This window comes from Sphaerodactylus townsendi, linkage group LG06 (genome assembly GCF_021028975.2).
Source record: "Sphaerodactylus townsendi isolate TG3544 linkage group LG06, MPM_Stown_v2.3, whole genome shotgun sequence".
Classification (NCBI taxonomy): domain Eukaryota; kingdom Metazoa; phylum Chordata; class Lepidosauria; order Squamata; family Sphaerodactylidae; genus Sphaerodactylus; species Sphaerodactylus townsendi.
The window spans coordinates 72,906,946-73,051,124 of NC_059430.1; the positions used below are offsets into that span (position 1 = coordinate 72,906,946).

General features: G+C 41.9%; 2 protein-coding genes across 3 annotated transcripts; one reads left to right on the forward strand and one right to left on the reverse strand.

Moving 5' to 3' along the window:
• Positions 1-5,630: 5,630 nt before the first annotated feature.
• On the forward strand, positions 5,631-10,938 carry LSM8 (LSM8 homolog, U6 small nuclear RNA associated). Of its 2 annotated transcripts, XM_048501117.1 has the most exons (4): positions 5,631-5,869; positions 6,999-7,039; positions 9,322-9,449; positions 10,618-10,938. In XM_048501117.1, exons 1-4 carry the CDS (start codon positions 5,839-5,841, stop codon positions 10,706-10,708), a joined length of 291 nt encoding a protein of 96 aa, XP_048357074.1. In that variant the 5' UTR covers positions 5,631-5,838; the 3' UTR covers positions 10,709-10,938. The 2 variants fall into 2 exon arrangements, with proteins under 2 accessions (XP_048357074.1, XP_048357073.1); XM_048501116.1 differs by lacking the exons at positions 5,631-5,869; positions 6,999-7,039 and adding an exon at positions 5,913-6,345.
• A 3,565-nt stretch (positions 10,939-14,503) lies between these two features.
• Positions 14,504-97,776, reverse strand: LOC125435082 (ankyrin repeat domain-containing protein 26-like). Its single transcript, XM_048501118.1, is given in 39 exon segments — positions 14,504-15,063; positions 16,004-16,049; positions 17,400-17,646; positions 17,872-18,107; positions 18,511-18,792; positions 19,711-19,840; positions 22,093-22,205; positions 27,806-27,940; positions 30,480-30,557; positions 30,899-30,992; positions 31,250-31,425; positions 32,008-32,160; positions 33,579-34,535; positions 37,629-37,812; positions 41,355-41,568; positions 43,656-43,797; positions 44,661-44,694; positions 47,908-48,039; positions 51,076-51,225; positions 51,227-51,312; positions 52,355-53,299; positions 55,120-55,175; positions 56,836-57,009; positions 66,447-66,491; positions 66,580-66,616; positions 67,962-67,981; positions 69,783-69,819; positions 72,320-73,367; positions 73,369-73,579; positions 73,673-73,733; positions 74,846-74,900; positions 76,532-76,562; positions 80,818-80,862; positions 86,522-86,670; positions 87,149-87,286; positions 91,283-91,389; positions 93,880-94,053; positions 95,313-95,427; positions 97,405-97,776. Coding segments are annotated over 39 exon segments (7,380 nt in total). The 5' UTR covers positions 97,623-97,776; the 3' UTR covers positions 14,504-14,938.
• Positions 97,777-144,179: the final 46,403 nt, after the last annotated feature.

Here is a 144,179-nt window from a genome sequence, read left to right on the forward strand (position 1 = left end):
AAAACCTGAGATCATCTGCTGAAGGGTGGGAGATTCAGGAGAGAAGTATTTCTTCACAGAGCATATAGCTAATTTATGGAACTTGCTGCTACAGGATGTTGTCATGGTCACCAACCAGGAAAGCTTTAAAAGGAACATGGATGAATTCATGGAAGCCTGTGCTATCAATGGCAACTAATCATGACATATATATCAGATATCATATCTGCTTCCTCCAGTAGCAGAGACAGTATGCCTCCTTCAACCAGTTGCTGGGCAGCACAGGCAGGATGATGCAATGGCACTCTTCCTAGAAGCAGGTTGTTGGCCTTTGGTCTGATCCAGAACGGTGGCTCTTACATTTTTATTGCACTGGAAACATTCTCACTAAATTACAGTAGCGCTTAATTTTTGGCCTGATACCATCAAATATTGTAACTGAGCTTCAAAGAAATGCTTTGAAAGGCAAATAATCACCACAAGAGAATATGATTCAGCCTTTCTCACCACACAGCCATCTTCCTTATCGGCAAATTAATTTGCATTTGGTCCACATATCCTAATAACTATTCCAAACTTGCAAATTACTCAAAGATTGAATCTATCCCAATTTAGTTTTCTTGCAATTGGGGCTCACTGTGACATTTTGATGATAAGCCTATTTAAAGTTGAAATAAATTCTAGCAGCACCATCACTGAACATCTGAAACACATATGTTCACTTAGAAAGAGCACCACTACAAATGTACTTAGTATTCTCATTGCTCAGTTACCTTCCTTCATGCCCTTAAAGCATTGCACTCACTTTGGCAAGTGCATTTCACTTCAACTGAAAAATTATTTGGAGGCCCCCTAATGGCCAGAAGTCAATGTATATCTAACATATTCCAAAATTACAACTTCATTTGTCTGAAGTGTTCTCAATTCACCAGATGGAGCTGTCAGTTACAGGTTTCCTGGCTAATGGACACTGCTGTTATGGAGCTGACATTCTAACAATGAATCTAACATATTCTCGAACTGTTTTATCTATAAACGTCTTTGTTTCTGAAATAACAAGATTTTAAATGTGACAAGTAGCTGTTTTCTTTTTACCTCAAAGGCTTTTATGGTCGGAATCAACTAGCTGTTGTAGATTTTCTTGGTTGTGTGACCATGGTCTGGTAGTTTTTGCTTCTAATGTTTTGCTCACATCCGCGGCTGGCATCTTCAGAGATGTGTCATGGTAAGATGTGTTTCTCTTCATGGCATAGTATGGAGTGATTGTGTGGTGGGGTATATGTTCTGTCTACCTCACAGGAAAATGAGGCACATTTGCATAAGTGGAGTGCATTTGCAATCACATTTGCACTTGCAACTGGAGTAGCATACGTCTGCGTTGAGTTCAAATAACCCCCCCCCCCCCGCATGCCAGCACAGGGAAGGTATTTCTACTGTCCATCAAGGAGATTACTGATCAAATAGGAAAACTGATTGGAAAACATAACTTTCAGTCTTCAGCCCCACCAGAAAAATACAACAAATACTACAGTCAGTAAGGACAAGAGAGATCTCTACATGTACTGTGTAGCTGTACAGAAGCATACATAGGAACCACAAAATGTAGCCTTCTGACAAGAATGAACGAACAAGAAAGGCAGATTAATCCAACCTGAGAAATCAGAAGTAGTTCAACATATTTCTTGACAACTCCGACAGCTACTGTATCAGACTACACAGGGAAGTCATTGCAACCCACAAGCACTGGTACAGTTTCAACAAAAAGAATTTGAAAATCAACAAACCTGGTTACCAGTGCTAAAAAACACCAAAACTCAAAACCAGAGACATTCAAATGCAACTGCAAATTAACTCCACCCAGACACATGCAAATGTGCCTCAATCTCCTGAGGTAGACAAATCATTCCATCTTGTGTCCCAGACAGAAACACATCTATCTTACCATGACATGCTTCTGAAGATGCCAGCCATAGATACAGTGAAAAAATTGGAGCAAAAACTACCAAACCATGACCACAGAGCCCCCCCCCCCCGAACAGACATTCAATAATATAGTTTCAAAAGGTCACATATAAATCAGATGGAGCAGATGGACTATTTCTTATGATTAACAAGATAAATTTTAGAAATTGTATCAATATATTCTTAGCAATATGTTGTAACTGATGTGATAAAGTTTTCAAAAGAAATGAAATGGATTTCAAATACTAGTTTGGGGTTTCTCTCTACAGAAAACAGCCTCAATTGAAGAATATTTTAGCTTTTCATCAACCTTATGAAGAGGTCATTGAGGTATGAGTGTATGTGGATCCCTGGTTCTTGAAGTCTCATTACAGGAGATGGAAGGATCTTGGAAAACACCTGTGGCATAATTAAGAGCCCAAATGGTAGGGCTCTGAACTGGATATGTGACCTTTCTATTGAGAAATGAAGGAATCTCCTGTGTGCCACAAAGATGAGAATGTCAGAAATGCTTCCATCTGGTTCAGAGAGGTCATAAAGACTCCCTGTTTCATAGCTTTCTTGATAGATCTGAGTGCCATCACATAAAAGTGTCTAAGGCTGATGATTTTGTTAAGAGCTTGTGGTCTAATAAATATCTCCAATTCCTGTTCCTCCACGGAAACAGAATAGGCTTCAGTACATTTAACTGTGGACGGGATAGGCTCTAAGGCATTGGTTCCCAACCTTTTTTCACTTATGTACCCCTTGGCAACCCATTTCCCAAAAATTGTACCCCCATATCAGCGAACACAATACATACTTTTTTTTGCATACCTCCAAATGCTCTAGCACATACTCTGAGGGTATGCAAACTCCAGGTTTGGAAACACTACTCTGAAGCATTGATGACCAACAGATGCTGAATGGCTGACCGTGCGCTGAATGCCTTCTCTTGATTTCTGTACAAAAGTAAAGGAGCAAAATGTAGCAAAGAAACTAACTTCAGCAGACTTTTGAAAGGAGATCTTTGAATGCTTTCAACTCTGGGCAGAAAAACATTGCTGTTTAGCTGGTTGATTTTAACTTTAGTACAATAGTAATATTAGTTTCAGACATTCACCACATTGGCCCTCATAGAATGCTTTGAAAATCAGTTCTGGAAAGCACTATAAAGCATAGTAACTATATCTATCTGGCATATTTATGTATGCGGCATATCAACAGCTTTTTTATCTGCTCATCCTTGCCAGTGTGAAATATACATGCCTTACCAGTAAATGATATTCTTCTGCTGTTTGTATAGGGCAGACTCTATGCAGACCAAAACAAAAGCCCACAAGATAGAAACACATGGGAGAATAAGGGTTGCCAGTCTAAAGTTCTCCCAGAGTTACAACTGATCTCCAGACTAGAGACCAGTTCCCCTGGAGACAATGCTGCTTTGGAGGGTGGACATTGCTGCTGAGCTCCTTCCCCTCCCAAACTCCACTTGCCCACCTCTGTCACAAATCTCCAGAAATTTTACCAACTGGCAACCCTATCCAGTTCTCTAGAAAGCTCTGCTAACCTAAAAATCACCATTCTTCAACAAAGTACTCTAAAATAAGGTTGCCAACCTCCAGGAAGGAACTAGCGATCTACAACTAATTTTGAGACGAGATCAGTTCCCTTGGAGAAAATGACTGCTTAGGAGGGTGGACTTTATGGCATTAGTTCCCAGGCAAGTCCCTCCCTAGGTTTCACTGCCCCAAATCCCTAGGGATTTCCCACCCGAGAGGTGGCAATTGTACATGGTAGGCTGCCATTTCTACACTAGTTTACCAGCCACTTGTGTTACCCTCTTAATTTAGAACTTATTTATAAGCAAGGTCATCGCCACCCCACTCCCGGTCTAGCTGGAGATCAGTACAGCATCCAGACAGCAAAATTGAGTTGTAACTGCCCTGTACACGATTTCCACATTCCTTAGTGATAAGATCTTTCTTGCATTTAACTGCTGACCAGTTGGCCTAATGAAAGAGAAAGAACCATTTTAATTTTAAATAGTGGTTCTTTATCAAATACTAGCGGGGCCCGGCCACACGTTGCTGTGGCAATTGTCCTCATCACAGTCCGCAACCCACACAGATGTCCATGTAGGTCCAATGATCCCCAGCATAGCCTTTTGGGGTGGTCAAATGGAATCCCTCTTTCCCTTTTCAATTCACATTGTTATATGGTGGTGTCTAGTTTTTTTAGTATAAGGTAACCCTTTCCATTTCACAACAGAACTGTCCAGAGTGCGAATCCCGCTGTCCATGAGGCTGGCTTGGGTAAGGAGCAAGGAGGCTATCCCAGTCAGGCAGCAGAGGCAGGGTGGTGAGGCGCTCAGATCGAGGCCAGCTCCCTGGGTTCTTAAAGGGCCACGTGCAAAAGAAGTGGAGCCAGTAGTGTTGGATGGCCCCAACCCCGCGGATTTTCTTAGAAGAAAAAGGCAAACTCCAGCTTGCTTTTAGTAAAAGAAAGCTGTGGCGAATATGGGTGAGGAAGTGGGTAAGTGGTGGTTGGATGTGAGGGAGGGCAGAGTGAGGTGTGTGAGGATGAGCTGGAGGTGTATTGTGTAGCAGTGGGTGAGGCACAGAGAGTGAAAGTTACCTGCGTGTGAGGGGGGACCCCACCTGACGTCGCACACGGCAAAGTGTGTGTGTGTTTCACTTCCACTCGTATTACCTACCAGTATTACCTATTTTCTGTTTTCACTGCTCATCTCTGCCCGTCTCTACGAACATTCTGAGCCCTCATACCAAGCCCTCAGGCCACAGACAGACAGGCTGCACGAACATTCTAAGGGTGACAGTTAAACACAGCTTCATGGCCTGATGCACTAGGAAAAAGACATTTTACCTGGCTCAGGTATGGACTTTTGGCGATTTGAAGGTCTGATTACCTGCCCGCCACAGGGAGGAACATCATGTGAAAATTTGGGGGCGATCTGTCCAGCCGTTACGGCGTTAGGGAGTGACTAACAGTCACTGTTACCTTTTTATATATATAGATTACTTTCAGGCCTAATCTCCTGTCCCACACTACTGTTGCAAACTCACTACAGACATCTTGCATACATTAGTACAACACGTTACATAAAGCGTAATATAAGAATGTACCACCAAAACTGCGTGGCTTTTTGCCCCCAGTGTCCTTTTGTCCCACCAATCGACACACCCACCCTAACTTCACATAATTCATTGGCAGTAAAGTAACTCAGCGTGATAAAGTGCGTCTTTACGATTTGTGTCAACATAAAGTGAATTTGGGTGCTGTGTGGTTTCCGGGCTGTATGGCCGTGTTCTAGCAGCATCTCCTCTGAAGATGCCAGCCACAGATGCAGGCGAAACGTCAGGAAAGAATGCTGCTAGAACACGGCCATACAGCCCGGAAACCACACAGCACCCAAGTAATTCCGGCCGTGAAAGCCTTCGACAATACATAAAGTGAATTTTCTGCTGGTTACAAGAAAGTTCTGGCGCCTCTCACGTCTGCCGCCTTCAGCACAGAGTGACTGGAGTGAATGAAGGCGGAACTTCGAACCTCCTTCCCACCAGCGACGTCCACGGCACCACGAGGGAGGCGTAGCCGTTCCATACCAACGCATGCGCACTGAACAACGGCGTCTCCGACTGGTTTCCCCGCTCTATTACTCGAAGCAATCACCCATGAAAACCGGAAAGCCAGACTTACGTGAAAGAAGAATGCCCCGCCTCTTGCCTTTTAAACGCATGCGCTAAAGAGGTCTGGCGGCGCGAAACCATGCGCAGTAATAACAATTGAATCCGGATGTAGTTTTTTTTTAATGGTCGCGTGTGGCTTGCTTTTGAATTCTGTTCGGAGTTGCTTTTTTTCTGGGTTTGCGCACTAAGATTTGCAGCTATCGTCGCTATGACGTCCGCGTTGGAAAACTACATTAATCGTATCCTTCTGTTAGCAGGATTGAGATTTTAGAAGCTGCGAGAGAATAGGGAGGTGGTAAGGCTTTCGGGTGGTTCTCTTAGGGAGCTTTTGCTCATCAGGGAAGTTTCTTTTCTCAATGAAAATGAAATATTTTATTTTCTCACCGTCCTTGGTGATAGTAAGCCATTTGAATGTTCCCCGTAAAAGGGCCGCAAGAACAAAATATTTCCTTTTCAAGTTGGTGGGCAGGTAGAGAGAAAAAAAATCAGAAACATGAAGAGCTCTGTGCCATCCTACAGGGTAATACAGCCGCAGCTTTCTTGCTTCATCAGATGCATGAGGTATGGCTACAGTTGGCAGCTATATAAAGAGAGCGTGTTGGAAAATTGGGGTTATTTTAGTCAAAATGCCATGAAATGGAGGACATGCACTTGTGTGTTTTTTCTCTTCATTACCCCATACATGATTTGCATATTAATCCATTCTGTGTTCAAGGTAAGCTAGTTTTTTGTTTCACTCCCTGCCCCCTAGTTAAACCTTAGTTTGTAGACAAGGGGAATGGTTTGAAATTTGAGTGTAACAATAAACTAGTTTGAGTTGGGGGAGGGGAGGGGAGGGGATGAGGGTGTGGACATTTCCAAATCTTGATTTGTCATTATGTATCAATTTTGCCCTAATTTTCCCTTCTGATTTATCTTGCAGTGTTACTTAATAGGTTTTGTTGTGGGAATAAAGTAGTGATCTAAGCTTGCAGCAAGAGAGGAGATATACATATAATTAATAATCAAAGATCAGTATGTACACATTGCAACATTTATCAGTCATGTGGAAGCCTCAAGAGCTATGTCTTCTGCCCTAACTATGAGCTCCCTCTGGCTTGGGAAAACTTTGATGTAAATTATCAATTCAGAATGATAGAGTCTTTAAAAAGTTGTTTTTACTCTTGACATGTAAGCTGCAAAAGATGCTTTATTCCCTAGAGTGTTCATATTTGTTCTGTGTTATCGGTCAAATTAACCCACCCCTATTTAAAATGAACGGGAAGTTAACGTTGTCAGGAATTAATCAGTATGACAACCCTGGACCAACAGATCATCTTATTATTTCTAGTTGATCTTTTAAAAATACTTTTCTTTAATGAGTACCAGGTACTGTTGCAGTAATTACTTCGGATGGTCGAATGATTGTGGTAAGAACTCCTTTCAGTATAAACTCCCCTCTCTCAAATTGTTTTGTGTTGGAGCAGACTTGTTAAAGACTTAGAGTAAGTGCCATCCTAAGTAGACTTACACCCTTCTAAGCAATTGGATGCAGAAGGGTGCAACTTTTCCAGGTTCACACTGAGAATCTCCTACCTAGAGCCACTGAATTCAATAGGACTTTTGGACAGTGCATAAGTTTAGGCTGCATGTTTGCTTTAGATCGCAGTCTTGAACATGTATGTAGTATTAGTCTTGGGCAGTGAAATAATTAGGGTTACCTTATTATAATAAGCCATATTAATGTTAATTTATTATAATCAACAACTAACTTATAGATTTTCAGAACAGATTGCAATGCATTTAAGAAATTTATCCTGACTAATATCTTTAAAAAACCTCATTTCTTTGCTGTCACATCACTTCCAAATTGGCTCTTGAATTCTAATCAGACACTTGTAATCTGAAGTACTAATCATTGTTCTTTTTCCCCATAGCTTTACATTTTCTACACTAGGGTAGATGTGATTTAAATCAAATTGATTTAAATCTGTAAGACTTGATTTAAATCATGGCTTTTTACATGAAGACTAATTGTTGTTGGTATAATCTTAAAGTTTACAATTAGATGAAAGTTTCATTTTTAGACTAATAACTTTTTAGATTTGTATTGTCGAAGGCTTTCTATGGTTTGAATCACTTGAGTGTTGTAGTTTTCGAAGTGTGTGGTTGCATTTAGTCTTCCTGACGTTTCGCCTGCATCTGTGGCTGGCATCTTCAGATCCTCAGAAGATGCCAGCCACAGATGCAAGCGAAACGTCAGGAGAGAATGTTGCTAGAACACGGCCATACAGCCCGGAAACCACACAGCACTCCAACTTTTTAGATTAATTTTACAGTTATACTGAAATTACTTATTTGGCTATGTTATTAGAAATACATAGATATTGAAATTATTGCGAGATGAATTATGTTCAAACTTCATTTGGGCCACTAGGCCTTTCATTTCTTTGCTGCAGTAATTGCATTGTGCATACACACCAGCTTCATCCATGAGTTTAGGAAATTCATTAAAATATTCGCAAACTGAGCTTGGGCATTGCTGCCTGCTGCCATTATTTTTGCTTTAGGGAAATAATAATATGATAAACCTCAGGAGGTTATACACCCAAAGATCCCAAGACTTGTGGCATATTCTGCTCAAAAGGTTTCCTACTTTCATTTTTACTACTTGCCCCTCCTCTACACACTTAGCACCTTGTGCAGATCTGTTAACCTCCAGACTAATCTTCTGTTAACTGAACTTCTTGAAACTTAGCACATCGGAGGTGAGAGATTTATTCTGTGTATATAGACTTGCAAAGGAACAATGAGAAGATCTTTCTCTCAACTATTTTTCACTGTGAAGAAAAGGCATGTTAACTCTGCAGACACAAATTCAGAGTTTTGAGAACTGCAAATAAAATCCAGCATCTGTGATAATAACTTCTAGATGAAAAAAAACTGCCCAAAATAATCTTACAGATGGAAGAACATGACATTTTGAATGGATTAATGGAAATCATTTCTAAAAAATATTAAACATTTCACGAATATACAGTCTCATGTTACATGATTAGAAACTAGTCCTTATTTCATGATGAATAATGTATCTTAAATATAAAACTATTTCAGCAATCTTTATATATATTTTCCTCAAAAAGCATTTTATAAAAAAACTAAATTAAAAATCCAATTTAAATTAATTTTTTCATTTTTTAAAAAAACATTGATTTTTAATTACACTGTTCCACAGCTAGATAGAGAATAAAGCACTTACCTTACACTTGTATGAATCTGTATTTATAGGTAGAATGCATGTCAAATTTAAGTCATAAAACAATGTGCAGTCCAAAGGGGGGGGTGGGGGTGGCTGAAGCCGCACTGAATGTGGTGTTACCCCTGCATTGGTGCCAGTGCCCACTGTGCTGTGCAGTTGCTGTGCAGTGTACTTAGGCTGGCGCAGGGGAGCAAAGTAGCAGCATGGTGCCTAAACCCTTCCGGGGTTCCATAAGGCTGGACTCTGTCTTTGCTACATTAGGGTCTAGGGGAATGTTTCAGGGACATTCCCAGGGAGGAACCAACTGTAGTCAACTTTTTGTGGCGCAGACTTTATTCATGCAAAATGCATGGTGTAAGTCTTTTTAGAGAATGGGCTAACCAGGGAGAGGTGACCATGTTTGAGACTCATATTTTTAACGGTTTGGAATTCTTAATTTTTTATGCTTTTTAGGGAACTCTCAAAGGTTTCGATCAGACCATCAACTTGATTTTGGATGAAAGTCATGAAAGAGTGTTCAGTTCTTCACAAGGAGTGGAACAAGTTGTTTTAGGATTGTACATCGTAAGAGGAGACAATGTGTAAGTTTTTATTAATGTAATTGAAGCTGTAGTAGAAAATCAAGTATCCAGCTCAGAAAACCATGCTCTATTTGAAATTAGATAAAATGTTCTTAATATTTAACTTATGATGTGTCCTCTTTTGCTGAGTGGTATTATAAGAATGACATGGCTGCTGTCTGGTAATACGGCAAAGTTGAAACTACGTAGAAAAAACTTTCCCCTCACATTAATGCCTCCATGTTGGTGGGGCTCTTCCTGTCCCAGGTGTTTTCCACATTCTTTTATTATTGACATGGTAGTTAAACCTCTTATGCAACAACAGATGCCATGCATCAGTCTGTTGTTCCTGAACATCCACTTCTCTGGCTTCCATTCAGATATACTGGTGTTCTCCTTCAAAAGACTTAATCAAGTGTGGTTTGTTTCTTCCCAGTAAATCACACTAGAAAGTTCAGTAGGTAATGATGCAGTGTTTTTACGTATGGTAGGTGGAGTAGATTGCTCTAACAAGAATAATATTGTGTAAAATGAGAATCATACACAAATAGAATCTTAGTTTTTTCATGACTGATGAAAATGCGCTCTGTACTTCTGAACTTAAATCTTTTCATCAAATGGGGATCAATCTACTATGCAGTCTGTGGTATAACAGACCAATTCAGATGTAGGGCAAATGGGCTATGGCAGCAGCTCTGGGCTGCACCAATGCGTTGCCCCCTCCGCCAGCATAAGGGGCATCCCCACTGGCACAAGGGGCAAAGATGCTGGAGTTGCGCATGCCACAGCTCCACAGTGGCGAAACCTGGAATGTGGGCACCGTCAAGGAACTTTACTCAGCTTCTACTTGGGCTTTTGAGTCAGGAATGCTGGACCTTGGACTTACGCCACCCAAAAGCCTGTGGGGGGCTTTTCAGGAGTGTGGGGTTTTTTTGCTGCTTCCCTGCATTGCCTGGAAGTCTTGAAGAGGCGACATGGCAGCGGTGCTGTCTCTGGCCACCAGATCGCTTTGGATTGGGCGGTCAAACTCATGCGCAATATTTTGATTTTTGTAGACCTTTTCATGCTCTAATTTATCCTAAAGCAAAATAAATCACTGTAAAATAGAAAACATTCTGTCCCATTTATATCAGTCTTATTTCTATGTGGAATGTGCTTTTCACTAATAGCACTTTAATTCTTTTTATAGTGCTGTAATTGGAGAAATTGATGAAGAGACAGACTCTGCTCTTGACTTGGGGAACATTCGAGCGGAACCTTTGAACTCAGTTGTACATTGAAGGAAATAAAGACAAGGATATACATCTGGACATCATAAATCTCATTGCACAGAACTATTTATAAGCTGGTGTGGCTACTTTTTACAAGTTGTATTTAATGAACTGGATAGTTTATCATTTTTTATTTTGACAGTTACTGTTTGATATATAAATTAAATTGTGCATTTTACTAAAAGCAATACTTGATATGTATCCAGGGTATCTATTAAAGAGCACTTGGCTTTAAGGCATTTATACACTCTTGAATTCATAAAGCAAGAACTAACAACTCTTACTTAAATTATATTTCATCTTTTCATAGCATACAAGGCATTGTTTGCCTTTTTAGCCAATTACATTTAAATTAATTAAGCTTTTGTAGCCAATTAAGTCACACATGGTAGCTTTATTCTAAGCTCACTTAGAATGATATAATGAATTTGGAATCAGGATCAGGTCCCCAAAGACTCAGGGATTCTAGAGGTGAGAGGTATAAAAGAATAAAAAGGATTTATTAAGCTGCAGGAAAATATGAGGTCCTCAGACGAAGGCAGAAGCGATGCATTCATTCAGGCACTTAGTTTTATAGTGGTTATAGATTAATCAATATTTCATCATCAATACATCACTGGTTATTTCATTTTTTCCCATCCTACACAGCAACATAGGTTAAAACACAATTTGTATGTATTAAAAGAGGTCGGCATTTCACACCCCTGGAGATTCTAATATGGTAATCAGCAACCCTGGACAACTTAGGTTGACCTATCACTCAAAAAGGATAACAGCCAAGTATTAAAGGTTAGGCTGGTGCAATGAAACAACAGTTCACAACGTTCTGCACTTATAATAGAGAAAAGCGAGGAGCTGTTATCCATAGCTGAGGTATATCCTTGAAGATGGAAACTGATTCCTTTTCTAGTTTCAAGGTCGCTTTTTTCTTTGGCAATTCTACTCATACAGGTTTTGCACAGCCTTTCTTTTCTCAGTATGACTTAGCACAGGCTGACACTCTCAGTTCAGCAAAGAATTCTGTATCTCCCATGTTTTACACACACTCCATCAGGACAACACAGACTCTTCACAATCTCTCCCGTGTCAACCAATTACCTTGCTCTCATCCCGCTTTCACCTCCCTTCTACAATTTACCTTTAATTTTGAAGAAACACACACACAACATTTTAAAATGTTAGTTACCTTTTTTGGGGCCCCCACTCCTACAAGGACTCTTCCTAGTATGAATGTGACAGTGGGAAATTTTTCCTGTATTTCTTTGTTTAGCTTTAGGACTGGGAGGATTTGAGTTATTTCTCCCCTTAGTATAGATTATAAAAGATGAGGAACCTAACACATATGCCAAGCAATTTTTGTAAAAAATAGAGCATTTCTAAAGATGTTGAAAATTAGACTTGCTTAAGACAACATAGTGTTCAACTAGCTGATTAATTTTCATTATTTAAATAACTTGTCTTCTATACAAGGATAATTCAGCATGCTTACAGATATAGTATTTTGAGATTATAGTGCTTGAGGCTGATTCCGCATGGGCTAAAAACAGCGGTGTGAAAACGGTGTGAAAACAGTAAAACCCCTTTTACACTGTTTTAAACCCTTTTACACCATTTTCACACCGTTTTCACATTGCTGTTTTTGGCCCATGCAGAATCAGCCTTAGATAGTGAATTAGGAAAAAAAAGTAGGTATTTATAATCCACCTGTTCTTCACTTCTAACTTCCATGGACTAGTGCAGGGGGCATTGCTGCTATCTGTTTATGAACCACTTTGATGCAATATCCATGATGGATATTGACAAGCTGCTGGGATCTGTGAAGGCTCTGAATCCCTGCTGAAGCTGACTTCTAAAATCTAAAGACCACATCAACGACTCCATAGTATTTATTATTGATCAAGCACTAAGGGCACCTTCCCTCAGTCACTCAAAGAGGAGACCATCTGTCTTTACTAAAAATGCTTCATCTCTACAGAAAACTGATGTAGCCATTTATTGCCCTGTCTATAATCTGCCCTTCCTGGGCAAAGTGATTGAAAGAGCAGTAGCAGACTAACTCTAGGTCTTCCCATCTGTTCCAAAACCTTTTCAGTCTGGACACAGAAAGTCCTGCTGACTTTAGTTAATAGAGGCCAGGTGTTCTCGTTCCTACTGGATTCAACTGCTGCCTTTAATATGGTGGACCATGCCATCTTGTTGAAAAACTTGAAAGCACAAGTGGGATCAAAAGTTGTGCATTGGAAAGGTTCAAATAATTCCTAATGCATGAGACTCAAAGAATTGCTATTGGAGACCCGCATGGCTTCCAAATTATCCCTCATGCTTTTCAACTTATTGCCATCAGTTGCCTATCAATTACCAGACTCAGTTTAAGGTATTGGTTATCACATACAAAGCCCTCCATGGCTGTGCTCCCTCATACCTGCAGGACTGCCTCATGTCCCTCATACCTGCAGGTCTCTATGCTCCACCAAGACAGCGTAGCTTATCTGAGTAGGGCCTTCTATGGGTGCCACACTGAAAATGGGCATAATCAATAACTGCCCTTTATACATGCATTCTCTGTTGAGATCTTATGGAATGGCTTGCTTGATGAGGTCAAGAACCCTCCCACCTTCCAGGATTTCTGCAAGCTAGGCAAAGCTGAATTGCTCAAGAGGGCTTTTTGCACAGAGAGCTGCACAGAGAGCTGAACTATTTGTTGCTGTAAGTAGATTCCTTTTTGATTAGCATGTCATGTTAAGATGTATGCTGTACTTCAGGGGTCCCCAACTTTTCTGAGCCTACAGAACCTTTGCAATTTTGACCCAGTATGGTGGGCGCAGCCACGAAATGGCTGTGGCTGGAGGACAGAACTAGGTCTTTCCTCAATAAGGGCTTGCGCTCACTTGGGGAAAAACACTTCAAACAGCATTGATAGAATCAGTAAGCCCAAATTTTACAGTTATTGCTAAATAACGATAAGGGCCATTCTACATTTCTTGAGAACTTGTTTTCCAACATACCATTCCAGATGATTTACTCCGGCCTTTAGAGAGCAACTCTGATATGTGAGAATGGGTCCATAAAGGAGACATCCTAATTGACAGACGTATAGTTGCTCATTCAAAATTTGCTCCATGGTACAAGAATTTTAAAAAGACCATCTCAGAGCTCTTTATTTGGCTGACACATCAGCATACAATCTCAGAACAGCATTCCCTCACTGCATCTCCAAACTATGTTCATGGAGTTACTTGCGGGTTGGTACACAAGAAACCCCACTGGTACAATGTATTTGTATACAGTATGGCTCTTCAGTAGAAGATCTTCCTCACTATGGCGGAATCCGCATGGGCCAAAAACAGTGGTGTGAAAACAATGTAAACCCTTTTACACTGTTTTAAACTCCTTTACACTGTTTTAAATCCTTTTACACTGTTTTCAAACCATTTTCACATCGCTGCTTTTGGCCCATGCGGAATCCGCCAATGTCGTGGCTTGTCCTTTATATACTGAATGCAGGAAGAAAATTCCTAGCTAATATATTAACTGCTCTGCACTCTTGCTCTGAAATGGATAAACTATTATCAGATGGGGATTTTTTTGTTACCCATAGAATGGCACTTTTTGCTGTGGCTGCCAGAAAAATCACTAAATGATCCAAACCATTATCACTTTGCCTGACTTACAACTGACATATATTGAGGATGCTATAGACAGAACAGTTTCTTATTTCTTTGGTTTCTATATTTGGTTACATGGAGGACCTTCAAGAGGATTGCAACTGGTTTAATTTTTTAATGTAGTATACATGTTTTAGATTCTTAAGTTTTTAGACATTGTAGATTATAAAAGCCTATGGCTATGTACGATAAAATGTATTGATCAATAGCATTGTACTGGTAGCTGCTGCCAATGCAACATTATTTTTAAAATCTGCACAGCCAATCAGAAGCCTTGGCAGGCAAGGTAGGTGATCGCCCACTTGGCCCTGCCCACTTTCTAAAAACACTTCACATGCATCAGAAAAAGTGGCAACCTCTGGCATTACGTTGGGGGCTGGCAGTACTTCATCTCTGGTCTGTTGATTGTATAGATTTCTTCTGTGTAATCTGCCTTGAGTCCCAGTGAGAAAGGCAGACTATAAATAATGTAAATAACAAATAAAGTAATACAATTTAACATATAAATTTTTTTTACATATTTATTCAGGTTATCATAAAGGGATATAAAACTATCTACAAATTTACAACAGATTTAAATCATGTAATTTTTCTTTAACACATTCAGGTACTCCTCTGCTGCCTTGGTCACTTCATCCTCTTCCCTATTTAAATTTTTTAATGAGCGATCAATTGATCCTACATCAAGTTGAACAGTGGCTGAAAAACAAAAGACGAATAATATTTTCAAGAAGTTTCACATAAAATACTGATCTGACATTAAAAAGTCACCAATTCAATGTAAGAACAGTTCTCAAAAGGGATTTGTTGGAACAAACATGGAAAATACTGAACTTTGCTAGGGCAGAACAAAAGCCAGATATTTCAGAATGACTGAGCAATTTGCAAAAGTTCCACTTGTTCCTCCCATTCTACTTGTTACAGTTTTCAGTATATTGGACACTAAAGGACTTTTATAATTGCACGTAGAAGAAGGTAGCACAACTCCTGAACACACCAGTCTACTTGTTACAATTTTCAATACATTGGACACTAAAGGACTTTTATAATTGCACGTAGAAGAAGGTAGCACAACTCCTGAACACGCCATTATCACAAACCTTTTGTAGGTAAGTGATAGTAATTCACCATATAAGTACCTTGTATCACTAGATACAGCAATATCGATTGAATATAAGGAAACATGCAGTCTTTCAAGCCTTTTTCTGTGAAAATGCTTTAGGACAACAGACATGTGGTGCTACCTATCTGTCCACAAAACTTAATACTTTGCTTTAAATCAGTTTTCTAAAATAATTCAGACAAAATACATACAATCTCTTAGGCTCCTTCCGCACGTGCAGAATAATACACTTTCAATCCACTTTCAATCCACTTTGAAGCTGGATTTTACTGTGCAGAATAGAAAACACACATTCAAATCATTGTGAAAGTGGATTGAAAGTGCATTATTCTGCATGTGAGGAAGGGGCCTCAGTGAAGGCAGACATCTCAATGAAGAACATTTTCTATTTTCTTATTATAGGAAAGTACAGTGAGCTGACACTGATATTTGTACAAGATCAATAAATATTATTAGAACCTTCACTTCACAGCAGGAAGAGCTTTAAAGTTTTTAGTATGCAGTTTGGTAACATACCTTGAGCGAGTTCCCTAGTGATATGTTTATCTAGTTCCATCCGCATCTGAAATTACATTGAGATCATAGTTAACATTTTATATCTATAAAATAAAAGATGGTAAAGAACATCAATAACAAAATGTGAACACATTAAGCAACATGTTGGGTCAAGTATTTTACTTCACTTTTTGATACCAATTTTCACTTACCCTTGAATGAATCATTACTCAAGTGCAACTTGAAGAAAAAAAGGGAGACCTGGCTTGCATGACAGTATTTGAGAACCACCTTCCCATTGTGAATATTCATCATTTTAAAAATTTAAGTCAATTTTGAAAGTTGCAATGTAAGGATTATGTATTCATGCTGGAGATGCTGAGGAGAGGGTTCTCAATATACTTATTGCTCAAATAAGTATACACAAGACTACCTTTAGTATAAAAAAGATTTATAAGCCACCCCTTTGGCTATTTAAAAACATCCATGATATTACCGGTAGTTTGATTCTAAGTGGATTGGCTGATTGTGCTGCAGTGCTTGCAAACTTTGCTAAAAAAGATTTCTAAAGGAAAGAACAGATCAGATGACTGAGATATAAAAATTCTAGCTACAGTTTCTATTAACATTAAAAACAGATGGGGCTCTAAGTAACATATCTTATTGCAGATTGTCATTGATTCCAGCATTGGTTTACAGCATACACCTGTATAGTCTTCAAAATAAATTGTAGCAATGATCTTAATTAATTGATTAGTGCAGTTCCAGTTGTGTACAGCATTTTTTTACAACAGCAAGTAACTACTGAGACCAAGTATAGTTATTCTGTAAAAGTCTGTAAATAGATGGGCAAGGTCTGAGGTTAAAGAATCTGAGATTATGAACCTATTAATGTATTTTCATAAAAGTACTTCCTTGGGGAGCAGCTCAGCTATGCCACTGGCTGGCCACAGTACAAATCCTCAGGACTCAAGGTTGCATTGTAAATCTGTCTACGTTAGATACTATACGGTGATAATCCACTATGGGAGACCGTTTCAGTGTTGTTCAAAGTAACTCAAATATCCTAATCTATTGACAATACTATGTACTTGTTGGTGCAAATAAAGTTCGACTTCACATTAACAGAGATAAAGTGTGCCTTTAAAATTGACATAGGGCTGTCAAATTGAAATAAGCAAGACGTTTCACGCTTGTGAGTCTTAACAAAGATTGACAATTGTTACACATCTTTCACAAAAATTGTGTTCTCCTTCTGCAGTTTAGCTCCTCTGTTAGAGCTCAGAGGGTTCAAATTTAAAGATGTCAAGGATTTGAAGAATATCTGTTGAAATGAAGCAGCTACTTCTGTGAACAAGAGCCAAGATGAGAATATCAAAGGAAAAAATAGATTAGAATGAAATTAGTCATTACTGACCTTTGCCACATAGGCCTCCACTTTATTTTTTGAGGATAATGCATTTCCAGATGAATTCATGAATCCTCCTCCAAAGCTATGCGTTCTATTTAATGGTAGATTACTGCTAAGATTTCCAAACTGAACTGTTTCCAGGACTGGAATTGCAGAAAGGCTTCCACTTACAAAACTGCCAGCTAGTAAAGACTTGTTTCTCTGACTTTCATGAAGGAGCATGGCACTGGCTTCTGATAATTTCTCATTAGCTCTGTAAGAGATTCAGTACAGGATGAGTAGTTAACGGATCGTCTTTAAAGGATGCACATTTAGCACTCAGAATACTCTCTCTGTGTGTACAGTTTTCATGACTGAAGGCCAGAAGTTGTGACTTCAACCAACTTTAATGTGACAGTTGTGTCATATTAAAGGAAGGACAGAATAATGTCTCAAGACAACAACTGTAATGTTTTCACAGACAAGACCTCTGACTTACCGATCCAGTTTGCTTCCCATAGACTTTCTAATTTTCAGCTCTTCTAAATACAGTTCTTTGTATCTTTCCAGTTCTGTATGTGTAGACTCTCTATGAAAGCTGTTGTCTTGCTGACTGTTCTTCAGTTTGGCCAGCTCAGATTCTAGATCACCAATTCTGTGTTCCAGTTGATTTTTCAGGTAGGTGCTATTAGTGGCTCTTATTTGTTCTAAAGTTTCTTGTGAGGCTGCCTGTGTCTAGGACAAATAATTGCTATATTATTAGAAGAAAAAACAGTATTCACTGCTAGAACACGGCCATACAGCCCAGAAACCACACAGCACCCAAGTATTCACTCCTTTCAACAGAATGTCAAGAAACATAAAGGACTACGAACTTTGGACAGAGGCATTTATTCCCCAGTACATTCCCCCTCTCATTGTACATGCCTAATGTACCACTCATACACTTCCTGTAGTTTCCCAACTACAGCATTTTGTGTTGCAGCAGGAGGGAGAAGCTCTGTTCTGCTGATGGAAATGCCTTGCATGAGCAGAAATTCACTGTGAGATCCAAGCCAGAATGTTCTCTGGTGAGTCATCTCTTGGCATCAGTAAAATATTAAAATATTACCTTGACTATAGAGTTACAAGGAATTACCTGTAAAAACAAATTGACTTCTTCTAGTTTTTGCTTGACTTCTAGTCTAGCTCGCTCTTCAACTTCTCTTTTGTATTGTTCTCTTTGGTTGTAGTCCATCATATTACTCTGTAAATGATATCTGAGATTAGCTACTTCATCTTCTAGTTGCAGTTTGCTTCTCTCCAGTTTCTTATGGAGTGTCTTTAGAGAAGTTAACTGTTCTTGTAGATCATGATTTGTAAATTCCAATTGAGTTCGTCTACTTGACTCAGCCTCTAATTGGTGAGAAAGTTCTCCTGTCTGAATGAAACAAATATTTGTGATTTCAAAACAGTGAACTTGTCAGAATCAACTAAATCAGATGAAGGTTAAATATTTGTTGATAATGCAGACTATGCTACTTCTCTCAGCCCTTAAACAGACTTTTTCATAATTGTTTTCAATTTGACAAGCATTTTAATAGAAAAGTATATTTGCCACATGGCTGTACTAAGAATGCATATATAGGAGGGATTCCCATAAAAACATACAGGAGAGGAAATCCCATTAATTTCTCCACTGGCCCCTGCTTCCTCCCTCCTGCTCCAGACTGCTTACCCACCATTCCTCTACTCCTTTTCGACTCTCCTTGATGTCTTTCAACCTCTTGGTGACCCACCCTCAAATAATATTTACTGATTGAACAACAAATATTAACAACTCCAACATTAAAGATTTATAGTCACTTGTGTGCTCCTCCTTTCCTGTCAACTCAGATGCCTACCTGATCTCTTCCCTTCTCCGTCACTTCTCACCACCTGCTTTCCCACCCCTTGCCGTCTGCCCCATAGCTCCAAGGTTTCTCCTCTCTCCCTGTACCTATTTCCCTCCCCAAACTGCTTTTTTGGCATTCTTCTGATCTTCCCCACTCTTGCACTCTCCATTCTACTCCCCATTCCTACTTCCAATCATTTCTCATTGCTGTCACCCAGGTCCATCTACCTGTAACACCTCTGCATGCACAAATCTTGCTGTTACAGTTGAGGGTGGATTAACATACCAACTGTTTCTTTTTAAAAAAAACACCCTTTCATGCTTTCCTGCAAAGCTCAAGATTTAACCCTATGCAGATTTTTTTAGATTTCCGGGCGAGGGGGGGGGAAGATACATTGTTATTAGCTATAAAATGTTCAGTTCATAAGAGGAATTAATTGTACTGAAGCAAACACTAGAATATACCTTTTTTCTTAAATTTCCAACTTCAGTAACTATGTCTGAATATCTGGTCTTCATTTCTCCTTGAGACGAATTTTCCCTGATCTCATGTTCTTTCTGTTTATTTTTAGCTGTTTTTAAAAGCTTCTTAATTCTGCAGGATAAATAATATTGAAATATAGTGAAAGAAACAATGATGAGAAAAAACAGGATTAAGTTTTGCTTTAGTTTCTGAAAGTGTTCTAGGAATGAATTTTTAAGTTTACCCAAAAGAACTGTAAAGTAGGGTGGCTTCAAAGTGTTTCATATAGGATTCTTTATTTAACATCCAATTTCAAAATTATCACAGACTGAAATAGAATTAATTCTGGCACAATACAGGAAATACTAATTTCATTGGCTTTAGTGAACATCACCTTTGGTAGTAACAGCAGCAGCGTCATAAATACAAAACAATGTGTGTGCCTTCAAGTCACAGCTGACATAGTGTTAAACCATATTTTTAAAACAGATGTAATGCAGAGGCGTAGCTAGGGAAAATGGAGCCCAGGGCAAAATCTGATTTTTGTGGGCGGGGCCCCACCATATTGGCGCCCCCCCCGCAAAAATCCCCCACTATGACCAAAGACCACCCTCCCCCACTATGACCAAAGAACCATTTTTTGTACCAGGTCATCTCAAAGTCACCATCACATTATAGAATATGCCCCCACTCACAAATCTGAACACAGCAATGGGCCATGCCGGAAATCAGAAATACATTTTTGACAACATTTTCAAAATGCTTTCAAAATGTTTAACTCTGTTATAACACCTTAAAGTGTTTTAAGTGTCATATGACTTTAAATGCTTTCATAATGTTTTATTACTGCTGGGATAGTAACTGGCTGGCCATTGTGTGTTTACAAGATGCTATACTAGATGGACTACTGGTCTAATCCTGCAAGGCTGTTCTTATGTTTGTCACTGACTTCTTTCTTTAAATAAAAAAGTCAGCTGAAATATTTTGTAAATCACCTGAAAATAGACTGTCACTTTCTCTTCCATGAGGGATCCATACTACCTTTCCCCACACCCATACCTAAACCTATGCAGAATCTACCTTAAGAAGTTGCCATTTTCTCCTGGTGAACTGATCTCTGTGTTTGGAAATCAGTTGTAATTCCAGGAGATCTCCAGCCACCACCTGGAGGTTGGAACAATACATGACTTGCACTCCTTAGCTATCTATTATGTATCAGAAATTCATTCCACTATCTATAGTGAAAAAACAACTTACTTTGAGATACACTGTATTGTAAAATATATGCCAAAAGCTATACCAAAAACAAAATAGCTACAGGCAACTAAAATAGCAAGGAGGAAGACTGGAAGGCATAAAGATAGATCTTTTTCAAGTAGAATCAAGTATGCAACACTTACATCACATACATATATTTGCATAATCGTTTTAACTATATGACTTATGCAACTCCATTTAATAGCATAATATAAAAAAACTACTAATTAAAACTTTGCAGGTTCAATTGTTCAAGTTTCATGGCTGCATGCATTCTAGCATCTATGAGATTAATTTGCAAACTCTTCAAATTCTGAATCTCCAAGGTTTATGCTGCCTGTGTGCTGTTTGCATAATGCAGTTTTATAGTGCCAAAACTCTTCCCCACTCCCTTGGCTGGCTCCATCCCATTCCCAGCCCTTCTGCCAGTTTTCAAGCCCACCACCCTCCCTCATGAGGCAGAAGTCTCTACAAAACTGAAAGTAGAAGGAGGTCATCTTTTCTTTTAAAACCTACCTCCACAATTTTCAGAACTTAGGGCATGAAGCCATGATTTCGTCCCCATTACTGTAGCCATTAAGGACGGAAGCTATTTAGGGCTTTATTTGGCTATTACTGTAGCCATTTTGGGGGGATCATCTGCTAATTCCTATCTTGTTTCACAAGCGTTCGATGTGGAAAAGATACATACTCCTCTTACTTCTTCCTCAGTTGTCTTGCCGATCACAGAGAGAGGTATATGGGCAGGGCGGGAGGAGAGGGTGCCCCCCACGTAACCCCAAGTGCTCTGCCCAGTGCACCAGTCCTCACCCCGCCCCCGGTGGCTATGCCTCTGATGTATAAGCTTTTATAAAGTTGGAGTCTCAACCAGTTCCTACTTCCATTGTGCAGATTTTTTTTATCTCCAAAAAGGAGCATTAGATGCAATGCCAGATCCCCAGCCTCAGGCAAATTAGCACCAAGGTTGCACATGTTCTCTAAAAGTCAAGAGCATGCAGTGCACTGAAAGCGAAGCTCTTTAAAATCCAGTCCATCTTGTATATTTATCTATGAATTTGTAATAGGGTAGCAATGATATGTTTTAGATATGTATAAATGAAGTTCTATTAAGCAAAGCATTCACTTACCCATTGTATTTTTTTTGTAATTCATTGTTCTTCTTTGTTTCTTGACCTAGCTGAATTTCCACTGATCGTTTTAACTCTGCCAATTTCTTCACTTTCTTCTTCTCATTGTCAAACTATTAAAAAAACAAAAATAAGTATGTAATATTTATGTAAACAAGCAAGAGTTAAAAATTCTACTTGTTGGATCCTATGACTTTATTCCTCTAACGGTCAGGACTTTCTCCAGTGCTAATGTAACATGCTCCTCTGCTAGTGTTAGTGGAATAAGATTGCAAGATCCAACCTGCTGGATTGGATGCATCCCTTTCCATGTGAAATCATCACACAGGAAGTAGTATATTAATATTATGCAAGAACTTGTGGGGAATTTAGTCTGGAAAAGAGAAATTAAAGGGGTGACATGATAGCCATGTTTAAATATTTGAAATAATGTCATGTTGAAGAGGAAGAAAGCTTGTTTTCTGCTGCTTCAGAGATGAAGACAAGGAGTAATGGATTCAAAGTACATGAAAAGAGATTCAACCTAAACATTAGGAAGAACGTTCTGATGGTTAAGGCTGTTTGACAGTGGAATACATTTGGAAATGTCAACAACAGGATGGTTCTTTTTTCATATGTGGTGGACATGCAAACAGGCAAAATTGTTTTGGGATATGATTTTAAAAGAAATGCAAAAGATTATTAAAATAACAACTGAAAAAAAATCTGAGGTACTTTTGTTGGAGTTGATGGGGGAGGGTATTCCTGATCAATACAGAACACTTTTTTATGTACATGAGAACTGCAGCAAGGATTTTATATGCATACAAATGGAGGGACAATACAATTCCAACAAAACAAGACTGAATTTTGAAAGTCACAGAATATGCAGAGATGACAAGGCTGATGGCATTTATAAGAGACAACAATATTGACAATTTCCTTAAAGATTGGAAATCCTTTGCAGACTTGAATGAAAACAGCGCATTAGAGTAATTTTATAAAGAGGACTAAAAGTGAAAAAATGCAGATATTAACCATAAGCACAGAACTGGATTCGTGTTCAGATCCATAGTGATGTAGCTGGAAGTCACCGTATATATGTGTAGGGATGTGGTTTTTTTTTCTTTTTCTGTTATTATTCTTACGGGGGGGGGGGAGAACCAGGTTTAGACTTTTTATTTTTTTGTATATGTTGTCTATATGTGCAAAATAAATAAAACTTTCAGACAGTGGAATATGCTGACCTGGAGGATGATAGAGTCTCCTTCTTTGGAGGTTTTTAAACTGAGGCTGGATGGCCATCTGTCAGGAGTGCTTGGATCATGTATGCCAGCATGGCTGAGGATTGGACTGGATGGCCCTTGTGGTCTCTTCCAACTCTATAATTCTATGAACTAAAGAACTTCTTCTACAAGCATAAATTCCCACTAGTGTCCCTATTTTCCAAACTACCATATCTGAAAAGTATCAAAATAACCTAAGAGCAGTAGTATTATCTGTCTATGTAAGTAAGCTGCTGTACTTTTATAGTTTAATTTTTTTTAGAAAATTTATTTTATTATATGGAAGCTAGAACTAAATATGAACTTAACAAAAGGTCAAGTTCAAATTATCATGGCTAAGTCTCCCCCCACCCACCCAATCCACTTTAGGAAAGATATTTATTTTAGATATATTAAGCCATCCTGGTAACCATCAATGTTAATAACTCAAAGATTAAAGTCTGAAATACATTATTAATTCATTGTGCTAATAATCAATATTAAAAAAATTAAAAGTATTTTTCAGGTGTTTACATTAAAATTGTAAAATATGTTTACAAATCTGTTATGGTAAATTTATAATACTAATTTGTCAAATATTAAGCATATAATTTGAAAAATAACATGTGCTCCCCCCCAATTTACACATGGGAGTGTAATTATGATAGTAGAACATTATATTAATTTTAATGTGGTGGGAAAAACACTCACTCAATTCAGCATTGGTTTGGGCCAACAATGTACCAGAAGTTATGATCTTTGCAAAATCTATACTTACATCCCTACCCCAAGTCTGAGATGAAGAAAGGCATTAAGATAGAAAGTGGATTCACAGAATACTCTGAGAAGGTTATTACCCTCCGTCAACTGTTCAATTGAGAAGATTTGAAAAAATGACAAAAGGAAACTGTCACCAAGAAGTTACACTCTACTTGTTCCAAAGATGTGTCCTGAAGAGTAATAATATGATCTTCAGAGTCTAGCATGGCTTCAATTCAGTACGCAAAATAGCTTTTTTCATTAGATAGTCAAATTTTTCAGAACTTTCAGCAGGCAATGTGTTTTACAAGTTGCACATAAGATTATAGGAATGAATGGTGCAATAATTTGTAGAAACTAAACATGTTTCTGTAATGATCATGTTGCATTGTTTAGACAAGTTCACATTTACATGTAATAAAACCTCTTAAGCAGTGGTGGGATTCAAATATTTTAACAGGTTCCGATGGTGGTGGGATTCAAATAATGACTGTTAAAAAGTATTAAAAATATTTTTAATATCACTTTTTTATTTTAAGTATTAAAAATATTAATACTTAATAAAAATATTGTAAGTATTAAAAAAGTGAAAAAGAAAATTGTAACAACAGGTTCTACAGAACCTTCGCAACCCCCTGAATCCCACCTCTGCTCTTAAGGCTATAAGCAGAGAATACTTCATAAGCTTGTTAGTAACAGGTTGCCCAGTCAACACTGGCAAGAAGAAATCATCCCTTGGCAACCATGTGATGACACAGGACCTTTGATATCCAACACTATTTTAGTGGGCTTATTTAATCCATTGAATACCTTATGTCAGTCATGACTAAACTTCTCTCAATTATTAATTAATATAATTATTTAGATTTAATAGCCCACCCACCCCTGGAGGGCTCTGGGCGGTGTACAATTCACTTTAAAACAATATAAATAATATACAATACAGATATGGATTAAAACCAATATTCCAATATACAGTGGAACCTCAGTTTTTGTTGGTAATCCGTCTGAAAAGAATCGATGAAAACCAAAACCGATGAAAACCGAGGCAAACCTTTCCATAGGAATCAATGTAGATCCAATTAATCCGTTCTAGGCACTCCAAAAAACATACCAAAAACTCATTTTTTATTTATTAGATTTTTATACCGCCCTATCCCCGAGGGGGATAAACATAGTGTTTAATGCTGAAAACAGTAACAAATAATAACACTAGGACCAGCTTCAGAGCCAGTGAACTAATGTTGCACCAGAAAGCTGTCCAAAGAGGTCTGTTTCTGACGTCTCTTTAAGATTTGTCTGAAATGGGCAAGACATTGTCATTAAACAAGTTGCAGACATGGCCTGCAACAGCTTTGTCTGGGTGATTTTTCTCCACAAACCCGTGCACCTTACTGCAAACTGATGAAAACCGAGGCAAATCGATGAAAACCGAGACAAATTTTTCACTGAAAAAATTGATGAAAACTGAAACCGATGAAAACCGAAGGCAATGAAAACCGAGGTTCCACTGTACATATAAATACAGAAAATCAGATGGCTGAATGGCACCTTGTTACACGTCGTGAGGTTAGGCCAGATAGTAATCCAGAGCATAGAACACAGAATGGGGTGGCATGTTTTCCACGGCTATCCCTCCCCACCAAAGATTTGGCGAAATAGTACAGTTTTGCAGGCCCTGCGGAACTGATCAAGGTCCTGCAGGGCCTGGATGGATGGTGGCAAGGAGTTCCACCAAACAGGGGCCAATGTACTAGAGGCCCTGGCCCGAGTGGAGGCCAGCTGGATTGCAGAGAGGCCCGGGACCACCAGCAAGTTGGCCTCTTCAGAATGCAGAGGGGACAGCACTTTCACATTAGAAGTCACCTGCTTTGCAAAAAGCTCTAGTTCTCAGATCCTTTTTGTGCAAGTTTTAGTTAGAAATTAAGATAAGGCAGAGCCAACAGACAGCTGTGGCCTGTGTGTGATCTTTGGCTTTAGCAAGAGCTACTGTCTCCTATGCATATTCAATCTGACTTGAGGCAGAAACATAGGATACAAAATGAACTGTAGACTTCCCAAAGAGTATTAATCCTTTCAAGAATTTCAGTCAGTTTATTATTACGGCCTCTAAGCCAGCCATTAAAACCAGAATCAGAATACACAAAAATACATAATATTCCAATTGTACAGGAGTCTAAGGTATAAGGTCTAAACATTAAATAACATTAACTTAAGACATTATTACAATCCTCATCATACAATATGGTTCTCTATCTTAATAAGGATCTTCACTTATTGTATGCCAGCAAGCAAAATTTAGTCACCTTCTGGGAAATAGAGGGAACATGATCTTCTAATAAAATTCTCACAAAATTTGAATCTAAATTGGCTATAAATGGATGTACATTGAGAGTTAGCAATGGATGGATTAAAAGCTCCCTTTCATCTTTATGAAGCTCACAGTGCGTTAGAATGTGTGACATTGAGTCCACTTCCCCTGAGCCACAAACACAAGTTCTCCTATGCCAAGGCATTTTGTTTGAAATTGTCCCATCAGATTAGCTGATGGGAAGGCATCAAAGCGAGCTCCTGAGAAGGTCCAGCGGCTTCTTGCCGATGTTATATTAGATAGATAAGGAGCAGCTAGAATACCTACCCATGATTTTAGTGGTCTATATATCATGGGTAGTAGGGGGAAATTTGTTTGCAACTCAATATCTTGAAGCCGTTGATAGGCCATGGCTATTGCTCCACGATTATCTAGTTCCAGGAGTTGCATTGGGTCCATACCACACTGTTTTAATTTTTTTTAATGTAATTTTTTCTAGCCATCCAGGATAGGATGTCACCATCAGCAATGAAGGCATTAATCCCAGGGCACAGGTGAGAACTTTAAGCCAATATTTAATGGTTAGTCTTTAAAAGATTGTCTCAACATTGACCAACCCTGCTTCTTGCCTTAGTACCATGTTGGTTGTACATTTGGGTGTGTTAAACATAGATCTGAGAAAGGCCGATAGGACTCTCTCCAATGGCGCAAAATCCAAGATCATTACCAACGATGCACCATAGGTCAGTTGAGCCAGGGCTTTGGGTTCAAATAATCTAATTGCACTTGCAATAAATCCACCCCCTTGTGAATGAAAATATGTTAAAATTGCCTGAGAACTTCTTTGTGCTGCCTGAATAACTGATTGTATGTGTGCTGTGGGTTTCCCATTGTACTGGTGTATCACACCTAGATATTTAAAGAACTTTTTTGATCTATCTGGTGTCCTGACAGCTGCCATTTTGATTTCTTAAATTTGGCATTAAAGTGCACTATCTTGGTCTTAGTATAATTGATGTTTAATAGTTCCTCGGTCACTTTTGATCAAATATCATCAGTGCCCTCTTTAATCCCACCCTTGTTAGTGATAATACCACAGCATCGTCTGCATACATGAGAATGGATATGTTCTTCTCAGGGGTGAGCTTGGGTGCATGAGTATCTTTCCCATGGAATCCAGTTATGAGTGTATTAACGTAGATGTTGAACAAATGAGGAGCTAACAGACACCCTTGCCTCACCCCTTTCTGGGTAGGAGCGGGTGCAGTTAGCCTACCATCATGTGTGAACCTTAACTGCACAGTTGTGTTCTCATGAATTTATTTAATGGGATGCCTCTAATTCTTCACATGGGCAGAAATTAAGTACTTCCAACAGCTTAAATGCTCACTAGACTTACTTGAGCCAATAACTCAGTCTTTTCTTTATCAAACTCAGAAAGGTGAGCTTGAAGTTTTGATCTCAACTTCAGTTCTTCTTCCCACATTTTGTGAGTATCTTGGCCAGTTGTTGATAGCATGGCTTGTTTCTGGACCTAAAAAACAAGCATAATACCCTTGATGGAGAAATGTTACAGAATGTACAAAATAGGCAGATATTGTACTGAATCATCAACCCAATTTAGATTTCACTAGAGCCACAAACAGACAAGATAGATCTTTCTACAAACCCGAGAAAGCCCCAAGCTCGCATAAAAATGTGAAATAAAAAAAATGCATGGAGAGTTAACATCCTCAAAAATGATAAGATGCTTGTTGGTGTATGGCTTATGAGCTGTTAAACCTGAACAAAGAGAGAAGCCTGTGATTTTAAGAAATGGCTGCTGTTAGTTTTCTTATTTATTTTATTCAATTTATATGCCATCCTTCCTCCTGCAGGCTCAGGGCAGCTTCCAACATATGAAACACATAATCATAAAACATAAACCATGAATTCACAATCCAGTTAAAACTCCATATGGCCTAGCCACAACTGTATTGCCAGCCTTTCAAGCCCTCCAGTAAAAGTCAGGGCAGAGGAGGCAGGCCAGGGGCGTAATGCCCATTGGGGAAAGTGGGCAGCTGCCCAGGGCACCACCTTGTGGGGGGCATCAAAATGTAGGGTTCGTTTTGGGGTATTTTTAGTGGTTTTCCATTTTTGGCCTGCAGGGGGCACAGTTTTTAGGCTATCGGCACCAAAATTTCAGCGTATCATCAGGAGACTGTCCCTATGCTACCCCCCATGTTTGGTGAGGTTTGGTTCAGGGAGTCCAAATTTATGGACTCCCAAAGGGGGTGCCCCTATCCCCCATTGGGAGCTAATATTCCGCCGGGCCTGCAAGACCGAGTTATTCCGCCGGGCTTTTGGAGAGTCCAGCCGCTGATAGGGTGCCCAGAAACAACTAAAACCTGCTGCTCCCTTATGTAGAGATTTAATAGCTGGAGGCCATCTTATTTTAATTGATATAACCGAATGCTGCTTTTAAATTGTTTTAATTTTCAACATATCCACTGTTTTATTTAATGTTGTAAACCGCCCTGAGCCCTTCGGGGGAGGGCGGTATAAAAGTGGAATAATAAATAAATAAATAAATAAAATATCCCCCAATGGGAGCTAATAAGAGATGGGGGCTACAGTTTTGAGGGTCCATAACTTTGCCCCCCCTGAACCAAACTGCACCAAACCTGGGGGGTATCATTAGGGCAGTCTCCTGATGAGACCATGAAAGTTTTGAGACTGTGCCTTCAGAAATGTGCCCCCCCCCAGCCTGCAACCCCCATTGACAGCAATGCAGAAAACTCAATGCAGAACAAAGATTCTTGGACAAATTTTGGGATGTTCCTGCAGGGAGGGCATTCTTGGACATATCAGCACCAAAACCTCAGGGTATCATCTGGAGACTGTCATGATGGCACCCCCAAGGTTTGGTGTAGTTTGGTTCAGGGGGTCCAAAGTTATGGACCCCCAAAAGGGTAGACCCATTCCCTTAGCAAAGAATGGGGGATGGGGCACCTCCTTTGTTGGTTCAGGGGGGCCAAAGTCCTGTAGCCCCCATCTCCTATTAGCTCCCATTGGAAACAATGGGGGATGGGGCACCCCCTTTGCGAGTCCATAACTTTGGACTCCTTGAACCAAACCTCACCAAACTTAGGGGTAGCATAAGGACAGTCTCCTGATGATACGCTGAAATTTTGGTGCTGATATGTCTAAAAATGCACCCCCTGCATGCACCAATGTCCTGGTGCAAAAAAAAAATTGGTCATGGTGGAGTGGCCGCCCATGGGGGGGGGGGCATCCAACTCAGGTTTTGCCCAGGGCTACAGTTTGCCTCGTTACGCCCCTGAGGCAGGCCCTTTTGGCCTTTGAGGAAGGATTGATTGGGGTCAGGCACAGCAGCAACCACCAAGCAACTTGATCCACCCAACCTTCATCCACCCAGGCCAGGCAGCTTGCAACTGTTCCATGGCAGCCACCCCATGGAAGCCAGTGTGGTGTAATCATTAGGGTTTCAGAGTAGGATCTGGGAGACACAGGTCACCAGTTTGTCATGCAAGCTCATTAGATAATCTTAGACCAGTGACACATTCTCAGAATAACCTACCTAACGGGGCTGTCATGAGTTGCTTTGGGTGCAAAAAGTAAGCAAGGAAGGGTGAAGATATGGAGGCTGTCAGGAGGGGGGGAAAGGAAATTGTGTGTGGGAAGGGAATACGGGAGAAACTAAATTTCCTAGTTCCCCACTGGGCCATAGTTTTCCTGGGAAAAGGCCAGGGGAGAAAAGGAGGGAAAGCTGAAGATAGGAGGAACAGAAAAAGGTATGTTGGTTGATGGGTGAGAGAGAGAGAAGGAAGCAGGAAAAGGAGAGAGGCAGTGGGTGTTTTCCAGGAAGGGAAAGGCGAAATAGTGGAGGATGGAGGAATGAGGTGCCCCATCAAGTTCTTGTGTAAATCCTAACAGAGATGCTCACAATACAGTTACAAGGAAAGATACAGAAAAACATTTCCCATGTATGGTCTTAGGGATGCTCTCTGCACACATCTATTATGCAAAAGAATACAATCACAAATTATTTGCACACTAAAAATCCACTATACCTGATGGTTTAGTTGTTCCTCTAAATTGATTTTTGTTGTTTGCAAAATAGTTACAAGTTCTTCAAGATGACTGTGAACCTATATCCAAAAATTAAAATACTCATTTAAAAAACTGCAAAAATTATTCAGAATGAAAGTAGGGAAAAACCTACAGGGAATTACATGCCTTTGAATTTCACGTAGATACATTCATTATTTTGGTTCAGTATTTTATTAGTTCCTAATGTCGAGAAATCATTAAAAGTCAGTGGCTGTATAATAGTTACTCAAATAAGACAGTTCATAAGACAGTTCACTGCTCCCAACCTTCCCTTCAGTAAGCAACATAAGTTTTTTTTTAATTTTAGGGCATAAGACCCCATCCTAAGTAGGAATTCCTTCCCATCCCACCTCCTTTACCCACCAGCAGTATGACTTACAGAAGCACTACCCTGGAGATCTTTCTGAAGCATCTCAATTCTGCAAGTTTGGCTTTTGTTTGTAGCTTGTAATCTGGCATTTTCTACTTCGAGTCTTAAAAGAAAATAAAAACCTGCTTTAACTTGTACATACTTATCAAATCTAACACAGCACACAATGTCACAACATATCTCAACAGCTGTCATTTGTATAACTGCTACAGTTGCATATACCCAACTTTTTCATATATATACTCTCAATTGGGTATATGCAACTGACCAATTGAGAATATATATATGTAAAAAATTGGGTGTATGCAACTGTAAACACATTCATTTTTCTGTGTAAAAATACATTATCTTAATTGTTACCTTTGCATATGCTCTTCCTCATGTTTTATAGCAGTATTTGTTCCTGATGATGCTACCAGCAGCTCTTGTAAGTTCTGAGGTACCACTCTTGCTTCACCTTCCTTAACATCCAAATCATTCCTCAAATCCTGAATACACTTTTGAGAGTGGATAAATTGTTCTTCTAACTCTTCCAGCTGCATGAATGAAGTACCAGAAAGGGGGGGGGGGGACAATTGCCAAACAGGGTTTTTTTGTGAGAATGCCTTTGCTCCCCCCTCCCCCACAATCCCCAATAGACCACGATATAAGAACAAAATGTGAGGTAAAAGAAGGTTCCTTTGAGAAGGTAATCTGTTATATCACTAAAATAGCAACACTAAATAGCAATCACTAAAATAGCAACATACATTGGGTCTGAAACACTTTCAAGTATGGAATGCTGGCATAACATCAGTTTCATTTCTCCAGAGGCGTAGCTCCAAGGGGGCGCACCCCTGTGGGGGTGTGGCGAGGGCGTTCTGGGACGGAGAACGCACTGTTTTCTGGGCTATTTCCCCCTAGCTACGCCTCTATATTTCTCTCTCATTTTTATAGAGCTATCTTGAATTCCCCATTTCAACCTGCACAAAATTATTTGGGGATCTAATTCATTACAATTTACAATAGCCCCAACTGCATTCAGATATTGTATTATTTTGCTCCTAAATAAACAATGCTTTAGATACATAAAACTAAATAAAGGACTGGAAATACATTTAGTAATTTACATTAATTACCTCAGATTTTACCCTGTCTATTTCCTTTTGAAGCTCCCGTTTATCCTCCTCTAGATGATTCCGACAATCAGTTGTAACTTCAAGTGCAGCTTCTGCCATGGACTGCTTTTTAAGAGAATCTGCCAGCTCTTGCTGCAGTTCCCTTAATGAACCCTAACAGAAGCATTTTAATGATAACAGACAAAAGTAATTAAAAGTATCTTTCTAGACTACAGTTATTTAAAATATTTTATGAAAGGTGCTAAATCAACAGTACTATTAATGATCACTAGATAATAGATTCTCTTTCTGCTCCATACAGATCAACCAGAAACAAGTGGACAGTTCATAGCTCTTACTAACAATAGGATGATAAACAGCATGGCACTTTCTGCAACTGCTGTACATTGAGTCTAGTATCAAATGATACATCATGCAATATGTCTCTCGAGTGTGCAGGCACACGTGGGACTGCACATGTGCAGGACCTGCCGTGGTGGAGATTGACAAACACTCCACACACAAACTCCACACACAAACACCACTCCCGATGACCACCCCCCTGCCCCCAGCGGCCATAGACAAACCTCTTCCCGTAAATGGCCATGTGGCAAGGGGAGGGGGAAGTGCTCATCCTTCAGTTCTCCTGCTATCCTGCGCATACATAGTTCTATGTGGGACTCCACTAGGCTTGAGCACCAATAAAAATTATTTGTAAATTTCAGAGCTTTTTAATCTGGAAATTTTCAGTAAAGCCAATAATTTGGCTTTACCAAAAATATTCAGATTAAAAACCCTGTGGGTTAAAAGCCCTGTGGCTCAGAAAGCAGAATCGGAGGACAGATCTCCAAGACACGCAGAGCTGGCTCAGAGATCTGGTTGTCAGGGGATAGATCCCACGTGTGGCACTGAGTTAGCTCAGCGCCACATGCAGGATCTGGCTGCTTCTTCCCCCACTGATGACTTTCATGACCTGGAAGGCTTGAAAAGCAGTGGTGAGGAATAGATTGTGCATGCAGGCCACCCATTCCCCTGCTGATCCTTTTCAATCACCGAAAAACACTGGTGGGGGATAGATTCTGCAGGCAGGGCTGAGTATGCAGGATCTGGCCACTCCTTCTCTAGTTGATGTTTTTCAAGCCCCACAGGTCTTGAAAAGTACCAGCAGGGGTTAGACCTCCATGCACAATCTGGCTCCCCCTTCCCCTGTTGATACTTTTCAAGCCCCCCCAGGGGATAGTTCCTCCATATGACGGTGAGCTTGCTCATCGGTGCACTGAGATCTCAATCTCTCCACCCCCCCAATTGGCTCACAAGCCCACAGGAGGAATGGAGGGGAAGGAAATTTAAAAAGTGTATTTTTCTTGGGTTTTTAAACCAGTAAAAACTGGGGGGAAGGGGGGTTATCAGTAAAAGAAAAACCTAAAAAAAGCTGATACAGATTTTGGTTTTTTTTTGTGATTTGACTTTACCCATCACCAAGTCTAGACTGCTCAGATAGATGACAAAGACCATGCCAATTATCTATAACTGCGGTCTCTAAAGGCAGATATATAAATTCTCATTTGGAAAAGGATTCTACGTGGTCTTACCTCTCTCTCTGCTTTTTCTGTTTCATATTTGGAGACTTGATCCTTTAAATTATTACATTTTGTCGTTAACTCCTTATTTCTCTCTTCTATCATTTGTACCTGCTTTTCAGTATCGGCTCGAAGTTTAGCAAAAATATCATTAAATCTATCTTGAACACTGCTCACTACTCTTTCTTTAACAATACTCTGGTTTTGAAAATCCTCAAGTTGCTGTCGGAGTAAAAGATTTTCACTCTGGAGTTGTGTCAATCGTTCCTGCACAGATTCCTGTTTTATGACATGTTTGTTCACTTGACTTTTTTCCATTTGCCATGCATTTTCAAGTTCCTTCACTTGACACTGGGCTTGACTTAGATCCCTTTGAATACTTTCAATCAGCAAGTTCTTTTCTCTGAGTGTGTGTGTTGCATGGTGAAGTTCATTTTCTAGACTATTAGCGTTGCTTTCAGTCTTACTTAACAGCTGAGACATGCTATTGTTGGTGTCTTGCAGGTTAAGCAGATCGTGATTCAATTTGTTTTTTAAACAAACCCATTCATCACGCTCTTGTTTCAGTGTTCTTTCAAGATCATTCTTTGATATTTTCGTCTGTTCTAGTTCCTGAGTGATGGAATCCAAACGGGAATGAAATGAATCAAGCTCCACCTCCAGTTGTTCTTTATCTTCTTTCATGTGCTCTAACTTGGAAGTTAGAATGGCAAGTTCTGTTTTTGTTACATTTATTTGTCCATTGTACTGAAGAACTGTTTGACTCAACGCCTCTTCATTTAGTTTCAACTCCTTTTTAAGGTCTTGGTTTTTTCCTTTCAAACCTTCATTTTCTTCTAAATATTTGGCTTCTTCTTCTTGATGCTTAGCTCTTACCTGGTCAAGTTGTAATCTTAATGCAGCAAGTTCATCTTGGAGAATTTGATTTTTGTATAATAGATCCTTTTCTTGGTCATGAGGATCAGCCATCTAAATGATTCAGAATACAAAGACAAAGTAAATGAAACCCCCCAAACAATTATAGTTTGTCTGTTTTCCCTCATAGTCAAACATGGAACTGAGTTAAATTCTGGCAGAACAGACTTTGGTCTCAGCTGCATCATAACATATACCAATGTATATTCATTTTTTAAGGTAACACTTATTGGCTACATTTTTCATATTGTAATCAAGCCATGGGTTTCAACTGGTGAAAAAGGGGGAATGTGATCCCCTTTGACCACCAACTTGGCCACTCTAGGGATCATGTGGGATGGGGGCTGTAGTAAGGAGGGGAATTTGAACTGGGTGATATTATGTGAATACACAGACTGGATCCAACCACATGTCTTCAAAACACAGAGAATCAACCAGAGTTAGGGCTTTTCTGTCCTGGCTCCAGCCTGGTAGAACTCTATGGGCCTTTGGGGCATTGGCCCCCTCTGACATCCCTAAATACACAACTGAGGGCCCCCAAATATGTCATAGAGGCTGCAGTGTAGACCAGAGATTTTCTATGCACTTCTATGTCTGGGACAGTTTTGTATGCAGAATGGGGATGGGAATAGAAGCTGAAATGAATGTCAAGCTTCTGTTTGAATTCTAAGCCACTGCATTCACTTTAACACATTTTATTTAAAAAAACAGATTACCCTGTTTCTCCAAAAATACGACATCCCCTGAGAATAAGACGTAGTAGAGGTTTTGCTGAAGTGCTAAATATCAAACATCCCCTGAAAGTAAGATGTAGCAAAGTTTTTGTTTGGAAGCATGCCCGTCAAACAGAACACCAGAGCATGCAGCTGTGGAGCGGAAAAATAAGACATCCCCTGAAAATAAAACATAGCGTATCCTTGGGAGCAAAAATTAATATAAGACACTGTCTTATTTTCGGAGAAACACGGTAGTGATTTCTAGTACCTACTTTTATTAAGTAAAGAATTTCCAGTGTTGCCACTACTGTGACTGGAAAACACAGATTATCTCATTTCTTCTGAAAAGGATAATCAGGCAGCCTCCTTCTCAGATCTGCATAGTCTTGTGTTCAAAGGGAGAGAGAGGAGTAACCCAATCAGGGATTTCCCAACTTAATGAAGATGAGAGGGATGAAAGTGTCTGGTCAAGTGCAAAATGTTTCATGAGGGTCTGATACAAATTATTGCTACACAAATATAAAGAAATGAAAAAGTATGCTCAAATATAATTAGGCCCAACATCCAATCTATATATAAATTATGGAACAAGCCTTGAAGCTTGGGTCTCACACATTCCATTCCACTCCATTCAGCATTGCCAGCTGATAAAGCTAAAACTATTTAGCACCGCCCAGAGCCCCTCGGGGATTGGGCGGTCTATAAATTCAAATAATAAATCTTTAAGTCGCCATCTGTAAATTGTAAATTTTAAATTGTTTAAATTCTATTAATTTAAAATTGTTATAGATTGTTTTATATTTGTATTATGATGTTGATGTACACCGCCCTGAGCCCTTCAGGGGAGGGCGGTTTAAAAATGAAATAAATAAATAAATAATAAATGAATGAATAAAATAAATAAATATTTCTAGTACCTACTTTTGTTAGCTAAAACTATTCCTTTTTATTCTCTGATACCTTGTTCTCATAAGAACATAAGAACAAGCCAGCTGGATCAGACCAGAGTGCATCTAGTCCAGCTCTCTGCTACTCGCAGTGGCCCACCAGGTGCCTTTGGGAGCTCACATGCAGGATGTGAGAGCAATGGCCTTCTGCGGCTTTTGCTCCCGAGCACCTGGACTGTTAAGGCATTTGCAATCTCAGATCAAAGAGGATCAAGATTGGTAGCCATAAATCAACTTCTCCACCATAAATCTATCCAAGCCCCTTTTAAAGCTATCCAGGTTAGTGGCCACCTCCTGCGGCAGCATATTCCAAACAATCTCTCAATCCAAACCACCTCCTGCGGCAGCATATTCCAAACAATCTCTCAATCCCAATTCTCAATCCCTTTCCTCTGACAAATCTCCAACAGAATACAATACTGTCTTACACAAATTCCACCCATTTGTTACTTCCACACACACTACAGTTCCTCCTTCCTGCTACTCTGTTGGTCAGCAAGTGATTTTGAACTAAAGTCAGTATGATTTCTGGAAGGGTGGCACCACACTGTCTAAGAAGCTCTAAACAGAATTTACAACTAATGTTCTGCTCCCCAGGTGGTTATTTAGGTGCCCTACACTTGGCCAAAGCAGAATGTAAGACTCATTGGCTCAGTTAACAGTTCAACACTTAAAGCTTTAATTGTAACAACGTTGGAAGACCCTGATTCTAACTAAATAAAGGTTACTTTTGTTGCAGAAACTTTCTGGAGGCTGGAACTTGATGTCTTCTGGATACAAACTATCTCTTCTGTGGTTTCTTTTAGGAAATTATGCTGACTGAATCCTTGCAAGTTCTCCCCGCCGTCTTCTTTCTGGGTTTGGCTTCTTTTCAACTTGCTGTAACTGTAACACTACTGACTTTAACTGTACTGAAACTTATTAACTTAAATACTGTGAGCCTATAACATCTATGACTGTCTAACTCATCGGTTCTCAACCTGTGGGTCGTGACCCCTTTGGGGGTCGAATGACCCTTTCACAGGGTTCACCTAAGACTCTCTGCATCAGTGTTCTCCATCTGTAAAATGGATAAATGTTAGGTTTGGGGGTCACCACAACATGAGGAACTGTATTAAAGGATTGCGGCATTAGGAAGGTTGATCCTAATCTAACTGGTCTAACTTGTTGCTGACACCTAGCTTCCATTGGCACCTAACTGACAAAACGAGATGGGTTGCTGGGTAATAAACTGCCAGAGAACGCCAGCCCTAGGGCTTCTTAAAGGGACAGAACTAAATGAGGTTCCCTCCAATTGAATACTACACAAAACATAGCTAAACCCATTCTATATAAAAGGACAACTGAGGTTTCAGCATAAAATGACAAGAATGCCTTTGGGGTCATGACAACTAATGTGAATGTCTTAATATGCCATCGGAATATACATTAAAAATTCCTTTTCAGAACTCACTGTGCTGAATGCTGTATTGTAAAATACTAACCCGTTTCGAATTGTTTTTCAAAGTTCTCAACTCCGCTTCTAAACTTCTCAGTGTTAACTCTAGCTTCTGTTTTTCCCCCATCTCTTTATGATACTGCTCTTCTTTCTTCCTTAACTGTTCTTGACTTTTCTCATATTGCATTTCAACACTCATTTTCTTTTCTTCTGTTTGTTTCAAAAAAAATCTGTGATTGAAAAATTGTAAAAGGTGTTTATGGCTATGTATCTATTCACACCACATATACAGGTAATTATACAATTGTTATTTAGAAGAACTCTGCATTTGAGGAGCTTCCATTTTTAATCTCTGGTCTTTGTTGTATCTTGTATTTTCATAGGAAACCATATGCGTTGGCTCCAGTCATCTTACCTGTACACTAAAAATCAGAGTGCTTGGGCTGTATGGTTTGGTTTATATCAGCTGTGATGCTTTAAAACAGGAGTTCCCAACCTTTTTGAGCCCATGGGCACTTTTGGGATTGTGACATGAGGTGGTGGGCGCAATCGCAAAATGGCTGCCAGAAGAGTCAGAGCCAACGAAAAATTCCCACTGACTTTCCTAGTCCCTTGAAAAAGAAGCGGGGGGGGGGGGGTCCCTCACTTCAAACTGCTGCCCTTCCAGAATAGGGAAGATATGTTTTCTCCTCCTCCCTTCAAGCTGCCTCCCAGAGAAAGAAACCATGAGGTGAGGAAAAGGGCTGTTCTGTTCAATATGCCTCTAAAAAAAAAAACATGGGGGAGGGGGAAAATGTTTTTTCTCCCCCTCCTTTCAAGCTGAATCCTTCCTATCAGGAACAGAAGCCATGGGTGATGGGGAGGAAACATTACTCTTTGCCCCAAGCCGGCCAGGTTTCTTTTGTTCCCCAGTAGCTGCAGAAGCGCAGGGTGAGTGGGAATGTCTGTTCCCATATGTGCTATTTAGTTCTCTTTTTTCAGTAAGCCCCAATCCCCTTCACAACAGCTAGAAATTAGGGCTAGGGCAGATTACCTTCAACACTTAAAATCCCTGTGCTGTGGTAGTTGGAGGAATTCAAACAAGCCTGACCAAGCCCCACCAATTTCCTGAAAATGCTGAGCAAGAGAAGTGTCTTTTGATATCCTTGTGCCCAATGTTGGCTTTCCCCCTAACCATGCCTACAGAACTCCCTCACTATGCTGACAGAAGTGGTGGAGGCGCAGGAGTGCTGATATAGCACATTGCGCTGGATCTTTGTGAAGGGCTGCGACAGCCACCTGCCAGTGGATTTGTTCCTCTGCCAGGGTAAGTGGCATAGCCAATGGTATAAAGCTGGTGCCAGTCAGCCCCTCCCCCCTGCTCAGTTTGATACTGGCCTTGGCGAGACTTGGCTCGAGCTTTAAACTGCAGGATTGAAACACTTTGAAGCTGGATCCGGGTGAGCAGAGGCAAGGATCAAACAGGCCTGCACAGCTCCTGAACTCCATGAGGAGTGAGTTTGTTGTTTGTTTGTTTATTTATTTCTTAGACTTTTATACCACCCTGTCCCCGAAGGGCTCCGGGCGGTGTACAACATATAGATATAATACAATATAGGATAGCTAAAACCTTTAAAAGCAGCGATAAAAACAATGAAAACTAACTCTAATAAATATGCAATAAATACTAGTAAAAATATGAGTGGCGTCCAGCATTCTATTTTCAAAGTCCTCTCCCCAAAAGGGAGGGATGGCGAGTCCCGTTGGATGACAGACCGCCCGGATGTCAGGGGCCAAAGGAAGGGGGGGCACCATCAGCGGCCGGTTCCTCCAAAGGCCCGGCGGAACAACTCCGTCTTACAGGCCCTGCGGAACCCACCAAGGTCCCGCAGGGCCCGAACAGTCGGAGGGAGAGCGTTCCACCAGGCCGGGGCCAGAGCCGTAAAGACCCTGGCCCGCGTGGAGGCCAGCCGCATCACCGAGGGGCCGGGAACCACTAGTAGATTGGCCCCGACTGATCGAAGAGGCTGTACAGGGACATATGGGGTGATGCGGTCTTGAATATACGATGGTCCCAGGCCGTGTAAGGCCTTAAAGGTCAACACCAGCACCTTGAAGATGATCCGGAACTCTGCTGGAAGCCAGTGCAGCTGACGCAGTACAGGCTGGATGTGTTCCCAGGTGGTGCTGCCGCTGCATGCTGAATCAGTTTTAATCTCTGGATCAAACGCAAGGGAAGGCCCGCATAGAGCAAGTTACAATAGTCTAATCTGGAGATGACCGTTGCGTGGATCACGGTGGCTAGGTCCGCTTGGGCCTGGCGAAGAGAGCCAACCGCCGGGCCTGGCGAAGGTGGAAGAAAGCGACCCGGGTTATATGGGTCACCTGGGTCTCCATTGAGAGAGACGAATCCAGATGGACCCCCAGGCTGCGCACGGAGGTGGTCGGCGTCAATGTGACCCCCTCCCACACCGGCGGCTGAAAAGTCCCACACACACCCCTCGCAGCCAAGCCAGAGGATCTCCGTCTTCGATGGATTCAGTTTTAGCCTGCTCTGCCGCGACCAACCAGCGACCGCCTCCAAACAGTGCTGTAGAGCCGCAGGGGCGGCGACTGCTCCCCCCTCCATCAACAGAATGAGCTGTGTGTCATCTGCGTACTGATGACAAATCAGCCAAAACTCCGTACCAGCTGAGCAAGGGGTTGCATATAGATGTTAAATAACAGCGGGGATAGTAGTGCCCCCGGGGTACACCGCATTGAATCGGGCACTTCCGCGAGGCCTGATCCCCATACCTCACTTGCTGATTCCAGCCCCGGAGAAATGAGACAATCCATTGAAGGACAGTGCCCCGCACTCTGGAGGCGGCCAGGCGGTGGGTAAAAAAAATCATGGTCGACCACATCAAACGCTGCAGTAAGGTCTAACAACACCAGCAGCGCCGATCCGCCTTGGTCAAGCTCAATACGGAGTGTGTCTGTGACGACGACGAGAACCGTCTCCATTCCATGCCCAGCACGGAAGCCAGACTGGAAGGGGTCAAAAGTTTGGGGAGGAGCAAGCTTGGATTCATGGAGTTTGGGGCCAGGGCACAATTGGGGGGGGCAGGGCACAATTGGGGGGGCAGCCCTCCAATGCACCCTCACGTGACCATAGGGAGAGGCACCCAGGGACCTAGTCCCTGCGCCCCCTAGCTAGGTCACTGGGTAGACAGAGAACTTGGGTTTACAATCCCTAAGAGCAACCTGGTCTCAAGAAAAAATTATGACTTCTGTCTCCCCTTTTTGGCAGCCATGGGGCCTTCCCTGATACAGTGCGGAAAACAATGAGCTCTCTCCCCTGCAAAATGTGTTGGCTCCCTTCCATTTTTAGTTTGCAGGGCAAACAAAAGCACATTCTTTTTAATATGGTCTTGATAATACATAGGGTTTTATTTTGCTCTTCTGTTTCACTCAGTAATTTGTATCTTTCAAAAGTGCTTTATTTGCTGGGTTTTAGTTTTTGTAACTGTTTTATGGAAGAGTGGTATAAAACAAACAAAGCACTGTAGGTGCTGCCTATGATCTATACTGCTAGGCAGGTAACCAAACACTGACTCCTTATGTAAAGGAATTAGGTCATTCTAAATCAGTTTCTCTATTTATGTCTTTTTGACTTAGTTCTGCAAAGCCTCTACTGCAAAAGGAATAATAATATTCTGGACCAAATTTGTTTTCAATTTTCCTTTCACCATTTTTATATTCATATTATCAAACATAAATTTTATCTAAAGACTTTTAAAAGAGTTCTTACTTGAGACTACTGATATCGCTTTCCCATTGTACTTTTTGATGATCCAACAGAGAGTTCGCTTCTCTCATTTCTTCTAGCATTCTCTGCAGCTCCTTCTTCTCATTCTCATTTTTTTTAACTTTTTCTTGCAGCTGAGCGCAACATTCATTTTTTTTTCCAATTAAATGTTCATATCCATTAACAATATTTCGAATTTTCAGCAGGCTTACAGAATCTATGTTAGGGGGAAGAAATCTACTTTTTGTATTTATGTACATTTAAAAAAATTAAAACATTTTATCTCACCTTTTCCGGCTAGATATATGTATATTTATATGCCCAAAATATCATATGCAAAAGAAATCAAAATTCAATTCTGTGTCCATTTTTATTAAATAAAGAGACTGCACTAGTTTATTTTTTTGTTTAACAACAAATACCAATTGTGTTCCTGAATTCCAGATACTCTGCTGTACAGATGGCATTCTTGGCAAATTTAAGTCTCTACATTAACCACAACATTAAAGGCAGTGCTCAGCATGCAGTGTTGATGCACACCTTCCCAAAAGAGTAGCAAATGGAAATCTTTACATGAATGCATAAAAACTCTGAGAATTTCTGTCGGGCATTAGGGTCATTTCTATGATGCAATGGCATTACCCAGTAAAAACAGGCAGCATTGGAACATTTGTGCAAAGGAGCTAAATGTTAGCATACGTCATTTGAACTTTATTTGAAGGAAGAAATAGCAATCAAAAATTAGTTCAGACTCAACAGTAGCCTGGCCACAATCCAAGAACTGAAGAAAAATGGCAAATGTGAAAAACTCACATGTTTTGTTATAATTATGATTTTGATTAACCAGATTTGTGACTGTTTCCATCATTTCTTTCTTGCTTGCCATGTCAACTTTGTTTTCTCCCTCTATATTTGACTTCTCGTGTTACCAGACTGCTGCCTGATAATACTTAATTTGGCATGCATTAGAATAGGAAGTAATGTCTATATGTAACAATTACATTTCAATCCGATTAATTCTCTTAGGTCATTTATTATTTCAACTTGTTAGATGTAATTGAGTCCCATGTGGGACTGCAGAAAGATCCCAATGAAGTACAATTTGGAAATATCCCTTTTAGAATTCTATCAACTCTCTGGAGCTTAGACAAGCTAAATTCCCCCCTCCCCACTTAACAACCTCAGCTGCCCTCAATATCCTGTGCTGCCTGGAACATATTCAGTCCGCATCTGGCAGTTCTTAAATTTGTTGCTTAGTTTGCAAAATTGTATGTTTCTGCATACCTAGGATGTCCCCCAAGTATGTAGAAACCTCTACCCTTTCTCTAGCTGATTTGGTTATGCTGCATGGTTTGACACAAGTAAACCATGTTACTATTCGTTGAAGCGATTAATTTTGCTCATTTACTTCTCTAACATTTACTTGAAGTTTTCTGAGGCACTGGCAGTGCCACTGGGGCCTGGGCTGTGGGAGAAGACAAAGGATTTAGTTTACACCCACCATCAGGTCCCAGACCTACAGAGCCATGAGCCCAGGGCAAGCCCCTGAAGCACTAGCAGCAGTGTTCCCATGTGGCTTATTTGAAGAGCTTCTGCCCTCTATTGACTTTTTCATAATTAAAAGAAGAAGAGTTTGGATTGATAGGGCACTTTTCTCTCCTATAAGGAGACTCAAGGTGGCTTACAAGCTCCTTTTCCTTCCTCTCCCCACAATAGACACCTTGTGAGGTACGTGCGGCTGAGAGAGTTCCGAAGAACTGTGACCAGCCCAAGGTCACTCAGCAGGAATGTAGGAGTGCAAAAACACATCTGGTTCACCAGATAAGCCTCTGCCACTCAGGTGGAGGAGTGGGGAATCAAACCCAGCTTTCCAGATTGGAATCCACCTGCTCTTAACCACTACACCATGCTGGCTCTTTGCTGACCAACTAGCAAAATATCAGAATTTTCCTTCCTCTCAGTTTTGTGGTTCCATAATAGTTATTTGGAAACTATCTGTAACTTCAGGGATGTTTTTCCTTCATAAAGTAAAAATAATGACTAGCAACTTGAACTATAGTGCAAAGCAACCTGAGATTTCATACTTGTTTCTTTATCCTGTGCTGCCTGGAACATTGAGCAGACACATCAATTGCTAGTGTGATATTTACTATCTGATCCCCAATTAGAAATATTGGCAGGGTTCCCACTTCGCAAAAAATGTAGACTTCTCATTGTTACCAGATCTTCATATATTCTAATTATTTATATTAGCATATGCAGAATAAAATAATTACTGCTTCATAATCAAAATAGTGCGCTTACCTTGATTTTCCAAACCAAGCTGTTCTATCAACATCTCAGCCTCTCTATGAACTGAAACAGGCATATCAATATCCTCTGCAGCTGTATCAGAAGACTGAGTTAAATCATCAAGAGTATTAATAATACCCACTGTTCTGGGAATCTGAATAATAAATGTATGATTGATTACAATTGGACGCCATTGTGTATTATAATAAACCAGTCTTCTTTTCTCTCTACTTTAACCCACAATTCTGATGCCAAGGATATGACATTGCTTCAATTCAGTCATCATAGTTCCATGTTTTAGAACTCTGACCTAAGGTTTCAAACATACATACAATTATGTATGTATGTTTTGAACGTATGTTTTGACTGCCTTCATGGTATAGCTTACATCTTTCCCAATCAGAGTCCCTAAAAAATATTCCAAAGCTTTGCCCATTCGCTTGCAAAACAACACCAGAGATGTTGCTCAGTTCTCATGGGCTGGCAGACTAGAAGTTACTGAAGTGACATCTGACAGCACAAGCAAGGCAAACTTCTGACCAACACTGTTCTGAATTTCCTGGCTATCTGATCCCCATAGTTTGCACAAACCATGAACTGCAAACCTACTTCAAATCCTGATTTGCCTACTGATTCTGGGGTGATCTCAATTGAGCCATGACATCTTCTTGCTATATACCCTGCTTCCCTAAAAATAAGACCTATCCCAAAAACAAGTGCTAGCATGATTTTTCAGTATTTTTGGAGGATGCTTGAAATATAAGCCCTACTCCAAAAATAAGCCCTATTTACAGATTCCCCGGGACAGCTGACCTGGTCACTTGGGGGGCACAAAATCATGGAAAAAAATAAGGCATCCCCTGAAAATAAGCCCTAATGCATCTTTTGGAGCAAAAATTAATATAAGACCCTGTCTTATTTTCGTGGAAGCACGGTAGTTTCATAGAAGTACTATTGCTACTTACAGTTTTATGCCAATACTGAGCAATAAGGTAATATTTTGGTAGCATATTTTACCTTATTTTTCCCATTCACAGTTCTGGCTGATTTTCTAGAAAACAAGAACAAAATTTTTTGAGTTTTTGGTTCTTATTTGGCTTACTTACTTGCCACCTTCTAACGCAATGGTCCTTAAAGCAAGTGAGCCAAGATTTCTGCATGTAACAGAATCAGCCATGCTGATTTTTTCACAGAAGGATTTCTTGTTCTACAGTTGTTTATTGCTTTTTTGCATTAACAATGCTTTCTACCAATTTACTGAGAGAAAATTTAGGCTAGAAACATTAAGTGCTGCTAGATTTCCTAGATTCTTAACAAAAAGGTGCTATATTAGTTATCTTGGAACCCATCAATAAGTATTTTGATAGAATAAATTACATCAATTAGTCTTAAAAATATGTTTCCCAACTGAACTATCTTAAGAACTCTCAAATAAATGCCATACAACTCTACTGACTTTTCAATTAGTTATGAAATTTCAATTAGTTATGAAACTGTCATGAAGCTCACTAGGTGATCTTGAGCCAATAATTCTTTCAGCCTAATCAATGACACATTGTCACAGTCAGAGTAAATTTTGGAGAGGCTGAACAACTATATACATTACGATGACCTCAATGTATGAAGAGCCAGATAAAAAATGGCAAATGGCTTTTCAGAGATTCATTCAAAAGTAATTCAGGTATGGTTTTCCCTCTAATATTACTGGCAGTTAATATCAACAAAGAACATTTGGTTTATTTGAATTTCATCATTGTCCTTAACCATTTCTTGTTTATATCTGTCATCTAAAACACCCACTACCTGGTCCAGACCTTCTATATGTGTGGAATTTCCACTACACGAAGAGAACCCACATGCCTATTTCTTCACATCTCAGCAGTGTCATTCATTTCTGACTTTACTGGGCACACTGCGGGGGAAGGGGCTCAAAATCTGTGCTATAGATACTTTCTAGTCATTTATACTCCAGTAAATAAATTAGTTGGTTATTACCATATAACAACCAGCTTCTTGCAGTGATGTGCACTCTGGCAAGGAGATGGCGTTGACTGATTTGAGGAGTAATTTCCTACCACAAAAACTCAAATGTAAGTGACTACATCATTTTTATCCTTTTAGGACACTGGCGCTGGCCATCTGGTACATGATATCCCCAAAGAAAACTCAATCACCATTTATTCTCTATGAGCAAAAATTCCCAAGTTGTAAATGTATGTTTATGTATGTTTACATATGTTTAGGACAGTTCCACAAATCATAAGAAATATAAAGTTGTTACTGTATTAATTACACACATGGGGTACAAATATACACACAAGATAATTGTGAGTGAGTGAAAGAGAGCATAGACATATATGTTCAAGGATTAGGCCCAAGGACATAGGTAAGGAGAGCTTTCCCGGGTTTAACCCCCCCGCATTACAAGTTCCAAGCTCCGCCCACTATTTGTGGTTTTTCTGTATTTTTAAGTGTTTTTTCAGCTTTTGGCCTGCAGAGGGTGCAGTTTTTAGGCTAGCCGCTAGCAGCACCAAAATTTCAGGAATTTTTGGGAGATTCTCCTGATGATACCATCCAGGTTTAATGAGGTTTGGTTTAGGGGGTCCAAAGTTATGGACTCCCAAAGGGGGTGCCCCCATCCCCCATTGTTTCCAATGGGAGCTAATAGAAGATGGGGGCTACACCTTTGAGGGTCCATAACTTTGGACCCCTGAACCAAACTTCACCAAACCTGGGTGGTATCATCAGGAGAGTCTCCTAAAGATACCTGGAACGTTTGGTGCTGCTAGCTTAACAATTGCACCCCTGACAGCAGGCACCCCCTAAATTTCCCCAAATTCCCCAAATTCTCCTTTTAAAGCCATCCCCTTCGGCATGGATTTAAAGGGAGAATCGGTCCCCAGTTTAAACATTGAAAGTGATGCTGTTTCAGCGTGGGGGATAATCCACCCCCAAACAGCATCACTTTCAATGTTGTTTTAACAGGGGACCCCAGATTCTCCCTTTAAGGTGGATTTAAAAGGAGAATCTGGGCTCCCTAATTTAAACACCATTAAAAATGATGCTGTTTGGGGGTGGATTCCAGCATTACAGAAGAAGCCCATGGGGGGCGGGCAGCGAGTGGAAAACTCATATTTTACACCGGGATCCATTTTCCCTAGCTACGCCTTTGCCTGAAGGGGTAGGCAGAAGGAACTGCTGGCTGCTGGGAGCCCAGCCGGTGGGGGGGGGGGGGCTGGGGCAGGGCAGTCTGCCATCCCTGACCTTGGAGAGCTGCTTTTATATGCACTGAGCAGGGGCGGAGCTTGGGGAAGCGTGGCCATGCCCCCAGGGGCGGGTGTGTGTGTCCCCCCTCCCCCAAACCCACCCCATAAAAAAATCTATACCTACGTCCCTGATTAGGCCAACAGACAAAGCATGTAGTGGGGTGGAGATATGTTGTATCCAGAAGGCCAGGCCTCTGCAAGACGGGGACGGTGGGAAAGAAGGAATTTGGATTATAGCCAGCTACTGGGAACTTGCTTTCAGGAGGCCATTTTTTTCCACAGGTACTAAGGCTTTATTGTAATGCAGGGGCTCAGTAACAGTGATCCTATTATGTCATTTTTGTATCATTTAATATTCTGTAATAATACTTATGATCTATTGCAGTTTTTTTTATTGAATTTCAATTTTCAAAATCCTAATCCTATTACACTGAATTTAAGATGACTCATTCTTTCAAATACATTGTGTGTAATCTGCCGTGAGGAGGACTATATGTAATTTTAAATAAATAGTATGTACTACTGATCTATATTGTCAAAATAGTATATTCTATTGGAGTTCTTTTCCTAAAAACACAAAGTCAGCCTGGGGTAACTAGTTTCCTCCTCCAGGCCACTACCTCCCCCCGACTCTATCTCAAGAATAAATTCAATGCTTCACATTCACAGTACAAATTGACAATGATTACAGACAGAGCATAAAGAATAATCAATCTATTTATCATATTTTATCCAGCCCTTCTCCTAAAGAGCTCAGAGTAGCATATATGATTATCACTTCTTTTATCCTTACAACAATCCTGTCAAGTAGGTTGAGGAGACTGAGTGATGGTCCAAAATCACTCAATGAGCTTTGTAGCTGACTGGGAATTTGAACTTAGGTCTTCTAAGTTCTATGACAATATTTTAATCACTATGTGATAGATTTAACCTAACTCCAAAATAAAGAATCTCCTTAAGCAATAGTTGAAAAGAAACAACACTGTAATTTTCAGTACCTTACTTCTTCCACAGATGTTTCATTCGAACTGCTATCATCTTGCTGTTGATGTGGATTTTCAGTAATCTGCTGACTGACCCATTGTTTTGAGATTTGTTGTGTACTTTCACTTTTTCTCACATCCTTTGTGCTGACAACAGAAGTTTTATGATGAAAACACAGCATTTGAGAAACTATAATTGAAATGTTCTGACCCAACATGAAACTACATCCAAGAATGTTAAACTGGAAGAAACAGATAGGCCCATAACAAGAAAAAAAATCTTAGATAAAAGAAAGATTAGTTAAAAGAAGCCACACTAAAACTACACTAAAAGAGATTAGATACACTGAGGTTGGGGATGCACACATTCTATGCCAAACAATATTCCTAACAACCTGCTAGATTTAGATTTTTTGTGAAAAAGTCCAGATCTGAGCAATGCAAACTTTAGTATTACAACCTCATTATTGGGATATGGCCCTTTGTCTCTAGGAAATAAAGCGAAAACACCTCAGAATTCATATTCAAATAAGAAGCAAAAATAGAAGAGGCATCTCTGGAAAAAATATTTTAGCAAGGTTTATAGGGAAAGATGGACACGTTCATATATAGATTACAGCTTTAACAAAACAATGGAATTATATTATTTACTAGATTGTGTTTAAATCTGCAAACGAAAGAGACTGTAGTAATTCCTTTGAGCAATGTTACTTTCAGGGAATGTAGCTGGTTCACCCACTAGAACGGCCTCCCTTCCTTATGGTAGGATTGCCTTCTTTTTTCTATAGGTTCTTCAATAGCATTCAGTGCTTTTTGCTATGATGGAGGGCAGATTTAGCTCTGTTTAGGAATGGGACCTATACATCATTTAAGGCACTATCATAAGAGATCCAGTATGGCAAGGTTTCAAAATGGGCAAATAATAGGATCAGTTGGAATACTGAAGTGTCTCAAAGCAGAAAGCTATTTCCATAAATAATTAAATATTGAGGAACCATTCACTTGGGTCCCAACATTGTTGTCTCAACTAATTGGCTCATATTGCAGTTATGCTGTATTGTAAGATATTCTAAAGCATTTCTTTGTCCTGTTCAATAGCTGGGAGACCTCCATCAGAAGTGCTATGTACTTGGTCACCTCACCCTGTGAACATTGTTGTTTTGAATGGGTACTTGTAAGCCTGAATTCTGTTGCCAAGAGCTAGAAGGGCTCGCCTAATTGCTTTGTCTTCCAACCGGCTTATACTTTCCTTACTGTTTTCCTTAAATCCATAAGCCCAGAGTACGGAATTCACAAACACTATGCCTGGTCAATTCAGAATCTTAATTTGACAGCTTTTATCAGGGAAAGGTTAACTATTTCTCTTCACACCTGGTATTTAGCTTATGGGCAAGCAAATGAGTCATTTCTCCTTAATTTATTCTTCAGAGATGAGTGGAAAGCCAAATTTGTGACTGAAACCATTTCCTCTGTCCCAGTTTATTCTGATTTCCTTCCTGAGGATTATCCTCTGTAGTATCAGAATTCCAATATTCTCACTGCCTTAATCAAAGAGTACCAGTCCTGAGGGAAACGTTGTCTAGATTGGATTTCTTGAATATACTTCATCCTCATAGGACAAAAAGAAGGGGTAAACTGGGCCTGCAATCTTTGTGCACCCTTACAGTGATAGACAGAGTTTGACCAGCAATTTCTTGTGCTACAGAGATTGGCACTTGAAAGGTAGTTCTTGTACTTAGCTGGGAGGCTTGGTAGGGAGGGACTGTGGCTGCAGAAAGACTCCCCTTTGACATGCAGCCATTTCTGTCATGAATTAAGCTGAGGCTTGAAGGTCGTGGTTTTTGGCACCCAAACACATGCCTTTCCAAACAGTAGGACTCTTTGCCAGCGAGCCAGCTGATATACAGCCTATTTCTCCACTCAGAAGTAACTTGCTGATTTATGCTCTGGTGGCTGGGGTCACAAGGCTTTCTTGCACTTAGACTTGACCACCAGTACTGGAGACCATGAGAAAACTCCAGCCCTGCCTTAGGGTTTTTCATTTCTTTTAAGTCAACAGGCAAATGGAAATGAGTTCAGAAGAGCAAAAATGAAAGAAGTAAAGAAAACAGTTACTTAAAGGAAGCTGAGGATGCTAGCTGAAAACTGGTCTTACGAGTGGAGTTAGGCATAGCTGTCCCTGTTCCTCACTTTTCTAAACAAGACTGGGAACAACCTGAAAGCGAAAAATGACTCTCTGCCTTCTGAACCTAATGTTAGGAACTGCCATATATCAACGGTACTTTCCTCATCAAATGGTAAGCCACTAATTTCGTGGGTTTGCTTCTTGCAGGTCACAAGTTTTTGTATTATGAATGCCATACAGGAGGCTGTCCGAAAAACCTTTGAAATAGATACTTTATCTTACACTTTAGCCGCTTTTCAAAAACCTCGCTCGTCTTCGTGTAGTTGCTTGGGGGGGGGGACCCTCCTGTGCAAACAGCACCCTAGGGGGGGTGTTTTTTCCGTCCCTAGGGTGCTGTTATTTGGTTGTGTGGAGATGGCCTTTGAGATAGCTACATGTAACAAAGAGGTAAAGAAAGGAATAGAGTGTTACCAATTGGTGATTAAACCTTGTGACATTTCCACGTGCATTATATCTCTGAGCTGTCACATCCATAGTTAAGAGGAACATGTTCCCAACAAGATTCATATAGATCAGTGATTTCGAAAGTGGGCGCCACTGCCCCCTGGTGGGTGCTGCAGCGATCCAGGAGGGCGGTGATGGCCACAGGTAGAAACATGAATACATATATCTTTCTGTTTAATTGCTATTAAAATTTTAAAAAAAATTAATTTCCAGGGGGCGCTAAGTAATATTTTTTCTGGAAAGGGGGCGGTAGGCCAAATAAGTTTGGGAACCACTGATATAGATTCTGGTATAAATAAATTTTGAAAGATACATGTAGTGCACACCAACTGAGAACTGTTAATAGATACTGACTAGTTTTGGATATGAGGAAACTCACCTGTTAGATGTATTTACTATGTTTTTTGCATATTCATGCTATAGTTGTGCCAATAGTGTGTTCCAGGTATGATGATATTGAAAGTTAAAAAACACAGAAGTCCAAAGCATCACCATCCAAAACATACAGCCTTTCAGGAAAACAGCTGAGGATTAACATTAGTATTCACACTTACCCTTTAGCAGCTACTGGAATTATTTCCTTCTTTTCCACAGAGGAAATTAAGTTTTTTGCTGGGTTTTGCCCTAATAGTTCTCCTTCTGGTTTAATATACTGTTTTTCCTTTACAGAAAGCTCTCCTGCTTTCTGTTTAATAGTATTCACAGCCAACCCTTTTTTCAATAGCTGCACTTTCCATTTTTCCTGCAGCCTCTAATTCTTCCCATTTCTGCTTTTGTTTTTTCTTTTCAACCTAAAACAATGCCATAGCTTAATATATTTTGTAGCCAAAATATCAGTGATCATAATAAGCTACATGTTCTGTCATTTATTTCAACTTTCTACTACACTAAGCAAATACATCCACCCATTGAAAGAAAAGATTCATTATTAAAGTTGTATGTTAACAGGAATTAGTAGTGTAATACAGGAGTTAATAGAAAAACATTTCCATTAGTGACAGGAAAAAATAAATTAGGAGTGCACACCATGCGGTTATAAAAACAATAGCTATTCTTAACAATCAAGTGTTCAACTACATTGTAGTGAAAAAAGAGAAGTGCTTCACACAACAAAGTGAAGGGTGCTAAGAAAGAATGAGATAATGGAAATATCAACACCCTGTTCAGAAGCCACTTTCACATTTTGGAACAGACTCAAGATGCTGTGGGTGTACCCTGACTTGGGTGGCCCAGGCTAGCCCAGTCTTGTGAGATCTCAGATGCTATGCAGAGTCAGCCCTGGTTAGTACTTGGATGGGAGACCACCAAGGAAGTCCAGGGTTGTGACACAGCCAAAGGCAATGGCAAAAAGCCTCTAAACGTCTCTTTGGCTGATTCCGCATGGGCCAAAAACAGTGGTGTGAAAACAGCATAAACCCTTTTACACGGTTTAAAACCCTTTTACGCCATTTTCATACTGTTTTCACACTGCTGTTTTTGGCCCATGCGGAATCAGCCTTTGTCTCTTCTCTTGAAAACCTTATGGGATCGTCATAAGTCAACTTGTGACTGGATGTTACTTCTCACCACTACAAAATGGGAGCAGTTCATATGTCTCAAAGTTGCAGTTTCTGAAAACCTGAATCATTTGAGGCGTTTTAACATTAAAATCATATTCTGTTAACATTTTTAATTATCCTTACTTTAGAAGAACTGCACAAAGACCCACTTTAGAAGAACTGCACAAAGCCCACAGAAGAGATGGCTTTCCAATAATGATGAAGAGGTGAAATGAACAGGATGGAAGAGCCATGAGAAAGACTAAAGAATAAAAAGCAACAAGTATTCCTCTACCTCTTTCCGTAGTTGGGCGTTTTCTTTCTCCAAAGCCAGGAACGCTGTCTGCACAATTCCTACCTCATTCTTAAATTTCACAACATCACGTTCTACTTCTTTATCCCGTTCTTTTGATATTTGGCAGCAGGATTGATTAGATTTTTTCACTTTCTTTCCAATCTCAGTCTCAACATTTTTATAGTTGCTGACTGCAATGCGTCTGGAAGCACCATTGTTAAACTGGTGTAAGATTGTTTCAACTGCACTTTTTGTTACATTAGAAAGGAGTTTTGCAGTGTCTATGTAGGCAGACGGTTTGATATGTGTTGCAAACTTCCCCACATTTGTTTCCTGTTGTACAAGACTATTGTCTCTTCCTTCTCCACTTACACTTGCTATTTCAGATAATATCTCATTCTTTGCACTCTGGTTTTGATGAACTTTTTGTTGACCATTTTCACGCTGCTCAGGAAGAAACTTCTGAGAACTATAATTTATAGGATTTAAAGTTAAGTTTTCAGGGCTACATTTCTTTTCTGCAATGACAGAGTTTAAATTTCCAGAATCTCCCGTTGCTTGTATGTCAATTGTAGTTTTAGACAGTGGTAGCAATGGTGATTCTGGCATACCACTGAAGCCATCCTGTGATCTTTCTTCCACAGAAGTATTACTTCTTTGTACATTTATATTAGTTTCACCAAACTTCTGCTTTAGTTCTGCTGTAATGCTCTTAAAACACGTTTTGACTTCTCTTTTTTCATTTGCAACCCACATTTTTTCATATCTTTCTTCCCAGAGAGCTGCACCAAACTGACTGCAGCCACTGTTAGATTCCTCAGTATGCACTGCTGCTTCAGTTTCCTTTTTCTCACAAGCAAATAAAACCTCTGCATTGTCAGTCTGATTTTCAAGTGATGCCTTTTTGGTACAGCTGAATGCGTCTACTACATTTTTATCCTTATGCTAGTCAAATATGGATAGGAGAAAAAAGAACTATATGTACACAATTATGCTATGGACATCACACAGATATATTGGTGATTATTTTAAAGAACATGTCATGCCCCCACAGAGGCTTCTGTTATTTCCCCATTAAGCTTTAGTTTCCCCATAGTTAGCATGGTTTTAGTTCATTGTTAAGTCTTCTAAGGGAGGGTATTTTAGTTAGCCCCTGTCCCTTTAAGACAGGACAGTTTCCAATAGGCAGTTTCCTTTCTTTACCCAACAATCCCCTGTTTTAGTTCTAGCCAGTCAGTCAGAGTGAGGTGCTAAGGGTAGTTGGAGTCCGGAATATTCATGACGTCCATATTATTATATGGCGGTCCATAGAGCACAAGTTAAGTTTAACAGCAGTTAAAACTAGAAAAAGACTGAAAGAACTGACTTTCTTGAAAGCAACTAAGAGAAGACACAGTCTGCAGCTTCAAACCTGCTCAAGACAAGCAAGTACTCCCAAGGGAGAAGTTAGGGTCTTGTTTCTCTCAAGTAATAAACTCATTGTAAGAACTGTTGAACCTGACTTGTGTCTCCCCCATTCTGTCCTAGCCAAGTACAGGGCACCTCAAACAGATTCACTTGAGGGGCAGAACAGAACAACAGCATTTTTACATAATTAGTTTCTTAAGGTTGAATTTTTTAAAAAACTGCTGTGAGAATAGCTTTGCTCACAGAAATGATCTTTCCTACTTCTTTGCTGCAACCTGAGCCTCATAAAAGGACATCCTTGAGAGTATTGGAGCAGGGGACAGAAGCTTGAGTGGAAAGCCCATGGAACTTGCGTACCCCCCTCCAAGGATATACCATACAGCTGATTTGGATACTGCCATGCATATTTTGTTAAAATGTTTAATGAAAACATTTAAGTGTATTGCAGTGTCACTAAAATTAAGAAATCAAAGTTCTCCTCACATAATGTACACACCCTTATTTCTGCTGCATCTTTAACACCAAAGATGTATGAACTTCTCAAAAACCATCTTTTAGCAATGTACAATTTAATTCCAAAATCATTTGAAGTTGGAACTGACAATACACTGCTACTTGCTTATTTGAAACAATGAGTTGTATTAATTTAATACTAAATAAAAATCACTAAATAATTTCGAACTTCAGATGAAATTTTTATGGTGGATCATTTAATGTTTGTGTCACCTGATAGCCTCTATACTGAGAATGAAACTATTGAAGTGATCGTGGCTGTCACCAACACGAGAAATAATATGTTTGGGACAGTTCATACTAAGAGTATGCCAAACTGTTGTCAACATCTTGGAGAGCAAAAGATCATACTGCTTGGCCTCCATTGCAAAGGCAAAATGTGGAACCACAGGAACATTTCAACCTGCATGATTTATTGGCAGGGTCATCTAAGCACAACAGGTGTACACCTGTTTCCAGGCACATAGTCTTTCTCTCTAGGCAATTAAGAACCTTTCATTGGATAAATTTTATCAGGCACTGTAAACCAAAGGGTTTTAATTATGTCACAGTTCCACCACATGTGGTTATAGTGTGCTATTTCACTACCACATTTCCAATAGAGCGGATGAAAAGCTTAAAATCTTTCCATGGCAGGCCTGTGGAAGAGCACTCCCAATGTGCGGCTGCACAGAATACCCATGATGTTGAATAGTTATATACAGGTAGGAAGCAAAATTCGATGAAGTCATCAAATTAAATGAAGCCTTTAAACTACAAAATATATCACTGCACAGCTTAATGTTGATTTTAGCTGCAGATATACTACAACATCAACATTTACATTAACCTCTCCCTCTACCGACCTTGTTCTCATCATTTTCAATTCCTTTGATATCTTTTTGCTCATTACTCTTCTCTCCTGAAAATGCAATAATGAAGATACTAGTTACTTCTAATTTATACACTGCCTCTTAGACTGCAAAAAGTATGATATCATGTTGGAACATTATACAAACACTTCAACTAAAGTATTTCAGATGTCAGACTGATGTATTAAAATGAATTAAACCAAAAGGCATCAGAGCAGAAATATATTGTGCAATTCTAAGAGATAGTAATCAAATAAAAAAGAAATACATGGGTTCCGGGTCTTGGACTCTGAATCATAAATTAGAAACAAACTCCCAACTTTGCTATATTCTTACAATGACAAAAATGAAAGAAGCATCTAATTGCTTTGGAGTGTTTTCCAGTGTTTTAGAACTTTTCTCCTGGATAATTGTGGTATTATTATTTTTTACAATTGCCAGTTTCTACAGCAAAACGAAATTGAAGCTGGCCTTGAAGCAAGACATTACCTACACATATAGCAGAATGACAGGTACCATTTCAGGCTGCAGGCGGAGAATGTCAGTTTTGAATGTTCTCCTGTTTTTTATAGCAATCAGTAGGTAAATAAAAGAGTTAGCAGAAAAGAGAGATTTGTTTCCTATGTGTTAATTCTTTGTTCTTAGGGGAGGGGGCCTGTTGACTTACTCAGGAAGCATTCAAAAATGTGAGCCCTACCTGCAGCTTGATGTGCTACCACATCATACTACTACATAACTCTTTCATCTAATTCAGCTACATTTTTACATCCAGGCCAAAGTTTACTAGAATGGGTGTAGGAAATTCAGAAATGTCAAGTAATTATGTCTAATTCAAGTATTCTGGATTTGGAACTCTGAACTTCTTCCTAATGCCGTGGTGGCGAACCTTTGGCACTCCAGATGTTATGGACTACAATTCCCATCAGCCCCTGCCAGCATGGCCAATTGGAGAACTTGTAGCAAAACATGGCCAATTGGCCATGCTGGCAGGGGCTGATGGGAATTGTAGTCCATAACATCTGGAGTGCCAAAGGTTCGCCACCACTGTCCTAATGGAATAGTGTTGTCTAGACTAATTTTAGAGCTCAGATTTAGCTTGCAGCTCAAAATGCAGTGTCATGAGCATGACTATTTTCTTTTTCTATAAAGTGAAAAGGAATTTTCTATAAAGTGAAAAGGATTCTGGTACAGTACCCAAAAATATTTCAGGCTGGAAATTAACTGAAGCCCAGGTCTGCTTGATTCCTTCTTTCAGCACCATAGAACTAAACCAGCAAGTAGAGTACCTTCTGCTCCCTGGTCTGTTCTGGGTGATAGTAAGATTACTAAGCCAATTATAGAATCAGCTGTCAAATTATATCTCAAATAAAAGAAAAGAACAGTAATATAGTGTGGCTACTAATAAAACTTACACATTCCAAATATGCCCAATGGTGTTAAGATGAAGCAAGGAGGAAACAGAGGTAAAAAGGACTATATTCCTCACTCCACTTTAGTAAATGAATAAAATAGATTAAAACACTTTAAATAACATAGTTAACTAGTTTCAATCCTTTAACATCACCATTTATAATTCCATAGTGATTCCATTAAACATCAACTGGAATAATTCAGAGCAAGGGGGCTGGGAGTAGGAAGCAAGCGTTATCAAATATTTTGTTTGCTTTTTAGAGCACAAGCTGATCTTCATATGAAAATATGAGCCACTACCTTTTACCGGAATCATTGTTTTAGTATCAGATAATTGTACTCCCACAGGAATAACTTCTGGTTTTTTGACTGCAGAATCACTTTTGCCATCACTTCCCAGCACAAGTTGATACAAAGGGTCAGCACAGGATACACTTGAAAGAGGAATGCTGGATGAATCCCAGTCAGACTCATCTGAAAAAGTTGAGATACAGGTTTTATGTTCAGACAGTAAACATAACTTCCTGTTTTTGAGACAACACAGTATAATTTTTTAGGCTATAAACATCTACATTTTGCATATACGAAACATTGGACTTATCATGAAGATTTCTTTTCCTCAGTGGAACAAAGTCATCCTACTCTGGGTTACTCGCTCCATGGCAGGATTTATGCAAGTTAAACTGACCTTGAAGAGGACTGGTAAGAGGCTGACCTTTCCCAGCCCTGCCAAAGCCAAACTCCATGACAAAAAGCTAGAAACTAGAAAAATTATTAGGTTAAACTTCCAATTGTAAAAGCTATCAGGAAGATTAGCCTAACTGTAAGGAATTCCATAGAAGCAGAAATAAAAGGCTCTTCGGTGGAAAAAGACCGTTTATTCAGACATCTTAGAAAGCTCAAGTACACGCAGTGGCAGGAATGACACTTCCCGCCAGAAGCACAGGTTATAACTCCTCTATCCATCCCATCCCCTCCCGGCTTCCCATACGGGGAGCAGGAGACCTCATCTCCCAGCACTTGAGAGATAAAAGGAGTCTCCACCGATGAAGCTATTACATCAGCCTCGGGCTGTGGAGATGTATCGTCAAGGTTAAAGCCAGGGTGGCTGCCCTTCCCATCAACACCATTGAAACCTTTACACTCTGCCTCCCTTAAAGAAGACCCCCCCCCCAGGTTTTATGCGGAAAAGTAGCGATTGGAAAGCAGAAATAAGAGGGTGGGAGGCGTCCAATATTGCCGGAATAAACCCATTGATTATACCCAGAGTGAATATCCCACCCTAAGAGACTAAAATATTGCAAGCGTTTCGCGATTAAAAGTGCCGGAGAGTCAGGATGAAGCGTCAATTCTAAGTAGTGCTTGTGACCCATCAATAATAATAGTCGGTGGGGAGTCTCTCCGGCGGTCGTGCCAGGCATCCCGAGGCGGGAGCCTCCTTGAGTAAACTGGAATGGAAGACAGGATGAATGTTACTAAGAGAGTTAGGCAAATCAATCGGGCAGTGACATCATTAATCACTTTAGTAATCTAAAGAAAAGGTCCGAATCTTTTGCCTAGTTTGGAAGAATTTATGCACTGCGTCTCACTGAGATTTTGCAGTGAACAAATACACCCAAAAAATACCGCCCATGCGAAGAGGAAATCCGGCGGTGCTTATCCGCTTGCAGCTTTTGGGAGTCCTTAGCCTGTTGTAAAGGCGGTCTGGACCCGATTTCCACCCCTCGACTAGGGATGAAATCCATTGTTGGCTTCTGGAAGAGGATCCAAAGCTGTTAGCGGAATTGGTTCATGACGACGCGGCCGAGGAAGGAAGGGCGACCAGACACAATTTCAAAAGGGGGTTTTCTTTTGTACTGCTATGAACACGCATTGTTATAGAGAGTATCTCCATAAGCGGAATGAGCTCGCACCAATTGTCTTGGTGGTAGTTGGTGTAACTGCTGTAAATACTGCTCCTAGGGTTCTGTTAAGTTCTCTCCGACTCACCGTCACTTTTGAAGGCGTGGTAAGAGTGACGACGCCGGAAGGCTGACCCCTAACAACCCTAAAAAAGCCTTCCAGAAACTTTGAAATGAATTGTGGGGGACAGCGGTGGGAGATACCTTAGCAGGCCAGTTGTAGGCCGGTAAACATGTTGAATGAACAGCCGTGCTAACTTGGGGAGGCCGGAGGGATGGAAGCACATGGAATAAAAGTGGGCTTGTTTAGAAAATAAGTCAACCACTACCCATAAGACCGTGTTGCCATGACTTTCCCGGTAAATCTGTAATAAAATCCCATGGAGATATTGAAGCTTCCCGGAAGGGCGGGAGGCCACCGGGAGAGGTTTCAACAGCCCATGGGGCTTTCCCGGGGAATGTTTTGGCTTCTGCACAAGCTCAGGGCAGCCTTTAATATATGCCTCAATGTCGCTTGCGCATTCGCAGCATCCACCAGAGAACTGGCGGCGGGCCCCAAATGCAGAGTTTTCAGAAAGCCAAAATGTCCAGCGGCCCGGCGGGCATGCATTGGCAAGGCTTCAGAACACTGCTAGCGGAGGGCAGCGCGATACCAACCTCCCCCCCTCGTAAAACTCCATTCTCCCAAACGCAACTGGGGAGTCACCTTCCTCCAGCTGGGATGGCTCATGCAACCCGCCTCCTCGAGGTTCCACTTGAGGAAAGAGGAGAGACTAAGAGAATGGGCGGCTGAAGGAGAAGTGGATGAAATACTGAGGTCGGGTGACAGCCAGCCCCAACTGGGAGGGAGAGAACATGGTCGCGTGGAATGTCATGCCAAGTGAGAGCAGCTCCACCCCCCCCCCTCCCGGGTGAAACGCGTAGCGTCTAGCCAGTTTATTATTAGTTTTCGGAAAAAATGGACTGTGAAAAGCGAGAAAAAAAAAATCGGCATTGCGGAGTTGTTTTTTTTTCGCGGACATCTTGAGGGGGGGGGTGGAAAAGCCCGGAGTTTTGTCGATCCGACCAAACCTGAAAGGGGTGTTTCAGCCCCCTCCAGCCAGTGGCGCCAGAGTGGAGAGTGCTACTTTGATGGCATGCCAGTCTCTTTTATCTCCCACAGTCCGAAGTTGAGTTCAGCACCGAGGAGAATTTCTTTGACAAATAAGCACCGCGGAACCAGTCTACCATAGCTTTATTTTTTCTGCAACTAGGAGCTGCCCCAAAGCGCTTTGTCGAGGCATCCACGTGAAGACCTAGCGGGAGATCTGGGTCAGGGTGCTTTAGGATAGGTTACGGTGGTAAAAGCAGACTTTAAGAGCTGAAAGGCTGTTTGACATTCTTCCAGACCAGGAAAGGGGGGCCCGGGCTTGGCGGACAGTGAGATCTTTACCCTTGAGTGCGTGGGGTCTGTGAGAGGAGAGTCAGTTCAGCGGCAATGGGGTATGAAGAATCCCGCGATAGAAATTAGCAAAACCAGAAAAGATTGGAGATTTCTTTACGGTTCGGTGGGGGCAGGCCATTGGAAGGGACGGCGTCAATTTTAGCAGGATCAGTTTTAAGCCACCGAGGCTGAGATCCGGCCAGCAAATAGTCAATAGAGGTCTGAAATTGGAAGCTCAGCATTTGGAGAGTTTCGGCAAAGAGAGAGTTGTTGAACAGCGTTTCAATACTTCCGAACCAATGCTTCATGCTCTTCCATGGTTTGTGAATAAATTAAAAAGCGTCATCTCAGTATACCACACCTCCCTTGTACAATAAATCATGGAGAACCTCGTTGATAAGGGGCCGCCACCATAAAAGCCCGAGGGGCCCCGCCAACGAATGGCATTATCAGAGTATTCAAACTGTCCAAACTTTGTGTTAAAAGCATGATCAAGTGTTCATAGCCTTCAGCAATTCTGACCCTGTAGTAGCTTCTCTCAAGTCCAATTTAGTAAAGATCTCATGGCCCTTTGCCCGAAGGCATCTAAGAGGTCCTTGATCAAAGGCAAAGGATATTTATTGGACAGGGAGACTGCATTGAACCTCGATAATCTGTGCAAAGCAGTAGAACCCATCTTTCTTTTTACAAACAAAGCGGAGACGGCGTGTGTGTGTTCGGTAGCCGCTACGTGATATGAACCAGCGGCGAGGTTCTTGTCCAGAAACGCAGTTCCTTCTCCTCATTAGGACTCATGCGGTAGATTCTACCTTTGGGCAGTTAAGCCCCGGCTGTATAACGATTTGCAGTCAGTGTCTCTATGGGGTGGCAACTGATGCGTGCCTCCCTGAAAAACTCTGGCTTCTGAATCTTGAGTACGCCCGATTGGGATACCAATAGAATCGGGAGCAATAAGCTGATAAAGCAGAGAGGGTGTGTGTCAGGAAGTTGAGTTTTCCCCCCCAATTCATGTATGTTCACCGCAGGGAGGGTCAGTGAATTACAAGATCCTTTCTTTCCAAAATGATGGTGTCGAACTGGGCGGTCGCCGTTCCCGAGAACTGCCGTCCATTTGGGTGAATGGTATGGGCTTAGCCGGGAATTTGGTCGAACCTAGCTCCTCTGCCACCTGGGGCGCATTAAGCAATGGGGCAGCCAGAATCCTGGCGAGGCCTGTCGCGAGTATGCTTAGCGGGGTTGGCCAAGCAGCTTGGACAATGGGGCGCTGCCTTCACTCACGGCGTCAGAGTGGGACCATGTCCATGGGGGGGGGCTGAAAAAACAGCTGCTTCCCCCCCTCCTCGGGTCGCCGATGACCGCTTTAGATGAGCCGTCCCGAGGCTGACCCCGATTTCGTGAGTAGCTTGGCAGATGGGGTCGCAGCGCGTGGCTGGGCGGTTGGTTTTGTTTCTTGGACGGTTGGCGTAGATGACCTGGTCCTCATGGTAAACACAATCCAGTCGGCGGCGAGCTCAAGTGGTCTGTTAGAGGCGGCTGGGCTTACAGCTTAGTGAAGAGCGCGAGTGGCAGGTTTTGGGCGTAGAGGCGGCCTCGACGCAGCGTATTCAAAGCGAGGCGCCACCTGGGATCCCAACTGGATCAATCAGCAATAGTCACGAGGAGCCAATTAAAACACGTTCCGCAGCTTGCGTCAACAGCATCCGAGAAGTATTGCATTTCATGCGTTCAGGCCCTCAGGAGAGGTTGAGCAGCGCCGCTGCGAAATTCGGGCAAATTCTGCAAGCGGTAGTTGCCCTGCGCAGGATAGTTTTGATGGAGATGGCGGGGATAACTTTTACATTTTTCCGGTATTACGGATCGTAGGCCCAGCTCTGTAAAGGCTTGGAGAATCGGGGCCGTTAAGGAGTCTTCTAAATGCCTGCAAAATCCGAGTCACAAACCAGTCGGCTGCTGCCATCCAGGACCCAGGCGATGTCCCGTGTTACCGGCGCTCCAGACCCGGTACATAAATCATCATAGTCCTCCATGTGGGCGCTCGAGTTGTAAGATGAAGTAGGGGAGTTTGGAAGCGGTCCCCATCGAAGCGAACGGAATGTCCGGGGGGGGCCTGTGAAAGTAACCTTTCCATGGCTCTTGGCCTGCAGGCGGATCGCGGAATTGAACGGGTTGGTAGACAGCGGTTGCACGGGGGGGGGGGGCTGGAATCCGGTAAGCGGTATTAATGCGGTGCTGCTGGCGTTCGGTGGGAGTTGGTCTTGGAAGGTGCGGGGCCCAACAGCGTTGCCCCTCTGGCGCCCGGCAGTATCCGGTGACAGCGTGAGCTCCAACAGGGCTGGTCTGCTGCTTCCTCAGTTCCCTCTCCCAGGCAATGGCTCTCTCTCCTTAGCGGGTCAATGCATCTGGTGTATGCAGAGCTGCTTTCTCGTTCAATTTAGCCAGTGCGTCCCGTTTAATAGCTGCAATGCGCTCACTTTAGCGTCGCGCAAGGCCTGAAACGGCTTTCGTTGCAGCTGTAAATCAGTTTGGAGTGTTCCAGGACCTTATCATGGACCCCGACCAGATTCTGCGCTATTGTCGTTGGAGCATCTTTGTGCGGTCCAACTTCGAAGTTGGACTTCTTTTCGCGTTGCTGTTTCGGTCCCTCTGCAGGTTTTCGCTCTTGCGGCATGCCCGTTCCTCCTCCCATAGCTGAAGCGTTCCGGGTCCATGCTTCTTGGGCATCTGCTTAGTCGGCCCACTTCCTCATCCCAGTTCTCTTTCGATGGGAGAGGAACAGATCCGGCTGGGAGTGCAGGCTTTCTTCGGACTCTTCGTGCGTCTGGAAGCCGAGACATCGGAGACACGGTGGCTCCTGGGCACCTCAGGTGCAGCGCTGACTTCCCGGGATCCAGGGGATCCGATCGGAAGGCGATACGGATACCTCAATCAGGTTTAGTCCAGTGTCGCCGGACGGGCCCCAGTGCTGTGCCACGGTGGTTCTTTAAGAACATCACCAAAATCTGAGTCCAGGAATCGTTCAATGGACTCCTGGGTTGCCGCGCTGTGAAGGTGGTCAGGCCCGTCTCCTCCATGACAGGTTGCATCGGGGTTTTGTAATCCATGCACAGCGAGGGTAGAGATCCGATCCCACGAAGCTCGATCCATAGACGAAGCGCCCCAAAAGCGATAAAATATGAAATCCCCATGGTGATCGTCCGTCCACCGTTCCAGCGGAGTAAAGGAAACTTCGTGCTGATAGGGCGGAAAAGAGTCCTGCTGCGAGACCGTTCTCCGCCGGTTCCTCCAGATCCAGAAGGGAAAGGTTGGAGCCTCTTTGAGGCTACCGCGCCTTCCCAGAAACTTATTCAACCTCTCCATGCGAGGAACACCAGAGGGTCCACTGCGCTAGGGATATAGATGAATTAAGATTCCTGCCTGATGTAGGGAATTCCATGGAAGCGAAATAAAGGCTCTTAGGTGGAAAAGACCGTTTATTCAGACATCTTAGAGCTCAAACTGCGCGGTAACAGAATATTTACTTCCGCCAGAAGCACAGGTTATAACTCTATCCATCCCATCCCCTCCGACGCTTCCATGGGAGCGGAGATTATATCTCAGCGCCAGAGATAAAGTCTCATGATAGAAATGGCCCATACATCCCGGGCTGTGGAATGTACTCAAGGTTAGGCGGCTGCCCTTCCCATCAACACCATTGAAACCTTTACACTAACACTAATATACAACCACACCCTTACGAAAAGGGGATCCTGAGCAGCCTCATAACCGGTAGGGTGAGGATAACTTCAGTCTCCACTGAAGAGAAAAAACTGTCACAGAAAGTCCAATGTTTCATTCTTCTTCAGTGGGGGGAAGACACCCTCTGGAATGTACCAGAACTAAGCCTTGCTGAGAAGGAAGAAGCTCAGACTCAGCAGGCTACCATTTGCTGAAGTACACTGCACCCAAAGGCAGCCTCTGCTGAGGCTACCTAATCAATTTTATAACGCTTATAAAAGTTGAAAATGATGATCAGGAGGATGACCTGCAGATTTAATCAACAGGGACATTAGACAAAAATGCCACTGATGTTGCTGCTCTGGCGGAATCTACAGTGACCAACTTGGGCACAAGGAGATGCAAAGATTCATATGCTTGGATATACACTGTCAAATTCAGTGGGCAATAGTAACTTTTGAAACTGTCCTCCCCAACATGAGGAACAAATAAGGCATCTGAACAACAAAGAGGGGCGGTTTTTTTGCTATAAAAACACAGAACCCTGTGAACATCTAACTTGTGCCACAATTTCTCTCTTTCATGTACATAAGTCTCCTCTTACTGAGAGAGATGACAGTTCCAGTATTCTTCTTGCTGAAGTAATTGCTACAATTAAGGGAACTTTCAATTCAGCTCTTTTTCCTCATAGATTCAAAGGGAGGTTAATTCAATGCCTTCAGCACCATGTTTAAATTTCAGGTCAAAAGTCTGTGGCATAACTGAGAGGGATAACTGAGTTGTTCCCTGAATAAAACAATTGATAGTCATTATTCAGGTTGAGAATAGATGACAATGCTAATAACTGCCTCTTTAGAGTGTTTAGATGCAGGCCCTGACTTAGCCCATCATGGAGAAGGAGAATTATGACTTTCTGGGAAGAAAAGAGAGGATTTATGTCCTTTCTCCTATTCCACCAATGAAATGTTCTCCAGGTGAGTTCATAAATGTGGACGGGAGATGTTTTTCAAGAAGCCAGCATGACCTTAACCACTTCCTGGGGAAAAATCAGCAGTCTTTCAGGCTCTCTTTTTAATTTGTGTGCAGTGAGTTGTAGCCATTCTGACTCAGGGTAAAAGACAGAACTGTGTTGTTGCAGGTCCAATGACCTGCAAAAAAGACTTGCTTTGGGACAGCGGCTGCCATCACCACGCAAGCATCTTCACTGAGAATGATAAGCTATCTGTGTTCAAGGAGAACCTGTAGGGACTTTTTAAAAGGGGGATCTTGATGAGCATCTTCCCTATTAAACTCTGAAGAGATACTGTCTGTGAGAGTTATATATTCCATTTCAGAACTTTTAAAGTCATTGCTGATACCATACTGGTTTTTTTTAAAATAAATATTCAAAAATATTTTTATTGGTATCTATTTTTATTTTTTAAATTTACCAGTAGCTGCTGCATTTCCCACCCTAGTCTTATACTCGAGTCAATAAGTTTCCCCAGTTTTCTGTGGTAAAATTAGGTGCCTCTTATATTCGAGTTGACTTATAGGCGAGTATATACGGTAAACGGTTGTTTGCCTATTCTGCTTTCATCGCCTCCTCAATATGCTGAGGAAAGGGTCAAACACAAATCAATAATGGTTTCTTAAAGCCTCAGATTGGAAGGGGCTGATAAGTTAACAGGATTGCTGGAACCCTGTTTATGGTTGAGTACTTGAACAACTTTGGGTAACAGTTTGGAAAAGTATTCTGCCTGGAATAACCTAATGGAAGTTTCAGGGGGAGGAATGTTCTTCCCTGATGGTTCTACTTCTTCTAGACTACAGGCTCAGTTTCCATGACTGAGTATAGTTCCAATTGATGGAACTGGCACTATATTCATCAGGCTCAAGATGATCGCCCAGAGAAATGGATGATTCAAAAACTGTATGAAAGCGGACCTTTCCCATAGTCATTGTCCTGGGTCAAAACAGTAATCTGAAGATTCACCAGATGATTGGACAGCAAACTCCACATTTCCTCTGAATCTTCGTCTTGCTGATGAATAGGAAACCTCTTGAGGAATCTAAACAAAGTGTGTGTTGATTGTTATGACACCTCTTATGGTGCTCTCCTCAGCTTTTTCCTTTTGGAAACTGACTGTGGCTGAATGGAATATTTCCAGGGACCAAAGTTGTGGAGGCCAGAGATTGCTTCTACAGGAAGATTGGGCAGGCATGGCAGAAAAAGCATCTAAAGGAATCATTTGAAATCCTACTGTGACCAATCAAGGATGCTGAGAAAAGGCTGATCTCTGCATAAAAGGGAAAGGGTGGCATCCCACACTGCATTGGAAGACAGTTGAGCCTCCCCCCCCCCCCCACCTCACTACATTGACTCAGCTGAACTACCTTGAGTTGCCTGCAAAAGCACTGTAGAGACAAGGGGGGGGGGTCATCAAGTATACTGTAGACAGGGGAGGGGGGAAGCTTCTACTACCTAGGCAGTGTGCCCAAACCAACTACCTGTGTGCCCAACCCCACTGAAACCTTGGAAAGAGAGTCAGAGAGGCCTGCCAGAATGCTTAAAGCCAAGCAGCCAATACTGAAGCTGAAGCTACTGCTAGGTCTTGGAAGAGCTCTGAGGTTTTATCCAGAAATGTCTATATAGATAATTTCCAAATTAAGTGAAACCAAATTTTCTTTTGATTAGAAAAAGAATAAAATGAAAGAACACACTTCCTTCTTTGAAATGAGATGCTAGGGAACAGTTTTGTGTATTCTTGTAAGTTATGGTAAAATATGTCTGGTCTAATAAACTTTCTTCAAAAGTATTGTATAGAATATTTCTTTCGCATTTTTTATTTTCTACACATTACACAAAAATATAAATAAAAATATCTGTGAACCTTCATTATGATCTGTCTCATCTAAACCAAGTTCTTCCATTAACTCTGAAAAAAAGAAGAGAAACAATAAATATGTTAAGCTGGAAATATTATATCAGACCCTCTCCCACCAAATAATTATAGTGAACATTACTTTTTTTATGTTCTAGGTCCTCCGTGCCCTCTTTTCCCTAAAAAAAAAATGAAAGGGAGAAACATTATGGTCCAAATTTGCTTTAGTTATCTTTGATTTTATAGAGAAACAAATGGGAATCTTCAACAAATTTGTGGGGGTAACTATCCCATCCCTCCACCCAGTGGCGTACCTAGGCAAACTGGAGCCCTGGGCAAAACCTGAGTTTGATGCCACCCTCCCCTACCATGACCAAACAATGATTTTTTCCACCAGGTCATTTCAAAGTCACCATCACATTATAGAACATGCCCCAACTCACAAATCTGAACACAGGGATGATTCATGCCACACAGTGGAAATAAATTTTTTGACATTTTCAAAATGCTTTCAAAATGTTTTATTACTGCTGAGAAAAAATATTAAAATAAAAGGACCCCAAAAGGAACTTCCGATTGGCTTTCATTTGTTTTCCTGTATGACACTAACCCTAACCCTGCGATTCATGGGCAGGGAGGCATACTGGGGATGAGGGGAAGCTGGAAGAGGGATGCTCCAGCCTCAGAGCTGTTTTTTTTTTAGTCAAGACAGGGATCCTCTCTCAGCCTAAAAAAAAAGCACCAAGAAGGAGGCTGGAGTGCCTCCTTTCAAGTCACTTTCAATGCACTTTGCAACTGGATTTTAGTGTCCCCAGTTTAAACAACATTGAAAGTGATGCTATTTTGGGGTGGATCCCCCCCACCCCGAAACAGCATCACTTTCAATGTTTAAACTGGGGACCTCAGATTCTCCCTTTAAATCCATGCCGAAGGGGATGGATTTAATAATAATAATCATAACCTTTATTAGGCATTAAGAGAATAAAAGAGAGAAAGAAAACAAGCATTGGCAGGAAAGGGGTGGATTTAAAAGGAGAATCTGGGGAAATTTAAGGGGTGCCTGCTGTCAGGGGTGCAATTATTAACATAGCAGCACCAAAATTTCAGAGTATCTTTGTGAGACTCTACTGATGATACCCCCAGGTTTGGTGACGTTTGGTTCAGGGGGTCCAAAGTTATGGACCCTCATAGGTGTAGCCCCCATCTCCTATTAGTTCCCATTGGAAACAATGGGGGAACTCCCTTTGGGAGTCCATAACTTTGGATTCCCTAAACCAAACCTCACCAAACCTGGATGATACTATCAGGAGAGTCTCCCGAAAAATCCCTGAAATTTGGTGCTGCTAGCCTAAAAACTGTGCCCACTGCAGGCCAAAACTGAAAAAACACTGAAAATACCAAAAAAACCACAAACAAACCTGCATTTTTGGCACCCGCTGCAAGGGGCCGCCCTGGGCAACTGCCCACCTTGATATATGAACTACTAAATACAATTTCTGTAATATATTTCAGAACAGTATTTACCTGAGAGTCGTGCAATCTTCCTGAGAAAGGAAAAAAGAGAATTAGTAGTGACAGCAATGTACAACCATTTTTCACTCATTATTTAGTGCATTAAATATCTTTGGAACAAGTTTTATCTTTTTGTAAAAATCTACTTGTGAGTTAGAAATACAAAAACCAAATATAGATATCTCCACCATGTATGCCATATTTTGAAGTGACTGATTGAAAACAGATGTGAAACACAAAAGGATAGATCCTACTGGTTTATTCCCTTAGGGACAGTGCACAATCTGACATAAGGAGCACAGTGCATCAACTGAAGGCTTTAGCAGCAGAGAAAAATGCCATCATTTTCTGAACTCAACTGTAGAATCCCACCCAAGACTTTGCTGACTGTGTCTAGAAATGCTGGCCTCCTGAGGACAGTTAGTTTAGTTCTAAAGTTAAAAAAAAATCAATGACATGTTTTCAACCAAAGTACTTTATATATTCTCTTTCATTTGCAAAATACCAAGAATGTGTGTATATCAGGAATATAACAGTAAATAAAATTGAACAGATCAGTACTTATAAAATTACTTGCCATCACACAATTCTTCTGAAACACCATGAATGTACATTGCATTTTTGATAGAAGAGTTACAGCCCAATCCAAAGCTTGAGGCGACCGGGGATGCGGCCATGCTACCCTGACACCTTCAGAGGGCTTTCAGGTGGCGCAGGGAGGCACAAACACCCCTCCCCCACATAGGGCTAAATGGACTTATACCACCCAAAAAGGGTGGCATTAATCTGAGCCCTGGGCCATGGCATACCTGACCTCAAAGCCTGGGTGGAAGCCGACTAACATTTAGCTCCACCCCCAGGAATGCCTTGGTCTGCTCTCCCTGTGCTGACATCCAGTTGAACACCAGCATTGTTCCATGGCAGCTTCAACTTCCAGGATTCACCACAGCAAAGTTGAGGGGTTGCCAGCCACCAGCACATTTGCCCCGTCTGCTGGCAGAGGGGGCAAGTGCATCAGCATGAGGCTGCACCACTCAGCAAAGCTGTGTCAGTTCCCCCATCTGAATTAGGCAAAAAATCAACAGTTGTTTTTCTGGAGGATAGGGATGAAAAAACTCATGTAAATGGCAGATTTCTGCCCCTTTGCACAAGCAGCATGTTCTTCAGGCAAAGAGAAGGTTATAGCCAATCCAATATTAATTATTGCAAAGTTCAAAATAACACTTTTATTTCATTCAATTTTTAAACATGTTATTTATGTTAAAAGTTAAATTAGTTTTATCTTGAGTATACACTTTTATACTCAGCCAGCATTTTCAGAGTTCACTATCTGATTCCTACGTAGAAACTGGGAAGGATATTTAAATCATGATTTCTACATTGTTAAGCAGAAACAGGACTGCCATCACTGATGACATAAACAGCGTTTCTTCCTTCATAATACCTGCCCCGCTACATATGTCATATATTAAGGAAACCTGAAAATGAAGTCTCTGAACAACCTGGGCGCAAACACACAATAACATAATTCACTTTTATCGAGACAGAGTAAAGAGTTTTCCTTTTTTTTAATGAACCAATCATGCAACAGAAACACATAAAAATCATGGAAGTAACGAGTCATAAGCTGGTTTTTCACAGTGTAGTTCTCTGGTGACATGTTAACACTTGCAACAGGTTTACAACAATTAAACATGTCCAAGTAAGCCAATTAACAACATGAAGAAAAAAGCTGGAGCAGCAGTTTCTACGTGTCTAAAAATTCTAATTTCCGCTACAAACTGAGCAAAGTTAGAGTATTTATTACTTGGTTCAACTCCATTTTTTACTTACCTCTTTGAAAGCTGCCATCTTGTAAGGGATTTTGATCCTGCGAAATCAATAGAAAGATTTAATCATCTTTTCTATATAGGATATTTGGAGTACCCCACTGCGTCCCATATGCGGTTCTATGCCTGTAGGGGTGAGCCCGCGAACCCAGCAGAACTGTAGAAGGAGCGCTTGGCATGCCGGTGCCGGCTACGGCCTTCTGGGTGCACAAGCTCCCCCACCCCCCAGTCCCCCGTGAGTCACAGGTCATGAGATGCCTGACTCACGGTCACCAGATGTCCCAGACAAAGGGGCTCTTGCCCTCCAGGTGTGGATTAGACCCAGACGTGGATGCTTCCTCCTGCACATAGCAGCCCTATGAGATCATGCATCACATGATGATCTCCCGCTCTCCCGCTCTCCTGCCTCCCGGTCCGCCCACGTTGCCCCCCCTCTTGTAAACCCTAATAAAAGGAGCCCGAGCCTAGCACAAGGCAGAGTTGCCAGGATCACGGGATCCCGCACTTCCTGCAGCTGGCTCTCTCCACCAGATGGAATCTCCGCGTGTCGTCTCTTCCTTGGGGCCTCGTGGGCAAGACTACAATGCCTAGAGGCTGGCCTGCACCTACTAACAACTGGGGCCTGGTTAATTACTTTTAAGTTTTGGACTAGGCTGTGTTTTCACACTGAACCCAACAGCTTACTGCACAAGGCCTTACCCGAGCTACAAACTTCGATATGGTGGAGTACAATCATAGGCAAACTTACCTCTCTGGGTTTCTCCCTGGAGGCACTTGCCATGATGGAGCCCCAAGAAAGTTTAAGGGTAGTCAGAACTAGATTATTTGACCAAGAGCAGCAATTGCTAATGAGCCAAACAAGAACAACATGCTCCTCTTTGTTTTGGGGTATCAATTTAATGGCTGGAAAAATGGCCTCATACCTAGTGCATATCACTGATCTTAGGCAACGTTGGGTCCTTACCAGAGCCAGATGCAATGTCTACTCTCCAGCCCTGGCACAAGGCCATTATAGGAATGCTCCCTTGTTGGACAGAGTATGCCCACATTGTCCAGCTCGTATTGAAACGCTGGAACATATCCTGTTCCACTGCCCCAAATATGAGTTGCTTAGGGAAGCCCTTCTGCCACATTACATACATAACCGCTACCCTAAAGTTGATATTGTTAAATTACTTAACAGCAATAATCCTTGTATGTTAGGGATTACAGCCCAATATCTGCTGCAGGCTCTGCTTGTAAGGGAAATCTAATCTGTTCTGTCATTATTATCGTTTTATTATTTTATTTTGATATTTATGCCGAATAAATATCAAATAAATATCAATAAATATTTATTATTCCTAATAAATGTTGTTGATCCTGTGAATTGCTACGTCACATTTCTATCCAAAACTGAAACTTGTCTGTCTTTCTCATCTCCATCTTTACCATCATCAAATTCCACTGAAGATTCTTCCTAACGTAATTAAAATTTGCATCTAATTTACTGATTATTCTTTCCAATATACAGATCCTCTTTCTGCACATAAATGTTGGGATATGTTTACAAGTAACCCTTCTAAGAAACGAATTAATGATCTATTAGGAGTATAGAAAGAGCAGATGTTTTCTATTGATACTTATTTTAACCATTTAAGCATGCAATGTTTTATATTTGATTTGAAGTGGGAAGAACCAAGCTGGAACCCAAAAGGAATCCCTGGGAAAGAGAATTTGGAAATTCCACCCCCAAATTCACCTTTTTAATATTTTTTAAGCTTCTAATTTACCTTAATGTTTTGCCTCCTTTTTCTAATCTTTACCATCACTGCATCCTACATATTTAATTGATTTATATAAGTGATCAGACCTATATGCACTTTCTCTCTCTCTGCCACACTCCAAAGGCACTGCCACTAGCACCCATTATAATCACAAAACTGGGATGTTTACATACTAGTTCAAGGGTTTCTACATATTCCGAGGACTCCTCCATTATACACCCACAAACACAAAAACAAAACAAAACCCTGAGTTCATAAATTATCAAAGAACCAACACATCTAGATTACTGTTGGTCCTTGTATGTCCCTATGTAAATTATGTTCTTTAGGTTGCCATTTCGCCTACTCATTATTCCTCCACTTAAGACAGCCCATCTTGCATCAGCTAGAACCTGTGCTTTTTCTACAGGGGGCTCTCTGAAAAAAATGTGGGCAAGCGGTATCTTTAAAAGCATTTGGTCAATATGACATTATGGAGGACCAAATACTGATCTCACAATGTCAGGAGTTGAAAACTAGTCAAAACAAAAGGAGAAAAATATGAAAATTGGGTGGCTTACACACTGTACAGGTAGCATCTTTGCAGATTTCAGTCAAGAAGGGCAGACAGAATATTTTAGTCTATCTCCCCCGCCCCAGCTCAAGGACCTCCAATGTTATATTACACAAAATAATGGTGTCATTCATGGATTTCAAATTTATGTCAATTTGGCTAAATTTCACTTTGTCACTAGACATTCTGTTTAAAAAAATCCATGACATTGAATTTACTTACTATATTAGATTGAAAGTCTTCTTTTAGATTTTCTTCCCTACACTGCTCCCATTTATCCACTAATGGTTCATATACTGGTTCTTGCAAATGACTGCATAGTTTTTCTGTGATACTTTGGTAATCCACAAAACTAATATTTTTTGAGTTCTGTTTTTCAAGTTCTGCCTTTGACTCAGGATCATCATCACTTTCAAAGTTACCACCCAGATTTGATTTTTTCCCTTTGTTTAAAAGAGATGAAAGTACAGATTTTGCAGAAATTGTTACTTCAAATGGCGGTAATGAACAAATATCAACTTTATGGAATCCTTGGTGGCTCATATCCAGTTTTTCCTCATTTTCCTCAGTGCCTTGGCATTCATTAAGATTTTGACATTCTGTGTTTTCTTTTTCATACTCATGGTTATTCATATTTTTCCCTTCAAGTTTACATCTGTTTCCTTCTTCAAGTGAATGATGAAGTCCATTATTCATCTTCTTAATAGATACATTTTCATCTGAAGATTCACACCGCCCAGCTAACTCTTGTATTTCTTCATTGTGCACATTGCACAATTTATTGCTTCTATTAGGACTGTTCCTATGACCACAGTTTTGTTCTGCAAGATGTCCACTGTCCGCAGAGGTTTCTAACTGTTCTCTCTCTGATTTTTCAAAACATTCTTCATTTTCTAGCTTACCCTGACTTTCTTCTATGTCTTCGTCCTCCTTTTCTTGACTGTAGTCATCCTCAATTTCTTCTTCCTCCTCATCCTCAGTTGTTTCTTCTCCCTCATCTTCATCCTCCTCCTCAAGTCCTTCTTCTTCTTTCTCCTCATCCCCCTCATCAACATAATCTTCACCACCTTCTTCTTCTTCTTCTTCTTCTTCCTCCTCCTCCTCCTCCTCTTCTTCTTCACTGCTTGCATAAGAATCATTTGGATCTTTCAGTTCTTGCTCGATGGGATTTTGAGCTCTGGCTATATCCTTTGCCAACTCATTATTTTCAGAGTCATTTTCATTATCTTCATAAAGCCACATGTGAACACAAATATACATATGATTAAAAACAGAACAGTGAATGAAAAAAATTTACCTGCTTAATGCCCAAGCGACTAGTAGACATCTGGATAGGTTTTGAAAAGGAGCCAGGTGAGGAATGGGCAGGCTGAGGGGAGGACTTAGCTTGGGACAAAAGCTTAGGAAAGCAGTCATTCAGATCTTCAGCTTCACAATCTGAATTATTTTTCTGTGAAATGATATTGCTACTTCTCTCACCTACTACATTAAAATACAAACACACAAACAGAATTATTAGAAAACACATTTTCACATGGACTAAATATGATAAAGCTGATCGTTTGGGTAACTTACAACATTTCTTGAAGTGCTCATAAACTTTCACTAGGTCAGGCGGATGCTGTTTCTGTGGCTTCTAGAAAATAAAAGTTCAAATGCAGTAAGGTATCTAGTAGCAATTCTTCAACTTACAATGAAGGTTGAAAAATAAAACAAAATTTCTGTCAAGTTTTACTAAATAAAGATGTTAACTGTACAACCTCTGTCCACACAGAACAAAATCTTTAATCAACTAAGTAGTACAACCATTAAACAGCATTATTTCAATTTTATGAGAAAGTGCAGTTCAGTCACTAAAAATGTCTCAGTAACACAATTCATACACAACAACAAAAGGATATTCAAAGTGCATTTAATTCCAAAATATTGATGGAATAATAAAATCTAGCAATCTTTCCAGAGTAAAATAAAAAGCTAATACATAAGGTGTTGCATACATCCTTGTACTGGTTTTGAAAACACCTAGTGGGATCTAACACAATTAAACTTCATGATATTCTGAAATTTGTTCCAGTACAGATTTTTGGCATCTGTACACCACAAGCCCATTTCTGATCTGACCCTGCATGCCACCTAGAGGAGAAGCCTAGTTTAAAGCATAATGGCCTCAGCCTTTGCTAACACTTTTACCAAAGCATCTACCCACACACCCAACTTCACAAAATAAGAAGGGATGTAAGAATCCCATCCCGAAAATATTTTTTAACTTTATCAAGAGTTTGGACAAAAGAAAGTGGTGAAAAAATATTTGTTCTTGTGGTTAGAGGCTATGTTTGGGACAAGAAGGAACAAGAACACAATTCCAAGACACTGAGTGGATTGAGGTTTTTTGTCAATAAACCCTAGAACTATAAAACGATGGGTTGGTTCTCTTTGTTTTTTGTCATAAAACAAACTAACATGAGAGAACCAGTGTGATGTAGTGGTTAGAGTATCAGACCAGAATCTGGGACACCCAGGTCCAAATTTCATGGAAGCTTGTTGTGTAGCCTTGGGCCTGTCATATACTCTCAACTTTCCTCCCTAGCTAGAGTTACCGCGAGGATAAAATGGAAAATAGGACACTTTTATAAGCTGCTTCAGTCTCCACCAGGCAGAAAAGTAGGGAATAAATGAAATATGCATAGATACTAAAGTACAAACATCGTGTTACTTTGAATTCATAATTAACATTATTATAAAATTTACCTCAGGGTTGAATAAGTCTTCATCATCAGAACACCAGCTGTCATCATTTTTATTACTAGAATTGAACAACATAAAAAGTGAGAATAAACCTTCCGTATATGCACAGGCATAGCTCCCACAAGGATATCCGGGGACAATTGACCCGGGTGCTCCCTGTGGGAGTAACGTGGGGGGCGAAAAATCATCCAAGTGCCCCCCTTCCTCCACCCCCTCTCCGGTCATCCTCCCCTTCTCCTTGCCTGCTCGGTCGTCCTCCTTGCCTCCCTCCTTGCCTGATCGTCTTGCTCCCTTGGCTGCTCTCGTTTACTCTGTTTCCCTCTATATTTCAAAAGCTCACTCAGCTGGGTATTTATGTCTCCACTACCAGTGAACCTTTCCATTTATGGTGAGTCCCAATTTCATTTTACACAGTTTCCCAGCATCCTCAGGGCATCTGAAAACCACTACTTTGTAATTTGTCCTCATCCTTTTCTGCGTCTCCAAAAAGATATTTTCCCCAAACTGTCCCCCAGCATCCTCAGAGTCTGCATGCAAATGAGTCTTCTTCTCATTTGCTCTCATTCACTTTCAGCTTTGATTTTGCCTCATGAGGGAGTGGGGTGAGAAAAGGCTGGGATAGAGCCAGCTGAGTCAGGAGAGTGGAAAAGAGATCATGCATGCCTTTCTGAAAATTGCATTGGTAAGTTTTAAAAGAAAATAAAAAATGGTTTTTTTTAGTTTCAGTTTCACAGAGGCTTCACAAGGGGGTTAATCAAAACAAAAGTTAGTTTGTGGCTTTTACCTGTTTTCTTCCAGCATAAGGACAGTATTATATCTGTGAACTGCATTTGCATGAGATCTTTAATGCACTGAATATGAAAATAATCCTTTTATAGGAAATGGTTTAGCACTATAAAACTGCATTATGCGAACAGTATACAAGCATCATGAATGTTGGAGATGCAGTATCTGAAGAGTTTATAAAATAATCTCATAAATGCTAGAATGATTACAGCCATGAAACCTGAACAATTGAACCTGCAAAGTTTTAAGGTAGTAGTTTTTTTTATATTATGCATAAGCCATATAGTTAAAAAATTATGCATAGACATGTATGTGATGTAAGTGTTGCATACTTGATTCCACTTGAAAAAGATCTATCTTTAAACTTTCCAGTCTTCCCCCTTGCTATTTTAGTTGCCTGTGGCTATTTTGTTTTTGGTATAGCTTTTGGCATATAATTTTATAATACCATGTCTCTCAAAGTAAGTGCATAATGTGGTTTTTCACTATAGATAGTGGAATGAATAGTTAGCTAAGGGGTGCAAGTCATATTGTTCCAACCTCCAGGTGGTGGCTGGAGGTCTCCTGAAATTACAAATGATTTCCAGGTACAGAGATCAGTTCACCAGGAGAAAATGGCAACTTTGTATGGTAGATTTTGCATTACTTTCCACTGAAATCTGTCATCTCTCTGAACCCCCCTTCCTCAGGGGTTCTGAGTTAATCTGATGGTGGCTTTGAGATGACCTGGTGCAAAAAATCATTCTTTGGTTGTAGTGGGGAATGGTGGCCTGTGGGGGAGGGTGGCTGCCCATGGGGTGGTGGGCGCAAAGCTCAGATTTTGCTCCGGGCTCCATTTTCCCTAGCTACGCCTCTGCGTATATGTAACAGAATTTATTGCATCCAAAAACCTTGAAAACACACCTTGATGAATCTCCAAATAGATCTTCTGCAACTGTTAAAAAAGCATGAAAAAGAAAGCAATTTTTGAAAGGAAACTTGTATAAGATGCATGAAATATTTTAAATGATGTAACACATTAGGATGAAGCTCTAATATCCCTGAAGATACTTTAGAAAAAACCCGTAATAACCTTCTCAATTACTGTACATAGTAATAAAATATATGAGAAATATCCACGGAAACAAGAACTGAGATGCCAACAGAGTAAAATAAATAATCAGGTTACCCCCTTCAGAGTCTATGGTTTTCAAAAAAAAAATTGAGTCTATTTTATGCCAATGTAAGGCTAATCACACCATAGAATGATGAAAATGACTGGAATGGCAACACTGGGTTTGTTTTCCCATGGAGATTTTCTGCTGCATGGAAAGAAAGTAGCCCTTGCATTAAAGGGGAAGGGCTACATGACATCAAGCTAATTTCAATGATTCAGAGCATTTCCAGACTTTTCTCTGCTGATCCAGCAGAAAATAATGCAGCTCCAAGGGAAATCTGTAGAGTAGCTATGGAAACCCTGTCTTTTGCTACTGGGGACAATGGGTGTAGCTAAGGCCCCTTCCACACACGCAAAATAATGCGTTTTCAAACCACTTTCACAACTGTTTGCAAGTGGATTTTGCCATTCCAAACAGCTTCAAAGAGCACTGAAAGCAGTTTGAAAGTGCATTATTCTGCATGTGCGGAATGAGCCAAAGCTCCAGTTTCCTCTCCAAAGACATTTAAATGACTTTTCTCTTTTCTCTGCTATCTTTTATAGTGCAGCTCACTAGAAGTGAAGGGAACATCCTTCCAGGGTGGGGGACAGCAGATACAACAGATGTCATAGCTGTGCTTTTGCACAGGCAGAACACAGGAAAACAGGACAGGGAGCAATTGCACCTCAGAAGGGTCCATAAATAGCTGGCCTCAGCTATGAGAGCTCTTGTCCCGTCCTACTCAGTAGCCAAGGCAGTTATAGGCTGGATCTGTAGGGTCCTGGAAATGCCTCCACCCACAGAATGTAAAAGGAGTTCTGCCTTTATACTTTGGCTTGCCCACCAGCTGTCACATAGGACAGGATTGCAGAATTGACGGATGTCCTTCCCCATTGTTAGGCCAATAAATTATAGCTTGCTGCCTCACTCAGGTTTTGCTAATGCCTAAGTGGGCTGACACTGTGGTTTTGTGCGTTAACTCTGACAGCTGCATTTAATACTTTCTGGGGATGACTAACTGGTTTCTAGCTTCCCAAACAGCAGCACACCTTCTCCTCATAGACACTCTGTATCACTTCTCTGGAAGATATAGCTGCCTTCAGCATTACAGACTGGCAGAATGATACTCAGTTCACTTCTGCATTCTCCTCTAGGTGTCCCTGTTCAGTCTACACTGCACTGCCAGAGATTTGGGCCTAGTGTTAACCGAAGTCTTCCTAATTTCCAGAGATTTCATTCATAGATTTAGCTTGTGAAGCTATATCATTCCCAATAGAATTGGGATCTAAATACCTCCATAGACTCCCTTGTCCAATTTCCATGGAGGTCCTTGTATGTTATTGGAGCTTCAGCCAATTATGCCTCAAGGCTGGGCTACTGATCCCTCTTGACCTTAATTTTTTGGCCTAGTACACTCTGATCTTCTGTACAAACTGGAGGTTTATCAGAGTCACCTCAGCCCCTGTCACAGGCTCCATAAATCTTACTGATTTCTTCCTGAGCCGAGACCTGTGGGCATGCTTAGCTGCACCGACAGTTTGGGCCTCCTGCGTTTTAACAACTAGCTTTGTAGGTCAGGAATCAGCCCATTTTGACAGTTTGGACCTTTTTGGTTGGGGACTGAGCATGTAGGTTTCTGAAACCTCATTACACTGATATCTGGAATGTCCTTCCTGAACAGTAGAAACAGATTACCAATCCCTTCTTGTGTTGTGAGGGGGTATGTCACTGCCCTCTGAGTTATACGCAGGAACCAGCCAGTCCCTATCCCTCCTATGGGGAATGGGGAATCTGGATCTAGAGCGAGGCCTTTGCTTGTAAGGAGGGAGGGCAGGGGATGGCTGCAGCTGCTTAGAGACCTCCTCCCTGATGGAGGAACGCATTAAGGCTTCCAGCCGGTGAGGGGAGAAGATGCTCCACTCCGAGGGAATGGCATCTGCCATGTTGCTTTCCTTCCCCCTCCTCTCTCCCTCTTGCCTGGAGAGTCCAGATGAATTGGAGGTCTCTGCCGCAGAGGCGTCCATCGGCTGCAGAGTTGGGACACCGGCAGTGGAAATGGGATCAAGGCGGGAAGATGACCCGCCGTCCTCTTGGTGCCTCCCCTCTTCGTGGCTGCAGCAGTAGCTCTCAAGGCCTGATGCTCCCTGGCACCCTGTACAGGGGCTGGTCAAGCGTGCGTGCCGACCTGCGCGCCGAGATGGTGATGGTGAAAAGGCCCGCTGGCTAGCCCCACGGCTGTTCTGGGACCGCGGCTCTCACACCCAGATGCTCCCTGGCACCCTGTACAGGGGCTGGTCGAGCATGTGCGCCGACCTGCGCGCCAAGAGGGTGATGGCGAAAAGGCCCGCTGGCTAGCCCCATGGCTGCTCTGGGACTGCGGCTCTCACACCCAGACGCTCCCTAGTACCCTGTACAGGGGCTGGTCAAGCGTGCGTGCTGACCTGCATGCCGAGAGGGCAATGGTGAAGAGTCCTGCTGGCTAGCCCCACGGCTGCTCTGGGACCAGCCGGTGCACACTTGCCTCTCAGCCACATGGCTGCGCAAGGGAGAGCGGGAGGCTCGACTGGCTGACCTGGTCACTGCCCTCCATGCTCTCCGCTACAGAGCGGCAGAATCCCTCCTTGTGAGGGCATTCTGGGGCAAGACGGCTACGACCCGCCTACAGGAAGTGACCAAAGTATATTTCCTGCCTCCTTGATTGACTGTAGAGAACAACCCAAACAAGATGGCCTACACCATCCAGGAGAACAAGCCCTCTTCTCCCCTTGCTCTGAAGCATCCAAAGGAGCCAGAGACTTTTCATGTAGGGCTGGAGGCTGGGGCACAAGCCCTCTCGTTTCCTTTTTCTGAAGAGCCTGAAGGAGCCAGAGTCTTTCAATACAGGTCCTATCCAGACTGGTCCTCAGTGAGGAGACACAGGAGTTTTCAATGAAGTTTTCAAAGCGTGAACCAAAAGAGACAACCTTCATGGTAGAAAGGAAAAAACTTACAATTTTGACAAAGAAAACCACCTCACAGTGCCAGAGGCCTGATGTGAGGTAAAGAATCAGCAGAGCTGAATGAAAAACTTCCTGATATCTATCTATCTATCTATCTATCTATCTATCTATCTATCTATCTATCTATCTATCTATCTATCTATCTATCTATCTATCTATCTATCTATCTATCTATCTATCTATCTATCTATCTATCTATCTATCTATCTATCTATCTATCTATCTATCTATCTATCTATCTATTCCGCCCTATCCCCAAAAGGCTCTGGGCAGAACCCTCCTCAACATCCATGGTAAAAAGGAAAAATGCACAATTTTGACAACAAACTTACCTCACAGGGCTTGAGACCCGGTGTGAGGCACAGAAACATCAGAGTGCAGTCCCAACGTGGGGCTGCACAGAATACCCATGGCAATGTAGTGATGATAAACAGTTCAGCAAATATATACAGTCCTTGTTTTTTAGGCTTGGCTGGCCTCAAATCTTTCAATGTAGTGATGATTACAGAAAGGTGCAGTTCTTCTTTCTCTAAAGTTCCCTAAACTGACCGAGCCACACAGGCTAACGACTTCTACGAAGAATACAGATTTCTCTCACACTCCACAGCACCCTAATCAATTCTCTTCTCACACACCCCGGCTCACTCTCTTTTCACAAATCCGTCAACTCTACCCCCTAGAGTACAGCTAACATCCAAGCATAAAACATAACATGATCACCCATCCAGGCCCACTCTTTCTTATTCTAGAAGTTTGACTTTTCAAACCACAGCAAAATATTTATAACATCCCATATTACAACATAAAACATGACACATTTCTTGAGAATAACACTCTCATGAACACATGGGGGGGGGGGGGTTCCTTGTTCCCATGGATACAGAGTCATCTTCAAATAACCCAAGCTCATCAAAAACACCACATTTCTAACATCCTACAAATTGTCTTTCACATTTACAACAAAGCTAATTACTATGAACACAAAGCAAAGCAAATTCAAACAGAAACATCTATACAAATAATACAGTTTCAACACTAGGAGTGTTTGCTATACCTTTCCCTGAATTTCCTGCTGCCTGGTACTGTGACTGCTGCATTTCTACATCCGTTTAAGAGATGCATGAAGGGGTAGATGAAACAGTAAATTCATAAATAATTACAAATATAAGAACACGACAAAAACATGATAAATCAATTAATGGTCCCAGTAAGAGAACACTTGACGAAATTCAAATCAAATCAGCACACTTCCCCCCCCACAGTAAGATACTAGAATTTTTCTCAAGGAACGCCACAGCTACAGAAAAAAAAGACACTTCAATGAGATTTAATAGACTTTATTTTATACTTGAACAAATGACAAAATTTTATCCTTAAAGCAGCCATTAATCTGGGAAGCAAGAGACTGCCATTCTAAACAGCTTGTGACTTGGTTAATTTGCCTGTTGTGAGTGGTACACTTTTCTACACCTTTTGTCCTTGTTAATCTGCTAAACTGGATGTGCTGATATCTCTAAAGTTGGCAGCAGGTTGAAACTAGAGGATACTCTGAATCTTCCACGATTACAGTGTTAAAAGAAGCAATTTATTTCATCCTGAGTCATAATCTTCAAGAGCAACTAATGATTTCTGTTAGGTGCCACCAAGTAACTTCTGACTTATAGTGACCATATGAAATAATGACCTCCAGAAAGAGCAGCTGAGATTTACCTTGGCCACCGTTGCTACCCAGGGGTGGGGCAAGGAGAGGGGCAGACTCAGTGCCAGAATCCAGCCCAGCATGGGGCTGGGCTGCCCAGCTGCTGGCACGAGTGAGTGACATGACTGGAGGAAGCGGGACCGCGGTCTTATATGGGCAGGCTGGGCCATCCGGCGCCTCTTCTCACCCGAGTACCGATGGCTTCTCTTCTCTCTTGCACCACCTGGCATCTGTTTATCAGGCCACATGGAGCAGTAAAAACGACTTTTTAGCTTACAGCCTCTAGGCAATAGAAGGAGGCCTGAACTGAGCAAGGTAGCAGCAGCAGAATTGCAGCAGTGAGCAATTGGGAACTGGTGGATTGCGCCTGGTGGATTGCAGTGCAACCTCGAGCGGCATGTGAGGGAGGACAGCAAGTAGACCCAGTGATATCAGGGATCCCACCCTTTTTCTTTTTGGAGCTCAGGCAGGAGATGCCAGGTGTAGAGAAATTGATTAACTTAACCTGACTGCAGCATGGACGTAGGTAAGGGGGGTTCTCAGGTTTGAAAACACCCCTCCCATTCATGTCCGAAGCTCCGCCCACCCGTTTGTGGGTTTTAAAAACATTTTAGTGCTTTTTTGGTTTTTGGCCTGCAGGGGGCGCACTGTTTGGGCTAGCAGCACCAAACTTTCTGGGATTGTTTGGGGGACTCTCCTGATGATACTACCCGGGATTGGTGAGGTTTGGTTCAGGGGGTCCAAAGTTATGGACTCCCAAAGGGGGTGCCCCCATCCTCCATTGTTTCCAATGGGAGCTTCACCAAACCTGGGTGGTATCATTAGGAGAGACTCCTTAAGATACCCTGAAAGTTTGGTGCTTCTAGTTTAACCATTGCACCCCTGACAGCAGGCACCCCCCAAATTTCCCCAGATTCTCCTTTTAAATCCACCCCCTTTGGCATGGATTTAAAGGGAGAATCTGAGGTCCTCAGTTTAGAAGAAGAAGAAGAATTTGGATTTATATCCCCCCTTTCTTTCCTGTAGGAGGCTCAAAGGGGCTTACAATCTCCTTGCCCTTGCTCCCTCACAACAAACACCCTGTGAGGTGAGTGGGGCTGAGAGCTCCGAAAAGCTGTGACTAGCCCAAGGTCACCCAGCTGGCGTGTGTGGGTGTGCACAGGCTAATCTGAATTCCCCAGATAAGCCTCCACAGCTCAAGTGGCAGAGCAGGGAATCAAACCCAGGGAAAAGGTATTACTGGGGATTGTCTTCTCCCAGGAATTTTACCCACACAATGGGGTTTTCTGTGTCTCCTCTGCACCCTTGGACCGCTTCCTCCCCTCCTCGGGCTACAAAGACATTAGAATGAACTTGGGGGAAATATTCTGCTCCCTGGAAAGAATGCTTTACAAGAGGCTGAAAAAAGATTATACATTTGATCCAAACATTGTAAGAAAGAAACCACATATTTCTGCAATCTGGGTAACCAATAACCTTACCAACTGGAAAACAGTCAGACAACTGAAATAGATACAGTCTGTGGTGTAAATCAGAGTGAAAAAGAAGCAGTCAACCTAGACTACCTGCCTTCAGCTACTTTCTATTAGCTCTCTTCTCATTCCTCTTAAGCTATTTTCTTGCTGCTGACCGTTTTGACTGCTCGTTATAATCAAAGGCAAATGGCAAGGCTGTTGCTTGTCTCCGAAGCTCTCAGTAAAATACTGACTCTGCCAGATATCTGCGTTTAGCTGTCACCTCTTATCTCTGGAATTAAGAACCATTCAGCAGCAGCAGCAGCACAAACATCAGGCAAAATAATGGCTGAATGAAAGACTTCTTTGACTCATGACTGTACAGAGCATACATTAATGCCTTCTCATCTATCCACACTTGAGAAGAGATCCAATTTTCACAGATATTATTTCAAAAGATAAAACAAGGAAAAATATGCAGCAATTATATCAAAATAGTTAAAATCATCAAAAACACTAGACAACAAGGGGTGCCTCGTTATGGGTACATGCAACTCAATACCAGTTCTTGAGATTCAGAAAGCAACCAAGAGAATAAGTTCTTAGAACAGTAACCAATAGAAAATGTGAATGTTAAGCCTCCATTTGACACTATCCAGAATTAAATAGGAGTGTGGGTGAGTTAATTAAGGTATAATGCTTCACCTTTCTAAGAGTCAGCTATTCCATATAGTGTAATCTATGCAATTTATAAGGATCTTTGTTACACAGCAAGTAGGAACCCAGAACTAACAAGAAAACTGGCATCTACAGATGCCCAGAGGAACCACAAAGCCACTGTGGAAGTGCAAGTCCAACAAAACCAATGTCAAATCAGAGAATCTCTCGAGTGGAACCTGAAAGAGGAATTGCAAGCTCCGAAGAATGAATGGCAGTGGACAGAGAACCCCAGTGCCAGTTTGGCACTATAATCTCAACATGTGCATCCAGAGAATCACTTGACGACATTCCACTTCCAGGTGGGGGTGGTTGGAGAGGGGGAAGATTTTGCAAGTCAAGAAGAACCACTGATAACATATACCGTATATACTCGCATATAAGTCTACTTTTTCAGCACGTTTTTTGTGCTGAAAAAGCCCTCCTCGACTTATATGTGAGCCACCTGCAGCCTCTGCCCGTCGTCCCCCTCACTCAGTCATTTTTTTCTTTCCCCGCAGGCTCTGCAGGCTCATTTCAGGGAAGCTGCCACTCCGGGCAGCCTGTCTCTATCTTTCTTAAAAGGGCAATGATCGAAAGAGTGCTTAGCAATCTTTGGAGCATTGCCCTTTTAAGAAAGATAGAGACAGGCTGCTCGGAGTGGCAGCTTCCCTGAAACCGAGGCTGCAGGGAAAGAAAAAGATGACTGAGTAAGTGAGGGGCGGTGATGGCAGTGGCAGCGGCAGTGGGGCGGGGCGGTGGGCAGCAGCCTGCTGGACACCCCACATGGGTGGCCCCCAGGCTCTTCCCTGCCCCCACCTGCTCTGGCGTTTCCTTGCTTGCAAGCAAGGAAACGCCAGAGCAGCCAAGGGCTGGGGCTGCTGTGGGGATCCAGGAGGTGGGGGGGGGGGAGCGATCCAGTAGAGAGTGGGCACCTCCTTGGCTAAACCTTCCCCTGCCTATGCCTGGGCTTTGGAGTTTCACCACCCCTAGTTTTTTGGTGAGGTAAAATTTGGTTACCTTTGACTTACTTATACATGCGGCTCCAGCTTATATCACAGTATATAGGCGGTGGGTAGAATGCAAAACAGAGCCTCAATAGTAATCTGGCAGCATAACCTGAAAAGGACTAATGTTCATCTAGAGAAGAACAAATCCAGGCACTGAATGGACAACAGGGTAAATACAATTAAGGGAACACAAAGCAATGCTTCCAAAGCGGGGGGACCTCCTGAAACTGACAAAAAAACTCCCCTAAAACTGAAAGAAGCAGCCCTTTGAACTCCTCCAAGCCACAAAAACAAAGGCTGGGGAAAAAAACAGTCCCCAGGAGCCTGCAAATGTTGTGTGGTGAATGGTGACTAGCCCAGGATTGTACCTACTTTGACATGCTAGCAAGGTTGTCTAAAATCTAAGGATTCGGGCAGCACAATCCCAAGGCTGTCACTTCTGGGAATGGCTCTGCCTCTGCACTGCTGCTCCACTTCCAGAGGGATTTCAGGCAGCACGCGAAGGCTGCAAAACAGAACACACACACCCCTCCTGACAGCTGTCTATAGTGCTGAATTGAGTTATACCAACCTCTCGGGTGGGGCAGGTCCAAGGTCTGGCTGTGGCGTTACCAGCTTGAAAGCCTGGGTGGAAGCTGACTACAGTTGGCTCCACTCAAGGAAATGTCCTGGCCTGCCCCCTCCCCCACACTGGAATCTGCTTGAACACCAGGCTAGCTCTGCAGTGACACCCACTTCTGAGTTTTACTGTCGTAGAGCTGATGGACACAAGAACATTGACAATTTTGACCTCTCTGATGCCCCTTACACTGGCAGAGGGGGCAAATGAACTGGCATGGCATCACACCAGCTCCATTGGCCCATTCATGTCCCTCCCATGGGGCTGGACAGTTAAGGACTCAACCAGTCTTACACCACCTTTCTGAGCAGGAAGCAAACAAGTTGGAGGTTCTTTCCAGGAGTGGGAGAAGGTGAAACTACACTACAGGATAAAGAACTTTTGCTATTTGTAGTAGCTTCCTGGCCACAAGCAGAGTACAGTATTTCTCTTCTTTGAAACACAAGTGGTTGAACTTTAGAACTTACAAGGAAAGACAGACAAAAGAGTGCTCTCATCTGCCAGTTTCTCTCCCTGAGATGGCTCTGGTCTCCTCCCTTGCAGGCCCATACTTTTCCCATCCCCACCTCATTATTCCCACTTCCCCCATGTTGGATGTATTTTCCATTTTTTCCCACCCCCTCAGACTCAGTCTACATTTTCCCAACCTTGCTGCTGATTCATTTCTTCTCCCTCCCTTTCTGATTCCAGCTATAGTTTCTGCACTCCCCTTTGCCAGTTAGACCCACCCCACACCCTCCCCTCAATTCAGTCCCTTCTTCTGGCGGCATCCAAGGTTGCCATTGAAGCATGCAGCCCCACTAGGAATTGCCACCACGAGCAAAGATGCCACGTAAAGGTTTCTTTTTCTACTGTGGTTATTCATCTTCAGTTTGTACAAGCAATATTTTCTGAATACCTGGAGGATTTCCTAGTTGGCCCCATTGGAAGTGAGGCGCACTTGGCTATTACACAGAAATGTGAAAAAGTATGCTAGGAATGAATTCCCAAGTAGGAATGACACTTTAAATTAATTCACTATTACATCATTAGCTTCTAAAATTTAGCATCTGATGCCTGGAAGAATCTCTCCACACTTCAAGCCTAACACATCCTCAGCTCAGACACATGACAAATGTAATCTCCTTCACACCCAAACTAAGAAGAGAAGACTTTTATTATATACAGATTACTCTTCAGCATATGAAACAATTGTTTTCGGATGAAAAATCTACATATAAACTTTTTATTCTATGGATTCAGAACTCTTTACTAAGCAATCTTACCACATAAAAGCATACCTTCTTTATTTGTTGCAGGTGCGCCCAATGTCAAACCAGCACCTCCATCTTTATGTGGACTGCTGAATTCAGATAGGCCTTTTCGACTCTTAGAAGATTGCTGTTCTGCATATTTCCCACTGGCATATCCAGCGATTTTTTTACTTAATCTAATAATGAGAAAAATTATGAAACAATGTAATGTAAGTTTAACGAGGAAATCAGTGGCCTTTTAAGAGCAGTTTTAGCTCCATTCTATTTCTGTAAGGGGTCTCTTGTCTTAAAAGGACCCATTCTCATACAGAAAATTTTAAACTACATCATTTTTCTAGGTTACTTTTTGCCACAGAATGAGGCCCTAAGTAAACCAGATGCCAGGCTTGAGATTAGAACAATCTCTGCCAGCTGATGCATACTAGTATTTTTACAGCGCAATTCCAAAGCACAGCTGCAGTCTAGGTCCATTGAGTTCAGGGGGTCTAACTAATCTCTGCTCCCCTTTGCAGAAACTCAACAACAGTTTCTTCACTTTGTATCACTCAACAATGTAAAAGGTTGCTGGACTCCTGTTTACATAAAGAATAGTTAAAAGCCTCTTTTTGTTGATGGAAAAACTTAGAAAGACACATTAAAGTAAATAAAACTTACTGGGAATATCCTCCAATTACAGCATAATCCTCTGCTGTCCATCCATTTGTATCTGTGTCAGAAGCATTAGCATCATATTGAATGAGCAGATTTATTAAAGCTTCATCTCCGTTAGAAGCAGCAGTCATTAGTGGTGTTCTAAAACAGGAATAAAACAGAAAACAGAAATGAAACATTTATTCTACTTAGCCCATTTGTTTCAGTAGCTGTATTTAGATGTAATGACACTCCATTTAAACAGCAATTAGGCACATCCTCCCTTTGAACCCATAGTCATACCCTCTCACATCAAGTGACTACCAGCAGGTGAAGAGTAAAAGCAATGTGTTCTTGCCCCTGTTCTTTTCAACCTCTTTTTGAATGACCTTGCCCCTGTTCTAAGAGCATCCAACATTCATAGTCCAACCCTATGGAATGAGCCACTTCCTTTTCTTTTATACGCAGATAATGCACTCCTATTATATAGATCCAGGACCGGCCTAAATCATCTACTGGCAAAATGTAGTCAATATTGCTCCTTAACATCTTGGAAATCAATTCTCAAAAGTCAAAGGTGGTTGTATTTTCTAACATCTTTAAAATCCTCCATTGGAGGCTGGATGGCAAATTAGTAGAGCATGTTAAAGTCTTTAAATATTTAGGGATCACCTTTACCCACAAATCCTCTTAGGTGAAACATAGAGAGCTTGGAATTAAGAATGCCAAGGCAACATCAGCTGCCATCCTCAACTTCTTTGCTACCAAAAAGGGCAGATTTATCATAAGAACATAAGAACAAGCCAGCTGGATCAGACCATAGTCCAGTGATGGCGAACCTTTGGCACTCCAGATGTTATGGACTACAATTCCAATTGGCCAGTGCTGGCAGGGACTGATGGGAATTGTAGTCCATAACATCTGGAGTGCCAAAGGTTCGCCACCACGGCCATAGTCCAACTTGTCCAGCTCTCTGCTACTCGCAGTGGCCCACCAGGTGCCTTTGGGAGCTCACATGCAGGAGGTGAAAGCAATGGCCTTCTGCGGCTGTTGCTCCTGAGCACCTGGTCTGTTAAGGCATTTGCAATCTCAGATCAAGGAGGATCAAGATTGGCAGCCATAGATTGACTTCTCCTCCAAAAATCTGTCCAAGCCCTTTTTAAAGCTATCCAGGCTGAGTGGCCATCACCACCTCCTGTGGCAGCATATTCCAAACACCAATCACACGTTGCGTGAAAAAATATTTCCTTTAATTAGTCCTTATTCTTCCCCCCAGCATTTTCAATGTATGCCCCCTGGTTCTAGTATTGTGAGAAAGAGAGAAAAAATTCTCTCTGTCAACATCTCCATGCATAATTTTATAGACTTCAATCATATCCCCCCTCAGATGTCTCCTCTCCAAACTAAAGAGTCCTAAACGCTGCAGCCTCTCTTCATAAGGAAGGTGCTCCAATCCCTCAATCATCCGCATTGCCCTTCTCTGCACTTTTTCTATCTCTTCAATATCCTTTTTGAGATGTGGTGACCAGAACTGAACACAGTACTCCAAGTGCGGTCGCACCACTGCTTTATGTAAGGGCATGACAATCTTTGCAGTTTTATTATCAATTCCTAATTATACCAACGGAATTAAAGTTATTTAATGCAAAAATAACACAACAACTGTTACATGGGATCCCGTTGTGGATCAGTGATTGGGCTGTTTCTGTTGAAAAAATTCAATCTAGTTTTATCCACCAAAGTTTTTGGAGTTCCCCGTTGCGTGTCTTACACAACTTTGTGTCTAGAAGCTGGCCAGCATCTTCTGGTTACAACAGCCTGGCTCTTCACTTTTAAATTCCTGACCAGACTCTATTTTTCTACCAATGCAAATAGCTATCTTTATTTGGCCCTCCCTGAGATCCAACACTTTGACTGGTGGCTCCACATTGAGGACAAACTGATAACCCTAGACCTTTCCTGGGATGCTTTGCTCATGCTAGCTCCCAACGAAATACTGCAAACTATTAATCTCTTTAATCAAGAATCTCTTTAATCAAGAACTCCAACTCTTGGTTCATAGAGCCGGGGTGTCATGCTCACCCATATACTTCGGTGTCATCCCTACCAAAGTGCAAATGATTATTATTTAAAGGTTATATTTAATCCCAAACAAAGGTGGGTCCTCAGTAGAGTTAGGTGTAACTCTCTCCCCTCAGCCTACCTGCAACGGCATTTTTTGAGGACCCCTGTACAAGCCCGGTGTTGCTCTTATTACACCAATACTTCTGATATGATGCTGCAGATTTTATGAATGTCCTAAATATACTGATTTTAGACATGATTTTCATTGTATTATACCTCCTTTGCTAAGGCATTCCACCCCTAACCTTTGGGCTTGTTTTCTGTTAAATAATAGGTCATCCATGATACTGGAGATGGTTGCAGATTTCTTGGGAAAGGTCCTGATATATTGATATGCTGTATTTCAGATCCCTGCACTGATTCTTTGCTTTCAATTTTGTTTTTTATTAATGCCTATTAAAGGTCTTTTATTATTATTAAAAACAATTGGGAAGGAAGACCCCTAATGGAAAAGAAGGCTTGTTAGTTGCCATCAGGAACAAAAGTATTGAATTAGGTATTTGTCCCCCAATAACTTCTTCCTGAACTCTGACCTCCTCGACTGAGGTAGCTTAAATATATTTAGACTATTTTAAAGTACACAGCAGGTAACAAATAAACTGGTGTTTTGTTGTAACAGCATGATGGGGAACCATTGAAGAGAGAGATAGAAAAATTGAACTTTCTGCTTAACCGGGGGGAGGGGGAGGGGAAAGCAAAAAAAATAAGTAGATGGAATGAGATGTCATACGTGGTGGAGAGTTCAGGCTACAGTCCTCACTCTGCCTGTTGATTTGCCACTTGAAGGAAGGGGGCAGAAAGCCAAGGAATGCACTCTAGTTGATCTCAGAGGTATCAACATTTTCTAACAGGGGTTAGGTGGATGGCTTTTCTGCTTTAGCAAACCCAAGAGGCACAAATCACAGGTCGCCAGTATTTATTTATTTAATTTATGATTGATTTTACATATCGCCCCTTCCCCGAAGGGCTCTGGGCAGTGGACAACATAATAAGACAAACAGATGGAGCACATTTTAGATGATTTAGATGTATTGAATTATGTGTTATTTTATGGGTAGTTGCGATAAGATAGATTATGTTTGGGTAACTGTAAATGTGGGTCATTTGTTACTTGTTACATGTTAATATTTGTTGATGTCTTATGTGTTTCAATGGTTTCATGTATGTTTTATGTTCAGTGTGTTTTTTTAAAGAAGGAAATTGATAAAAAGTATTATGTAAAAAAAGACAAACAGATGGAGCACATAATGAATTACAAATTAAAAATAAATAATAATAGGTTCCATAAACCACAGAATACTAAAACCCATTAAAATAACAGCGTTTCACACAGAATACAAAAATTCCGGCATCCAACATTAAAATCCTCAATAAAAACCCTCCCAGAGAGGGGGGAAACAGTGGGTCATTGATGTTACGAGACCCAGGATATAAGGAGAACAGAAAGGGGGCGCACCGATCAGCGGCTGGTCCCTCCAAAAGCCCAGTGGAACAACTCAGTCTTACAGGCCCTGCGGAAGTCACCAAGATCCCGCAGGGCCCGGACAGTTGAAGGAAGTGTGTTCCACCAGGCAGGGGCCAAGGCGGTAAAGGCCCTGGCCTGAGTGAAGGCCAGCCGCATCATCGAGGGGCCGGGGACCACCAGCAGATTGGCCTCTGCTGAACGCAGAGGTCGTGCGGGGACATATGGGGTAAGGTGGTCCCGAAGGTACGAAGGCCCCAGGCCGCGTAAGGCCTTAAAGGTTAACACCCATACCTTGTGGATGATTCAGAATTCGACTGGGAGCCAATGCAGATGGCGCAACACAGGCTGAATATGATCTCTATAGGCACCCCCTTATGTTTCAGCAGGAAATCCAGTTTCAATGGAAGCTGTTCTGGACATTATCTTTCAGCAACCAGGGAAGGGGGAATTAATGAGCCAATCACCTCTGATAGCATTATGCATGCCATATATCAAGCATCTATATAACTAGGCAATAGCAATTCTTGGTGCTTGGAAATTGTTCTAAAGACTTGAGAGACAGACAATACCTTCCTGTGTTTTCCTTGGCATTTACTGATGCTCCTTTCTTAAGAAGAAATTCTGTCATTTCTTGATTACCTCCTGATACTGCAAGATTAAGAGGCGTGTTCCCATCCTACAAGCATAAAAATTAGAAGTCAAAACGTTTTCTCTCACCTTTGTGCACTTTCCCCATTTAAATTGGAATAAGCAATGTAAATGTTAGCAACATTTCAAACTTTGTTTTTCAAACACTCTGTTCACAGAAAAATGTTTTAGAAAAACAGACTAATAAATGATCTAATAAAATATATATGATATAATACTATTATGAACTCATTTAATAGATTATATTCATGTATTTTAAAAAAGATTTTAGTGGAGCTTTACACTAGTTAAGACTACTAAGTAAGTTGCAGTTCAAGTAGTTTACAAACAAAAAATATTAGATGCCCCTGCAATATCCACTCATAAATGCTATGGCTGCTGCTAAGATCACCTGTCACAAACCATTAATTGACAAGAAAATTAATTTTGATTTCAGATGATACATAAACATTTAAAAACAGGAATCTGAGCAACAGAAACATCCTGGTATCTCTGAGAAGCTGACAAGCATCCCATTTTATGCATGGACTACTGCTACTTCCAGCAGAGTTTAGATTAGATCTGGCATGGGAGGAAAGAGAAGAGATGGAAAAGCAGAGAGAAGGATCAAAGTAGCAAGTATAATACTAATTGCTGTGGCAGTATTGAGGGGTGTTATTTTTCCTTCAAATGAACTGCATGATGCTGACTAAATATGATGGAATGTAATAGGGACTACTGGTTTGCATACGAAAAGAAAAACCACAACATAGTGGTGTTCAAAGCATATATTTGTTTGTACGTGGCCAATTAATGTATTCAGAAAGAAATATTTCTTTTCTCCCATCTGGCCTCAGAGTTCAAGGGTTTCTTTGCTTATCTTGCCTTCCTCCCTAACAATCTAGAGAGCAATGTTCCCAACCTTTTTTGTATGGTGACACACACATTCAAATTGATTTGGCATGGTGATCCATCTAAGGCTTTCCTGAGGTTTTGGGGCTCCTTAGCCAAAAATCTTGGTACCCGTCTGGTCCAGCATTCCATTTTCTACAGTAACCAGCTGGATGTTTTTGAAAAACCAACGAACACTGCTCCATACAAGTGGCTTTCGAAACTATGCAGCCTTTGCGAATGCAGGTTACATTTCAGCCTTTGACCAAGAGGTCGGGCTGCTAAAAGAGGAGCACCAAGACAGAGCCCATGCATTCACCTGCCTCTGATTTTTCCCCCTCTGTTTGCCCCAGTGCACTGAACAGCTACTGGTCACTCTCCAGTGTTTCCCTCTTCTTCCTGTTACTGATGTAAAGTTCGAATTACAGTTTCTCCCCTCGTTGCTGTTTCAAAGAAAGTGGAAGATGATAATGTGAGAAATTGGCAGGGAAGATAAGAAAGGGGGGGGGGGGACAAAAGACAGGAGTGGCCATTAATGAGGGATGACCTGCCATGCATTTTCAGAGGCTTCATGACCCACTTTAAGGTCCCAGCCTCAGGCTGGGAAAGAATGATTATCCATTACTTTTCAGTGATAAGAATGATAACAGAGGGTTCTGGTGGGTTTTCCAGGCTGTGTGGCCGTGGTCTGGTGGATTTTGTTCCTAACGTTTTGCCTGCATCTGTGGCTGGCATCTTCAGAGGTGTATCACAGAGACAGATGCAGGCAAAACGTCAGGAACAAAATCCACCAGACCACGGCCACACAGCCTGGAAAACCCACCAGAACCAGTTGAATCCGGCTGTGAAAGCCTTCGACAATACCTAACAGAGGGTGTTATCGTCAGATTTCTCCATGTTCCTGCTATCACAACTCACAACTATCACTTTTCACATTAGGGAGTGAGTAGAACACAAGCAGGCCAGATTGAACAAGATGCCTGCAGACCTCAAAATTCTCAGAGTCTCTGGAAATCTTGGCTGGTTCTATGAGTCTGGAAGGGCTAAAAGCTACATTCACCAGGGTTTGGCTACAGTAATAGCTGCCCCATATTTGCTTCTGCCATTTATTTGCAGCTAAATTCAGTGTGCATCAGTCCAACTATGCATCACACGGACATGATACAAAACTGTTTGCTCACTGTATGAATTTTTCTCTGCTTGAAGCTACTGTAAATTGTTCAAACTGAGGCAGGGAACAGGGTTGGTTAAACCCATTCCTTTTCTCTTCAAAGAAAAGAAAGATTTCTTGCAATTGAATACACTGTTATGTATATTTTCTCTTCAATAAATTATTCTAATATTTAAAATGGTAAAGGTCCTTTAGGAATGACATCACATCACAACATTTTACTAGACATTGCCATTGCCATTCTCCAGTCATCTATACTCTACCCCAGCAAACTGGGTATTCATTTTACCCTCCTCAGAAGGATGGGAGGCTGAGTCAACCTTGAGTTGGCCACCTGGGATCAAACTCAGGTTGTGAGCAGAGTTTAGTCTGCTGTACTGCAGCTAACCTCTTTGCACCACAGGGCTCCTATGCTAATATTAAGAGCATAATAAAACAAAAGTTGATGTATGACTCAATGAACTACCTGAAACTTACCTTGTTCTGTGCATCAATTTTTGCATTATATGCAAGCAGTTGTTCTGCTATAGATATGCTAGAATTGGAAACAGCACAATGAAGGGCTGTGTTATTGTTTAAATCCACTACATTGGGGTCTGCACCGTGTTTCAGCAAATAACTTGCACAAAATTCCTGCTGACATTGTACAGCCTGTAACATTTTTTAAAAAGAGGATGTTAGGTTCACAAATTGTTAATTTGCCAGAATATCTAATACTGATACAATTCAGCACAGTGTGAGTCAATAACTTTTTCTTGAAATGGCTGAGTTATAATCAGTAACAATATTTTATTAAACCAAGCACAGACCAACAGCAAAACACTGTGGACCAGCTCAGTGATGCTCAGGGATGATGTCACTGTGGCACAGCCATGCCGCATCCACTGGAGTTCCTGGCGGCACAGCAAGCAGTGGGGAAAAAGGTAGCTCGCCGCCTGGAAAACTCCATAGGAAAAAGTGACGTACAGCATGTGTTTTCATCGCATAAATCAGAGGGTTGTGTCAGGGGCATTACCAAGCCAAAAGGCCTTTGGAAGCCAACTACAGTCAGCTCCTCCCCCAGGAATTACTGTAGCCCACCTCCAACTGTGCTAGCATCTCCTTTTAAACTGACATCCTCTTCTGGGTCAGGTGCTATAGAGCTCCCTCTCCCCTTTCTGGACTGGGCTTCCCCTCTGCCTATTCCTGCAATAGCTAAGCAAAATACATCCCTTTTCAACTGCTAAACTGAGCACTGATGAAGACACATTCCCAGCCAAGTCCTAATATTCAAAAAGAAGTCTCCTAGGTGGGGAAAAGATTAAAATCAAGCATATCTGCCCGCCTCACTCCCAAACGTTATTGAATTACTGAACACTGAGGCTTTGGGAGGGAAACTGCCAGTCCAGCCCCAAACTGTGTTTAGTAATCTTAAAGCCGTGTTCCTCGGAGAAGTTGCTGCTGGAGGGATGGACAGTTGGCATTCATCTTGCTTGTCACCCCTCAAAAAACTTCCCAATAGTACTGCAGGAAAGTTTCCATCTTCCCTTTTACCTTGTAGGCTAAAAGAATCAAGTGGCAAATCAATAGGCAGAGTGAGGACTGTAGCCTGAACTCTCCACCACGTATGACATCTCATTCCATCTACTTTTTTTTGCTTCCATTTTTCTATCTCTCTCTTCAATGGTTCCCCATCATGCTGTTACAACAAAACACCAGTTTATTTGTTACCTGCTGTGTACTTTAAAATAGTCTAAATATATTTAAGCTACCTCAGTTGATGAAGCTGCAAGGCAGAACTATGTAAAACAATTTATGTAAATACATACAACAATTGCTATTAATGCTAGAACTGGCAGCCCATTAGAATTTTAACCTAAATAGTTTGTGCTTTTTTTACATACAACTGTGCTATAAGTTATCACACATACCTTCATCAATGGAGATCGGTTATCATTATCACAGAGATTTAATCTACATTTGTTGTCTACCAAGAACATAACAACTTCTGTACATCCACTGGCGCAGGCTAGATGCAAAGGTGTTCTGAAAGATATATGTTCAGTCAAATAATTTTATGTAATATCAGGTTTTGGTAGAGGCTATTTGGCAACCACTCACCAAATTAAATTTAAGCTTTTCCTCAAAACAATCCTATGAGATAGGTTACGCTGAGAGATTAGGAACTGGCAAGGTGAGCTAGAGTAGAAATTTGAACTCAGATCTTTGTAGCCCAAGTTCAACCATTTTTCCACTTCATTCCACTAGGTGTCCAGATTTGCTAATTCAATCCATCAGTCATTATTTCCATAGTTCATATTTCAGCTTGAGTTGAAAAACTCCAGTTCAACTCCAGTCAAGTTCAGTGCAAAATGAGATCAAAATCAGTTTTACAGCATGGAGGCTGTTTGTAGGTACATTTACTTAAAAGTATGTCCCACTGAGTTTTATGGAATTCGCTTGAGTACTAGACAACATTCATAAACCTTTCAGTTAATATACAGACATCCATCTTTTTCTCTCTTGGCAAGTAACTAGTATTTGTGTTTCAATAAGGCCTTAAAACAAAACAGTGTGTTGTTTTCATAATCTGGTGTTTTCATAATCTAGCTCAGCAAAGCTTCTACTACAATAAATGATCCTAATATAATGTTTCCCTGACCTGGATAGCCCCAGGCCAAGCTGATCGCTTCAAATCTAAGAAGCTAAGCAGGGTCAGTAAGCCCTGATTAGTACTTGGACAGGCAACTTCCAAGGAACACCAAAATTGTGATGTGGAAGCCGGCAATGGCAAACCACCTCCAAACAATTCTTGCCCTACAGGGTCATCATGAATCAGCGGTGACTTGTTGGCACAAAATAATAATGTTACAAAATGCCAAAGGCTCCAAATACAGTTGGATAGAAGTTTGCTGACCAGTGTTTTTTCCCTACCACTTCTCTATGGCCCCTTCCGCACACACAAAATAATGCGTTTTCAAACCACTTTCACAACTGTTTGCAAGTGGATTTTGCTATTCCGCACAGCTTCAAAGAGCACTGAAAGCAGTTTGAAAGTGCATTATTCTGCATGTGCGGAATGAGCCACGTTTAACCCATATTCATCCAATGGCTGAAAGGGTCCTCAGACTATGTTTTCCTAATTAAACACACCACTTTTTATTATTAAAGCATTAATTTATAAACACGGACCAGTGTCCAGATTTCAAGTTGTCAAAGCACAATTCACTGTCATGACAACTAACCCAGCAAATGATAGCAAAGTGTAGTGCTAAAGCTATGAGGATGACTGTTGTTGCATGTTAAGATGCAGAGTAGGAAAAAGTGAATGTTATAAAATGGAAATAGCAACATGCAAGTCACTGTCATACTGTAAACCACTTTGCATGCTAACACGATTTCAGTTATTTTGAGTTACTGTAAAAACAATAAAGAATATTTAATTCGAGTGAAACATGAATCAAGGATTAAATAACCACAAAAGACAATAATATGAATACTTCCTAGAGACAAAGTGAACATTTAATCCAGAGTTCCTTTCCATACTGTAGTGTCCCTACACAGAAATCCCTTCAGGAAACAGTATACATCTACCTGAAGATAACTTACAGAATACATGATAGCTTCCTATGTAGGAGCATCCTGACTGTGGGAATACAGAAAGGCCTTCAGCCATGACAGCACATGCCCCTGTAATCCACATGTGTGACACAGTAGATAAACTGTATGACTTGGACCAGGAGATCTACATTCAAAACACTGGTGAGTTTAGGTCAGTTTCTCTCACCTTAACCTACCTCACAGTCATCGTGCAGATAATCTAGACTCAGAGTAACTCTGAGCCAGTGAAAGGAGTGGGGGAGTCAAAGAGCCAGAAAGATGGAGAAAACAACTGGAAAACAAGGGGGATTTTCTTCTACAATACCGCTCTAGTAATTTTACAAGTTTAAATCCCCTTGTCTTGACACCATGAAGAAGAGGGCGGGGGACTGCTTGTCGGAACAAACACACAAATATACACACCTGTTGGCTTCATCAAGCAGATTGAGGTCGTGATTCTTTACTAGCTGCTGCAGCTTCTCCAGATTACCATTGGCCGCGGCCCGGTGCAGTTTGCTGAGGTCTTTAATCCGTAGGTCGTACCCGTCCCCCACGGCGATGCTAAGGGAGGAGGCAGAAGCTCCTGAGCGGGACCCCGACGGCTTCCCCTTCTTCCTCGAAAACCCAAAGAATTTCTTCATTTTGTACGCAAGGATGCACCACAGCACCGGCCAGCCGGCCTCCCGAAATCTCTCCAGTGCCCAACGGCGTCTCGCCCGCAAAAGGAAAGAGGGGCCAATCGGGACGGGGGCGGTTGCCACTAACGTTTTATTAGAGTGACGGATAGGGAGAGAAGCTCACGGCGTGCTCTCCGAAGAAACTCTACGCATGCGTGTTCAATGCCTGCCAGCAACGGGGCTGGCAAAAAGAGCGTCGCTTTAAAGACGTGCGCGCGCGCGCAGCTCTCCCTTGTTCAACTCCCCTTCCTGCCTCAGGCCGGGTGTTCTAATCCAGTCGGAACCGGTCCGGGATGAACGCGCGGTCACAAGGAAAGGAAACGGTGATGTTTCCTTCCATCAATTCCAAGATTTTTTTTTTCTTCCTGAACTCTTTCTCTGGTTCCCTTGCCATATAGATCCATGCTGGCGCTGACACTGTCTACTCTACAACCTTAACGGCAAACAGCTCTATGTTCCTGCGGAGATAAAGAACTTTCTAAGTTTAGCGGCACCTTAAAGACTAATATTTATTTCAATAGCTTTCCTGAGTAGCTTCGCCTTTTTTTCAAGCAGATACGTGAAAAAGGTAAAAGTTGGATCCAGACGGATCCTCATGAATTCATATGATTTTTCCATTGGAATGAAATGAAATCACCATGAAACTGTAGAGCATGTCTTAGACTACAGGCAGCACCAAAACAATCACGCATCCCACGTTCCATGGCAACTGTAAGGAATTCCATAGAAGCAGAAATAAAAGGCTCTTTGATGAAAAAGACCGTTTATTCAGACATCTTAGAAAGCTCAAGTACACGCAGTGGCAGGAATGACACTTCCCGCCAGAAGCACAGGTTATAACTCTATTCACCCCATCCCCCTTCCTGCTTCCCATGGGAACGGAGTCCTCATCTCCCGCGCAAAGATAAAGTCTCCGCCGATGAAACTGGCCCATCGCCCGGGCTGTGGAATGCACTCAAGGTTACTTTATCATCAACACCATTGAAACCACACATTCTGCCTCCCTTAAAGAAGACCCTCCCCAGGTTTATGCGAGGAAAGCGATTGGAAAGCAGAAATAAAGAGGGTGGAAGCGTCAATATTTTCGGAATAAACCCATTGATTATACCCAGAGGAATATCACCCAAGAGACTAAATATTGCAAAGCGTTTGCGATTAAAGCGAGAGTCCAGGATAAGCGTCAATTTACGTAGTGCTTGTGACCATCAATAATAGTCGGTGGGGCCTCTCCGGGCGGGTCGTGCCAGGCCTTCGGGCAGAACTCCTTGAGCAAGCTGGAATGGAAGACAGGATGAATGTTACTAAGAGAGTTGAGCAAATCAATCCGGACAGTGACATCATTAATCACTTTAGTAATCTGAAAAGATTTACCGAATCTTTTACTTGCCAAGTTTGGAAAATTTATGCACGTCTCTGAAGGATTTTTTGGTAGACAAATACACCCAAGCCCACCGCGCCCAGAGGGAAATCCGGCGGTGTTTATCCGCTTGCAGCTTTTGGGAGTCCTTAGCCTGTTGTAAAGGCGGTCTGGACCGTTCCACCCTCGGCTAGGGATGAAATCCATTGTTAGCGAAACTCTGGAGGGTCCAAAGCTGTCGGTGGATTATTAACGGCGGAAGAAGGCTGACCGAACCCGCAATTTCAAGGGGTTTCTTTGTACTGCTATGAACCGCATTGTTATATGCGTACTCCATAAAGCGAATAAGCTTCGCACCAATTGTCTTGGTGGTAGTTGGTGTAACAACGTAAATACTGCTCTAGGGTTCTGTTACGTTCTCTCCCGTCTCACCGTCACTTTGAGCGTGGTAGAGGCGACTGCGAAGCGGCCCCAACAACCCCAAAAGCGCCTTCCAGAACTTTGAAATGAATTGGGGGCAGCGGTGGGAGACCACCTTAACGGGGCGGAATGGAGGCGGTAAACATGTTGAATGAACAGCCGTGCCAACTTAGGAGCCGAGGGGATGGAAGCACATGGAATAAAATGGGCTTGTTTAGAAAATAAGTCCACCACCACCCACAAAACCGTGTTGCCATGACTTTCGGGCAAATCTGTAATACAAAATCCATGGAGATGACTTCCCAAGGCGAGGAGGCCACCGGAGAGGTTTCAATAGTCCATGGGGCTTTCCACGGGATGGTTTGGCTTCTGCACAAACCGAGCAGCCCTTAATATATGCCTCAATGTCGCTGCGCATTGCTTGGCGCCACCAGAACTGCCCGTGGGCCAAATGCAGAGTTTTCCAGAAAGCCAAAATGTCAACCCGGCCCGAGGGCATGCATTGGCAAGCTTCAAGAACCTGCTAGCGGGAGGGAGGCAAGTACCAGCATTCCCCTCCGCCAAACTCCATTCTCCAAAGCGCCAAGTGGGAGTCACTTTCTTCCGCTGGAGGCTCATGCAGCCCGCCTCCTCGAGTTCCCGCCAGGAAGGAGAGACGAGACTAGGAATGGGGGTGGAGGAGGAGTGGACGTTTGAGATCGGGTGACAGCCAGCCCCAACTGGGAGGGAAAGAGAACAGTCGCGTGGAATGTCACCGTGGGCAGCTCCACCCCTCCCGGGTAAGTAGCGCGTCAGCCAGTTTATTGGTTTTCGGGGAAAAAATGGACTGTAAAAGAGAAACGAAATCATTGCTTGAAGTTGTTTTGCGGACATCTTGAGGGGGGTGGAAAGAGCTGCCAGGTTTTGTGATCCGACCAAACCTGAAAGGGGTGTTTAGCCCCTCAGCCAGTGGCGCCAAGTGGAGAGTGCTACTTTGATGGCCGCAGTCTCTTTATCCCCTACAGTCCAGTTGAATTCAGCACCAGAGAATTTCTTTGACAAATAAGCTACGGAACCAGCCTACCATCTTTATTTTTCTGCAGCAGGGCTGCCCCAAGTGCTTTGTCCGAGGCATCCGCGTGAACCACAAGCGGGAGATCTGGGTCAGGGTGCTTTAGGATAGGTTCGGTGGTAAAAGCAGACTTTAAGAGTTGAAAGGCTGTTTGCCACGCTTCAGACCGGGACAGGGGGGCCCCGGGCTTGGCGGGCAGTGGAGCTTTACCCTTAGTGCGTAAGAGGGCTGTGAGAGGGAGAGTCAGTTCAGCGAGTGGGGTATAAAGTCACGATAGAAATTAGCAAAACCAAGAAAAGATTGGAGTTCTTTAGCGGTTGGTGGGGCAGGCCATTGGAGGGACTCGTCAATTTTAGCAGGATCCATTTTCAAGCCCTGAAGTGAGATCCGGTAACCCAAATAGTCAATGGAGGTCTGGTGAAAACAGCATTTGGAGAGTTTGGCAAAGAGAGAATTGTCGAGCAAAGCGTTTCAATACCTCGAACCAATGTTTCATGCTCTTCTATGGTTTGTGAGTAAATTAAAAAGCGTCATCTAAGTATACCACAACTCCCTTGTACAATAAATCATGGAGAACTTCGTTGATAAGGGCCATAAAGCCCGGGGGGGCCCCACTTAACCGAATGGCATTATCAAGTATTCAAACTGTCCAAACTTTGTGTTAAAAGCGCAGTCAAGTGTTCATAGCCTTCAGCAATTCTGACCCTGTAGTAAGCTTCTCTCAAGTCCAATTTAGTAAAATCGCCCTTTGCCGGAGTGCATCTAAAAGGTCCTTGATCAAGGGCAAAAGGATATTTATTGGACAGGGAGACCGCGTGAGACCTCGATAATCCGTGCAAAGCCGTGAAGACCCATCTTTCTTTTTTTACAAAAGCGGGGCAGCGTGTGTGTGTTTGGTAGCCCGCCGGTATGAACCAGCGGCGAGGGTTCTTGTCCAAGAAGGCACGAAGTTCCTTCTCCTCATTGGGACTCATGCGGTAGATTCTACCTTTAGGCAGTTAGCCCTGGTTGTACTATAGCGATTTTGCAGTCAGTGTCTCTGTGGGGTGGCAACTGATCGCATTCTTGCTCCTGAAAACCTCTGGCTAGATCATGATACGCGGGTGGGATGCCAATAGAATCGGAGCAATGGCTGGAAAAGAGCCAGGGAGGGTGTGTCAGGAGAAGTTGGGCTTTCCCCCCAATTCATGTGTTCACCGCAGGGAGGGTCAGTGAATTCTAAGATCCGTTCTTTCCAAATGAACTTTGGTTCATGTAACAATAACCATGGCATGCCCAAAACTATGGAGTGTTTGGCCACTGGCGCCAAAATAAAACTAATTTTTCTCCCAATGGTGGCATAGCGGAGGAGAACCCGGCTGTGTTTTGAACTGGGCGGTCCTTAGTTCCGGAGGGCTGCCGTCCATTTGGGTGAATGGTATGGGCTTAGCCAGGGAATTTGGTCCAGACCTGGCTCCTCTGCCACCTGGGGCGCATTAAGCAATGGGAGCAGCCAGAATCCACAAGGGCGAGGCTATAATGCGAGTGTGTTTAGCCGGGGTTGGCCAGAAGCGGCTTGGACAGTAATGGGGCTGCCTTCACTCACAGCGTCAGAATTGGGGCCCATGTCCATGGGGGGGGGCTGAAAGGCAAACAGCTGCTTCCCCTCCTCTAGGTCGCCGATGACCGCTTTGACGGCGAAACCCGTCGGGCTGACCCGATCTGCGTGGTGGCTTGGCAGATGGAGTCGCAGCGTAGCTAGGCCCGGTTGGTTTTGTTTCTTGGGACAGTTGGCGGCTAGATGACCTGGCCCTCCGCAGTAAAGACACAATCCCAGTCGGCGGCGGCGTTCAGAGAATTGGTTTCGGTAGAGGCTGGACTGGGCTTGGCGGGTGAAGGCGCAGTGGCGGGTTTTGGGCGTGAAGCGGCCTCCCGTGGCGTATTCCAAGCGAGGCGCCACCTGGGATCCCAACTGGATCCAATCTGCAATGAATCACGAGGAACCGAATTAAAACACCGTTTCCGCAGCTTGCTGTCCACAGAATCTGAGAAGTATTCGCATTTCTTGCGTTCAGGACACTCAGGAGGAAGTCGAGCAGCCGCCGCCGCCTGAAATTCCACGGGCAAATTCTGCAAGCAGGCGGTTGCCTTGCTGGATAGTTTTGATGGTCGCGGATAAGCTTCATTTTCGGCGCCTGGATCTTAGGCAGCTCTTAAGGCTTGGAGGAATCTCACGGGCACGTCATGCGAGAATCTTCATCTTGCAAATCCAAAGAGTCCACGAACCAGTCGGCTGCTGCCCCATCCAGGACTGAGCCGATGTCCCCGTATTTTTCAGCTCAGAGCCGGTATAAATCATCATAGTCTTCCAAGTGGGCATTGAGTTGCAAAATGAAGTAGGAAGTTTGGAGGCGGTCCCATCAAAAGCGGGCTGGTATCGGGGCCTATAGTAGCCCGTTCCACGGCTCTTAGCGCCTGCTGGAAATGGCCCGGTTCTTGTGAGTTGAGCAGGTTGGGCAGGCAGCTGTTGTATGCGGGGGGGCGGAATCGGGCTGGCAGTGCAGCTGGCGTTTGGAGTGGCAGGTCCCAGATGCGTGGCACCCCACTGGCGCCCGGCATTATCAGTAACAGCATAGACTCCAACTTGGGGCTTCCTGGTCTGCTGCCTCCTTAGCTCCCTCTCCAGCGCAGCCAGCTCCCTCTCCTTAGCGGGTCAATGCATCCTGGTGTATGCAGAGCAGCTTTCTCGTTCCAATTTAGCCAGTTAGGTCCCGTTTAAAAGCTGCAGTGAGCTCACTTTGCGTCGCGGGGCCTGAAGCGGCTTTGGCGTTGCCGTTGTAAATCCAGTCTGGAGTGTTCCAGGACTTTATCATGGACTGACAGATTCTGCGCGCATATTGCCGTTGGGCGCATCTTTGGCGCAGTCCAACTTCGAGTTGAACTTCTTTGCGTTGCTGGTCCCGGGTCCCTCTGCAGGTTTTCGCTCTTGCTGCAACTGTGCCCGTTCCTCCTCCCCATAGCTGGCGTTCCACGGTTCCATGCTGCTTGGGCATCTACTTATTCGCCCACTTCCTCATCCCAGTCCTCTCTCGATGGGAGAGGGAACAGATCCGGCTGGGAATGCAGGCTTTCAACCCCGGACTCTTCGTGCGTCTGGAAGCGAGACGCCAGGAGACAAGCGTAGCCACGGTGGCTCCCGGGGCACCTCAGGTGCGGTCGCTGGCCGGGATCAGGGGTCCGATAGGAAGGCGATGCGGATACCCCTCCCAATCCCAGGTTTAGTCCCAGTGTCCTTCGGCCGGGCCCCAGTGCTGTGCCCGCGGTGGTTCTTTGGGAGCATCACCAAAATACGAGTCCAGGAACCGTTCAATGGATTCCTGGGTTGCCGCATGAAAGGTGGTCAGGCCGTCTCCTCCATGACAGGTTGCATCTGGGGTTTGTAATCCACACGAAAGCGGGTAGAGGTCCGATCCACAGGCGCTCGATCCATTGACAGCGCCCCAAACGACTCATGTAAGTCCCCATGGTCGTCGTCACGTCCCTCGTTCCAACGGGTAAAAAAGGAAGACTTCGTGCTGATCACGAGGGGCGGAAAGAGCCACCAGCGAGGCCCGTTCTCCTGCGGTTTCTCCAGATCCAGAAGGGAAAGGTCGGAGCCCTCTTTGGGGCTACCGCGACCTTCGCAGTAACATTCAACCTCTCCATGTCCGGAGACACTAGAGGTCCACTGCACTGAAGTAAAATAGATGGATTAAGGATTCCTGCCACAATGTAAGGAATTCCATAGAAGCAGAAATAAAAGGCTCTTTGATGAAAAAGACCGTTTATTCAGACATCTTAGAAAGCTCAAGTACACGCAGTGGCAGGAATGACACTTCCCGCCAGAAGCACAGGTTATAACTCTATTCACCCCATCCCCCTTCCTGCTTCCCATGGGAGCGGAGTCCCTCATCTCAGCGCCAAAGATAAAGTCTCCGCCGATGAAACTGGCCCATCGCCCGGGCTGTGGAATGCACTCAAGGTTACTTTATCATCAACACCATTGAAACCTTTACAGCAACGCTGTGGCCCAAAAACTTGTTTGAAAAACATGAATCCTCATGATTTTTGCACTAAATCACCCCTAATCACACATCACAGATCAAGCTGTTTGCCACATGTCTGCATAAAACAATCACGCATCCCACGTTCCGTGGCGCCACAGTGTCACAAAAACATGCTTTAAAAGCATGGATCCCCATGAAGCCTCCTGGTTTTTTCACTTGGTCACCCCAAAATCACCACCACACCACAGCTCAAGTACATAGTCACATGCCTGAACACAACAATCACACATACCGTGCTTCGCACCGCAGTGGCGCAAAGACCTGTTTGAAAAACATGGATCCTCATGGATCTGACTGGTTTCTTCACTTGGTCACCCCAAAACCACAATCATATCACAGAAAAAGCCCTTTGACACCTGACTGAACACAATAATCCCTCCGCCCATGCTCCGTGGCTCAATAGTGGCCCCCAAACCTGCTTGAAAAGCATGGATCCTCATGGATCTGACTGCTTTTTTCACTTGGTCACGCCCAAATCACAAACACATCACAACTCAAGTCCTTTGACAGGGGTCTGACCATGACACTCCTCCCACACTGTGTGGCAAAGCAGTGGCCCCAAAACCTGTTTGAAAAACATGGATCCTCATGGATCTGACTGTTTTTTTCACTTGGTCACCCCAAATCACAACCACATCACAGAACAAGCCGTTTGACCCGTACTTGAACACTACAATAACTCCTCCCATGCTATGTGGCACAGCAGTGGCCCAAAAACCTGCTTGATAAACATGGATCCTCATTGATCTGACTGGCTTTTTCACTTGGTCACCCCCAAATCACAACTACATCACAGAACAAGCCCTTTGACACATGTCTGAACAAGACAATCCCTCCTCCCGTGCTGCGTGGCACAGCAGTGGCCCCAAAACCTGCTTGAAAAACATGGATACCCATGGATCCGACTGTTTTTTTATTTGGTCACCCCAAATCACAACCACACAACAGAGCAAGCCCTTTGATATGTGGCTGAACACAACAATCCCTCCTCCAAGGCTGTGTGGCACAGTAGTGGCCCCCCCAAACCTGCTTGAAAAACATGGATCCTCATGGATCTGACTGCTTTTTTCAGTTGGTCACCCCCAAATCACAACCACCTGAGGAAGCCTTTAGAAGATAATACGTGATTGAACTCGAGTCTATCTCCTTGATCTGCAGATGACAATCAGGCTTGAGAGGTCTCTCAAACCTGAACCTGCCCACACACAGCTGGGTCTCTGTTGTCACCAAGAGCTGCAGTCGCTTCAGCCCTGCACCAGAAGTTCCAAAGCTCAGACAACATTGATGCCAGCATGTGCTTTGAGATGAAGGAGGAAAATGGAAAGTTGTCTCCTCTGAGAAGATTTTGGTAACATAAACATAAGTGAGCACTATCGATCAATACCTGCTAAAGCATCAATATAGCAAAAGCATCAATATACTTTTCACATACTGTACATGGGATGTTTAGAACATACCGTCACATAATATAGTGGGGAAACCATGCATGAATAATGATAAAGTGCTAGCAGAATTACACACTCATAACAAAGATTGTTCAACCTCCTGGTGAGGCTTAGATATCTTAGACATTTTGACATTGATTGTTTGAAATATTGTTCATATAGGACTTATTGGATGTACAGTTTTTGCACTTATTTGCACTTTGCCACTTTATTAAAATTGTTTCATTATTTTGTTTTTTATAATCTTTAGGAATTTCCCAACCTGGAGCTGGCAATTTGACTTATAATGGTACAATCCTAAGAACAAAGTCCCACTGAACAGATCTGAGTAAGAGTCTGAGCAGGCCTGCTTAGGATGGCATTGTTAGTCCATTAAAGTCAATAGATTTAGGAGGGTGTAACTCTGTTTAGGATTGCACTGTCCAGTATGCCATGCAGTATGAAGGCCAATATGAGGCCACCTCTGTTTACTTTGATAAGGCAAATCTGCTTTCTTGAAGTCTGGTTCTGACATAGAAATGAAACTTGCATTGGCTGAAATCTCTGTCTGATTTTTCTTGTGCATTAATATAACAATGACATCTAGTGGACAAAATACTTCTGAACATTTTCAGAGAAATCAATTTATTACGGTAACACCTTTGAGTAAACACATTCCTTATTAGTCATTGTCTTAGCTTTGGGTTCAGGATTTGCAGTTACATTTTTTTCATTTTGCTCACAGTTCCTGTAAGTTTTGATCTTAGGCTGACTTCAGGGCAATTGCTTCTGTGCTCTTATACAGAACTAGCAGGGCCCGGCCACGCGTTGCTGTGGCTTATTGTGGTGAAATGGGAAAGGAACAGTAGCAGCAAATCAATTGCAGAGGCCAGAGCTCATGCAAACACGCAGCCTGATACTATGCGATGTCATTGATGTGTGTGTGCCCGCATTCCTTGGGGGGGGGAATGGAAAGGCACCCCTCCCACACATCTAGGCTGGCTGGTAATGATCCTTTACCTTGGAGTAAGTTTGGTTGGTGGCAATGGGTGTCGCTTCTGAGGAAACCCTCTGAGGGGCACGATGCAGCCATTCAAAGTATGTCACGGTTGCTGTACCAAGCTTACTCCTGAGTAATGCGTGCCTGGTTTTCTTAACTGTAACACGCCGGTATTCAGGGAATCCTAGGTGCCTGGCCCCTCCCTCCCGTCCACTTGCATGTTGCCCCTCACTCTCTTCCCTCCCTCCCTTCTCTTCCTTGCATGCCACCCCTCCCTCCCTCCCTTCCGTTTCCCTCCGCTAGGGTGAGTGGGTCATATCAAGATGCTGGGCCCCTGCCTCCCTCCCTTGCATGCCACCCTCACTGTCTCCCTCTCTCACTTCTCTTCCCTTGCATGCCTCCCCTTCCGTCCGTTTCCTCTCCCTCCCTCTCTTCCCTTGCATGCCACTCCTCCCTCTCCCTCCCTTCCCTCTCCCTCTCCCTCGTGTGTATGTGTGTATGTGTTTCACTTCCACTCGAGTTATTGCCTATGTACTGTTTTCACTGCTCATATCTGGCCATCTGAGTGAACATTCTAAGCTGCATGAACATTCTAAGGGTGACAGTTACACAGAGGCAGCTGCATGTCCTTCACCATGGAGCGCCAGGAAAAAGGTATGTGAACATCTAAAAACACTCTCACCTGGCTGACTATAGTGGCTGGGAATTTTCAGAGGAATTGGCCCAGCAGTTACTGAGTTATACTATCATCAACAAAAACACTGTTAGCTTTTTATATATATAGATGAACAGTGGACATTCTCAATCAACTACTTGTTTGTTTGCAAAGCTTTCAAAACAGTTGTTTGTGGAGCTGGTCCCCACTGTTCATGTGGTTTTGATTATAAGAAATGGAGGGGCAAGCTTCACAATATATTTGAATGTCTGTGATGAATGTCACAATTTATTTGCCTTTATGAAACGCTGCTGTGGGTGGCCTGAGTGGGGAAACAGTTTAGGGGTGAGAATGTTAACTCAGTTTCCCCATGATGTATTCACAATATCAAACATTTCTCCTAATCAGTACTTTGCACCAATGGATGGAGAAACAAGTTGTTCCTATTCCCTCTTCCCACATTAGAGTAGACATCCCCATGGGAGGGACTCAGAACTCCTATTTTATTCAAACCAAATCAGAGAAGTTGTAAACTATAGGAATCTTTTCAGGGTAAACTCCAGGTAAGACACTCTCCAGTGGCCTACCTGAAGGCATGTGACCCCCTGTCTTAATTGCATTGTATTGTATTAAGAAGTACTTCAGTACAGAAATTCAGCTTAGAAATAAGGTGTAAAATAAGGTGACAAAATTACTGAACATTTGTATTGCTAGTTTCCAGAGGAGTTCAATCACTCATATGTCTTTTCCATTCCTTAGAACTATAAATTTAATAAAAAGTTAGATATCTAGAATTTTTGCACCCATTCTTGGATTGTGGGTCCTGATTCCTGTTTCCAGTGTCAAGCAAATATGATTCTGGTGGCTATGGTGAGATGTAAAACAATACAGCATGGGAGGAAATGAAACTTGCATTTCAGCTGCAAAAGAAAAATTAGTTCTGAACCCCACCTTCATTGTCTCTGGCTAAAGATTGCCAATAGTTTTTAGAGTGTATCCATGTCTACCACATGTGATAAAAATCAGCTATAGATGTTTATAGTACCAGCACAAGTCAGGTATATTCCTATAAATTTTTGCTAGTTTGTATGGAGAGATACCCTGTTTCCCTGAATATAAGACATCCCCGGAAAATAAGACGTAGTAGAGGTTTTGCTGAAGTGCGAAATATAAGGCATCCCCCCAAAGTAAGACATAGCAAAGTTTTTGTTTGGAAGCATGCCCGACGAACAGAACACAGAAAAATAAGACATCCCCTGAAAATAAGACATAGCGCATCTTTGGGAGCAAAAATTAATATAAGACACTGTCTTATATTCGGGGAAACACGGTACTATTGATATAACATTTTCAAAAAGATGCTAAATTTTGATATATTTGTTAATATGTATCTCCATGGTTCAGTGGTAGCAACACCTCTTAGATCTTGCCCCCATTTTATTTGAAAGTTTTGTTTATTTTTCAAATCTGTATTATAAACAGCACTTGGTATTTTGAAAGTATGTGCTTATGATCACCCATAATGAATTTCCAGCTCCAGTTGCCTGCTTAGATGAACATCTGTAATTTTGTTACCAGAAAAAAAAATCACATATAGATATTCAAATAGCCTAATTGATTACTTAAAAGAGAAGCTGTCCTCTCATGAAGGCTCACACATACACAGCTGCCCTCTTGGAGAAGAGAATGTTGCTTTTCTCTTTTGGCATCCTTTGAGCGAATGATGTTTAAAGGTGCAGGAAAAGACATGCTGTCCCAGCAGGCAAACTGGAGACAACTGACAATGCACAAAACATCCCATTTAACCCATTTTTCTGCACTCAATGCAAAGTGATGGTGGCATGCAAAGTAAAAAACCCAAAATGTATACACAACAAAAATTCCACAAGACACAAATTACCGGATAATACAATCCCCAACTATCAACAAGGTGCAGAACAGTTCAGAACAAGGAGTAACTGTTTTGCCCTTGATGTAACCAGTTCATCCCCTCCCCAGGCAGGCATTGCCTTCTTAGTGGAAATGGATGGACCACATGACTCTAGTTGCTAGTAGGCCTTTTGCCAGGCATGGTAGGTACCTGACTATGGTCAATTCTGTACAATCCAAACATCCCAAGTTGAGCAAGGGAAATATCCCGGTTTGGCCAAGAAGTTTGCATGGTTCCTGGTCCTAAAGCAGATTTGTCCTGCTAAACCGCGATCTTTTCCCAAAATCCCGCATTGAACCTGCTTCCGTGGGAACACCACAGGAGCAAAACCAATTTATTTTTCCTGCCCTGCCCTGATCTTCCTGCCTCATCTGACATAATGTCAGTTTTATTTCTGCTGAGCCACCGACCAGCATAACAGCATGCCCTTTCTGAAATGTTCTCCAAGCAAGTTTTCTGCCCTTTGACAGCTCTTCTGGGAGCCAGGCAAGCGAGCCCATACAGAAAATCATGAGTGCTCGCCTCTTTCCCACTTGCTCTTGCCTAGCACCACTTGTTAGCTGAGCTACAGCCCAACCAGCCTGGTACTGCAACTCCAGGCTCACGATCCCAATGGGATCCTGGGAGGGGCAGGGAAGCTCTTCCAGGAACCAGGCAAGCAAGCCCGTGCAGGAGAGCATGAGCGCTCACCCTGTTGCTGCTCGCTCTCGCCAAATGCTGTTTGCTAGTTGAGCCGCAGCCTGGTGAGTCCAGCCCCGCAGCTCTGGGCTCACATTCCTAAGGGTCTTGGGGGGGGGGGGGAGCACCTGCGTGGCAGGATGCTCTCAAGCACCCTGTTACAGCCCCAAAGACCAGTCAAATGATATTTGGTATATCCTGGGGAGGGGAGGTTGTGTGTCTCATGCTGTGGTTTCTTGCACACCTTTAAATGTGGCTGGGACATAGTGCTCTGCCCAGTGTTGGTCAAAAGTTTTTACTTTGTATAGCACAATATGCTTGCCGTGTTGCTCACTGCACTGGCTCCTTTCCAAAGCTAGAGAAAAGGGGGGGGGTGTCCTCCTTTTCCCGCTGTTGCTGTAGATCCACCAATCAGAAATGTTACATTAGGGGGTGGAAGAGTGTTACTCTGGATATGCAAAGAGATACTTTAGTAGCAGAGTGCGGAGTGGAAAAATAAAGATAGCCAGAGATGCTTTGAGTTGCTTTTGAATAAAAATACTTTACTAGCTTAGGGAAGGGTAACATGGGATGAAAAAACAACAAACGCTATACTGTTGCATATTTACAGTCAGCAATCTTGCACTTAAGACTACATCTTGTAGCTATTTGCTTTCTAGCCTTTTGGCTCTCTCTAGAGCAGGGGTAGGGAACCTGCGGCTCTCCAGATGTTCAGGAACTACAATTCCCATCAGCCCCTACCAGCATGGCCAATTGGCCATGCTGACAGAGGCTGATGGGAATTGTAGTTCCTGAACATCTGGAGAGCCGCAGGTTCCCTACCCCTGCTCTAGAGTCACACTACAACAACACTCTAAATTCAAACAATGAAAACAGGTAACTTTATAACATTAGGTCTGTGTGCCTGCTGGCACGCACGCAATGACGTTTCACTGACCAATAGCTAATCAATAGGGTAGGTCATAAAACAGTGACCTCAGCAGCTTGTTTACATACAGACATTTAACCCTTTAGGATAACCAAGGAAATTTTAAGAATCTCATTGGTTCTAACTCCAGAAATATACCTATTAGGATTAGGAATAAAAAAATACCAAATATTAATACAGAACTTTTTTATATATATCTCCACTGCTGCCAGAATACAAACTGCAAAATTTTGGAAGAGAGAAGCACCACCAACAGTGGAAGATTGGCTTCTACAACTCACAGACTACTTTCAACTGGACAAACTATCAACTAAAATTAAAGACTTACCATGGCAAAGATTTCAGCGGACTTGGAGTGATTATATCCAGGACCTAGAATAGGGAGATAAGAATAAAATATTAGAAAATATTGTACTATAATTATGTTACCAATAGATAAAGAAGTAAATACTAAAGGAGAAGAATCTATAGGAAAAAAGTAATACTAAATCATCCGCATAAGTTTTCAGTTTTAATTTAGTTTTTTTCACTTTGATCCCATTGAAACTATTATCTTCTCTTAATTTTTTTCAATAGAATTTCTAATACGATGTTAAAGAGTAATGGTGAAAGGGGACATCCTTGATGTGTTCCCTTTTGTACATCGAATTCCTTTGTTAACGCACCATTTATATTTAATGCTGCTGTTTGCTTATTATATATACTGTCTATTGCCTTCATAAAATTACCTTGTATTCCTATTTTTATAACTGTTCCTTTTGTAAAATCCCAATCAACATTATCAAAAGCTTTTTCGGCATCTATGAACATTAAGGCTATCTGGAGGTTGGGATTCAAAACCAGTAATTCTATTATGTCTTTCACTGTTCTAATGTTATTTGTTATTTGTCTATTTTTAATAAATCCTATCTGATTTTTCACTATATAGTGATGGATAGTTTCCTGAAGTCTATTGGCCAGGATCATCGTGAATATCTTATAATCCGTGCTGAGCAACGAAATTGGCCTAAAATTGTTTACTGGTATGACTTCTTCTATTGTCTTTAGTATCGATGGCGGTTTCTGCACTGGTTGAAAGCAACGGCTTCAGCCCGGTAAAACACGTTTTGGCGGGGACCCTTCACACAGGCGCCACTGCCAAATCGATGCAGCAGAGCTCTGTGTCCACCAAAATGGTGCTTTCAAAACTTGCTTGTTTCAATTTTTTCTTGTATTTTTAATATAATTTTGAGTAATATTCTAATAATTTTCCTTGTATCTGTTTGGGTAATGTTATTATTTGGTCTCCTTTGTTACTGTTTTCCTTTCTTTTTGGGTTCTTATTTGCATTGCAACCCATTTACCTAGATTTTTTGCATTATAGAATTTTTTTTCTTTACATCTATTTAGTTTAACCAATTCTTCTGTTTGCCATTTCTCATGTATTGTTTCTTTCAGGATTTTAATCTTATTTATTATTTGTTTATTTCTAGGGTGTTCTCATTGTTCCTGCTCCAGTAAGGTTAGTTCTTTTACTAGAGCTATTTCTTTTTATTTTTTATTTTTCCCTGCTTTAATCTTTTCCTTTGTAATTATCCCTCTCATATAGGCCTATATTGGGATTATCTAATAGCCAGTCTTTTAATTTCCAGAAGTTTAATTGTTTATTGACCACTAATGACCAGCTTATTGGGTTGTGGTCTAAATTAACCTTGGAAGAATTGTTATCTCTTTAGTTTTAGGTATAAATTGTTTTGTTACCATTATCATACCAATTCATGAGGCTGTCTTATGTCTGTTAGAAAAAATGTATAATCCCTACTATTACCCCATCTTTCTCTCCATTGGTCTTTTATTTGCAAGTTTTCTTTTGTGTCAAAAAAGGTCTTAGGTAGTTTAATCCCCCCCCCACCCTGTATTTTCCTTTGTTTTGGTCTTGCTCACCATTGTCTTATCTATATTGGGGCCTATTACTCCATTAAAGTCCCCTAAAAACATAGGTGTCAAACTTGCAGCCCTCCAGATGTTATGGACTACAGTTCCCATCATCCCCTGCCAACATCATGCTGGCAGGGGATGATGGGAACTGTAGTCCATAACATCTGGAGGGGCGCGAGTTTGACACCTGTGCCCTAGACAGATAACATTTTCATATTGTAGTGGTAGTAGAGCATTACCTAACTCTCTGTAAAACTTTGTTTTGCCTTTATTAGGTGAATAAATTCCTACTATCAATGTTTTAATTCCAGATATATCTACTTCTATCCCTACATATCTTGCCTGTGTGTCCTTAATTATTAATATGGGATTGAGCCTTGGTTTTATATATATTGCAACCTCTCTCTTTTTAGATTTATATCCTGTGTGAAATAGTTCCTCTAGAGAGTTCCTCTGTATATATTTCTAATTTCCTCTTTTTACGTGCATTTCTTGTAGACAAATTTTGTCTGAATATTGTGTATATAAAAAGTGGAACACCTTTTTACGTTTTTGGGGAAAGTTCATTCCGTTTACATTACAAGTCATTATTTTCAACTGCATTTTAATTGATTTAAATTTTCATGTAATTAGGTGAAAGTATCTCAATCCATTTCCTTTTCATACTTACCTGTTTTCTCAACCACTCTTGTTGTACTTACCTAATTGTACTTACCCTAGCAGCACTAAGAGTTTCAGATGGTCTCAGTTCAGGCACATCCTGCTCAGTTCTGGTAAAACTAATTAGGAGAATTTTAACATTAATTCTGAATGTGGATCTTGGGGAAATTGTCATAACTTTCATTTCCTTTACTTCCTTTGTACCTCCCTCTCTTTTTGTCACTGAAGCACCCATTTACATTGATAAAAAATAAAATAAAAAGCAATACAATCATATGACTGATTTTGTCCAGATTCTTTTCATATGGTGTTTTGCAGTGTGCATTCCTGTGCATTGGTAAAGCATTACAAAAAATAAACTTGATACAAGTTTATACACTGAGCAGAAGATGAGAACCAGGTGGCTCCTAACCTCCTAGGCTTTTCCCCTCTAGTCACTGCCAACATGCCTTGGCATTAGAATGTGTGAGTAATAAAAATTCAATATGAAAATGAAAATGAATCAGCCTGAAAGGAGATTCTTTGTTTATATTGTGGAGAGGTGTTTTCCCTTGTGCATTGAGAGCATCAAAAATGTACTGTATGGCTGGGTACTTGACATGACTGGGGAAGGACAGGAATGTTCTTGTTCTGTCATAGGAATTCCCTAGAATCGGCCCGTTGCTCATTGTTCTGGAGATCTAGGTCATTAGTAGGATCAAATTATCTGAAAAGAGCCTCCAAGCTCATTGGAAGAAATGGCCCTTGATCGAATCTCTGTTAGGACGGGCATTTGTATGACAGAGGAGCTGCCCTGCATTGTTTTTGACATGACTCAGTGTCATTTGATGATAGTTTGATTTTCTTTCTATCCATCATAGCCCCACACTGAAGTACACATGTAAACAAAAAGGGGGAACCAGCTATGACAAAAATGGTAGTCCCTAATAAAGCTAAAATAGTCTACCTGAACATTCTCCTGATATATCAAAAGAAGCATAACCTATTGTACTGGTTGCTTGGCTCCTTTTAGTTTGTATTTAAAGAAATAATAAAGGATCACCAAATGTATCCAGGCAAGCCGACAAAAACATTTTATGCAGTCTTGGCAGTGTGTGTGTGTTATTGTTAGGTGGAATTGATGATTTATTGAAGAGTTGAAACATTTTTATTGTACTACTGACAGCTCCTTCTACATTTCAGGTCAGAATCTGAAATGTTATTTTACATGGTATATGTATATCTTGCCATCTACTGGCAGGAATGTATTGTTTCACTCAGTGGTGTAGCGCCCATGGGGGGGCACGACGCCCCAGGCAGAGTAGTAACAGAGGCGTGGCCGGGCCATTGAGGGACTATGGCATGGCATTCCGGGGTGGGGGCGGGTGATGCAATGGCAGGGGCGCAGGGCACTCACATCCCAGGCACATTTTCCCCTTGCTCCGCCTCCGGTTTCACTACCTTGAAATGTTATGTGCTATGATTTCTTTTCTGTGACATTGACGAATATTACATTCATAAAGTTAGAGCCAAAGCTGAGCAACCAAACCTATTTATATTTGAAGAAGCAATGCATTAAAATGCCAAGCTATTGAAAGAGCATGTACTTCCTTCTTTCAGCTGGTATCTGGAGGTGCTTGGATGAATGTGTGTGTGCAAACACATGTGCACACAAAGATAATTGCCCTTTCAGAAATAACTGAAATATTTACAGATGAGCCACCAAATATCATTTGTAGAAAGGCTGGCCTGTAAGGCTTTCTCCAAATTAGATGAACAACATTAATATGATCAAATATTGTACTTAGTTGCAGTGACATAAAAACCATTACATCTCATAAAAGAGCAAATGATGAGCATCCCTGCAGTTTTCATTTCTTTGCGCACTCAGCTGTTATGTGTAATGTCTAATCAGGAATATGGATATCTATCCTTAGTAGCCGTGGCCTGGGAGAATGCTGCGATAGGTTAGATACCATGCTGTACCATAAAATCAGACCAGGCTAGCTACTATGAAACTGCTATGGCATTTGCTTCTTGATGAACGATGAATGTTGATTGAATGAAGTATAAAGATGTCCATATGAAGATTAAGGCAAGTCTGGTACACAAAGTTTCAAAACAGGCAACTTGCAAGCACATAATGGAAAACTGGTAAATCTTTAATTCTTCAAGTGCATTATGGAAACAGGTAAGTTTAGTTCTTGAAACATCAAGGAAACAGGGTTCATATGTAAGCAATGGTCTCAAAAAATCAGTGAATTATTAAAAATTGTAATCACAATGTAAAAAGAAACTGATATTGTAATGATTACACAATCATAAAAAATATAAGGCAACATGATAGCCTATATTAGACCAGGTTCTAAACAATAATCACAAAATAGAAAGGCAAGGAACACAGCACCAAGGGCAGCTCTCAGATGGCCAGCAATGTGCTCCAGCAAGTTTTTAAAGTCCAGTCTTAAGCAGAGTGTACATCTAAGTATATGCTTCTAAGTCTGCTGAAGACAATGGACTTGGAAAGGTGTGTCTCTGTACAACTGAGATCAGGACTCAACTGCCAGAAACTCCACTATGTGTCCCATACTCTGATGCTTCTCTGAGGGGTAGAGATTTTAAGGGAGTAGCAATCCTAGTGTGAAGTCTTGCCCTCCACTGTCATTCTTTGGTGTCTTTGGTGTCTTTGGCAAATAGACCATGCAGATTGGGATGGCAATGTGGCAGTTCTTTCAGATTTTTCAGGCTGTGGAGTTCATGCATGGGAAATTCAGGAGACTAGAATACAGAGTTCTGCAAAATGGATCCTTATTTGGTATTGGATCTGGAATCTTTTCAATAGTGTCCATACATGGCTGCTCCATAGACTGAACTCCCTCTTCCCTCACATGTTCTGGTGTCTTTCCTTCAGTATCAGATTTCAATTCACTGCTCACAGCCAGGATCCTGATACTCTAAATAGCAACACCCTGGACTTTTCAGAACATAATTCTTAATTTACCGTATATACTCGTGTATGAGTCGACCCGAGTATAAGTCGAGGCACCTAATTTTACCACAAAAAACTGGGAAAACTTATTGAGTTGTTTGTAAGTCGAGGGTGAGAAATGCAGCAGCCAGCGGCACAGAGCAGGGCGCCTCCGCCATTCCCCCTCTGCCCCAGGGAGAAGGCAGCTGCCTTCTCCCTGGGGCAGAGAGGGTTCCCTGCTCAGCACCCCCCATGCCCCCTGTCCTCCCACAGTGCCCCCCCACACTTACTTTAGCAAACGGACCAGGCTTGAGAAGAGACCTGCCTGTTCCCTTCCAGGCTTCAAACGATCTGGTGGGAACGACATTTCCCAGGATCTCCTGGGAAATGTAGTTCCCAGCAGGCTGTTTGAAGCCTGGAAGGAAACACAGGTAGGCCTCTTCTCAAGCCTGCTCCGTTAATTAAAGTAAGTGTGTGGGGGTGTCACGGGGGGTGCGAAAAATCACAGACTCATGTATAAGTCGAGGGGGGCATTTTTCAGCCTTAAAAAAGGGCTGAAAAACTCGACTTATACGCAATTATATATGGTAACTGTTTTAATATAATTTAAAAATTCTATTAGAGATTAATATCACAAAGCCTATCCTATCCCTTAATGTACTACTTTAAAAAAATGCATAGATATGTACATAATTTCTAAATACTGAATTATAGTTAATATATGCTATGCTAAAAATTTGATCCAGAATATGAATTCTTAGCATTGTCCTGCATTTGTTTCTATTATATCTCAGGTTTGAATGTTTCGTAACATATCCTTAACCAAAGATGATTTATTCATTGTAGAATACTAAAGGAGATTTCAAGGCATAGATTTTGGAAAAGTCTGCTGCAAATGTACCATGGATAGCTTTTGTTGTTGGTACAACATTCCAATAAACAGTTGTACTATGTTATTTTGTCTGTGGGTACCACTCTTCTACAGTATTTGCTTCTTCCTACTTCATTTTTTGAGCAGAGTGTTAGCAAAAGCTATTACCATTTTATCCATTGCTCACTGGTAACAGGGAAATTAGGGCTGGGTGTGATTTCTTCCTTAAACTGCTAATCACAAATAATAGATTTGGTGTTCTTTGATAGGAATGCATAATAGGATATGAAGATTGACTGAGAGAAGAAACTATTGTTCATGTAGATCAACAATCAGCCTCCCTCAGTTTCCAGAGATATTTCTGTGCTTGTTGACCAAGAATGTTTTAATAAGTATCCTTTTTATAAATATCTTGGGAAGCTTAGGACTGGTCACTTTACATTTTTGGAAGGCAGCCATATAGTTCTAGATAAAACTTGGAGAAGCTAAGTCACTAGTTGAATCTGTTTTTGAGCAGAACTGAAGATACAGATGCTGTTAGTTACAGCATCTGCAGCCTCCTATGCATTATTTTAAAATTTATGGCCATAGATGCCTAAATAAGGATCAGTATAAATATATGTGAAAGAAAGTACTTTTGGATGCCACACTATTTATTCTAGTAAGAGGGATGGATCCATCAAGGCTTGCTAGAGACTATAAAAGCAAGAGTTATCTGATCTAAAGAAAGGAGTCAATATTGTTCTTTCTCAGTCACTTGATCATCACATACCAACCTAAGTTATGGTCACATGTGGAACCTCACTGAAAGAAAGATACAGTTGTGTCATAAGCATATTGGTGACACCTAGTCTCAGAGATGCAGAGGATCTTATTCAATTGCTTCATGTAAATACTGAAAAACATGAGTGTTAATACTGAACCCCGTGGAACTCTTTAGATTAAAACCCCTGCTGCAGATTGCAAGTCTCCAATAGAAGCCTTCTGAATACAGATGTAGACCTTGACAGCTGTCCCTTTAATCTCTGCCCCTCTCTTCAATCAGTTCAACAGCACTGAGTGGAAGGTAGATGAACAATCAAAAGCTGGACTGGAAGGGATTGCTTTCCTTTCATCCATCTGAAAAAGGAATTCACCCAAGAGAAAAGCAAAGTCAACATCATTTATACTGTCAATAGTCTGGTAAGATAGCAGTGAATCCAGTATGAATTTCTGTTATCTTGTATCATCATTTATCAGTTTTTTTCATATCCAGTATTGCTTTTTATCAGTTTATATGCATTCACCGAAGCTAAGTTATGCCTATATTCACTACATCTTTTAAAAAGATCTTGCTTTACTGGTGTGTCGAGTACTATCAAGTCGCTTCCAAAATTAGCTATTCCATCAGCATCAGGAATACTGGGCTCCTTCCTCACATGCAGAATAATGCACTTTCAAACTGCTTTCAATGCTCTTTGAAGCTGTACGGAATAGCAAAATCCACTTGCAAACAGTTGTGAAAGTGGTTTGAAAACGCATTATTCTGTGTGTGTGGAAGGAGCCCTGACGAACTTAGTATGCAGAAGAATAAAAAAGACAAAAAGGAAGAAGCAATTCTAAAAGCAAAAAAGAGAGAAAGAAGTGTTTATAAAATCCTTTAAAAAAAGATGAATTGGATTGGAGGAAAGCTGGTTCCTTTGTTGCAAAGAAGCCTACTTTGATCTTCTTCCTTTCCAAGAAACTGTAGGCTATCACATTAACTTTCATTCTGTTTCAAGAGTTCACTTTAATTGCTGTACTTCATATCCTGGTCGGCAGCATGGACTTTGAACCGTGCTGTTCTATTCATTTTTACTAACTTCAGAGTTTTTCTGACTCTTTGTTCTGTCTGAAATTAACAGCAGTAAACTTAAGAAATGCTGAAAGAATTAAAGTTTCAGTGTCGGAGCCTTTGACATAATTTTTGTTGAACGCATAGCTTTCTGTATTGCTGGAAGGATAAAAAGTATATTAGACCCTACAGCATATCCTTGGGAACAGACCATTTGTGTACACTCACAACAGTCCACAACTGTACAATGCTTTCAAACTTCTCTCATAGTGAAATCCTACACTGGATTTTTTGCCAGCCTGTCCAAGCTGGCCCAAGCTCTGGAGCCTCTGACCCCAGTCAGACAACAGTCTAAATGACAGCTTGGTATGTGGCTTTTAACATAGCTGCTATGCATTCCTCAAGTTTTCCTTTATGTGCAATCCTAAGAAGTTAGGCCCTTCCAAATCTATTGACTTCTGTGGACTTAGCACAGAACAACTTTGCTTAGGACTGCCCTGTGGGCTAGTAAGTATTCAGTATTCAGAGGTTCGACGCTAATTTCTTCTGTCTGACATGATTGCCTTACCACAAAGCAAAGCAAAGCAAAGGCACTTTCCTGGGGATTTCCCCCACTTAATAACTTGGGACTTCCTTCAAAGTATAACTGCTTAGATCTTCTCCCGAAGTGACACAGCTTTAGGCTGCAGATTCCAAAAGTGTTGATGATCTGTTAATTTTTTCTTTTTCCTTCCTTTATCTTGGTGGGATTCTCTCCCCCCACCCCACCCCCCACAATGTTTTGGCTTAAAAATGGGGTGAAAATTTAGGCACCAAATGTCTTGGAGAAGTACGTCCTGCATACAATGGTAAATAATGTAACATTGATCACAGGCAGACTGCTCTGTAACGTCATTTCTCATCATTGTGGCGTACAGCATGTTGACTGAAGGTGCCAGATGTAATGTGTCCATAAAGGACAAAGAGGTTTTAGTAAAAAAGTATCAACATATGAATTGATTTCCTAATAGAGCTTTGAATGGGGGGAATAAATAGGCATATGATTAATCTCTTCATCTATTGAGGTTTTAGTGAGGACAGATGGCAATTCAGACTTCAAATGCTCATAATTAGAAATTGCAACAAGAACACAATGAAATTATGAAATTATGCAAACATCTCTTTTGTCCAAGGCCACAGACAAGAATGTTGAGAAGATACAGGGCAGAACTGCAGTGCATTCTCTTGACAGTATAAATAGGCAGGTGTAGTGGGATGTTTTGCCATCACTTGACAGGAATGATATACAAGGAACAAGGCTGAAAAACCACCAGAGGAAAGACAGCAGCAGACAATACAGGGATGTTCAAAACTGTATTCAGAGCTGCTGGCAAGAGGGAGTAGAACCCATAAAGGTATTTGAACAATAAAAGGAGGGAGAGCGAGATAGCCAGTAAGATGAACCAGGAAAGAGAAATACTAATCAGTGAAGCTGCTTCTCAGTGATGGTTATGATTTATTGCAAGAAGCTGTCAAAAATTTAATAGTCTCTATATTATTTTGCATGGTAAACAAATGTACAGAAATATCATTCTGCCGATGCGTAGAAAGCTATTAACAGCAACTGTCTATTGATAGGATACGAAATGGAGCTATAAACCTGGGTACATGAATTCAAGAAACAGTATAGAGATGCTAGGAGTATATGTATCCATATACCCTTCCTGCAATTGAGCAACATTTTTATTTGCTGAACAGGGGGTCACAGTTTTTGCTGGTTCTACCATGCCATTGCAGATCTCCTCCATTCCATGAAATTTATTAATGTTCACAGACAAATGGATGATGATGGAAAGTCACAGCTGACCTATAGAGACCTTGTAGAGTTTTCAAGGCAAAAAGACATCTGAAGGTGAGCTGAGAAAGTTCTGAGAGCAGTGTGACTAGCTCAAGGTTATCCAGCAGGCTTCATGTGTAGATAGTGAGACATTAAACCTGGTTCTCTAGATTAGAGTTTGCTGCTCTTAAGCACTATACCACATGGGCTCTCACAGACCAATTGGTCACAAACAAATAAAATATACAAAATACATAATTGTAAATACAGTATCTACTTTGTAGCATATACAATTGTAAATACAGTATCTACTTTGTAGCATATCATTATTACATGCCATAGACAAATATTTTTACCACTGCAAGTATTACATGATGGTTGACATCAACTAACAACTTAGTTACAATTTTCAGCTCTGAACCTGGAGTTCATTTTTTAATGCAAACTGCAATCCACTTGTCTCAGACAATACTATATATATTACAGTCAATTAAAAACACTAAATAGTGTTTAACTTTCCAGAAATACAATAACAAAGCTTGGGTAATGGCTTGTTACCAGAAGGTTTACACGAGTGGAAGAGCTTGCGTAGCTGGTGCTTCTCATGCAAGCATTTGTCATCAAATCAGGACATAGGATTTTGTGGAGACGAAGACTCAAAATCTAAAGGATCTGCTCAGCAGTGCGCTCTAAGATGTGAGACCAGCGCATTGTACAGTAGACAAATGTCCTCCTCTGTCTGGCCAGCTGTCAATTTTTGGAGGAAGATGGTAATCTGGTCTTCAGAGAAGAATTGAGTGACCTTCGATTCAATTTTGTGAGACCAGCAAAGGTGGGCATGTTGAAAGGCCTGGCCTTCCTGAGGTAGTTTACTTGCAGAAAAGTCATTTGTTAGTCTGAGCAGGAGGGGCAAATGCTCACTTTCCATCTGAGCCATTATTTCAAAGTGTTGGATGTTGACCATCAGTCCAGGAAAATTAACTTATAGACAATCACGCTTGCCCCTCGTGCAGATATAAATGTGAAATTTCCTGGGCAGTTGAAGGGGGGAAGACCATTTAGAATGACTTTGTTGGCTGGCAGGCAAAGGTACATCAAAAAAGTAGCGGCTTGGTTTAAAATTTGGTCCCTGGAAAGACTGCTGGGACAAAGTATCTGATTGGATTTCGTTTAGATTTAAGCCATGTCTTTGGCACCAAGTTGAATCATTTTAGCCAATTCTGGCATTTAAATCTCCTGCAATGACAACTGGTCATCTTCCACGAGCAAGGATATGTATTGAAGGAGGTGCAGCCAATTCCCTTCCAGCGATCTTGTCTCATCAGCTGGTGCCATATAGACGTTGACAAGCAGGAATTTCAAGTTGGACTGTGAAACAAGTAAAGCTTGGGCTAAAGGTGGGCAAGATCTAGAACTACTGAGTTATTTCTGAGTTTAAAGAAATTAGGGTGCAGATGCCCACTCTCAGGCGCCCCTTCCTGCCTCCTGATAGCAGAGCACAGGAATCACCCATCAGAGACTTCCTACGTCCCCAGGAGAATGAGGTGAAGGTTCAAGAGTATTCTGAGAGGGGATATGAGCACTTGGCCAAGGTGTATGGCCAAAAGTGGTGAAAGAGGAACAAAGTGACTCCGTTGAAGTCATGGCTGAATCTGAGGAACTATTCACTCATGATCTGTTGAATATCAACTAAGAAAACATATAGTGTTCCATACCTCTTGATGCTCTACAGAGTCATGTGTGTCTCCAGAGGGAGAGGTTACAGACCCCAACCTAAGTCTGGGTGCCAGCAGGCTTACAGATGATCCATGGGACTAAACCGCCTGGCAGTAATTTCACCATGATTTTGTGTATCCCAAAAACATCATCCACACACAGCAGGTTGGAAGGAATTGCTCATTCAGTTTAACTATGAAGCTCTGTGGATAGAAATGTTCTGTTTTAGTTTATGAGAGACAAATGAGGGCTATTTCATAAAACATACATAAACATTTTGCCTGCAATAGCAGTTGCTGGAACTGCATAAAAAGCAGCAGTCAGTTACAATTAGCAAGAGAGTGTAAAAGAGGGTTATTAATGGTAGATATCCATGCTGGTAGACAGTTGTTAGAGCAGAAACCCCCGTGAACAGCTTCAAGGCTATTGGAGTGCCATATCTACCATAAATGATGGAAAATGAAAAGGAATGAAGAGTAAGTTATTTAAAGGCACCGATGACTATAACAGAACAGATTATCAAAATGAGGGCCAATTTCTGGACTCAGCAGTATTTTGGCTGATTAACAAAAAGGACTGTTGAGGCAGTGACATCATTAATCAAATGATGGGAGCAGAAAACACATTATGGGAGAGCTCATCAAAAGATAGAGAGGATGTTAACATTACGTTGAGCATGGATAGTCATGTTAGTGGTTCTCCACCATTTTTTCCCATATTTCCTTTTTCCTCAGTAAGAATTGTAACACAAACATAGGCGCAAGTTTTCTATACCTGATAGATGAATGAATGGCCTGCTAGAAACTGAAGCCTTTTTGTCATTACTACTAGAATCAAGTATTAATAAAGGGCAATCTAATGGCTGCTTTTCGTATATTAAGCATATATTTACCAGCTACCTTGTCAAGACTAGGTAAATAATCACTACAGACCAGACCGACCGGTCATAAAGCAAGATTAATTATATTGCTTAGCTTGATATAATTATGCCAGAACCTCAGAGAGAAATCTACAAGAAGCAATACACAATGTTGGGAATGGCTAATAAGTCTGAGCTGTCTCATACCAGATGAACATACTTCAATAATTATGACACAGTGCAGCTTTTGCACATGAAAGCTCAATGCATTTCATCATTGGCTATGTTAGCAAGGAAAGAATGTTGTCCTGACAGGAGCACTTAGCTGCTACCATAGATTTTGTCAGTGTACAGTCACAGTACATCTGCTCTTGAGAAATGGACATATGATTTAGCCCACCTCAACAATCCTAATCCAAAATATACTTATAAGCATGAATACATTGAGAGGGGGAATAGAGTTGCCAGGTCCTCATCATCCTAAATCCTGAGAGTCACTTTGCAAGGCCTGCCTGATGACCTCAGGGGTGAGACCTGGTGGAGTCACATTGAATAGTTATCTTAATACTTCCACATACCTCCAAGTATGTATCACATGGCATTTTTGAGTAGTCACAATCACATACCTCTGAAGAGAGGGGTTATTTACTAAATTATGTGTGCAACAGTTGCTACCAGCAGGCATGCATAGAAATCTTAGAATAAGCCATGTGCCTCAAGTATGGAACAGCATCAGTTATTCAGGTAAGAGAGATTTTGCTTATGATTATACTATGATCATACCAAGAAAAAACAGCCCTCTTGTGTCTAGAGCATTTGCTACCTTGGTATCCAGAGAAGGAACTAGTTTAGGGTCAATTTTATTTAGATCTTGCAAAAGACCTTGATTTTCAATAGTGAGGGGTGGTGGTAGGGTTTTCAATCTCCAAATGGTAGCTGGAGATCTTTTGGGATTACTAGTGATCCCCAGGCAACAGAGAACAATTTTCCTGGAGAAAGTGGCCACTTTGGAAGGTGAACTCTGTAGCATTATATGTCATAGAAGTCCCTCCCCCAAATCCTCCCTCTTCAGGCTCCAAACTTTCCTCCCTCCTCAGGCCCCAAACTTTCTAGGTATTTCCCAATACCTGGACCTTGCAAGCCTAGGTGGTGGGATTTAAGACTGTGTGGTGTCTTCAAGCCCTTTGACTTTCTGCAGTGAATAATTTTTTTGTTCTGCAGAGAGACATTCTGTAGTGTAACCCTGCCTGAGCATATCCCTCTTCAATCCTTTAGGCCGAACTTGAGATTTTGGGGAAGGGACTGGTTATTCATTTATAAAAGACATTCTGTACATGCTCAGACGTATAGATGTCTTAACCCCAATAAGTAACATCAAGATGGTTTACAATTACTCATTAAACCAAATACCACTCTAAGTAAAACTGGCCATTCATTTTTCTGCTCCTGCATTCACTCCTATAGTTAAGGTAAACTTCCTACTGCAAAAAGAAGGGGTGACTTCCCCAAAATAGTATAAATCTCAATCCAATATTTTCTTATGCTATTGTGGACATTAAAGGACACAGATTATTGTACAATGCAGCAACAAAAAGAACAGGTATTTTCCACATGGCATAACTACACTGGGGTAGAACCAGGATAGTAAATTCTGGGGTAATTTTATCCTGGCTCCTCCTTTCGCACGGCTGTGCATTTCCATGAAGGAATCAAATTAAGACTGGGATGAAATACTCACATTTCTTTCGCATGAACCTGGGACTTCTGTATTCACATTGCAAGTGTTCCACATTCTGTTGTTTTTGAGTGGCAGCTGCAAGCTGAAAGCCTCTTATGCCCAGTGTCCCGTGTTCTGATTGGCTGTTATTTTTGAGTGGCAGCTTGAATGAACTTCAGATGGGGAGATCAGGGCAGGAAAAATAAACTGGATCTGCTCCTGATTGGTTTTTGCACGGAAGCAGGCTCTAGCAGGCTCACCCCGTGATTTTTAAAAAGAACCTCCAATTTGGCGATTTTTGAAAAATCCCAGGATAAGGGAAATATTGCGAACAGCCCCAGAGCAGATCCAATTTAGGACCGGGAACCATGCGAAAATCTTGCACAAACTGGGATATTTCATTTGCCCACCCCAGGATATTTGGACCATTTAGAAAACGCCTCAGTGCTTTATTTCTAACACTGGGAAATTCTGGGCAGATGTCTTGAAGAGAAAGAATATCACAAATACTTTGGATTTTTTTTGTTCCTGCCAATCCACATTCTCCTTGCCTGCTTTTGAATAGCTCACACAGCCCTACTTCTTCTATGGGTGACCAGCTACCAGAATGAAAACTCACTTTTCTCACACGCTGTACATGGCCAGCTTATCTTGAGGACTTCTGGGTCAGTCTACTGAACAGGCAAGCTGGGGTTGCCAACACTAGGTTGGAGAGAGAGTTTGGGAAACCAAAATGAAAATCTGCCAGGGGTTTTATATGATTGTTCCTTATTTCTATTAAGGGTGTGTATTCAGCAAAGCTGAAGTAATAAAGCTGGAAAATACCACATGTTGTTACATGTAGTTTTGGGAGGAGGGTGAGCCAAGGTTGATTACCAACAATCTAAAATTCATAGGATTCTTTGAGGAAACCAAGATTGTGAAAAACGCATGGAAATGACATAAATGTAAAGTATATAGAGGGCTAATTATTAGGCCACTTGCATGAATCTTGAGTAGGAACTCTGTGCCTTTTGCTAGCATTTGGGATCTTTGCCTTAGCTGTGAGCGTGCTGGCAGATGCATCTTTAAGGACCTGAATGACACAAGGAGTATAGACATATCCTTCATTTACTGTGCAAGAAAAGAAGAAAGCAGTCAACTTTTTAAAAATCATAGGTCCTCTTTCAGATATCTATGGTTAAGCATTGTTGAAGTATAAGAAAGGTTTATTGATTCTAAGATGAAAGGTTCACCGGGGGCCAGCCAGAAATGTTTCTGTGCTTCCCTCTGAGCCATATAGAAGTACTGTATACTGCCAGCCTCTACTGTAAGTGAAGCTCCATAAAAACAACTTGGATCATCTAGAAAGTAATACACTTCTAAGTGGTTTTTAGAGATTCTGCTTCTTGTATTATGTCCAGCTTGGAGGCTTCTATTTTTATCCTGAACATTCATCCTGAGTTTACTCTACAAAAGTGAAGACTTAGTAGCTCCTATCTATTTCTTGATATTTTCTCACAGGAAAATTGTCAGAAACTAAATATATGATGACTGCTGGTTGCAGCTCCCCTTGTTGTGATGATAGGAAAAAGAACTAATGCAAAGATCTTGCTCATATTTATGGGTTTTGTTGATCCATCTTCCATGGTGAATTAGATTTTGCTCGAATTACCATCTTGTCTTATAACCAGGGAAAGGCTATTGCCTGTCATAGGCTATGCTTTAAGTACAGTCCTTTTCGTGTTATAGCCAAATACCTCAAAACTAAACCTGTCAGTGTTAGTTGATAGATAATGAAACTTTTTGATGTCTTCACAGATAAGAGTTTTTGATGAAAGCTCAAAGGATCAACATAGTGTCCTGTTTTCACATTGTCTGTATTTTACTGCTTTCTACTGGGAGGGTCATACGCTTGTCTACTCTTTATAGCCATAAAATATTTCTGCTTCTCAGAATTTCTGCTTCTCAAAATCTAAGTAAATATAGCAATGTGCCAGACACAAGAAAAGGTATTTGAACAAACTCTACTTCCAGTGCGACCCAGGAAATTGTGTTAGCTTCTACTTTGGTAGTGTACCAGAAATTCACTTTCAGCAGCCACTGGTAGATGCCTCATGAGAACATGAGGCTTAGTCAAGTCAATGTACATTCTGCCTTTCAAAAATAGTTTCTTGAGGGCTGATTCAGTTACTTTTGCTTAACCTTTCTTGAGTGTGTTTTCACTTTAAGTTTCTTCAGACTGATTAATTCTATCCAATGTGAGATGATTCATACAGGTCCCGGGTCTTCTCTTTCCACATGGGAATGGCTCTGGACAAAGCCCTGTTTATGTGAACGTGGAGTGGTTCTTAGTTCCTCTTCAAAGACTACTTCATCCAAGAAGGGCAGATACAAATCATTCCATGGTCTCCTGTTTACTTCAAACTAATGAAATTCTCGCATTTTGTCAGGTATTGAAAATTGGACTTGTTTCTCACTGTGATCGTCCTTCAGAATCCTCCACCCATTAGGAAGAAGAGATCCTGAAATTCTGTGCTACATTTCTTTCTGAAGTTGGGTGTGATTTAGAGGCATATGTTGGCAAGTCCATTATTTGTCCTCTACCACTGCAGCATGTATATTTAGGTAGGTAAGCCTGTAACAGCACAAGTGGTTTGGTGAACTATGTTATCAGCTGAATGGTAAAACATACACTCTCTTAGCTCTATTGAAGACTTCAGTTAAATACTACCTATTGGATAGCAGCCAAGAATGAGTAGTTGAGAAAATGGCTGGAAGCACACTGCAAAATAATCTGGTGATGGCTGCTGAAGTTCTTTGTGCAAAGATAAACCTTTTCAATTAGTTCTGGGAACTGTAAATGTTTAACATGTGGCCTTGGTGGGAAGATAATAGTTTCAGCACTAAGTACTACACAGACATTCCTATTTTCAGGATACCTCTTTTCTTTCCATTGACTTGTTATTTTTCATTTAACAATTTGAACTCCTTCCAAGCACCTGCTGTTTTGAAATAAATGTAAAAGTGGCTGTGGTCTCATTTGTGTCTCACTCAGTACTGGTCTCAAGGCTGGGATGTGACAATGTTTTCAAGAGCACAGACTCTGCCTTACATAGAAGATCTCTAGTCCCCAAAACATTTTGAAATTTGTAATGAATATTTCCTCCCTTTGTGGAAAATTTGCCTGAATTTTATAATAAAATGGGCTCAAGAAGGGGGTAGAGTGGGGGACTCCCTCCTCCTCCCTCCAGGAGAGCAGCCCATTGGGGTTGGGGAGGCTCCTGATTTGGGTGAAGATGGGCAGGGATGGGATGGAGTGTTCTGAGTCCTGCACACCCACTGGCTAGGTTAGGCAATTATGTATAAGGATATAAATACTTACTTGTATCAGTTGAATCTGTTTAGTGGTTATTTTTTTTAAAAAAATATAGAGAGCGTTGCCACTTGCCTAAAGGATTACACCTAGAAATTAAAGTCTGCTGGTGGCTGTGAAGATATTGTTTCCTCAAAGGAAATCTGGTCAACCTTCTAAGAGCTGCCATCTTGGCTGAAAAATACAAACTGCTAATTTCACTATAATAATGAGCTCTTCTCTTTGACAAGGTAGACTCCATGTGTATTGGATTCTGCTAAAAATACTTTATGTTATATTAGTTATAGCAGATATCACATCCAGATTGGAACAAAGGGTATAGCTTCACAGTAACGTTAATGCACAATAGCATTCCAGTGATCTATGTGCTGCATGAAGAATATAAACAGATGGAATAGAAACAGATGGAAGAATTGTTAGAATGCTCACAATCAAGAAAGCAGCTAGAGTGGTAAACACGGGGGGGTGGGGGGTGGGATTAGGTCTTAGAAGCTTTGATGGACAGGATATTGTCTTGCCCCAGATGGGAAAAACAGCTACTCAACTGAGCCTTTAGCACCCAATCATCTGCTCCAGCACCCAGCCATCTTTGAGAATGGGGATAGAATGTTGAAGCACAAAATGAGTTAGTTCAGGGAAAGTACATTGATAGTTTAGGCCTGACTCAGAAAAAGAGCAGATTGGGGGGTAGCTCTGCTTGGTAGTATGGCAGATTAGTTCTACCTCTGGGAGAGAACAGAGTATCTGTCTTTGGTAATAAGCATATCTTGTACCATTCAGTTTGACCCCTGGGAAAGGGCATACGGGTGTGGGTAGAAGGGGTGTAGCATCATAAAATGGCGCCTGGGACTCATCCAGGGTGTTGCACCTGGACCCCGACCCCACAGCTGTGTCCCTGCCTCAACTCCACACGAGTTTGAGGCAGGGGCACAGTTGAACACTGGTGAGTGGGACTCACCCCACCCCATCTTCACATAGAGTTTAGGTGTGGGGCAGATGACTGGCTCCACCCCTGATATCCGTATAGAGATTAGGAGCAGCAAGGGGCTGTTTGAGCCTGGCTTCAGCAAAGCCTGGGTCCAGACTTTGTCAAGCTTTGTCAAGCTGTCACTTAGGCCAGAATCAGACTGAGCTGGGGCTGTCCTGCTCTATCTTTATATTGTTGGCTCCATTCCCAAGCTCCATCTCTGGTCAGGCCCTATGCTCTGTCTGATCCTGGCCTCAGCGAGACTTGGATTAGAGCTGGACTCAAGCCTCACTGAGGCCAGGATCAAATAGACACATGGAGATGGAGGAGAGGGGGCAGTCAGCTTGTGCCACACCAGTACTCTCATGAAGATGGTGGGCAGGGTGAGACTGGCTAACCCCACCATAATCTCACTGCTACCGCTGAAACTAGCTCCACCGCTCTCAACTTCGTTGCTACTATTGTCACCTGTACTGCAAATTACAGTTTGGTCATCATACCAGCACTGCTGCCAGCACCAAGTTTGTAGCCAACAAGTTCGTATTCAGCACACTTGTAAACAAGCAGGGGCAGCATCTTTTCATAGGAACAGCAATCGTTGAAACATTATGGAGAAGTAAGCTGTAATAGTTTGCATTGTTGTAACCAGTGGTGGGATTCAGTTGGTTTGCACTGGTTCAGGTGAACCGGCTGCTAAAAGTGGCTGGCTGCTCAATGTGCGAAAAGCCCCATCCTTCCCTGTCCCTGGAGAGCAGGAGCAAGCGGGCTTTCAGAACTCTAGAGCAGCTGGCTGCTCTGACTCAGGGAGGCCCGGGTGGGTGATGGCCACTGGAGATCCCTGCGGGGAGCTGGCCAGCTGCAGATCAGGCTGTGTGCCTCAGCCAGCGGCACGGCCTGCCAGGAGAGCCCACTTGCTCTGCCCAATCTGCAGCATGCCAGCCCCCCACAGGGGGCCTTTGGTGGCCACCACCCACCTGGGAATCCCGGCCAATGCCAGAGAATGGCACCCCATCACCACACCCTGCCTTGTCCCTGCCCAGTGGAGGTAGCAGCAGCCCGGCAGCGGCCTACCATGGACCCACTGGGCACTCCTCAGCTTGAGGGGCGCTCGGGGGGCTGCCGCACGCCAGCACCTCCATTGTAGGTGGGACAGGGGACAGCGCAGCAGCAGCCTGCTGTGGGCCAACTGGGCACTCCTCACCACAGCTGGTCTGTGAAAGAAGCCCAGCCTGTTCGATGGCGGGGTTGCCGCACAGTGGCATGTGGGCTAAGCCGCCACTGCCTTTCCTCCCCTCCCCGGTCCAATATCGGAAAGGGGGACTGCAGCAGCCAAGTAAGTGGGCGCGGGGGGGGGGGAGGCGAACTGGTAGTTAAATAATTAGAATCCCACCACTGGTTGTAGCAGATATAAAAACAGTAGCTAACAGCTAACTCTAAGCTCTAAGCTAACTCTAAGCTAACTCTAAACTAAAACCTAAACTAAAACCTAAGTAACTAGCATGCATGAGCGTGCTGCTAAACATTGCCCTTCTCCTGAAGAAAGTGTGTCTGCTTTAATGTGGATTTGACTCTTGCTCAGCAGACTAATAAACGAAAAGGTACTTCAAGGTGTCCTTCTTCAGCTTAATGTTTTCTTTAAAACGAAGCAGGGAACCTCTTTAGCATTACAGGCTTTTGAGGCAGCAGGTCTGTGAGATTACTGACGGGTAATTTGCCTGGTACCTGCTTTATGTCTCCATACCTGCTCTTGAGGCACTGACTCCCAAATGCTGACTCATGGTCCCATCCACACTGTTATCTCACCGCTTGCCAAAACAATGCAAGATAAAGCTCTATTTTCCAAAGTCCAGTTGTTGTCGGGTTCAGAGAAAGAACATCAGGAGACCTTCAGATGCCTCAACAGTAGACTGTGACATGATGAAGTAGAGAATAAAAGGCAAAATTAAGATAAAAAAGCTGAGCCAAACAGAGAGAGCTTAGCAGTTGCTGTTAACTCAGAGCCATGTTGTGCACCATGATGATGCACAGTATTTAATACAGTAAATGTATTCTGAATGCAGTTACTAACACCATCCAATAACAATGGCAGACTCTTAGCTCCAGCTGCTACTCTAATGCTTCAGGGTGTAGCAATGCACCCCCAGGAAACAACACTCAGGCGTCCTCCTGCCTTCCCACACCCCCTAGCTACACCACTGGTGAGCAGAACCTGTGTGTGAAAGGATCCAACTTATTGGCTAGTCAACAATAGCCTGTTTGTGCCTGAAATCATCAAATAAAATTCTGATTCCTCTTTGGAACCATGACTAGTTTAAATTTATGTGCCTCAGTCAGGTTTCTCCTGGTAACTGAGGAGAGGGTTTATAATATAAAACAAACCTGGTTCCTCAAAATCATAGGATGCTGTATGGGTCCTCTCAGTAGGCAGAAAAGGCCTGTGATAGAAACAGTTGTGTTTGATGACAAAAGCATGATTCTACCATAGAATATTTCTGCTCCATTTACCCATCATTACATATTGTGTGCTTACCTTTTGTGCTCATTTACAACCTTAGAAAGGTGATTGTAAGATAAAAGACCATTACACTAGCTTAATTTCAGCCACCAGGGGATGTGTGGACTGGGAGCAAATAGAATTATGAGAAAACATCACCTTCAATTATCTTTTCCTAGCAAAACTGTATAAATTTGAAGATTAAAACTAGAAAAATGGTAGCCTTACATTTGTTTTAATAATTTTTATATTTTGTTATCTCACACACCAACCTTCACTATCTCAGGGAAAACTTGTAATGACACTGTTGCCATCAATTATGACTGATTCCTTATTTTCTATAAAAGGTCACAAACATATGGTGCTCAAGAGGTTTTTTGAAGTACAACTTAAAAATGGGTTTACTTGTCTCTTTGGTGGGATTTGAATGTTAGGCCCTTTCCGCACTGCGGAAAGGGCGCCCCTGCACCAGCAGGAATTCTGCCGGTGAAGGGGTGGGAGCCATTTGCATGGGAGCGTGCGAGCGGCCCCCGCAGAGGCCGGCGCAGGAGAGGCGGCTCTGCATGGAGCTGCCTCTTCCCTGTCCCCCCCCATTCACCTCGTAGTCCTGCGTTGCCCTGCTGGACTACTAAGACCCACCCACGCTGCCCTCCGACCTCCAGGGGTCGGAGGACAGCGAGGGAGGGGCTCAGCAGTCTGGTAGAGCGACGCAGGATGACAAGGTGAGTGGGGGGGGGGGACGGGGAAAACAGGAGGGAGGTTTTTGGAGGCGGCCTGACGCCGCTCTGGGGGAGGTGGAGGGGAGCCAGGTCGGTGCTGCTGCGTTTCAGCAGCGCTGCCTGTGCAAACGGCGCCTTAGGGACGTCGTATTTGGGCCATACGGAAACGGCCTTAGATTCATAACAGGAATGTGGTTAGTAACAGAATAAGAGAATTAAGGAATTGGAGAGGATTATGTTCCAGTCATATATTGTAATTCCCAATGTCTCAAGGTGGTTCACATGCACATGTTTAAACTTTTATTTTCTACTGAGAGTGAGTTCTCTTGACAGTTACTGGTTTGTTTCTTAAACTTAAAGTTCTTTTAGCAGTAGTTATTTAGTTGGAGGAATTAGGAATATTAACATACTACTTCAGTTTCTTCTTCAAATTATCCTGGGATTGTGCCTTTCACCAAAGCTATTTCCCAACTCTTAGAGATCACACTGTCAGTTTTAGCGGTTATGTCCCTAGATAGTTGGATCTTTCCTGATCCAAACCCCAAATATATTCATTTTTACTCCAGAATCCTCCACCAGACAGCTTGCTCACATCATTGCATCCAAGCTCTGTTAACTTCTTTCTCAGTCAACTGACAATTACCAGTGGAGGGTGCAAAAAAATTTCAGGTTCGTTTGTGTGTTTTTTGTATTTTTAGCATTTTTTCAGTTTTTGGTCTTCAGGGGCACAGTTTTTAGGCCAGCAGCACCAAAATTTCAGGGATTTTTCAGGAGACCCTCCTGATGAAACCACCCAAGTTAGGTGAGGTTTGGCTCAGGGGGTCCAAAGTTATGGACTCCCAAAAGGGATGCCCCATCCCCTATTGTTTGCAATGGGAGCTAATAGGAGATGGAGGCTACACCTTTGAGGGTCCATAACTTTGGACCCGCTGAACCAAACTTCACTATACTTGGGTGGTATCATCAGGAGAGTCTCCTAAAGATACCCTGAAATTTTGGTGCTGCTAGCTTAACAATTACATCCCTGACAGCAGGCACCCTCCAAATTTCCCCAGATTCTCCTTTTAAATCCACCTCCTTTGACATGGACTTAAAGGGAGAATGTGAGGTCCCCAGTTTAAACATTGAAAGTGATGTTGTTTCAGGATGGGGGAGAATCCACCCCAAAACAGCATCACTTTCAATGTTGTTTTAACTGGGGACAACAGATTCTCCTTTTAAGGTGGATTTAAAAGAAAAATCTGGGCTCCTTAGATTAAACACTATTGAAAGTGATGTTATTTGGGGGTGGATTCCACTCGAGGTGTTTTGTGAGAGATGATGCTGACATTTGTTTGGTAAATGTTTTTTTGGGGGTGATTTGTGAGATATTTACATGCTTAATACCCACTTGCGCTGGCTTGGGGCTGTTTTGCAGTCTAACAATCTACCTCATAGGGTTGGTGTGAGGACAAAATTAGGAAAGAGAGTTGGTGGGGAGAGAGCCATGTATGTTTTGCTGGGGATGGGAGGTGTTTTGTGAGCTGGTGCAAAAAATCATTGTTTGGCTGTGGTGGGGGAGAATGGCCGCCCATACGGGGGTGTGGCAAATTCAGGTTTTGTCCCTGGGCTCCAGTTTGCCTAGATACGCCTCTGGTCAGAACTCTCCAACTACCATTCTCAGAGTTCTATTCAAACTTCCTGTCAAACATGGTGTTCTATGACCAGAACAACTCTTTGGAATGCAGCTGTCTGTCCAACTTATACTTTTATAGGTTTCAAGAGATCTTGTGAATTCATGGCATTTGTGTTAATGTCAATTTTATGGTACATGAAAGTACAACTGAAAAAAGTGAAATATCTTGTTTTGTTTAACAGACCAGAGGGTGCTGCTGAGAGAATGCCTTCACAAATAGGTCTACTCAGAAGTAAGCCTCACGTTAGTCATGTGGACTTACTTCCAGAAAAGCATTGTCAGAATTACAGTTTTCCTGTTAGAACAAAACAGAGTGCACTCCTAAGTAGAGTTACATTTTTAAAAAATCCACTGAAGTCAGTGGGCTTAGAAGAATGTCATTCTGCTTAAAATTGCACTGACACAGTTTTAAAAAGCAGCTTGCAATGAAAACAGATATCAATTCAGAACATAAAGCTCATGGTGCATGAGTAACTTCATGAGAATGGCAAAGTAACTCCATGAACCTAGGCTAGCCAAGCCATTTTTCCTTATTTCAAAGACCTTTTAGTGTTAAAGTGAAGTCCCCATTGCACCACAATTACTATGATGGCAAATGCATTATATTCAAATCAAGTACCATTCATGATCTGACATGCACAAGATGCCAGTTTATACGATCTCACATTGTGCTCCTTATTTTGGTATTCTTTAGAAGAGGCGGCCTATAATATATAAATAAATAAATAAATAAATAAATAAATAAAACCCTAAACTAAGCTAATGCATTTGGGATCGCAGTAAAGATTAACTGAATTAAATGTGGCTACTTTAAAGATGAGATTATTTAAATGTGTGACTGTATCTTTAAGAGCACCACCTAGGTGAGGAAAACATGCCCATCATCTAAGGGAATCACTGAATAGCTTTTGTAATTAACTTAAAATAAATTTTACTGTGTTAATGCACTTTATTGCCTCTAGAAAAATTGTTGAACAGAATACTATGGTATGGCTTAAGTGAATATTTCATTAGAAGCTGTTTAAGTACTTAGCTTTTCTTCTGAAATAAATGGGACTTGAAAGCATAGTGCTTCCCTTTGGCTGAGTTGTGCTCATTATGCATATACAACATTACCTGGCAATTTACATTAGAATGAAAATGTGATATTTTGAAATGTTCTAAAAGCTTTTACTACAAGCACTTGGGAAACATCCATCACAACAACTTCTGTTTCAATAGCCCAATTGTAGCTTTCTGGTGCTTTTGGTCTATGATGTCATTCATTAAACTGTAGAGTTACCAACCTCAAGCTGACATTGGAGTTCTGAAATTCTTGGAACTGCAGCTAATCTCCAGGCTACAGAAATCAGTTCCCTTAGAGAGAAATGACAGCCTAATTTGGTAGACTCTATCCCATCCCATTGAGCTCCCTCCCCAAATTCTGCTGTCCTCAGGCACTTCCCCCAGTCTCCCAGGATGACCCAGTCCAGAGCTTACAACACTCACTAGAAGGCACTATGGTGCAATGGTATTCTAGGTTCTGATTAGGAGCAGCAGTGGCATAGGAGGTTAAGAGCTCATGTATCTAATCTGGAGGAACCGGGTTTGATTCCCAGCTCTGCTGTCTGAGCTGTGGAGGCTTATCTTGGGAATTCAGATTAGCCTGTACACTCCAACACACGCCAGCTGGGTGACCTTGGGCTAGTCACAGCTCTTCTGAGCTCTCTCAGCCCCACCCACCTCACAGGGTGTTTGTTGTGAGGGGGGAAGGGCAAGGAGATTGTAAGCCCCTTTGAGTCTCCTGCAGGAGAGAAAGGGGGGATATAAATCCAAACTCTTCTTCTTCTTCTTCTTCTTCTTCTTCTTCTTCTTCTTCTATGCAAGGATGATGTAAAGATACAGTGGGCAAAAGACAATCATGTATGCTGGAGAAAGGCCAGATAAAAGTGTGATAGACAAACAAGCAGACAACCAGTTCAGATAGCAGATGTCCTATTGACAGAGGTATAGCTTCCACAGGAAGCCTGGGGACAAACACCCCGGGCAGCTGCCGTTGAATCACGTGGGGGGTGGAAAATTGCTCCCACACCCTCCTCCTTCCCCATTTGGCCCAGCCCCACCAGACCTGCCTGGCCCTGCCCGACTCCCCCCCACCTGGCTGCGCAGGACCACCACTGGCTAAGGTAAGTGGGGCGCAGAGGGTGGGGGTGGGGACACAGGGGTGTGTGGGAGTGTGCACAGAGCAGGTGTTGCTCCGGCTGCCATTTTCCCCAGGCCATGAAGCCTCCCTGCCTATGGATCACAGGATCCATGGACAGAGCAAGCTATCCCAGCCTTCCCCCCACCCCAGCAAGCCTCCCTGCCCATGGATCACAGGATCCATGGGCACAGCAAGCTCTCCCAGCCTTGCCTCTTATCCCCAGCAAACCTCCCTCGCACAGACTTTATGGAATTACAAATTGCTTATTGTATGTTTACTACCAGATAGGACAGAATTAAGTTCCTGAAGGAGTGGTGTTTACTCCCTTAAAAAAAGACACTGAGTACATGGCTTATTGCTAGAACAATCTCTTGAAACCTGTGGATTTTGGCCATATTTTTAAAATCTTTTTTTAGCAGCATTTTTGATAATCTGTTTGAATTGACTTTTCTGCTTAGGGTTTATCACCTAAGCAATTTGAGAACTCCCTATCTCTCTCCTGCTCACCCCGATTTTGTACCAATTGTGAAAAACCTTCTATATCACTATCTTAAGGGCTTTTGTGTAAAAGTTACTTCCTCAGTCTCTGCATATATATCAAGCCTGATGCTGCTTCCACCATGGAGTGTCATATGGGAAAACAAATGAAAGCCATTCGGAAGTGCTTATTTGGGTCCTTTTGTTTTATTTTTTAAAATTTTCACAGCAGTAATAGAACATTTTGAAAGCATTTTGAAAATGTCAAAAACTTTTATTTCTGCTGTGTGGCATGAACCATTGTTGTGTTCAGATTTGTGAGTTGAGGCATATTCTATAATGTGATTGTGACTTTGAAATGACCGGGTGCAAAAAATCATAGTTTGGGTCATGGTGGAGGAGGGCGGTCGCGTACATGGGGGACAAGTGCAAACTCAGATTTTTGTCCCAGGCTCCATTTTTTCCTAGCTACGCCTCTGCCTATTGAGCTTCCTCAACAGAGTGAAGATTTGAACTGGCTTATCCAGCTACTAGTCCAAAAATTTAACCACTACATGACACTTTCTGGATCTGATTCAAGGGAGCTACTTGAAAGCCAGTATGGTTTGCTGATACAGTGGAGTACTAAGACCAGATTTGAATTCCCATTTCTCCCATGGAAGCTCACTTGATGACCTTGGGCCTGTCACAAATTCTCAGCTTGGCCTACCTCAAAGGGGAGAAAATTGAGAAGGGTGAACTATGTTGTAAAAGCCACTTAGAGTCCCAACTGGGAAGAAAACAAAGCTATAAACGCGTTGTCAAAACTTTAGGGAAAACAACCATGCATAATTCCGGATTGAAATCAACAAGGTGACTCTAACAGGTTGAGAGCTAAGATTGTGACAAGGGACACTGTATGGTATGGGTTTCTAACTGAGCTCTTATAGCCAGATTGTGTGAGATGGTCTGACTCCTCAAGGACACATTAAAATGCAAAGAAAGATTTTGCTTCTGTTGAATTGAATTTGCTTTTATTGGCAGATGAATATTGTAAATATGTCAAAACATGCACAAACTGAATTATTGATCAGACTTCTACTATGACAGAATAGAAGTGCTGTGTACTTTGCTTTAGTGTGTGTAATGTTAATCATTTTATATGGACAAATTATTTGAGTGGGTTTGTCTTCAATCAGATGTAGGTTGAGGTTCATGGTACAGTCTCCTGAAATTCATCTGTTCAATTTCTTTGCATTTATTTAGTACATTTATGTTCTACCTTTTGAAACCAGTGTTTAAACTGGTGAACAATGGTAAAATAATGTAATTTATAGCCAGTTAAAATAAATATTAAAACCAATAAATCCCAAAAGATTTACAGGAGTGGCAACTCCTTAGCCAGTGGCAGCTCCTATCAATTCTATTTTATCTGGATTGAGTTTAAGTTTATTCACTTCATTGGATCTCTTACAGATTCCAGGCCCCCAGTTAAAGACCCCACCGATTCACTTGGATATGACAGAATGGAAACACTTTCTGAATGAAGGTCAATGCCATCAAAGTCAATGCCATCAAAGGTCAATGCCATCAAAGCAAATTGTCATTTCCAAAATGACTCCAAAGACAGTTTGAAATGCACTCTGAAAGTTAAAGGTTAACTAAAGAATCTTCAGAAAACCAGTTGCTGAAGACAAGTCATTTCAAGAATAGCAAATTTCAGCTGTCTTAAACCTGTGTCCCAGTATAGGATGAGGACAACTGTGGATCATCTCCTGGTTTTCATTCATCAATGACCTCACAATAATCCAGTGAAGGATTCTGTCCTTTTTCCTTATGAATTCCCCTTTGATGCCTGGCCTTTGCCCTCCTCCTTTCCATCACAGCATATGCAGGATGCCAACTGTTTGATAGATGTAGGGGGAGGGGGAGGAGCTGTCAACTGGGACTTAGTCCAGGAATTATAACTTCCCTTTGTGAAAATTTACATGTATTATAAATATTTTCCAATGACATTATTTATTTATTTATTGCATTTATAGACTGCCCTCCCCTGAAGGGATCATGATTAATGAATGTAATTATATACTTTATGTCCAGCCTTTCTCCCCAAGTGGCTTTACATCAGTTTCCTCTCCTCCATTCTATCCTAGGGATCCCAGCCTCTAAGACCTGGGGATCTACAGCTAATCTGCAGACTAAAAAGATCAGTTCCTGTGGAGAAAATGGATGCTTTGGAGGTTAAGCTGTATGTCACTGTAGCCCACTGTAGTCCCTGTCCTTCCCAGGATCTATACCCAAATCTCCAGGAGTTTCCTAACCTGGATCTGGCAACCTTACCTTTCCCGCACTGTGGCCTGCGTGGGGGGGACTTGGCACCACATTATATCCCCATAGCAACCCTGTGAAGGAAGGTAGGCTGTGTTACTGGCCCATGATCATGCAGCAAGCTTCCATGGCAGAGTGGTGATTCAAATCTGCTCTTCCAGATCCTAGGCTGACACTAGCCAATATCCCACACTGGCTAATAAATATGAGACCAATGGCAAGATATGATATACAATGCAATCCGTAAGCAGATTGATCTAATTATTGCACACATGTTTAAACTATTTAACACACACACACACACCCCCCATTTCTTATTTTTCTTAGTTCCTAAATATGTATTTATTATAGGAGCTATTGTTTTGGCACTTTAGGCTTATTATATTGACTACGGTAAATACATATGCTGTGTTGTGCACTGTAGTATTATCTGAGGGTATGGGTTATGAGCTGATTTTTTTTTTGTGCTCATTTTTCTTCTCCTTTTCAAGCTTTTTGACAACAAGGAAAACTAAAGTTTAAAGAAAGAAAGGCCACTAGGAATTTCTACAGAGCTGTTCTATGTTGACGTTTTGTTTTTGCTCATTAGAGTCCTCAATTCAATTTCTAGGACAGCAGTACAGGTGGAACAGAGGAGGCAAATGGCATCTCTAATTGAGTTGCTTATTCCAGTTTCAGATACAGCCTTTTCCTAGCTTCTAATTACCATTAGAACCACCAGGCACAAAACATGATGAGGTATACGAAAAAAATCTCCTTTGAGCTTTGCTCAAGATCCTAATATTTATTGAAGAATGCTTTATGATTCCTAGGCAGTCTTTTTACCTTGTTATACTGCAGACTGAATAAGTTTTACTAAGCAAAACTCCCCATGGAGTCTGATAATGAATAAATTATTGCTCTGAGCACAACTGAAAGGGAAGTGCTAAAAATAGCTTCCATTTTACCTTGGGTGTCAGCATTAATATTCAGTGCCTGACTCTTCAACCTGACTGTGTTGTATTCATGCCAATGGCAGCTACTGGAAAAAAGACCCTAATCGCTGTGTTTTAGTCCATTTTAAATGGGAACATTTGCCAGGTGCTGTGAAAGAAGTCATTGACCTTGCTATGTAGAATGAACTACTATATACTGTTTGCCTGGTAAAGCTTCTGGAGTCCTGAAAAGCCTTGAAATATATTTTTCCTCTTAATGTTATGGTCTATACTTGCAATATAAAATAACACTGGAAATATATGTTTTTATAGAAAACAATGGGAGGGTGACACCTCTTTTGAGAAAGATTGATATTATCAAGGATCCACATGAGCATAATTGTAATTTCAGTGGTGGCTTTGGGAAAATGTGTTTCCAGAAAGATGGTCTAACACTTGACAGGCAATTATTCTTTGAAAAATGTAGGCTAATTAGACAGTTCTTCTTTGTCATTGATAGCGGGCCCTTGTTCTCCATGGGAGTGTCTAGCTGACAGGCAGCCTGCCATGTTCTCAGTGAGATACAGAATAAAAAAAAATCTGTGAAAATATACTACAAAGGTTGATACTATTTAAATTAAAACCTTTGCTACTACAAGAATGGATGCTTTGTAATTAGCAGAGAACATGTTTGCTTTGGAGGAAGGTAGATCCTGTTCACACCTACAAGAAACATGAGTGAATACATTGCGAAATAAAAAATACAATCATAAATCATTTACAAAATAAAATGTTCAGGAAACACACACACACAAGCAACTTGGATTCAGACTTGCATTTCTGGAGGCACAAGGATTTACAGTGTACAGTGTTCCTGCTCCACCCTTCTGCGATCATTCAAAATGCTCCCTGAAATCCTGTTCCTGAGGGAGAGGGGACTGGATTTTGGGAGGCATTTGGGGTTGTTACAGGAAGAGGAAACTGGGAAATGACACCCCATAGGTAGAAGTCCTCACAACCACTGGTGCATCTTGTGTGAGGTGGGGAAGGGCAGATGCCTCAGGTGCTGATGAGGGGGATGCTGGGTAGCCCAGAGACACCCACCTCATCTCAGAAAATGCCAGCCAAGAAGTGCAGCATGGTCAGCTACATTTGCAGCTGGCCAAGCCTCTCTCTGCCTGTCCTTCTCTCTGTTGCTTGCTCCCTCACTCTGGCTTTCTCTCTGGCTGCCTCTTTCTCTCTCTGACTCCTTTTCTCTCATTAGCTCTGTAATGTGCAATTTCAGTGCTTGTACTGGGTGCCACTTTCTCTAGATAAATTCTGTTCATATCTGTGGGAACACAAGTCTGGATTCTGCAGAATTCCATAGAATTTAAAAAGGAATGTCACCTGAAGCTACCATCATTCTCAGCCAGGTCCTTTTGCCACTACTGCCTCTCAACACCTGATGTACTCCTCTGCATATCAGACCTAGTAATGTTCTCACCTTCCAAATTTCCCAGTTACCTCATCTTGTCTCCTCATGCCAAAGGTAAAAATTACATGACTGATGTTGAATGATCCCTGTTTGACATGCATAGTTTCCTACATTCTTGTTGAAGATGCCTGGGGAACAAATGTTAACTGTTCCAGATAAAGGGGAATGTTGGGATGATGGCAGCAATGACAGCTATGACAAAGTGAGATGACTGTGCTTCATCTTTCCACATTGTGCACTAATGCTGAACCAGATGGTGGTCTATCATGGGGTCTACTCTGATGTATAGCTGCTCTCCAAGGTCTCAAGTTGACATCTTCCATGTCACCTGCTGCCTCGTTGGATTTAACTTGGGACTTTCTGCATGCAAAGCAGGTCCTTTATCACTGAGTCGGTATCTGAATATAGCCATTCAAAGTAGCAGATATTCATCGTAAAGTTGAGGAGTGGGGAAACCAAGCTAATTAAAAATGCACATACATTACCAATAAAATTAACTCATTAAAATTTTAAATAGCAAGACTTTAGGATGAAAATATCTTAAGCTGAACAAACTTGGCAAACATCTGTTCTTATTTTATGGAAAACCTGCCACTGAGATTGATGAAAGTTGAGACTACTGACATTTTTATACTAGGTATAATTGCTAATTGAATCCTTGTAGATATTATGATCAACCCATATACAATTTTGGATAAGATGGAGATCATCCACCATCCGGCTGCTTTAGGATTCAGGTTGATTTCCATTGCCTGTAAGCCACATTCCTGTGATCTGGTGTGCTCTACAAGGGAAAAATAAATATTTTGCTTTTCAGCTTTGGCTTTCCTGTTCTAATACGCTTTCTTTTAAAATGCTAACAAGAACTCAGGACATCCATTTTTGAACCAGAAACCAGAGCTGGATGTATGCACAAGCTAAGTAAGGGTCTCAAATTATGAGTGGCCTCTAAATTCAAAAACATTTACTAAATTACCAGGTTTTTTGTTTTGTTATGGGACCTTTTGAACACTTTAGGGCCCAATATGTCTTAATCTGGCTCTGAAGGACACCAAGGAACAGCTGAAGTATTAAATGTCCTCTTCCTTTCCTACACAGCCTAAGGCAAACTTGAGCACTAAACTGAAATGTGCTTGTTACAGTCTGGCTGTGATCATGATCTACATCTCATCTGTTTTTGCCCACAGAAAACAACATTAGGATGACAAATCTAAAATTAAAATCACTCAAATATCAGGGTTTTACAAATACCTTGTTTGAGTATTCCAGACAAAGGGGGAAGTGATAGTAAATGCTTGATTTCTCATGGTAGTTGAATGCACTACACTAACATATAGGACAAGTGGAAGGGTCTATTGGGTTGATCACAATAGCACACAGGTCCTTCAGAGTTGTGGGCCTATGTTGTAAAGAGCTTTAAGGTAATAATGAGGACCTTGAATTAAATCTGGAAGCAAACTGGCAGCAAATACATCTATTTCAGAGAAGAAGTGACAGTTCAATGAAGTCCTACTGAAGAAACATGCATAGAAGTTCTGAGTAGACCTGCTTAGGATCATACTGCAGGTATCTGTTGATCGGTAAGCTGCTGTATTTTGCAGTACCTGCAGCTTTTCAATTGTATTCAAGAATATCTGCCTTCCTGTTGTTCCTTCCCTGCCTTTTAATTTTTATGCATTTCGTACATATTTTCTGCCAGTCTTTTCCTCTAAGCTTCAGTTTGTGGAAAATTCTCTAGGGAAGTTGAAAAATAAACATGACATAAAGGTGCTGGAAATAAATTGCTAAGTTCCCTGTGGTCAGTAAACAGCCTCAATATTAATCTGAGCTAAGCTCTTTTTTTAAAACACCCCTTCATAAATTGGCAGAAGCTCATGTGTGAGCCACATATCTAGCCAGCATATCAGAATATCGCTCCATGGAAGAATCAGTTTGAAAAAGCTTCCTTTCTGATTTATAAAAACAGCCTTTCTTTCTGATTTAGGAAAATATGTAAAAGGGCAAGGCAGAGCAAAAACTCATATCTCGCTGACAGTCTCTGTAGAGATAACTCAATATTAAACTCAGTGCGTATTTGACACTCAAGAATGAAGTGAAGTTGGGTTAGCAT

Excerpts from the sequence above, each read along its gene's own strand:
- LSM8 (XM_048501116.1), top strand. The coding sequence starts at position 6,124 with ATGAAGAGCTCTGTGCCATCCTACAGGGTAATACAGCCGCAGCTTTCT. Across the intron at positions 6,346-9,321 it reads TAATCCATTCTGTGTTCAAG|GGAACTCTCAAAGGTTTCGA; the intron begins GTAAGCTAGTTT and ends TATGCTTTTTAG. Across the intron at positions 9,450-10,617 it reads ATCGTAAGAGGAGACAATGT|TGCTGTAATTGGAGAAATTG; the intron begins GTAAGTTTTTAT and ends TTCTTTTTATAG.